Below are 134,438 nucleotides of genomic sequence, written 5' to 3'. Positions count from 1 at the left end.
TATACTATATATGGAGTGTTACCCAATGTATTTGGTATTGCTAATCTAAACTTGGTTGAATTGAGGGATGGAATCAAATTAATGATTCACATATGTCACATACCTGTAATCTTTATACAATTATGTTAAGAGTAATGTTCCAGCATCCAGAACTAGAATTGTGAATATGTATAGCGCGAGAAAATAATTATTTTATAATAAAATTTTTATGATTAATATATTCTTTTGAGAAAAGGTGACTCAGTATACTTGACTGACTCTGTATAGAGCATAACTTATACTCCCTTCGTCCCATTATATATGAAACATTTGTTTTTTCGTACGGAATGAAACATTTTTCATGTTGTGTTGTTTTATAAGTTAAGTGGAGAAAAAATAAAATAAAAATGAAAAAACAGAGATAATATTGTTTTATTTAGGAAAATTTGTCAATTTGATTGGAATAGATAAAAATTGAAAATATTTTATTTTTAATAAGATAAATGGAAGGATAGCAAATCAACACATTTAACTAACAAGGTGATTAATTGAATCCAAATTTGATTGATTTATACTAATGGTCTTGTTTTTGGGCCTGAAACCCAAACTAGTGGGTAATTTTATACCAGGCTTCAGTTCAACTTGGCTGGCTCGGTATGTTATCTTCTACTATTACACACTAAAGTCTACACAATTAGTGATTCAAAATCAACAATTTTCTTATTTTAACTCAACTCTATTTTTGGAAGATATAGCTTTGATTCGTCCCTCGATTCTTGTCCTTGATTCTGTGTTAATTGATTTTTTTCATTCCAACACAACTTAAATTAACCCAATTTACCAACGGGTTGTAGCACAGTCCGCTAGGATACATTCGGCCTTACCGGAAACTCAGTCGAACAGGATTAGTTAGATTCGTACCTGACATTCCGATTTCTGAATTGCAGTTCAGATATTTGGAAGAGGTGACTGTTGTTCATCATCATCATCATCATCATCATCATCATCATCATCATCATCATCATCATCATCATCATCATCATCATCATCATCATCATATAACCTTAATTACGAGTACTTGTCTGGATCATTAATTGATAGATGAATTAGAACAGACTTTCATACTAATTAATCTTGTAGTATGATAAAATAAATTCCAGGATCAAGTGCATGAGCCAAATGAGAGTGTATTAATTTAGTATGGAAGGTGACCTATATATACTTTATAACTTACAGAGTAGGCTAATGGGCTTAGTTTCAGTTGCTCTGTCAACATGGGTTTGCTCCGTTATTTTCTTTGAAATTAAACATTTTTGTGAGCCACATTTGTTTGCAACCCTTCTTACATGTCATGTTTATTCCATACTAAAGTGCATTTTAGATTTTAAAAAAAATATTCAAATGTTATAAACATAATTAGAATTGACGAGAAAATTGCAACAATCTTTATTCTAGATGAACTAAAAACATTTAACACCAAATGTTATTGGTTCATTTTAAGCCAAGATTATTGTGATTGCCTCGTTGATTTCTTCAAAAAGTTTGGAACCATGACCCAAACGTCACAAACATTATGTTTAGGACTTAAATTTTACAAAAAAGTCCTATGAAGATGACTTTTACACTTGTGAACATAACTTATGGAACATGGTAATTCTTCAAATTAACAACTCAAAATGGTAAGAAAATGACTAACTTTTGAAGCATCCTACCTATTGAAAACAACTTTTTAGCAACAAGGAATGAAGTTGGAATCCTGACTTTTTGATTAGTAGTATGAGTCAGCTATACATACACATGTGCATCTGGACTCATCTTCCCAGATGGAACAACTGCATCATTCAACACACGCACCAATTGATCACACGCTTGTCGCGACGTCGGCCTCTCCGAAGGCGCGGTTTTCGTGCATCGCATTGCTATCTCCAGCACTTGCAGCATGGCACTCAACTCATCCGGCAAGAGCGGTTTCATCCTCGGATCCACGAGCTCCTCGCCCCCGCCACTCTCCATCCCCGTCTCCACCCACTGCACCACGTCCATCTCCGCGCCAAACCTGTCGTCCGTCGGCATCCTCCCCGTCACGAGCTCCACGAGCACAATGCCCATGCTGTATACGTCGCTCTTTTCCGTCGCCTTCATCGAGTAAGCATACTCTACAACAACAACAACAATATTACTCTAAACAGTCATTCTCAAATATATCATGCTTGCCGGAGTACGTCAGTATTGACACCAATACTGACGTACTCTGCAACATAATATTACTCTAAATAGTCATTCTCAAATAGATCATGCTTGCCAGTATTGGCATAGTTCGCAGGTACCTGGGGCAATATAGCCGTAGGAACCCGCGAACATTGAGTTCGACTCTGTGTTCACCGAGTCTTGATTATCGGATATAGCCTTGGCTAGTCCGAAATCACCCAAATGAGCCTCCATGTCGGCATCAAGCAACACATTGCTCGACTTCACATCCCGGTGGAGGATCTTTGGCACGCAGTCGTGATGGAGATACTCCATCCCCTGCGCCAACCCCACCGCGATCCTCAGCCTCGCGTCCCAGTCAAGTATCCTCTTCTTCTTGTCATCTTTCTCTGCATCGTACAGCCAATCCCACAAGCTCCCGTTCTCCATGTACTCGTAGATAAGCAAGTTTGACCCGGCCCTCGGGTTGCTGCAGTGCCCCAACAGCCTCACCAGATGCCGGTGCCTTATCCTCCCTAGAGTCTTGATCTCCCTAGCAAAGCTTCTATCCAACATCAGATCATCCTTCCTCGCGATTCTCTTGATCGCAACCGTCTCTCCCGTGAACAGCTCGGCTCGGTAGATGGTTCCCGACCCCCCACACCCGATTACAAACTCATCGCTAAGATTGTTTGTAGCTTCCATGAGATCCATCCATCGGAAATCACACCTCCCGGCTCCATTATCGAACAGCGGCCGCCTCTGCTGCGATGAGCTAGACGAGTCGGCTTCACTAGCCAACGCATAAGCTTCTCTCCTACGCTTGAAAAACAGAGCAGCCCCCAAAAGCAACGAAATCACGGCCGCAGTGGCTGCCATTGCCGATATTATCACTACCGACGCTTTACTCAACCGGGACGAAGACAATGCCGTTGCATCACCACAGTTTCGAAGAGGGGCACCGCAGAGATTTAAGTTCCCAACGAAGGCAGAGGCCGGCCAGCGCGCGTAATGCTTGTCTAACGTCCCGTTAAGCCGGTTGAACGAGAGATCCAATCTCCCTAAACTGCTCATTGAGCCTACTTGGGGAGGGAGTTCTCCAGCTAGCGCGTTGTGAGACAGGTCGAGTGATTCAAGCTTATCGAGCGATCCAATCGACGATGGGATTGTGCCGGTGAGGTTGTTGTAGCTGATGTCGAGGCCACTCTGCAAGTTTTGTAACTGCCCAATTTCAACGGGGATCGATCCTGTGAAGGCGTTACGCGAGAGGTGGAGCTGGTATAGCTTGTCGAGCTGCCCGATGGCCGGAGGGATGGGGCCGGAGAGGCGATTGCTGTCGAGATCGAGCACGTTGAGGGACTTAAGCTGGTTGATTTCTGGAGGCAATGTACCATTGATGGAGTTGTTGCTGAGTGACAAAATTAGTAGATTGGAGCAGTTGAATAGGCCTCGGGGGAGGCTGCCGGAGAGCTCGTTGGCGCCGAGCTTCAGCTCGCCTAGCAGCGGAATCCGGCCGATCCAGAACGGAACTTCGCCGGATAAACGGTTATGATCGAGATCAAGATGAGTGAGGCTCTTGCATAGTGAAATCTGAAGTGGTATTTCCCCAATTAGCAGATTGCTTGAGAGATCTAACAGAGATAGGCTTTGTAACCGACCGATTGTTACTGGAATTTCTCCTGTGAATCGATTGCTGCCGAGCCTGAGCCTCTCGAGAGCTGGTGAATCCCCAATTTGGTGCGGAATTTCGTGATCGAAGGCGTTGCTGGTGAGATCGAAGGAGAGATAATGTGGCGAATTGCAGAGAGGAGCGATGCTGCCGGAGAGATTGTTGTGGGAGAGATTGATCCTTGTTAGGTTAGAAAGAGAGGCGAGATTTTCGGGTAGGGCTCCGTGGAGGGAATTGTTGTAGAGCATGAGCTGCTGCAGCGCGAGGAGGCGGCCGAATGTGGCGGGAATTGCGCCGGAGAGACGGTTGTCTGCTAAATCGAGGATCGTCAGCTCACGGCAGTTGCCCAACGCGGGGGGAATGTCGCCGGAGAGATCATTTTGACGGAGATGGAGGAAATTGAGAAGCTTCAGCCTTCCGATTGTGATCGGGATAGTGCCGGTGAATCTGTTCCCAAAGAAATCGAGCATTTGGAGGCTGGTGCAGTTTCCGATCTCCACCGGAATGTCGCCGGAGAACTGGTTATCGTAGAGATATAAAATCTCGAGGCGGCTGAGCATCCCGATTTCCCTAGGGAGATCACCGCGGAGATTGTTCTGGTAAAGCGCGAGCGTCTGCAGATTCGTGAGATTGCCGATGGATGGAGAAATTCCGCCGGAGAGAGTGTTGTTGTTGAGCATTACATCCGTGAGCTCCGTCATCTCGTATATCTCCGGTGGAATACCGCCGCTGAGTGTATTATTCGACAAATCAAGCTGCGTCAGCGATCCACACTCCTTCAATTCCGCCGGGATTCCGCCGCTGAGCTGATTCTGCGCCAGCATTAAATGCTGCAAACTGGTGGCGTTGGAGCATATCTCCGCCGGAATATTTCCAGTCAAATTGTTGCCGGAGAGAACCAGAGAAACAAGCTGAAACATGTTACCAATCTCCGCCGGAATTTCTCTGGTGAGCATGTTGCCGGATAAATCCAACGTCTTGAGATTCATCAGCTTCGCTAGGGTTTTAGGAATTTTTCCTTCAAGCCTATTCCCAAGCAGATTCAGGTACTCCAAATTGGGGATTTCTCCGATGGTCGCCGGAATTTCACCGGTCAGTGAATTATTACCTAAATTCAACAGCTGCAGATTCCGAAGACCGCCGATCTCCGCCGGAATCGTTCCGTTCAACCGATTCAGCGCCGCCGTTAAAATCATCAAACCAGAGCAATTTCCGACCTCCTTCGGTACACCTCCTTCCAGCTCATTCTCCTGCAAAACTAGGGTTTCCAAATTCGAAAGCCTCCCTAACTCCCGCGGAATTGGACCGGTGAGGCTGCACGAAGCCAATCCGAGCGAAACCAAACTCCGAAGCTCCCCGAGCTCCGGCGGAATTTCGCCGCTGAGCTCATTATCTCCGATTCTGAGGACACGGAGATTGGAAAGCAGGCCGAGCTGCGGCGGAATGAAGCCGGAGAGGCGGTTGGAGAAGAGGAGCAACGACTCCAAAGCAGATAAGTTAGAGAGAGCAGTTGGAATGGGGCCGGTGAAGCTGTTTGACGATAAATTAAGGTGGAGCAGGTTTCGCAAACCACCAAACGCCGCCGGAATTGAGCCTTCAAGAGAGCAATTCGCAAGATCAATCGCCACCACGCCGCCGCCGCCGCCGCCACAAGTAACGCCTCCCCATGCACAGAAATCCGGGTTGTGAATGGACCAATTTTGGAGGACATTGAAAGGGTCGTGTAGGATTGATTTCTTTGCTTCTAACAGAATATGGAAATCGTTTGTGCTTTGAGATGATCCGAGATTGAGATTCAGCACGACAAGAAGAAGAAGAAGAGGTATCATTTTAGTATGTTTAGCTGATCATGTCATGTGATGATGGTTTGAATGTTGGAATGGATTCGTGCGTATAAATGAAGGAGACATTAATGGCGCCGATGATGTCGACCAGTTAGAGGAGGAGAGATGGATATTGGGAAGAACAACAATAAGGGAGGGAAAACGCAGCGTATTAAATGGAATTGAATTGGGGATTATTAAGCTTGAGATGATGAGTGGTAATTAGTCAACTAATCAGTTTATTTGGTGGGCCACGGCGAGGAGAGAGAAGTGACTAAAGTCGCCGGGAATGGAAGGCGACTTAATCCAATTGTGAAAGCTGAGCGGTTGAGTTTCCATTCATACTTTTCAGAGGTAGTTAAATATACTTTCACAATATTCAACCATTCTTCACTACGCAAGTAAAAAACAGAAAAATAGAAAATAATGAGAAAGGTTATATAAATAAAATCGAGATTAATTTTGGTAGACGGACCAAAATGGAAAGATGCAACTATCTATCATGGTCGAATGAGATAGTATAAAAAGTTTCATTCGTATTTCGTTTTGATACACTCTTCATCTATGTTTAGACGATGTCGGCTCTCTAGCCTGTGTGGGATGCAAAATTTTCATCATTGTTTCATGGTGGAACAAAAAGTTCCACCATTGTTACATGTTGGTAAGAGAAGTTTGGTCGTTGTTTATATTGATACAAAAAATTTCATATAGCGGATGGGGTTGATGGTGTCTAAATATGGATGGCGTAATGTTATAAAATGGGGATAAATTGCCAAAAAAAATTCATATGGTCAAATATGATCAAATTTTAGTTTGTCCTGTAATTTTAAAAATCAAGTTTAAATTTGTTTCAAGTATAACCGTATTATTTTTTTTAGTAAAATTGTAATAGTATCATTTGGAAATGTAAACAATCTATTATATGTAGGCTACCTAAATTTTTCAGCATGAGATAATTGAGACTAAATCCAAATTTTATAGTTTTTCTGACTGATTTTCAAAATTGTAGGATTCACATGATTTTATCAAACTTTATGCAGTAATATTTTTGACAATATGCCATAAAATAAAATACAAATATATATTTTGTAGTATCATTTATGTTACCATCATATTGATATTTTTTATAAATATATATATTTTTGTAGTATCATTTATGTTACCATCATATTGAAATATTTTTTATGTACTGTATTATTATCACCTCTACTGTGGAATTAAACAGTTTTTGCTCTTGTAATGTTGATTCCTTTTGATTCTGTGAAGATACTACCAAACCAACTATTCCTCTTTAAGGTTATGAATAATAACAACTACCAAATCCTCTACCCATACCCTCTTATTTATCTAGCTTTCTTCATTGTTAATTAGTGTATTGTTATTTGATAAGAAGAGAAGTGGATGTGTAGTTTTGTTGGGATTCAATTCGCACAAGACTTTCACACACTCAGGTGAATCACACACACACTCACAGTTGTATGATAACTCACAATGCAGAAGAACACACACTCACACTTAGAGTATCGAAGATGGTAATCTTGGAGAGAAAACTTGAAAACTCTTTATTGATTTTCACTACTAACTACGTACATGGTTTTGAGCTATTTAAAGCTCTACAATCAAGTAGCAACTGCTACTAACTAACTACAAGAAGAATCAAGAAAGCAAGAAGAATAACTGCTACTTCTCGGCTAACTAACTGCTGCACCAACGGCTAGTTTCTCTAGGCCGAACTTCCTTCTCGGTTCAAGACCGAACTGTTGCTTCTTCTTTTCCCGGCTCAAGACGAACTCTATTCTTGACTCAAGACCGAACTTTCTTTTCGGCTCACAACCGAGCACTCTCTTCGGCTCACAACCGAGCTCCCTTCTCGGTTCACAAACCGAACTCCTTTCTCGGTACACAAACCGAACTCCTTTGCTTCTCGGCTCAAGACCAACTGTCTTCTCGGCCCAAAGCCGAACTCAAAGCCGAGCTCAAAGCCGAGCTTCCTTCTTCTTCTGCTAGTTCCAAGCTAGTTCCAGCTCGGTAAGCCGAGCTTACCGAACTCCTTTCTGGCCGAGCTTCTTCCAACTGAAATGAGCACTCCATTATTACAATTCTCCACCTGAGGGCTCATCTCAGTTCTTGCACAAACATTGATCAACTTCTTGCAATGATCAAACTTGTCTCTACTTAGAGATTTAGTTAGCATATCTGCCGGATTGTGCAAGGTGTTAATCTTAACCACCTTCACCCTTCCCCTTTCAATCTCATCTCTAATAAAGTGCAACTTTATGTCTATATGCTTGCTCCTTTCATGGAAACCCGGATGTTTGGCCAAGCATATAGCTGAGCTGCTGTCACAATGAATCACCATTGTTTCTTGGTCAAAACCAAAATCAGAAATTACTCCCTGGATCCAAAAGCTCTCCTGTACAGCTGCAGTGAGAGCTATATACTCTGATTCTGTAGTTGAGAGAGCAACTACACTCTGCAGACCTGATTTCCAACTGATCACAGTTCCAAACATGGTGAACAAATAACCTGTTTGAGACTTTCTGGTGTCCAGATTTGCAGCATAGTCTGCATCACAATACCCCTGCACAACCTCCTCAGATCCACCTTCCCAGCTATTGAACACAATCCCCCAGTCCTTAGTTGACTTCATGTACCTCAATATCCATTTAAGAGCATTCCAATGCTCCTTCCCCGGGTCTGCCATGTATCTGCTAGTCACTGAGATAGCATGAGCAAGATCTGGTCTTGTACAAATCATAGTGTACATGATACTCCCTACAACACTAGCATAAGGGATAGCCTCCATCTCATCAGCTTCTTGCTTAGTTTTAGGAGCTTGTTCCTTTGATAATCTGAAACTCTGGGACAAGGGTGTTGAGGCAGGTTTAGCATTCTCCATTCTGAATCTCTGCATAACTTTGTCAATATAATCAGTTTGCAGCATCCACAGCTTCTTGCAGCCTCTATCTCTCTGAATATGTATGCCTAGGATCTTCCTTGACTCTCCTAGATCCTTCATTTCAAAGCTCGACTTCAGATCTTGTTTAACTTTCTGAATTTCTGTCATAGAAGGGCCTGCAAGTAGCATATCATCCACATAGAGTAATAGGTAGGCAATGGGAGTCCTGCCTGCCTTCTTGATGTAAATACAATCATCATATTCTGACTTGGAGAAGCCAATCTTCTTCATCTGTGCATCAAACTTCTTATTCCACTGTCTAGGACTTTGCTTAAGTCCATAAAGACTTTTCTGTAGCAGGCACACCTTGCCTTCTTCTCCAGTCTTTACATAGCCCTCTGGCTGTTCCATAAAGATAGTCTCCTCTAGATCCCCATTGAGGAAGGCTGTCTTCACATCAAGCTGTTGTAGCTCCCAGTCTAGCTGGTTCACAACTGCCAACAAGATCCTAATCGAAGTGTGCTTAACAACTGGAGCAAATACTTCATTGAAATCAATTCCTTCTTGCTGTGTGAAGCCCCTAGCCACCAGCCTTGCCTTGAATCTGATTCTATCTTTATCAGTGGTCTCAATCTTTTTCTTAAACAACCACTTACAACTGATCAGCCTCCTTTCTTTTCCATCTGTAGTCAGTCTGGATTTATCCACCAAAATCCATGTTTTGTTCTTGAGTAAAGATTCCATTTCCTCATTCATGGCTTCAATCCACCTTTCTCTGTCTTTACTCTTCATGGCTTCTTTATATGTGAGAGGATCTGCAATATCAATGCCCTCAGCAGCACAAAGTGCATAGTAGACCACATCAGAAAACCTTTCAGGTGGTCTTGTATTTCTTCTGCCTCTATCTCTTGCTATCTGGTACTCTCTGGCAGAATCTGCTGTAGGCTCATCAATTTTTCTACCTCGAGCTAGAGCACCATCATCCTCTGGTTCAGACTCACTTTCTGAGTCAGAGGCTCCACCTGCTCCTTGGCAAAGTCCCACTGGCTCCACCTTGAGGAAATCACTCTCAACTTCATTGGAGTCCAGCTTCCTTTTTAAGTATGGCATCTGATCCTCCAAGAACACAACATCCCTACTCACCACCACCTTCTGCCTACCAGGCTCAATGCACCAGAGCCTATACCCCTTAACACCCCTCTGATACCCCAGCAATATGCATTTTAGAGCCCTAGCCTCAAGCTTACTTTGCCTAGCATGAGCATAGGCTGCACACCCAAACACCTTGTATTTTGAGTAGTCACTATGGGCTCCATACCACATGTAATCAGGAGTCTCAGACTTAAGGGCAGTAGATGGACACTTATTGATGAGATAGGCTGCTGTATTCACAGCCTCTCCCCAAAATCTGTTGCTCAGACCAGAACTGAGTAACAAGCACCTTACTCTCTCTAGGATAGTCCTATTCATCCTCTCCACAACACCATTTTGCTGGGGGTTACCAGGAACAGTGCGGTGCCTCTTCATACCCTTCTCTTTGCAAAACAGATCAAACTCAGTAGACAAGAATTCCAAGCCATTGTCAGTTCTTAGGCATTTAACACTCCTTCCCTTCTCTAGCTCCACCTCTTTACACCATATCTTGAATTTTGTGAATGTCTCTGATTTTTCTTTCAGTATATACACCCACAGTTTCCTAGTGTAGTCATCAATAATAGCAAGGTAGTATTTCCCACCACCAATTGAGCTTACAGGTGAAGGGCCCCAGAGATCACTATGTATGTAGTCTAATGGGGCTGTAGAAGAGTGAATACCTGTAGGATAGGGTGCCTTCTTTGCTTTTCCAAGTATACACTGCTCACAGGGGTCCATCTTGTTGAAATCTCCAGAGATCAGGCCCTTCTTGATGAGTTCTTTCAAGCTTCCTTCTGCTGGATGGCCCAATCTCTTGTGCCATAGCATTATGGAATCATTTGACACTGCATTGCTTTCTCCATCAACAGCCTTAGCCTTCAGATAATAGAGAGTGTGCTCTCTGTCAGCCTCCATCATCACTGCATTCCCAGATTTCACAAGCATCTTTCCCTGACTCATCAATATGGTGAACCCTTTCTCCTCCAGCATTCCCAATGAGATGAGATTTCTTTTCACTTCCGGAATATACCTCACCCCAGTTAGGATCTTTATAGAGCCATCTTGCAAACTTAGCTTCACTTTCCCTATCCCTTTGATCTGACACACATGGTTATTTCCAAGAACTACAGTCCCTGATGCTTCCTGAAGATCATGAAACCAAGATTTGTTGGGGCACATATGGAAGCTGCACCCTGAGTCCATTATCCACCTGTGACTGATCCCATTATCACTTACATTCATGAGTTGAGCAGGGGGATCAGTACTCTCTACACAATCAGAAGTGTTGTGGCCCTCAGAGGCTAGTTTTCTCTTCCAGGCATGGCAGTCCTTCTTCAAGTGCCCTGGTTTCTTGCACCAAAAACATGCTCTGGTTTCCTTCTGAGCATCAGAACTTGAGGGTTTAGAGCCCTCAAACTTTTTCTTGAAGTTCTGCTTTTTGAACTTCTTCACATTCAAGGCCTCTGCAGTTTGAACATTGGAGCTTGCAGAGCTTCTGCTGGTAGTCTTCTGGAGTTCCTTAGCCATCAAGGCCGAGTAGACTTCTGCATAGGTGATAGGCTTATCTCTGCCATAGATAATTGCATCACTCAACTGGTCATACGAGCTAGGCAGGGCATTCAATGTAAGAATGGCCTTGTCTTCATCTGAAATTTTAACATCCACAGAGCCCAGATCATCAATGATCTTATTGAACTCCTCCAACTGCTCTATGATAGATTTTTCACCAGAAAAACTATAGGCATAGAGCCTCTTCTTGAGATACAGCCGGTTAGCCAAAGATTTTGCCAGGTAAACTTCATCTAACCTGTTCAAGATCTCCACCGCAGTCTTGGCTTCTTGAACTTCCCTCAAGACCTTATCTCCAAGGCACAGAATCACTGCAGAATGTGCCTTGAGCTGCATCTCCTCCATCTTTGCCTGAGCTTTATCATCAAGCATTGGAGCCTTTCCTTTCTCTTCTGTATTTGCAAGAACTGCGGCCAAGCCTTGTTGAATCAAGACCGCCTTCATCTTCATCTTCCACAGGCTATAATCATTCTTGCCTGTGAACTTTTCTGCATCAAGCCTTGCTGCCATCTTCCCACAGACGGCGCCACTTGTTGGGATTCAATTCGCACAAGACTTTCACACACTCAGGTGAATCACACACACACTCACAGTTGTATGATAACTCACAATGCAGAAGAACACACACTCACACTTAGAGTATCGAAGATGGTAATCTTGGAGAGAAAACTTGAAAACTCTTTATTGATTTTCACTACTAACTACGTACATGGTTTTGAGCTATTTAAAGCTCTACAATCAAGTAGCAACTGCTACTAACTAACTACAAGAAGAATCAAGAAAGCAAGAAGAATAACTGCTACATCTCGGCTAACTAACTGCTGCACCAACGGCTAGTTTCTCTAGGCCGAACTTCCTTCTCGGTTCAAGACCGAACTGTTGCTTCTTCTTTTCCCGGCTCAAGACGAACTCTATTCTTGACTCAAGACCGAACTTTCTTTTCGGCTCACAACCGAGCACTCTCTTCGGCTCACAACCGAGCTCCCTTCTCGGTTCACAAACCGAACTCCTTTCTCGGTACACAAACCGAACTCCTTTGCTTCTCGGCTCAAGACCAACTGTCTTCTCGGCCCAAAGCCGAACTCAAAGCCGAGCTCAAAGCCGAGCTTCCTTCTTCTTCTGCTAGTTCCAAGCTAGTTCCAGCTCGGTAAGCCGAGCTTACCGAACTCCTTTCTGGCCGAGCTTCTTCCAACTGAAATGAGCACTCCATTATTACAAGTTTTGACTGTATAATGGATTGAGCTTACCAACTCTTCCTTTAGTTTTCTCGCTTTGATGAGTTGAAATATTGAACCAATCCCCTTTAGTCAATTTTCAGAATTCTTTTACACATATTCAATTAATAGCTGCCAAATGATTATTATTATATGAATCTCTATGCCAGATCACTCTAAATCCAAACTCACTCAACCCCAATAATTTACAAAATTAATTAACAATCCTTACTTTTGGCTGTACGTGTGTCTAATTTATTACTAAATATAATTATTGTGACAAGAATTTATGCTGCCGCTTTTGGATTTATTAGTTGAACAACTCTATCCTACAATAAATGCAGTGATAACTTGTAAAAATGTAATATTGGCTGCCCTTGTGATTAAACGTAAAGGTATAGCGTGAGGATTACAATTGAAAAATGATATTGCAGGAGGGTTAATTATTGTTGAATCAATATAACTTGCTTGAATCAATATTATACTCCTATATTTCTTTAGTTGTTATTTACAACCACAATTATTCTCAATCTCTCACCTATGAAGGACTCGAACTCTGAGATGAGACGACATTAAGTCATCATAATAAGGATGGGTTGCCCCCGAATTTGCAGCCTTACTGTAGTGCAAGATTTTTGGTTGCCGCCAAAACCACCCAAATGGTGGCGGAATGCCGGAAAAATCAGGGTGAAAGAAGAGTGCCCAAGTGGGCACTGTTGGGACGACATTGAGACAATGGTTCACAAGTGTTCTTTGACAAAGAACAAAAGAGTTCAAATACAAAAAAAATTTAATTGGGGTTTTATTATTGTTCAAATACTTAAATGAAAATATACTACTAGTATATATTTTTAAAATGATAGATCTGCGAAGTTGAACGAGGCATGTTGTATTGCAGGTGTCATGACGACTAATGCGACAGCTGAAAAATGAAGTTACGAGTGAAAAATCGGGAATTATTGTGCTCGCCCTTAGAGTAAATGTCTTAGCATGCCTCTATGATTCTATCCTTATCTGCTGATTTTGTCACGGGCTTCCTGTTTGTTGTCTCTTTCGAATCATAGCACATCTTATTCTTATGTTCCCACTTTCCACATCCCTCAAAATTGCTTTTAATGCACACAATTATGTCTTATTACGATATCACAGTTCTCTTTATTTTCAACCCTTTAGTAATTAATATATGTTGTCGATTCAACACTCCACACATCAAAATAGAAATCACAGTAGTGATCAAGAACACTCCTCTTAGTAAAACGAACACTTAATTTGATTAATAGAAGTACATAATTGGAGTTCACACTTCTGCAGAGATAATAATTGTTTAAATCACAAAATCTTCTGATTAGTCCCATACGATTTGAAAAAGAAATATCAATCACAAAATTTTAATTTTTTTATACTGCCCCATCCGTGTACAAAATGGCGTCTTTTTTGATACTACTCAACAAAGTTAACTCATTAAATTAAGAACAGAAAAAAAAAGAAAAGAATACTTATTTTAATTAAGACATTTCAGCATCACCCAAAAACATTGTTTTGTACACGGCCGAGGCAACTAAGAAATAATGATACTTGGTGAGTTATCAAAATTTGACCAAACTTCGTAACTTAAATGAGCTAGCATCCATATAATAATATGCAAAGAAATGACTGCTGGGTCCACTGATCAGGGATATAATTAGTCCTATTTCCTATAAATGCAATAATGCACGTAACCAAGTTTAAAATTATAGAATCAACAATAATGCGACAGTGTTCAATAAATGACAAATGCCAGTTCAAGATGACCATGAAAACTCCTTTTTATTTCAGCTGTACTAGCAATGAATTCATATTTATTACTCTGGTCTGAATCCAACCACAGGAATTAAATAGCAATATAAATCAAAAGTTGAATTTCACTAATATAGCATTTAAAAGCAGTCAAACCAGATAGCACAAGATAGGACAAGAATGATTTTCTAGGGTCAAAGCCAGAATAATAAATGAATGAATTGGAATTGAAATTGAAATTGAAATTTCATTCCAGAGTCAACTAATGTTTTTGTTTGTTTCACATCTCAAGGAGATTAGGGGTCAGCAGCTACAGACTCAACACCAAAATTAGTATCTCTAACTACATCTTTTCCTACTTCTAACTCTATAACGGTAGTCAAAGCCAGGCTTAAGGTCTTGTCTTAAGAAATGAGTTTTGTATGGTATAATCAGAGCCAGTCCATGTAATAAATTCCCTCATATGATCCAAGCCAAGCACCCAAACTATGATCTTGCCAGTAATTTCTGTGATCTTGCCAGGCCGCTGTTAATTACGCGACAGGATCATCAATTTCAATATGAATTCTAATCTCAAGCAATTAGAAAAGAAAAGAATCGTACCCGAAAAGGCGCCTCTTCTTGGCCAGCAGACTGCTGATGGAATCGAGTTCATAAATTTCGCTTCCAAGAGCATTTCACCAGTCTTGATATCCCAGAGACGGGTGTAGCAGTCCTCCCCACCTGATGATGATAAACTGGAGATAGTCAGAACCAGTTTCAATCAGCATCAAGAAAGTGGCGTTCATAGAAACCATTTTCACCTGACATTACGACTTTCTCTGATGGGTCAATTCCTAGTTTTATAGATGTATGAGTATTTACATTGCCTTCATAAGATTGGACCGGGCCTCTCTGCATCAGACGATGATCGTAGAGCTTGATCTGGCGAGGCAAGGTAGGGTAGGTTAGGACTTAGTTTCCAGTGACCAAGAACAAATTATACTGTTTGTATACCCCACCAAGGAAGGTGGATATGCAACGGTCATGTAATTAGATATCCCAATATTGCACAGAAGAAACTAACGTCATAAATGTAGCTAATCAAAAAATTGTTGGAGAACTAACCGAGCCATCCATGGAACTAGCCAAGAAGTATTGATCCCAGAGATCAAGTGATGACAAGCTACAATTCAAGGAAAAAGGTTCAATTTAGCATTCGTGAATCAAATAGAGATCCATTAACAGATAAATGGAGTAAAACTAGTAAGTAAATCCTACTAACCAACAAACAGATGATGACATTGATGTCGTCAAAGATTTGTCTATCCTCTTTTTAATCTGCGCATGTAGTTTTAGATGTTCACCAAGATGAATGAAGACACATAAAAACCTTGAAACAAGAGGTTTGCTAGCATGATTAAGCATACTCCTTGTAACCATTTAGTGAAAAGAAGTCATATCTTCATCGCATATATTATTTTCATAGTAATTGATAAAGGCAACAGTACTTAGAAAATTAACATAATATTGTGAACACTCTAATACGTATTTTGAGCATTTATAATTTAACAAGATCCAGTAAGTATAGTAGTCATTGTAGAGTTATGATCTGAAAGCAAGCAGTTCACACAAGGAGTTTCATGCTTAATTTTCACATCCATAAGCTCAGTTAAGGATTGAACTCTCACCTGTTTTTGGCGAGTGTCAACAGTTAAAATTGCTTTATTTCTCAATCCGCATATAATGACCCTCCCCTGAAGAAGAAATCATATTAATCAATAATTGAAGAGAAAACGGAACTAAGAAAGCCAAATTGATGCAGCAAGACCACAAACATCACAATGCATGGGAGGGAATTCGTAAGTACTATGCCTCACTAGTAAAGCAGCTTGATATGTGTGTGTGTAAAGAGAGAGAGAGAGAAAGGATATGGTACAGGCTGCTTAGGCATGCTAGAAGGTGAAGTCAGCAGAGAGCTTCAGATGTGATGTGAGAACTACTACATCAATAGCTACAAAAATACATCCACGCATTACTTTTTTAAATTCATCTTACTGATTGTACAAGCTGCACAGACAATACATCACTCTTACAATCAAACACCCGTGATGATCCTCCAGTTTCCATATTTAGCAACATAACTCCTCTGTTGGTTCCTACAAAAAGAAAACACTTGATGTTAACTATGAAGTGCACTACAGCACATTTTGTCACAAACTTGGAATGTTCTGTCTTTCATTAATTTCGAGAAAGAAAGAAACACGGCACAAATAAATAGGACAACTTTCCTCAGCAATTGCAGCAAGAAAAGTAAGAAAACAAAGAATGGTAGTAACCAAGGGATGACATTTTATCATGTAATAATTATAATATGAAGAACCATAAGAACAAAGGTGATTACCAATTGCAGCACGGCTTCCTTCAGGATCACAGTCAGCAGCCCAAATGGTCTGTTTAAATGAAGCAAGCTCATGAAATTCTTGTATTTGAACACTGGCGCCAAAATGTAGTGGCTTACTTAGGTCTAGTAGGTAGACGGATCCAGAAGCATTTTCCGACCCCAGTGTTGTGATGCTGTTCTATTGTTAAGTATACATTAATGAGTGAAATTACTGTGATCTAAGCATAATATCAGCATATTTAAACTAAATAAGAATCAAGACCACAACAATCTGATGGGCCAAAGTCTCAGTAATATTATCCATTCAACAATGACAAAGCATGATTTGATTCTGCACAGTTTATGCACCTTAAAACACATCAGTTAAAGCCCATTAAAAAAAATTAAATCACATTCCACTTAAATCATTTAAGTTAGAACAATATATTTAGGATAAAATATCATAACAACAAGTGTCACTGAAGGATACAGAAAGAATTTTGACATATTGTCAGCGGGCAGACAACTCTTTCTCAGCGACATAAGAGAAGAAATTTCAGATGCCAAACATGTAGTGGATCCATACGAGTTCCCCAATTCTTTGACTAGCTCTTTGTGCCTTGGTAGTGTATCTGAATTGAGAGGCCATACAAGATCAACCTTATGGTTTTCCATTGGATCTACTTCCTCTTCAGTCTTTCCAACTGGAAAAATGCTATGGAAATATATGACCATCAACAAAGATTAGCCAGAAAATATTGAATGTGGAGTAGATGAGCAAACACAGTATAAAGAAATGAAGACTACAGAAAAAGCTTCCAGCTTCTTTATGTACACTTATAAACATAAGAATTTGAGTTGGTCATGGTTTTACCAGATAATCTGGAACATATCTAATTAATAGTTATTGCAGCACAATCCTCGGCAAGTAAATTGGCATGTATAATAAACATATAAATATTCAAACATGTAAATTGAAATTTTTGTAATCACAATCTTGCTTCCCGAATCCCGACTAAATGAAGTCATTCACATACACAAGGAAGGACTACTTTACCTATCAAGAAAAAGAGGCTAATCACTGCATCATAAGTTGAAAGCATTGACAACTAATGGGAACAAAAACAAATCCCAATGATGAGAGTGATCTACTTGCCATTTTCAACTTGAAGCTAGGTATAGAAATAAAACTCACCACAGTAAGCCATTTGCGCCAACACTCACTAATATATCTCTCTCCGTGAGACCGTGTTGAGACGAAACATCAGCAACCACATGTCCCAATGCAACATTTGCAATCCTCTTAGTTCCTCTGTATTTCCATATCTGCAATTCTCATACAAGTGAGCACATAAAGGAGAAGCCTAAACAGGAAGTGTCTAAGTTCAACATTGGTTGAACATGCAGAGCACAAAAGTCTGTATGATTGATTGTGTAAAGTGCAAAAACATTAAAATAAGATACAAATTTCAAGATTCATATAACAATATGAGAAAGTAACTCTTACCATTGGTTGCGATGCATGGCATTTTTGATAGAAGGATTGGAAATTAAACTTCTCTTTGCGGGAAAAAATTACATTACCCCACAACTCCCTGGACTGAATCAGCTTTTGCCTCAATTTTAGGCTTTGGCATGAGCTGTCTGCCTGAAATTATAAAGACGGAAAGAATTATGTCTTAAGCAAGGTAGGCAGATAAAACCAGGAACTCCAGCAGCTGTATGGGCTAACTAAAACCCTTCCCCTAAAATATTCAAATCTGGAAGTTAATCGCATTATGTTTTATTTTCGTATGACTTATTTTTTGTTGGATGGAGGGGTTGGAGAAGCAAGGATCCTTTCATTTACTCACTATTATAGAAAGCATAGATGCAACCACTTCCGTTTCCCCACAGTAAACCAAAAATATCACGCAAATATTACCAATCCCCATATACAAGCCTTCATTAATCCAGATGAAATATAATCCAATCAATAGCTAATAACCTTTTTAAGCACAACATGTCAGCAAGTACTAAAATACTTATCTTAAATTGCATATTCAATCAGTTTTCTTGGAGGCTGGCTGATACACCAATAATCATAAAAAGCTTGAATACAGGGTTAAGTTAGTCCACATTATAATGTAAAGCCAAGAGACACGTATGCCGACAACACAGAACAATGAGGACTATGATAATTGATCAATAAAAGGGGGCCTGGAAAAGCAATGAATTAATAGCACAAACGAGCCGAGGAAATACATCAATTAAAAGTAACAGTGATCATAATAATATTCAAATAAAGAGGCGTATAGATATTTTTCCAAACGGTGTATCGTGGAAGCATCCTTGGTAGGGGCTTAAGCCCCTAACCCTACCTACATCTCTCCGCCGCTGCTCCCCAGATACACACCATTCAAATGTTCCCAATCCTAGATGTAAGAATTCATTAATCCAGATGATATATAATCCAATCAACAGCTAATTAATAACCTTTTTTAGCTCAACATGTCAGCTACTACTAAATTTCTTCTTCTTAAATCGCATATTCAATCGATTTCCACCAATGCTGACACACCAATAACCCTAAAAATTTGGGTTAAGTTAGTCCACATTATATCGCAAAATGCGAGAGACAGGTGTGGTGAAACATAAAAGGGGGCCTGGACAAGTAACGAATTGATAACACAAACGAGCCACAGCAATTGAAAACAACAATGATCGTAATATCGTTCAATAAAGAGGCATATATAGACAATTCGAAGGTGGACCGTGGAAGCAGCTCATAGAGCACTCATCACCAATAATCGCAGTATAGAAAAGTAGGTATATACCTTGGGTGGTGGGTTTGGAGGGGGAGGTTTTCTGGAAGAGCCAGGAATTGGGCCTTTGTGGGCAAAATAGCGTTTCTTCTCCTCGTCATAGTAAAATCCAGGAAGCTCTGCAACACGAAATCAAACGATTAAACGATTGAAGCGGTGAATTTGGAAGAGAGGGAGGGAGAGAGAACCTGTCGGCATAGCGATATGGAGAAGGAGAGCAAATCAGATTAGGGATAGCTGAGGAGCAAAGGGCAAGACTGCGGACACTGTCTTCACATTTGCTTCTTTGTCTTCGTCTTCGGCCCAGGCTTAGTGTCGAAATAATAATAATAATAATAATAATAATAATAATAATAATAATAATAATAATAATAATAATAATAATAATAATAATAATAATAATAATAATAATAATAATAATAATTCGTCTTTCTTTTTAATTAACTCTTTGTCAACAAAATTAGTAAGTATAGGAATTATAGGGTATTATGGAACTGAAATTTGACTATAATCCATTCTTTAATTTTTCCTTTTTTCTGCTATTTATCTAAAGAGGTGATCATTCAACCAGATTGGATTGTTATCGGGTTGATCTAATAATGACATAACTCGTTAAAGCTAAGACTTGTTAACTAAATCATCAATATGAACACGAACAGGGTCGACACATAATATGAATTCATTTGCGACACTATCATATTTGTATTGACGTTACACGAAACAACGCGAACTTAACAATACACGATAACAACACGAAATGATGCAGGCGTAGTAAATATGACCTAACAATGTGGTAGTGATGGTCATAGCAATGAAGCAAGGGATGGTGGAGTCAATGATTATTAATTTGTTTTAGCTCCAACAAAAATATGTCAATGATTATTAATTTGTTCGGCTCTTAGAGCACCCATAATGGGGCGCCCGATGGCACGCCTGATGGCTCCATTGTGGGTGCCCGCCCGATGGCACGCCCTACGCCCACGCCTTAAGCTTCGGGTGCGGAAGAAGCGCAGACGATGGCCTATCGTCCGCGCCATCGGGCACCATTGTGGGCTCCGCAAACGATGGCCGCGGACGATGACACACGTTTTTTATTTTTTTTTAAATGCTAAATTCGAAAATTTTGTATAAATACCTCCTACCCCGGCTTCATTTGTAACATTTCATTTCACGATTTCACTCTCGAAACTCACATTTTTATTACTACGAAATGGATTCAAGTCCCAATAGTCCGATGTTTAGTGGTGATGCGCGTTGGCAGGGTACAGAACCCGACGAATATCGGTCGTTCGACGCCAACACGCAGTACAGAACCCGATGTTTAGCTACTCGTTTTGTTTTTTAATTAGTTTGCATTATATATTCGAAAACATTTAAATTAATTAACTAAATAATAGTAAAAACATAAAGGGCGTCCCTTAGGGCGCCCCACTGCTGGTGGGATGGTAGGAGGATAAAAATGATGACGTGGCGGTGCATAGGGCGCACCTTAGGGCGCCCCATTGCTAATGCTCTTACATATTGACACGACTTGTTGGTGCCGCGCGAAATTATCTACTACATCCGTCTACGAAATAGTCTTAGTACTTTTCGATTTTGGGTCGTCTACCAAAATTAGTCTTTGTCTATTTATAGTAAGTTTATTATATACTAATAATGCGAGTCACATTTTCAACTAACATTACTTCAACCACTTTTTCTCACTATCTACCTCTTATTTTACTAATTTTGCATTAGCGCGTACGATACCGCGGACGATGTAACACGTTTTCCCTTTTTTTTTGAAATTTTTATCTATTTAAACCCCCATTTCTCTTCCATTTCCCACACCAATGAGGTTCTATCTAGACAGACCTTAATGCGCAACCAACAAGACCATGCTCAGCTCATGAACGACATGATTGAAGAATTTTGGGACCGTAACCGCCGTTGAGAATTTGTAGTTTTTTTTTATTTCGTAGTGTAATGTTTGAATTTTAATGAAATGAAGTTTTTTTTTCAAATTTTTGTAGTGTTTTAAATATTCAAATAAATAAAATGCTTATGGCGGACTATAGGGCGGCCTATAAGGCATCCCACTGCAGGTGGAAGGGTAGGAGGATGAAATGCTAATATGGCGGAGCATAGGGCGCCTTATAAAGCGGACACGCCCCATTGTGGAAGCGCCTTAATACTATGTTACTACAAAAACTTTTCTTATGGACGAAGATTGTATATAGAATTTTTTAGCATTAGGTTGAATAACAATAAATGTGATGAAGTAGACAATTGTAATTTGGTTCGTATATCAAATTAGTTTTTATTTATTTATGATAAATTTTGTGTGCGTCTCATTCTTTATTAATAGTATTATAATCTTTTTTTTTCTTTGCGTCGGAGATGATGGAGGATATTTTTTCATAATATAGATGAGGATAAGTGAGAATAATTCTTCCTCGTCCATTTGATAGTAAGTGAGCATGTTTAAACGTTGGCAATGAGCTAGGCGTGACATAATAATTTCAATAAATCAAGATATTTATAGAATTTAAAGTGGTAATCACCATTTAAAATAATTAACCGCAGGATATAATAGTCATTTTAACCTATCAAAATCCATAAGTAGAAAAGTTTCTTAGTCCCAAAATTTGGGTTTAAGACTTTTCTAAAAGAAAAGTTGAATGAATGAACCTTTTCCAACATTTCCACATTTCCTTGTCGTCCATGTCTAGACTGTGAGATGCCACGAGACAATTGCGAACACTGAAAAAATTATTTTTTATTCGTACAATATTTTTGAATAATTCGATATTTTGTAGTATGAATCATTGTAAAAAACTTATGTCATTGTAATGAATCTTTAAAAATTACTATTTCAAAATTCTAAAATAACTGAGTGGGGCATATAATTTTAGAATTTATAGCTCGTACAAAACGAATTGAATAGGCACTTTGTTCGAAAAAATACCAACTCTACTCTGTCGACTGTCGTCAAAGTAAAATCTCATATGAAGATGCGAGATACTTAAAATTCTTTTTTTATCGTGTAAAAGTCTTTGTCATCACAATAAATAGAAAATTTACTATTTCAAATATCCAAAATCAAATTTGATTATATATAGCCCCTACCATAATAAAATTTTGCGTGCGCTCCAGCGTAAGAAGTAAATCCTTAAATTTCCATAACAACAAATGGGAAACTTGAATGAATCAATTGACAATGTCCCAAGCAAGAGCATCATCCATAGGGTTAAAATTTTGTGGAGCTATAAATGCAGAATCCAGAAACGGAAAATCAAAGTGACACGTGGCGTCAAACAGCTCCTGATGCAGCTGCTCACCACCACTTGAGCTTAGTATAACCTCGTCCTCGTCATCATCCACCTTGTACTTGTACACACACGCGGCCGCCGCCTCATTTTGTCGTTGCTGCTGCTGCTGCTCGGATTCTTGTCCCAATGCTGCCAATTGCTGCGTCACCGCAGCCCAGTCAATGCAGCCGCTCTCGTTCAGAACGCTGAACTGGTCGTGTAACGACGACGTGGCATTGATGATGGGAGCCACGGCCGCGGCTGCAGCTGCAGATGCAGTCGCGGCCGTGGTGTCAACAGTGAAAGGCTGTTGATGGGATGCTGAGGTGGAATTGAGGCCTCTTTTATTATTAGTGGAGGTGGAGGAGAGAGAAAGTAGATTGTGTGTGTTTGGATCCAAACCCTGAGCTATCAGCTTTTTCTTGATGCACGAGTTCCAGAAGTTCTTCACCTCGTTGTCTGTCCTCCCAGGCAAGTGCTTCGCGATCTGCGCCCACCGGTTCCCCAGAATCCGGTGGACGTCGATGATCGTCCTCTCCTCCTGCTCGTTGAACGACCCCCTCTTCAAATCCGGCCTCAGATAGTTTATCCATCTCAATCTACAACTCTTCCCACACCTTTGCAACCCTAATTAGAAAAATGGGAAAATTAATTTTTTTTAATATATGCAGGGCAATTGGTCGCTAATATCACAAACATTTATTTAATTATTACCGGCGAGTTTAGGGACGGAACTCCAGCAGCCGTGGCCGTAGCTAGTGATGTGTCGGATGAGCTTTTCGTCTTCTTCGGGTGACCAAAGCCCTCTCTTCACTTTCTGTTTGCTGCAGCAATGGTGTCCCATCTCTCTCCTTTAATCACCTTGATTATTCACAACTGCACCATCTATTTATACTAATCAGCAATTAATTAATTTTCTTCACTAATTATCACATACTACTTTAAAAGAATTTGAAAGAAACCCTCTTTTTTTTTCTCAAATAAGGGTGTTTCCCCTAGTTTTGGCTATGCTATACATATTTGTTGTTGGTGAAGTGTACGAAATAGTATAAGTTAATATAATAAATATGCAAGCATGATTTATTATGTAAGACAATTGCAAGAGACAGCAAGGGAAATTAATTCTGTAGGATAGATAAATATTTCAAATTAATTAAACTTAAGCTTCACTCATTAATATTTACAAGTTTTCTTCTAAGCTTCACCACCACTCTTCCATGTTTAATCTTGTTATTAATTTTCACTCACACATATTACATACCTTTCAGTTTACAGTTTTCTTGTGATTAACTAATACTACTCCTATTATATTTAGATATATGTGAAGTGACAAGAAAACTTTTTGATTTTTCTTTTGCTCTATAATTACTTATTATTTGTGTTGACCACGTCGACGTTAAAGCATGGTGAGCCAACGACACGATTATTATAATTTGACTCTTTATAGTTACTAATATTTACGAATAAGCTCAAGTTCACTTCCTCATCTCCATTTGTTCACAATAATCCAACGATGAATTTTTTGATATTATTGTATTTTTAATATAAACGCCTAGAAATCATATATGGATATTATCGTCTATGGGCTAAACAATGTAGTTTATTCATATAGAATGAATCCAAACTTCACGTTTTTTCCAGCTGATTTTAAAAGCCACGGAACAAACTATAATTTGACCAAACTTTAGAATTTTTCAAGCAATTTCCTTTATATTTTACAAGTAAATTGCCAAAAAAACCATCAAGTTTGTTCAAATTCTAATTTGTCTAGTAACTTTAAACTTTAACTGGAAAAATCACGACGTTTGGATATTTGTTCGCAATCATCCAACTAAATAATTTGGTGATATGACAGCCGATAAATTAAAGGTGGACATCACCGCCAATAAGTTAAATTATGCCGTTTATTCATAAAGATAAAATGTATTGTTTGGTTAATAAACTTCAACAACGTATTATTCGCAAACAACCAGATTTTTGCGCCCTATGACACTCGCAAAAAAAATTCAAAATTCGTGAATTTCCGACTGATTTTTAAAATTGCGAGATTCATCAAATTTGTTCTAACTTCACGATTTTTCCGGCAGTTAGCCTACTATAAATAGAAGCATAGTTATTATTAATTAATATTAGTGCGCGCGCATGAAATTGGCAAGATTTGTTTATGTATTAGTATGAGGTTTGGTAATTGAGTTATAGTTTGAACACTAAGGAATGCAAAATGATTAGTACATAAATAATGAAAATATAATCTAAAGAGGAAATTAAGGGTATAGTATTAGAGGAGTGAATGATGAGATGTGCATTTAGGGGAAGACCAAATGATTTAGATGAACGATGCTTCATCATTTGCCTTGATACAAATTCAACAAATATAGGAATCTTCCCACAAAGTGAATTAGCCTCCTCAGCTTCTTTCTAGCTGCCTCCTCTCTAAGTCCCCACCACCTATGCATATATATCCCGACGGCAGAGAGAGAAAGATACAACAAAAAAACAAAAACATAAATTTGGGATGTAATTTATTGATAGTATAAAGTGGCAATGAGAAAGATAGTATAAAGTGGTAGTGATATATAAGTAGAGTAGGTAATGGGACTTATATGATAGTTTCAATTCTTTTTTTTTTGTATCGACATGAAATGTGTCTTGTTTCATTTGTCTCTTACCTTAAACTTATGGAGGCGCGTCTTTGAAGTCTTGAACCTTTTTATATCAGTTCTCCCCAGTTATATAGAGGTGGTGAGATATATATCTATTTTATTTGTCAACACTTGCATCTTACTTTAGACCATTCAAATGTGGGTTTTGAAGGACTTCGATTTTTTTGCACTATTTGGACTAGCCCTACATTAAACTAGACCATAATCTCCAAACCAAAGTTTAAGTCCTAATATACTATTGGGTCAGTATGTTTTCTGTTTCGAATTAGATATATTGCTGGGTCAGTCAGTTACAATTACCGAAATGCATATTTGTTTGTTTCATGCTAATATACTCTTCAATATGCATCTTAGAGGGGTTGGTTTTTTCTGATCGGTTTGGAGTAGCCATTCATTAAACTAGAACATATTTGAAGATGGGATATTTGTTATGTCAATCATTTTTCTGTTTCACCCCAAATATGTTCTTAGGCCTTCGATAACCCACTCTCCTACCATAATCGAAATGTATATGGTCCCATCTTAAAGCCAAATAGTGATAACTAATACGAAACTTGTATAATGGTTTCAATTTTTCTCACTGTCAATATACAATACTCCTATTTATTTGTTTTATTTGAATGTCAACCAAGGAAATATATAGCATGTGGAAATGAATCAAAATCGATAATGAGGTGCAGCCCCATCTAATGATTTTTAGTTGCCCTTTTATCTTTTTGCCTCCTTTGATTTAAAACATCTTTTCAATTCAGGAAATCAAGTGATAAAGTAAATTGCCTCTATAAATATTTTTATCACAAGTACCCCTATATTATATATGTTCACTTCCGCTGCTTTTCCCCAAAATTTATGTGACACACAATTGATTGATTGATTTTACTCCCTCCATCATTAATTACTTAACTCTATATCAATTATCAAGTGCTATCCACGATCTAATTTAAAATTATCCATTTATTATAATTAAGGGTGAATAGTCAACAGATTAAATCATTAATTATACGGCAATTCAAATCTATACTATATATACTTTGAATATTCTGAAAATAATAAATAAGTGTGGAACTACCAAATTATCACGTCAAAATGGTAGTATCATTTTGATTGATTAATTAGATGTAATTTTGATATGTGATTGAATTTTTCTATATATTTTTCAACAGAACGATTTCGTATTTTGGTCTAGTTAGACAAGTACTCCCTCCGTCCCGCACTATTCGCACTTATTTCCTTTTTGGGCGTCCCAAGTTACTTGCACTCTTTCCATTATTAGTAAAAATTTTCACATACAGCCGTCATTTTTGACTTTCCTATACACTCATTCCTTAATCTCCGTGCCGAAAAGGAAAGGAGCGAGTAGCCCGGGACGGAGGGAGTATTATGTATCACATCAAATTGGCCGATATGGTTTTAGACATTTCGGCATGTCATTTTGGATTTATTTGGGGGAAACTCACTTTGTAGAAATTTGTCCACACGTTAAAAGTTTATGTATTTTCATCACATTCAAAGTTAAAAAATAAAGACTAAAATTGATCTATTATTACTGTAACCTTCGCCTATCAACCCTTATTACAATTAAAACTTCAAGAAAACTCATCTTCAGTTAAGTCTTTATTATTCTTGACAAGTAAAATACATCCAGGTTGGCATTGTGTATGGAAATATTATAAAATTTGTTTTATTCAAAATAATCAAGAATGGACAATGAGAGTGAGTAATACTGATATGTATTCCATTTTTTGGATGTGTAGTCACATATCATTATTTTCTATATATTGTATTTCTTATTGAAGGAAAAGTTATAGGAGTATATGATAAAATTATGACGAAGGTAAAAATGGGATGGAGTACTTATGGGCCCTACTCTAAATTAATCTCCACTTAGATTAATTAAGATGATTAATTGATTAATAAAATTTTGCCGACAAGTTTGCAATCATCTCCCTCTACTTATTTCAATTATTTTTTCAGGGAGTTATAATATGCAATGCAATTCATTAATTTTTGAATAATTACTTGTCACATTTTAATGATGTGATCATAAGGTTTCCCCTTCTCTCTCAGGTTGTTAATTTGCCCTCTCATCATCACCAACTAAATATCTCCCACTCTCTCAAAATAAAAAGAAACAGTAATTTTTCCGTTAATAGTTATGGGTGTGATAGTAATGTAATACATATAATTAATTAGAATATTTTAGCAATAATATTATATACGTGGCCATATCCAATCAGATAACGACAATTAGTGAAATAAATAGTTAAATTGTGTGCTTTGATAATGATAGGGGCTAATGTTTCAGATTTTTAAACAAAGTATGTTTCTTGAGTGAATTGTACAAGTTGGAAAATGGGACATGAGGAAATTGGTGTTAATTTGGACAAGTAATTAATTAAAAACTTGTTGTTTAGTGATAACAACAACATTAATTATTGACGAGGTTATTGTGTGAGGCTGATAAAATAGTGTAACAGCTGGATTAAGAGTAGTCAATGAGAAAGGAAGGTGAAAGGGGTAAAGTGCTATGGAGAATATTCATGTCTGTACTTCAACCTCATGTATAATTATAAACAATCAAATTAAAATTAACAAACAATCACATAAGTAACTTTTAGCTACTTGGGATGGTAGATCACTAAAAATGAAGTTTACCGACCGAGATAATCTTCGACGAGGCTCTTAGATGGATCTCCGAAAGCAGGGCAGAGCCAGAAAATCATATTTGGAGGGACAAAAATACGTATTGGCAAATTTTAAGTATTCCAGAAGGAGGAATTAAGGAATAAACTGAAAAAAAAATTATTAATAGGTTTTATGTATATATGTGAGAAATTTGAGGGCTCGTGCCAATACACTAGATCCGCCCCTGTCCGAGTCGAGTAATAAATAAATTTTTCTAACAAAAATAAACGAATTTTGAGGGATTACTAACAAAAATAACAATTGAAAAAAGAAAAAAAATTATCGACATGCAACATCCGCCGGTAAAAGTGTTCAAGGAACGATAGTTTACCGACGAATTCTCGAGTTTGCATTTTATTTAGCCAAATCTCCCTCCTCTCGCAAACTCCACAAGATTGCATTTTACCACCTAAAATTATATTTTTAGCAAATTGCACCCATGGAATAGAGTATTATAAATTCTACTTTGCACCCTGCAAGTTTTGACAATTGAGTAAACTTTTCACTAAAATTTTATAATCGCTATTAATATTTAATATGGTGATCAATCTTGTATCAAATATATGCATGTATTTTAAAAAGTTCTTTTAATGTATTAATTTTATACTCCTTTATTTTACCTAATGACCGAATGATATAAAAATGTAATAAGTCCTTAAGATTATGAGAGATATAAAATATAAATTGTATGGTAACTAAATTGATAGTGTTGATTACAACTCTTTTAAGTTATTTAAGAAATGAAAAGTAGAATTATTGTAATTCACTAATTTTCAACACATTCCACGTGTAACGATGAAATTCATAAATACATATATAGCATAGCTGCATAGGCATATAGCACCTGAAATCATACAAAATCATTTGATAATAATACTATCATTAATTGATTTTACTACACCATTATTCCAAGATAGAGCAATGGCATTAGCAGGCCAGGCTAGCTTTCTTGATGGGCTTTTCTTAAACTTTTGAATTTCCAAGTCATAGGCCACTGTCTCTAGTCTCTATAGTCTTATACATATTCGAGAACTGTCGATTTCGGTTTTAAAAAATTGAAATCTTAACCGGTTCAATTTTGGTTTAACACCCTTGATTTTATCGAATTTTCATCATTTTTTTTCATTTTGAATCAAAATTGGTAACTAATGTGATTTCAAGAACTGAAACTGAACAGATATGCAGATTTTGGTTCAGCATGATATAAAAACCATAACCGATCCTTGAGAACCGCCGATTTCAGTTTAAAAAAATTGAAATATTAACCGGTTCCGTTCTGGTTTAACACCCTTGGTTTTGTCGTATTTTCAACTTTTTTTTTCCATTTTGAGTCTAAATCGTTAACTAAGCGATAATTACGATTTCAATAACCGAAACTAAACCGATTTTGGTTCAGTACGATATAAAAACCAGAACCGCGGACCGGTTCGAATTTTAACCGGCGGACTAATTTGAACAAGAGATCCCTTCCTTTCTAAATATGGTGAAGATGCGGCTGCTCTGCCGCGACCAGCGACGGCGACTATATTCGAGTTCCATAAACACGGCGGCGGAGTCTTGCTCGCCCCTTCAAGACTCCTTTTCCATCCTCTCCGCCCTCAAATCCTCCTCCAGCCTCCCCCACACCCGCCACCTCCACGCCCACCTCCTCAAACTCGGCTTCTCCGCCCACCTCCACGTCGCCACCTGCCTCCTCTCCCTCTACGCCCCCGCCCAATTCCCCGACGCCTGCCTCCTGTTCGACCTAATGCCCCACCGCAGCCCCGTCACTTGGAACATCATGATCACCGCTCACTCCCGCCGCGCCCAAATCAGAGCCGCCCGCCACATGTTCGACGAAATGCCCCACCGAAACCAATCCTCCTATTCCTCCATGATTGCCGCCTACATCCACAACTCCCTCCTCCGCGACGGCCTCTCCCTCTTCCGCATCATGACGACCACCGCCCTCGCCCCCGACGAGCTAACCCTCGGCCCAATCCTCTCCGCCTGCGGCCGCCTCGGCTCCGTCGGATTACCCTCAGGCAAATCCACCCACACATTCATTATAAAAAACAAATGGCACCTCAACGCCGAGCTCGGCGCCTTGTTGGTCGACATGTACGCGAAATGCGGCGCTCTAACGAGCGCCACATCCGTGTTCGCCGCGATGAGGGACGCCACACGCAACGTGGTCGCGTGGACGTCCCTCATCTGCGGCGCCGCGCAGCACGGGCGCTGCCAGGATGCCCTGGCCGTGTTCGAGCGGATGAGGGAGTCCGGGGTCGAGCCGAACGACGTGACGTTCACGGGCGTCCTGACGGCGTGCGTGCGGGCCGGGATGGTCGACGAGGGACGGAGATGCTTCGGGATGATCGGACGGCCGAAGATTCAGCACTACGGATGCATGGTGGATCTGTATGGGAAGAAGGGGCTTCTGAGGGAGGCGTGCGAGGTGATCGAAACGATGCCGTACGAGGCGAACGCGGCCGTTTGGGGCTCGTTTTTGTCGTCGTGTATGTTGCATAAGGAGACGGGAGTGGTTGATAGAGTGGTGGATAAGGTGATGAGTGTGATAAGGCCGGATAAGGATGGAGGGGTTTACTCTCTTTTATCTCAGTTGTATTTGTTAAGTGGGAGAGTGAGTGAAGCGGAAGGGATAAGGAGCTTGATGGTTGCACACAATGTGAGGAAGATTAGGGCTTCTAGCTTCATTAATTAAGCACTTTCTTTTTTACAAAATATTTGTCATTTACAATATCTTTATTTTTTATAAGAAAAGCGGGCAAACTCCAAAATAGCAAACTAATTTAAGAGTCAACTATTGAGACCAAGATTTTATTGATCACAACTGAGTCAAAAGATGAGAGTAATCCATGAATCCTTTGCATCATGAATTGAATAGATAGTACATCAAATTGGCCTACAATCATGGAAACCGCAACAAAATTATCATTCTCCACTTTCAAAAATGGAACATATTCCAATATTAGCAACAAAACTATGCTAAAGAATTGAGAGATATTGGGCTGGGCCATCTTGTAAATGTATTTTCAGCCCATATATATGGTCATAAATATTGAGCATTTTTTTAGTAAAAAGAGATCAGCTTAATGAAATCTCAAACCAAACTTGACGATGAAATAAAAACATCAATCAGGTTTCAGTTTGATAGTTTTCTCTAGTCGTTCGCTAATATTTATCACATTTGTTTGTACTATTTTTGATAATGTATCTCATAACTCATTTAACTCATATTTTATTATAAAACTAATATACTATACTATAAAATTAGATTTTACATTACACTAGCTTTTTTCAACCCACTATCCTCTATATTTCCGTAAAATGTGAGTTTGGGTCAAATAGTGACATTTAAAAGCCGATGAAGAAAGTAAATACTTTCTCCGTCCACCAATAATCGTCCCAGTTCGCCATTTTTGTCCGTCCACCAATAAATATTCTATTTACTTTTTTACTATTTTTGATAATGGACTCCACATTCGATTAATTTTATCACACATATATTTTATTATAAAACTAGTATATAAAAGTAGAACTCACATTCTACTATCTTTTTCTATTCTCTTTCTATTACAATTCTTAAAACCCGTGTAAAATCAAATCGAGCCTATTATCCTTAACTACCTTTATTTCAAATCCGAGGTGGGGATTCCTTCATAAAAGAAGATGATGACAGAACACAAACGTTTTTCATGTCCTGCAAAAAAGGAGGAGGAGCCTGTCAGTAGTTGGGTGAAGTTTTTTAATGTAAACTGATGTTATTTTATCTACAATTCACATCCACGAATGTTCATAATTGTGAGTTTACAATATTTTGTGAATCGAGTCATTGGACTTCTCAATGAAAGCACCAATTGTTACAGACTAAACATGAAATCATCCTAAAAGACTAGTCTAGGGGCAACATTAGAGTCCGTAACATACATGCCAATATTTAAAAAAAAACAAAAAAACCATACATGCCTATATTAAATGGTCACTATTAACTACATGTTGTGCAGTTATCTCAACTATGGGTTGATGGCTGCTCGTGCACAAAATCTGAATCTTTCCGGTGCTGGAAATCCATGCATCACTAATGGCTATCAAGGTGTGCAAATTAATTAATTCTTTAATATTGTAATTATATGATACTGATGTATAACTCAATTGAGCAGGGACATACTCCTACAGCGGGGTTGATTACAAAGCAACACCTCCTCGTTCGGGCACAAACTTGTCGGGTTGTTCATTTGATTTAATCTTCATACCTTAAAAATAATTATTGGCGTCATTTGTTTTACAAATAACATAAAATGAAAGCATGATTTGCCCATTTTCACTATAACTTCAAAAAATGAGCAAATCAAGCTTTGATTTATTATGTAGTTCGTAAAATTAATGACGTGAACAGTCATTTTAAGGTGTTAGAGCTAAAGGAAATGAATAAAACAAAAAAAAATTATATCAACGATCACTAAGCGAAAACGATGCTCACATAAGGCTATATGTAGGAAACATTTTTCTATATAGATATATAGGGTTGATCTATGCTAAACACAATTTTAATATAAGGCGCAGAACCAAACATACGGATGTCATTATTAGTTTAATTTTTGGTCATTTTTAGTAAGGATGACCTAAAATGATCTAAATATGACCTTAAACCTGAATTTTGTAAAATGACCTCAAACCTGGATAATAATGACCTTCAGCGTGTTTGGTTAATTATTGACCATCAGATTGACAAATCTCATGATCTGGATTTGACATGCGTTTTGTATTGAGATCAAGTGTTGATCACTTTCATAATATGCTCATCATAATTAGACCTGGATTAATATGAAGTTTAACACACATATGTATATATACATATGTGTGTGTATGTGTGTGTTGACTGCAGGCATCAAACCAACAAAGAAAATAACTCTTGTGAAGAATTTGGAGTACAAGGATTCGAGGATTGAAGCAGCATGGCCCCTTGGCTGCGCAGTTGAACTCCTTTCATGAACTTTTTTAATTATAATTTCAATAATGGGTTAGCCATCCAATCTTCCTCCTAGACTTTATTTTCACATTATCGATAACTCAGTTCTGTGTGAATTAGTTTTATATATTTGTGGTGGTTCATTAATAACCCAACTTATTTAATTATGTGGGCTGGGCCTTTGTTGTTAGACTAAGGCCCAGTCACTCAATACCAGCATACAGTTTGTAATTAATTGTAGCATTACTTTAACTTTGGCTTGAGTTTTAAAAATGTAAAGCAAAATAGCTGAAAAAAGTTATTGAAATGTAATTAAGATGGGATAGTGAAATACAAAATCTATTTTTTTAAAAAAAATCGGAAGCAATACCCGAAGACCCTAGATATCTTTATCTGATTGTATATATTCTTAATTTTTTGGAATGGAAATAAACGAAGTTGAAATAAAAAACAAACTAACGAAAATAACAAAACATATAATACATCATGCAAGAGCCAACTATTGGGATCCATTGGGGAACCTTGCCTATATGATAAATATAGACATAATGTGATAAGAAATCAACAAACAACCTTTATTCCTCGTGCACGTGATGAACCACAACTAAGTCAAAAAACTGAGAGTAATCCACAAACTATTTGCGTCCTGTTTATTGGGTACATTCTATTAAAATGTATTTTCGGCCCAATATTATCATAAACATAGTGCATTTTTTTATTAGTAAAATTAAAATAATTTTGAATTTGCGATGGTGTAAAATAACCTACGTGGCTACATCACACTCACGTTACATAAACAGTAGATCTATGATGCAGACAGGCACGTTCAGACAATGACTGATTTGGAGCCGAGCAATGGTTGGACAGCATGAAATATGTAAGAAATGAGTGATAATTAAATACAGAGCTAGAGATGAAAAGAAAATATCTCAATCCATATATAATACTATCTCTCCCATAAAATTAGACCACTCTTGTTAATACTCCAATCACTTTTTTTCTATCTTTCTCGTGCTAGACCAATTAATTAAGTATTAAAACTCGTATCATTCCAAGATGTGCTATTTATATATATAGGTGTTGAGATATTTACACGTGAGTTGTACTAAAATAAATATGTAAAATAGAAAAATATAAACTTAAATATTTAGTAACTCACTCCTTATGGATCGTGCTAGAATGATAACTAGATTAATCTGATAACTTTGATAACTAATCATCGCAGTATACAATAACAATAATACGTCAATATAAATTTAGATTAGTTATCACGTTAAGCTAGTTTATCATTTGATTACACCCCACACCTTATTATATCATCACTTAGTTCTAGGATGGAACCTCACAAGGGTATGAATAGTAAACATTTTATGTATCAAATACATTTCAATTAATTAGATCGTACGGAGACCATGTACAATGTAATATGACAATCGAAAATATAAGTAAATAAAGACCAGCTTAATAAAACCTGAAACCTAACTAATGCGACCATAGTAAAAACTAAAAAGTGACCAACTTAATACAACCTAATGCCAAACTAGTTGATCAAGTAAAAACATTGAAAATTGTCGAAAATGTAAAGTAAAAACAAATCAATTTCACGAAATCTCCTTAGTCCTTACCAACTTGTTTCGCCTCCAACATAAAACAGCGATAAAATGAAGTAAAAAGAGATCAGCCTCCGGCCAATAGATAGAGATGATCAAGTCACCATAGTCACTTTACCTCACTAGATTTATTAGGTTTAATCTACGCGCATCAATCAGGTAAGTTTCAATGCATGAAATGGTAATCTATCTATAGCAGTACAACATAATATTTCATTCGTCCCACAAGAATATGCACTTTTGGTAGGCACGGGCTTTAATGTACAATTAATAAAGTAGGACATATGTAGAAAGAAAGTAATTAAAATTTGTTAGCAGAGAAAGGGTCTCATCTCATTAGAAAGAAAAAAAGTTTTCAAAATCAGAAGTGCATATCCTTTTTGGACGAATGGAGCATAGAATTTGGCAATGGACCACGTTATCCTTACCGTGAATATGAAAGGCCAAGAGGATTTTAGTCCAAATCCGGGGTGGAAAAACCTTCATAAGGCCATCCACAATAGGAATAGCTCAGCAATAGCTCAGCCATAGCCTAGCCACTGCCACATCATCAGCACTAAAAATCCTCCTGCCACATCATAAATAGCCCAACCATAGCATAGCCACATCATAAATAGCCCAGCCACATCAATAGCCACATCACTAATAACAATTATATAAAATGAAATAATTAACAATCACACAATATACAGAATTTAATTTACGAGACATATACGGGAAACATTAATATACTATTAAAAATTTAAAAAGTACAATAATTTAAAAATATTACAATAAATAAAAAAAGTACAATAATTTTTTAAAAAGTACAACAATTCACTCCTCGTCGCCGTCGTCGTCTCCTCCGTCGCTGTCGCCACCATCGCCTCCGTCGCCGCCGCCTCTACTCCCGGCAGCTTCCCTCCGTGCCGCCTCCAAATCCTCCTGCATGCTCAGGAGCAATGTTTGAAGCAAACTCTTCTCCACGGGGTCCACCGCCGCCCGCCATTCGGCCATCGTCTTGACCATCTGAGATCCGCTGTGGATTGGCCAAGGGGGGATGCCGACTGGACCTCCTGTGAACCCCCGGCGACCCCCATCGCCTCCCGTTGAGCCCGCCTGTCCCCAACCGGGCGAGTACGACGAGCAAACGAACGAGGGGTCGGGACCTCCTGGGCCGTCTCAGGGAGGTCGTGGGAACCACCGCTACTGCCGCTGAAATCACCGGAATAGTTCAGCCGTTGCTTCTTCGGCCAGCTAGAGTCGACACCTACTCGGAACTTCTCGGAGTCGTTCAGCACAAGATAGCAGTTCCAGTAGGTGAAGTCCTTGTACACCCCCTTCAGGGGGAAGGCTTTCTCCGCTATCCTCCTACAGTCGTCCTCAGTTTGCCCACTGCTCATCATGCGGAGGGCGTTGGTGTACAAGCCCGAAAATCGGGAGACCGCAACCCTGATTCGGTCCCACGCCTTCCGGCAATCCTCCCCATTGCGTGGCCTCCCCTCCGGGCAAAACCTCTGGTAGGTTGCTGCTATCTTGCCCCACAAGTTGACGATCCTCTGGTTGTTCGAAACGAGAGGATCGTCGCAAACACTCACTCACGCCTTGGACAGCGCGACGTTCTCCGCGTCCGTCCACCTCCTCCGTACCGCGTTGTCGTCCTCACCCGGCTGCGAGGACTCGCCGACCCTTTTCCCCTTGCCTTTCTTCTTTGGGGCGCCCTGACCCCGTCCTGCGCCCCCCGTTTGAACGGGAGCATCCGGAATACCGGAAAGATCTATCCCCAAGTCATCGAAGGAGAAAGTGTCAAACTGGGCCGGAGGCGCAGCCTCCGTTGGCGTCGATGTGTGCGACGAACCAGTCGAAAAATCAACACTAGGGCGATAGACGTCCCTCGGCGTCCCCTGCATCGCCGGTACCCCCGGGCATCATCTGCATTCCGGGTGCCCACCCCGGCATCTGGACACTGGGTGCCCACCCCGACATCGCCGGAAACGCCCCCGGCGGACTCCCCCCGCTGGTATCTCAGGCATCATCTGCTGCCACGGGTTCATGTTGTAGTATGGGTGCATCTGACTCGGGTGCATCTTACTCCATCCACCTCCCACGGGGATTGGGGGAGTTTGAGATCCGCTACTCCCTGAAGTTGGCTCGTTGTTGAGATCCATTTACCGTTGTTGATCTTGTACAGAAATTTAGATAGAGAGAGTACTCGTTAATACAAGTGGTGCGAATGAAAATGACAGGCAACTCGCGTATATATAGTGTTTCGGAATAAAAAAAAATTAAAATTAAAATTCGCGCTAGGCGATCCGGACGCTGCAATAGCGCCTAGCGGATCGCCTAGCGCACCGCCTAGCGCCGCGGAACCGCCGAGCGCTAGGCGGTATTTTATCGCGAAATCCGCTAGGCGGTATTTTATCGCGAAATCCGCTAGGCGGTTGCAATAGATCGCCTAGCGCACCGCCTAGCGCCGACGCTCGGCTAGGCGGTACGCTAGGCGCTATTGTGGATGCTCTAAGAGATAGACAAAGACAAAAAGCAAACGTGTTTCATGTTCATGCAAAAATGTAAGTGGGTCCTGTCTGTGGTTGGCAGCATAAAATGCAGGAGAAGTGATGGGAAAACTTAGAGAGAGAGAGAGTGAGAAAAATGTGGATGACAAGTGTGTCAAAGCTGCTGCTGCTACTGATATCGCTCTTTCCTAAGGAGGGAGAGCAGCCGGAGAAATATGCGGTTGTTTTCGACGCCGGAAGCACCGGCTCCAGGGTCCACGTCTTCAAATTTGACCAAGACATGTCTCTCCTCCGAATTGGCCAAGACTACGAGCTTTACGTGGCTGTACGTTACTTCGTTCTTCCCTTTTCTTTTCTTGCTATAGAAATTTGGCAGAAAAAACATGAAATTTGATCAAATTATGTTATGTCCTGCAATTAAAAAAATCAATTCAAAAAAGGTGAAATTTCTATCTCCCACTATTCTATATTTGGAGATAACATAGTAATTGTAAAGTCTGAGACAACCAGAAAGCAAAAGTACTTGATCATAACCAACTTTGTAAGCCGACTTGGGTATTGAGTATTTATTTAGACTTAGAACCGAATTCTTTGCAATGGATGGTTCTAATTCCGGAAAAAGAGTCAAATTTTTCTTACATTGAATCATTCATAGATTTGTTCCTACGTGTAATATATTGATGATATTTTTCAATCAAACAACGTCATTTTGTTTATGAATAACCATCAACCATGTATGTGTGATTTCTTAGCTTCCATACATTATACAATTACTCCTAAATTTTTCAACAAATTTCATGGTTCATCCAAACTATGTTTAAAGTTGTGAAATTGACTAGAATTTGCCAAAATTTCACGATTTTCTAGAAATTTTCGGTACTTTTTAGGGGAGGGGAAATTGCACGAAAAACATCAAATTTGTCAATTTCTCATCAATCTTATAGCTTTAAAACATAGTCCATTATTTCATAACGTTGTCATTTTTCTCAATTACTCCATCATCTTAGATTTAGGTAAAATCAAGTCTTATGATCCAGACGAAAAATACACCTAGTCGAAGACACATCTTTTAAGTTTATGAATGAAAATGTGGTTTAACACACCTAGTTAGTTACGTCTTTAATTTATACACATACATGTACATGCCGCCATGTCAATAAATGAAGATGTGTAGGAATTTTTCTCCACGAGACAATTAAGAAAAATGACAAAGATATGACCAATGGTTTTTATTGCAATTTCCCTATCTTTCCTTACATTAATAAGATGGTTTGAGATTGAGATGGATGTGGTGGGCAGATTAAACCAGGTTTGAGTTCATATGAGAAAGAACCCAAGGCTGGTGCCGACTCATTGAGGCCCCTCTTAGAACAAGCAGAAGAAGTCATTCCCCAGCAACTGCGCGCTACAACACCTCTTCGACTTGGGGTATACCCAACCCATTTTTACACCAATTATTTATTCATTTATCTTTTACCTAATTATCACTCATATATTATGCAGGCAACTGCCGGTCTTCGCCTACTACCGGGAACTGCCGCTCAAGACATATTGGATGCGGTAAATTGTTATGCACTCAGTTGTGTAAGACAACTGATGTGGGGTTAATAGTCCCACGTTGGTTGATTGAGCATAAAAAAAAAAACAAAATCTTATTTTACTGAACCCTTACTTGAGCATTGCTGAAAGAAGTCGTTTTCTACACAAATGAGACAATTAGAAAAAAGTAAAATTTTGTGATTTAATATCCCATTTTTTACAAACCTTATGACCTGAATTGAGAATTACCAAAATTCATAAATTTAAATAGCTACATATATGTAACATATATACACTCATTTGATTATTTGACATTTTGTCTCAATTTATTTGGAACAAACTAAAGGTGAAAGAGCTTTTCGAAAGCGAATCGAGCCTCAACTACAAGCTAGAATGGGTGTCTGTTCTTGATGGAACAGATGAAGGAGCTTATATGTGGGTATGCATATTTACCTAATTATTAATTAATCATTCGATTTAGGGAAAATTATCAAAAAAAACATCTATGTGAAATTGCAGGTTGCAATAAACTATCTAGATGGTAAGTTGGGCAAAAAATACTCGAAAACGGTAGCAGTGGTTGACCTTGGAGGTGGCTCAGTTCAGATGGCTTATGCTCTCTCCGACAAAGCTGCTTCTAACGCCCCTGCAACAAATGATGTAGCCAATAGACTAGCTCTTGGAACTAATTACAACCTTTATTCTCACAGGTGTTATTTCATTTCTATATATTCCCAAAAAGACTAGCTTATTAAGAAATAGAGCTTATTTGGTTTATCGACCACTCACAACTTATGTGGGACAACACTAGTCCTTTAACAATTGACCCTTCTTAAGGGTTAATGTCCTCTCGTTGGTACGTAGAATAACACTAAAGTACTTAGTATTGACCCCTCTTAAGGGTCAACGCCCGTTTTGGTACGTGGGATAACATTAGAGTCTTTAGCCCTTAACGGAGTCCTTACAATCAACCCCTCTTAAGGGTCAACACTCATGTTGGTATGTGGGACAACACTAGAGTCCTTAATTATGTTGTTCATGACCGACTTCTTTTAGGGTTGGCTCCCAAACATCCTCATTGGCCACGACTGACTTCTGGTTCTGACCACCGTTCTGAATCGTTGAACCACTTAATGAAACCAAAGATACACACATGAACTCCTCCCATAAAACTAGTATGTCAAAAGAGAGAACTCATTTGATCTATAAACCACATCTATTACCTTACACAATTAATGTGGGACAACACCAAAGTTCGTAGCACATGCACATGTTAAAAGGTGACTATTAATTACTTGTTGTGCAGTTATCTCAACTATGGGATGTTGGCTGCTCGTGCTCAAAATTTGAATCTTTCCGGTGCTGGCAATCCATGCATCACTAATGGCTATCAAGGTGTAAATTATTCCATTCACTCATTCTTTAATCTTGTAAATATATGTTAATGATGGTGTAAATTAATCAAGCAGGGACATACTCCTACAATGGGGTTGATTACAAAGCATCGCCTCCTCGTTCCGGCACAAGCTTGTTGGGTTGTGTAGCGCAGGCACGAAAGTTGCTGAAGGTGGACACGCCCTGCGCCAACAAGCCTTGCACCTTTGACGGCGTTTGGAATGGCGGAGGTGGAGACGGCTCCGACAACTTGTACGCTGCATCATACTTTTACGACACAGCTATTGAGGTATATATCTATCTAAACCCTAAACCCGATCCATCGGCGATGGAGGGCTGGACCAACTCGATCATAAAAAGTCCAACTCCTCCAAGATTCGTCTTAAACAGTTCAAATGAATATAAAAGATTACAAATATCTCAATCGAGGTGAAGAGAGAACTGAAACAAGTATATGAGTTTATAAGTTGCTCCTTCTATCACTAACAAAAACAAGGATATATATTAATTTCAACTCCTCATGCATGTAGGCTGGAATTGTGGAACTAAATGCTAATATAACAGAAGTTCGTCCATATGTATATCTGAAAGCAGCAAAGAAAGCATGCAGTGCCAACGTGGACAATATCAAGACTATATTTCCCCAACTTGAAGATTATGATGTGCCGTATCTGTGCATGGATCTTGTATACGAGTATATTTTGCTCGTTGAAGGTTTTGGTGCGTATATCTATATGCCTCTCTTTATAGATACATATACACGTCAAATTTTTGAAAAAATAATTTATGTTTTCAAATTCTTGTATATCCCACAACTTTATGGTTTTTCCATCTGATTTTTAAAGTTGAAGGGCAAACACAATATGGCCAAACTTCATGGATTTGTCGACAATTTACCCATAGTCATCATAGTTATATTTTATTTTTGGATTAAATGAATACTAACATGTGTGTGTGTGTGTGTGAAATGCAGCCATCAAACCAACAAAGAAAATAACGGTTGTGAAGAATTTGGAGTATAAGGATTCGTGGATTGGAGCAGCCTGGCCACTTGGCTGCGCAGTTGAACTTCTTTCATGAGCTGTTTGGTTATAAGCTTTGCTATTCCTTTCAATAATGGATTAGAAATCCTATCTTCCTCGTAGACTATATTTTCACATTATCGATAATTCAGTACTACGTGTATTGTGGGTTGTATGTATATAATGTATGTCACATGTGCAATGTATGTTATCTTATCTTACAGATTTGTGGTTCTTCGTCTACTACCTAACTTACTTGAGTTGATACACTAGGGACCAATCACTTAATACAAGCATATACTTCCTTCGTCCATAATAAATTGTCTCCGACTCAGCTTGGATTTAAGAAAATGGAAAAGAAAGTGGATGGAAAAGTTAGTGAAGTTTAGTGTGTGTTTTATTTTCATATATTAGTCATATACCATAATAAAATGTGAATAATACGAGTTAATGGAACGTGAGGTCTATTTATCAAAAATAGTACTCTCTCTGTCTCATGTGTTGATGTGTTTCCTTTTGGCACGAAGATTAAAGAATAAATATTTATAGTTAAGTGAAGTGTGAATAAAATAGAAGAGGGAATAAAGTATGTAAGTATGTGTGATAATGAGAAAAAATAAAAATAATAGAATAAAGTCAGAGAGATTAAGTAAGTGTGTTTGATTTTGCAAAAAAAAATACTCAACTGTAATAGGAGGACATAAAAAGGATTAAGACTCAACACTAATGATATGGGTGGAGTAAAGGGTAAATGAGATAGTTATTTGCGAACGGACGTAAAAGAAAATATGAAATAATTATCGGATGGACCATTTTAATTTCCAATATGTGAAGTCCATATTGTTTCTCTTGTCTTCAATAATATATGTTTTATGGAGTACAAGTTTTAGTAAAATATTGAGACATAAATGCAACCTAAAGAGTATTTATATTGTCGTAATCATGGATTTAATCTCATAATGACGTTTAACCATTTAAAATTTTGATTCGTATCTCGAATGCTGCCGAAACAAAACAATAGGAATTTAAAGAAGAAAAAGGTTAGAGTTGAGTGGAGTAAGTAGGGAATATGCGTCAACTAAATGAGGAATATGCGTCGATTTAAAATGATTAATCAGTTTGAAGAGGAACAGAAAATAATTATACCACCGTCCCACGGATTAGTTATAGCATAAATTTTGATAAAATATGGATGAAATACATTGTGAATAAAAAAATGATCCCACTTTATTAGATAGAGTGGGAAGTAAAGCTAGCAATTTTTGACCCGACACGAATCCGCACGAAAATAATGGGTTTGGGTAAAGCCTTATTGGGTTCGTGTCCTTATTGGGTTGACCCGTTAAGAACCCGAAAAATTCGGGTTGGGTTCGGGTTGGATGCGAGTTGGATGCGGATAACCCATTAAGAAATATTATTATTATTTTTATTATTTATAAAAAAATAATTCTTTACAAATTTCTTTTCTTGTAAATCAAGATTAAATCGTGGAAAATGGCTTTTTATCATATAAATCAAGTTTAAAATTAGGTTTAATCATTTTAATCGTGTAATATCGTGTTCGGGTCGTTATCGTGTCGTGTCAACCCATATTATATTGTGTCGTTAACAGGTTCGTGTCGGGTTCGGATCATGTTCGGGTTTGAGGGTAGCAGGTCGGGTTCGTGTTCGGATTGACAGTTTCCTTAACGGGTCGGGGTCGGGTTAGGCCTTATTGGGTTGGGTCGTTATCAGGTTGACCCGATAACGACCCAATCAGCACGATTTGCCACCCCTAGTGGGATGAAAATGAAATAATGATGGATCATGTAGCTAAATTGTAAATAAATAAATAAATAAGTGTGGATAAAAGAAATTATGTCTAAAACTGACAAAAAGTGAATTACTTTATGGGTTTAATGAAGCAAATGAAATGATTGTATTCACGTTTTTCATGCTAGTATTGGCATTGGCCTATGGTGGTAAAGGTTAAATGAGTATTAGTATAATGACATGATGCTTAAGTATAGCACGTTATTCATGCTAATTTCGGCGTTGGCCACTGATGTTGAAGTTAAATTTAAATTAGTACTCCTATTACTCCATTAGATGAATAGTAATAATTACATTAGTACTCCTATTAGATGAATAGTAATGCATTTATAAATATATTCGTTTTGTACCACAATTCAACCAAACCAAAGTAAATTCACAAAAAAATGTGTATAGATCGTTTGCTAGTGGTGCTATCGTTGGTTGGCCTTGCCCCAAATGTAGAGCAGCAGAAATATGCAGTAGTTTTGGATGTGTTCAACTTCGACGGCGACATGGGTCTCCTCCCGATTGACCAAGAATTCGAGTTTTATCAAGCGGTATGTAATCAACATCTCTATGTATAACTACTCAAACATATTTCCAGTTCATAACTATATATGTATAACTTTTAATAATTGCAACTGCAAGTGTTTGTGAATGGGCATGCATGCAGATTACACCAGGTCTGAGTTCATACGCAGATGATGCAGCCGGCCGCTCTTAGACCAAGCCGAGCCAGTTGCTTAAACTCGGGGTCTCTCTCTCCTACTTAATTAACTCACTAGTTTCACAATTACTGTTACGAACTCTACTATCTAATCAAACCGATTCTTTCTGATAGGCTGGTTTTTTTGGATGAATTCTAATGTTTAGTAACTGGTGTAGCATTAGCAATTCCGTTGATAAGCCTAACAAGTAGGAGTGGTGGCCTAATTGTCTAAAGCAACTGGTGTGATTTATAGATTAAATGGACCCTCTTTGATAGAAGTTCTTTGTTTTATAGGCTTTATCATATTCAGTCGGACGAGTTTAAAAAAGACTTTCAAAATGACTCTCGATGGGATTATCCAGGCTATTCAGGAAGAATCGCAGCAAATGAGTTCTAATGTTTCATCGTAATATTGGTGCTAGCATTGATAGGCCTAACGACTCGGAATGGTGAGATGATTGTGTAAAGCAATCGGCGTGTGGTTTATAGATCAAATGGACTCTCTCCTTGCTAATATTTTGGAATGAGTTCTAATATTTCGTCTCTAACGATAGTGCTTTCATTGATAAAGTCATCAACAACGCTGTCTCTTATCCGTCTCATCTCTTCACTATTCATGGGTCCCGTTGTACTTTTCATCACACCTCTTAACTAAGAGACAACATCTGCAACCCTCCATCTCTTAACCGTCTCTTAACCATCTCATCCCTTAAACTATTCATTCAATTTCATTTTTTATTTTTTTTCCAACAAATTCAATTAATAAAAAACACACTTCATTAAATAAAATAAAATACAACTTAAAATTAATAAAAAAACATAATTAAAATCCTAAAAAATAAAAATTACATAATTTAAAATACAATTTTATAGAAATTAAAAAAACTACTCCGCCGGTGAATCATCCCCCGAAGGCGGTGGCGGTGCACTCAAGCTACCTGGAGGAGAAATACCAATTTGTCTTGCCATATACTCAATTCCGGCAAAAAATAGAATTTCAGAAATGGCATATAAACATTACCCTAGTTATTGATGGCTTTATAACAAGCATAATGGCTCTTGTTGATTCAGGAGCAGATCATAATATAATACGTGAAGGAATTGTTCTCACAAAATATTATGAAAAGACTAATGAAAAATTGTATGCCCCTAATAATAGTTTAATGAATATAATGTATAAACTTTCTAGAGCTCACATTTGTAATAATGGTTATTGCATCAAAAACGTGTTTACTTTGGTTAGAGATATAACCTAAAATATGATTTTAGGGACACCTGTTCTATCTCAAATTTAGTGTTGATGATATAGGAATAATTACAAAAATACAAGGTAGAGAAATAATATTTAAATTACTTTCCCCTGTTAAGAAACAAGAGATCCTTAATCTTCAAAACTCTTCTATATTTAAGCAAATAAATAATATAAATAAAATAATTTTTTGAATTTCTTGCTCAGAGATCTAGTTCTACCAAGACAAAATCAGAAGAGTCAGTTTCCTCTGATCCAATCGGAGGACAAGACCCATATGATTTCCAAGACTCATATAATTTTTAATTGCCGCCTTGAAGAAGGATGAGATTTGCTCGAATATTGAAAAACCGCAAAGAGCGGATTGATTACCAAAAGATGAGAATTGAGCAACTTTTAGGTTCAATCAAAATTGCCCTGCATAGTCCAGGAGGACTTGATCATTTGTTTTTTAATTTTGAGATTGAAGGAATTAAGAGAAGAATTGACGTTATTAAAGATTGTGAAGAAGAGATAAGAAGAATTAACATTTTTCTCGCGGCATAAGATGCCAAAAAGGAATGCCTTATTTAATAATGATTATGGTTTAGAGATAAGACTTGCATAAGAAATCAAAGAACAAGAAAGAAGAATCAAAATCTTCCATGAAGTCCGAAGGAGAAGAGATAGATTTTTTGGATTTATAAGATTTAATGAAGATCATGAGAAGAAAATAAGAGTTACAGAAGAAGCCATCCGAAGGAGAACAAAAGTCATTGATGAATGCAAAAGAAGAATTGATATTATTCAAATAATGCTTGTTGTTTAATCAAAAGTTGTCAGGATTGATACCGCAAAATTCAAAGGGTATGCCTCAAAATTCAAAAGGTATTGCCACAACACTAAACGACGCTAAGATGATTGAAGAAATTGGCCATCAAAGTCAAAAGTTGGCCACTAAATTCAAAAGTGGTTCCGGTGGAAGCCATGCTCAAAAGCCTCTAAAGGTGCCCACCACCATCATCAAAAATAGACAACAACTAGCTTGTATTATTGAAATAGCTTTAGCTTTTCATAATATGTAATAGTTAGTTCAGTAATGCTATAAATAGCATGTATTATCAAAGAGAGAGGCACCCCGATCTTGAGTTTTCAGATCATTGCTCTCTCCCTCCTTCCTCTGTAGTAAACCCATGTTTTCAGCCAAATAATCAAGTAAATCAAATTTAAACTTTCATACTATTGTTATTTCATTTATTGCTTTCTTTACTACTTTTTTACTCTCTTCATTCTAATTACACAATGTTTTCATCAAATATCTTTGAAGGTAATCTGTGCATCATCTCCATCTCAAATTTTATAATAATAATTAATTTAGTAGATCCGCTGCAGAATGGTATCAGAGCCATTCGAGAGGAAATAGTAGATATTGTAATAGGGAATAATCTAAGAGTTTTTATTTAAGTCTAAATTTTAATAAGTTATTTTTGGTTACGCAATCTTTTAAAGGTTGAAGAAATTGTTTAAATCTGTTCTTTAAGTTTATAAAGAGTTGGAATTCAGGTTTGGTAAGCTTGTAAGACGGTTGGTAAGCCTTGATTTGGTGTTCCACGCATTGTGTTCCCCTGCGACCAGCTTTATTCTTTAAAAGAACAATCCCTAAACAAACACTTTAATATTTATCTTGATATGGCAATCAGACTTCGAAACTTATTAAATTCTAGAACTGAAAGTAAAAATTCTCATAATAAAATTCAGAGTAGTGAACTTCATATGCCTATAGATTATTCTAACTGGACTATTCCTAGAGAACAAATAGAAAGAATTTACCGTATAGGACTCACAGATTTTAAAACTGTCTTTTCAATCAAAACTCATGAGGAAACTAAGCGTATTCAAAAAGAGTCTGAAAGTATCCCTCTTCTTAATAAAGAGACCATAAAAAAATATGTAGGAAAAGGATATAGGTATTTACATTTTGGGCGTATTCAAATTGCTGTCAAACCTTTAGTTAATGAAGGAGTTAATACTCCTATATATTTAGCTTTAAGAGACAAAAGACTTAAAAGATATCAAACCTCTCTGTTAGCCATGGTACAAACAAATATTTGTAATGGTCCAATTTATTTTAATTGCTCTCCAGATTATTCTGTTGACCTTACCGACCCCATGATTTTAGAATCCTTAATTTTAGATATTCATTTACAAGGAGATGAATTTCATTTTAGCTGCAAGAATTTTGGTGTTATGTATAGAGTTTATTTTAGACTCCTGACTTCCCAATTGAATCCTAAATATATTCAAAAGCATACCTTAAGAGATGAGACGGTTTTATTAGAGGTAAATGCGGATAATCCTACTATCTTTACCCCTAAAAGACTCAAATGGAATGAAATTACTATTCCTGATCAGTTTGTTATTGATATTCCTCAACCACCTAGGAATATAGAAAGAAGAGAACCTTCACAAATCATAGAAGAACCTGATGGAAAAATAACTATAAAATTTGGAAGATCTAATTCTTCAAATTCTTTTAAAGAAACAGGATCTCATGAACAAATTAAAAGTAGATCATCTTTTTCTGAAATACCCAGTTTTTCTGGAACAAAATGGACTTTCAGAACACCCATACCTCAACAAACCTCTGAAGTAGAAGAAAGTGAGGAAGACTCTTACTCGCCAACTAGAAGTAATATGATTAATGTAATAACTTCAGGAAAAGAATTCAGACATGGAATATTTAAATGAAGAGATGAGTTCAGATTATTACAAAGATAAGAGAAAATGGTATGAAAAATTAGATAGTAATATTAGGAAAAGAATTGAAGAAGAATGGATGAAAGAAATGAAAAGAATAAAATCAAATTTTCTGTTTTACGATTTTATTGCCATTTTCTTCTCGGGTGAGGGATGGTACGATTGTTTTAGAAAATCGACTGTAGAAGTAAACACTAGTCTAAATAAAAAATGGAATTTACATAATACTAGTACCATAGTAAAGTGGTCTTCCCAGATTTAAGAAAAACTTGTAAAATTTTATATCAAAGACTTAAGAAAAAACCCTACTAATTGGTCTGATGAACATACTAAAGTGGTTAGGACCATCAAACAACAAATAAAAACTCTTCCGTGTTTAGGAATCCCCAATCCTAAAGCTTTCATAATAGTTGAAACAGATGCCTCAAATATAGGATACGGAGGAATTCTAAAACAAAAGATTGACTCAAAAGAACAGTTAGTCAGATATCACTCAGGAGCATGAAATGATGCACAAATTAATTATTCTACAATTAAAAAGGAAATTCTATCAATAGTTTTGTGCATTTCAAAACTTCAGGATGATCTTTATAATAAGAAATTTTTACTCAGGATTGATTGCAAATCAGCAAAGGAAGTTCTTATTAAAGATGTTCAAAATATTGTTTCAAAACAAATTTTTGCAAGATGGCAAGCCATACTTTCTGTTTTTGATTTTGAAATAGAATATATCAAATGTGAAAATAATTTTCTACCAGATTTTCTAACAAGAGAATTTTTACAAGGAACCAGCAATGGATCTCGGAAAGAAAAAGACTCAAAGTGCAAAAGATTATGAAGTTCCCGATTCAAAAGCCACAGCCTTAACTCCTTTCCCAACTACATCTCAAAAGCAAATTGTCCCAAACAGATTTTCTCCTCTCCAAATTAGACCTGAAATTCCTTTCAAAAGCATGCTTGCTTCAAATTCACCAAAACCTACAAATATCCAAATTCCAAACTCTCCAGAACAATTTCAAAAATATTTTACAAAAGATTGGTTCGAGGATATCGGAATGACTCCTCATACCGAATATCCTACAGGCCTCATTCAAAAGGATTTTATCCGAGCTAGATTTCAAAACCCAACACAGCTTTGGGAATCAGATAACAGTTTGAAAGACCAAAGATATTATGAGTTAATTCTTGTTGATTCACATTCTGTAGAAATAACTCATAATCCTTCAATTTCAAATGAAATCAGTTTTTCGAAATGTGTTATCAAAAAAATTCATGCTATTACTACTTTTGGAGGATTCAAAGAATTCAAAGATTTTTCAGTTCGTCACCCAGCAAAAGGATTCAATTATATTGATTACAAAAATGCTTGGTTTCGGACCTTTTTTATGAGGCCCTTTAACCATTCATGGTTTTTTACCTTCCATTCAAACATTGACAAACATTTTCCGATGTGGTTCTTTGATTGGTGGAGAAAATTTGGATCTAATATCCAGATCACACCACCTTCTGTTCAAAAAGGATTTCAAGTCTTCTCAGAAAATTCAAATCATTCCTCGTATCAAAAGCCCTTGATGTTCCATGCAGAATTCAAAGTCCCTTGGATTTTTGCTTGGGATTTTCATTTTAGAAAAATTTATCCAGATCCAACACCCTTCTCCTTAATCAGAGTCTTCAAGATCAAATGGTGGAGTAAATTTCAAGAAAATACTTATTCTGAACATGCCGTTAGGCATTATTTGTCCACGGGACAAAAGGTTACTTGTCAAAAAGGAGATGTCAAGAAAGAAAAATCAAAAGCAAGTTCTAGTTCCAAAGTCTCTAAAGATTCAAAATTCATGAACATGCCAGAGGATATGAAAAAAGAATTTCTTGAATTTCTTGCTCAAAGATCTAGTTCTACCAAGACAAAATCAAAAGAGTCAGTTTCCTCTGATCCAATCGGAGGACAAGACCCATATGATTTCCAAGACCCATATAATTTTTAATTGCCGCCTTGAAGAAGGATGAGATTTGCTCGAATATTGAAAAACCGCAAAGAGCAGATTGATTACCAAAAGATGAGAATTGAGCAACTTTTAGGTTCAATCAAAATTGCCCTGCATAGTCCAGGAGGACTTGATCATTTGTTTTTAAATTTTGAGATTGAAGAAATTAAGAGAAGAATTGACGTTATTAAAGATTGTGAAGAAGAGATTGTGAAGAAGAGATGAGAAGAATTAACATTTTTCTCGCTGCATAAGATGCCAAAAAGGAATGCCTTATTTAATAATGATTATGGTTTAGAGATAAGAAGACTTGCAGAAGAAATCAAAGAATAAGAAAGAAGAATCAAAATCCTCCATGAAGTCCGAAGGAGAAGAGATAGATTTTTCGGATTTATAAGATTTAAAGAAGATCATGAGAAGAAAATAAGAGTTACAGAAGAATCCATCCGAAGGAGAACAAAAGTCATTGATGAATGCAAAAGAAGAATTGATATTATTCAAATAATGCTTGCTGTTTAATCAAAAGTTGTCAGGATTGATACCGCAAAATTCAAAAGGTATGCCTCAAAATTCAAAAGGTGTCTGCCACAACACTAAACGACACCAAGATGATTGAAGAAATTGGCCATCAAAGTCAAATGTTGGCCACTAAATTCAAAAGTGGTTCCGGTGGAAGCCATGCTCAAAAGCCTCTAAAGGTGCCCACCACCATCATCAAAAATAGACAACACGTAGCTTGTATTATTGTAATAGCTTTAGCTTTTCATAATATGTAATAGTTAGTTGTATTATTGTAATAGCTTTAGCTTTTCATAATATGTAATAGTTAGTTCAGTAATGCTATAAATAGCATGTAATATCAAAGAGAGAGGCACCCCGATCTTGAGTTTTCAGATCATTGCTCTCTCCCTCCTTCCTCTGTAGTAAACCCATGTTTTCAGCCAAATAATCAAGTAAATCAAATTTAAACTTTCATACTATTGTTATTTCATTTATTGCTTTCTTTACTACTTTTTTACTCTCTTCATTCTAATTACACAATGTTTTCATCAAATATCTTTGAAGGTAATCTGTGCATCATCTCCATCTCAAATTTTATAATAATTAATTTAGACATTCTGCAGCGGATCTACTAAAAGGCTTTCTATATTCTTATCATAATTTCTTTTCAGAAATTTCTTAGTCTTTTTTCTAAGTCTAGAAGAAGGGGCTTCTGTTCTTTCTAATCCAAACGTTTCACAAAAATACCCTAGTTCGTTTTAGTTTTATACTTATCAGACTTATATTTTTTCTGGAGTTTTAACTTAGAGCATAAGGCTAATCCTTCTTTTTTGATAAAAGCGAATAACTGTCCAAAAGTTATATCATTAAAGGGTATATTTTCTGATCCTATGTCATTTTTGAGTTTCTGTATTATTCTTTCTCCAAATAACTTAGGTAGACCTGATATAAATCTTTCTTTCCAAAAACCCTGATTACAATCTTCTATATGATTTGTAGAAAAAATATCATATAGAAGGATTTAGACCTAGATTTACACCCTAAGGATCATGCACTCCATTGGGACACCCATGGATGAAAGAAATTAAAAGAATAAAATCTAATTTTTTGTTTTATGATTTTATTGCCATTTTCTTCTCGGGTGAAGGATGGTACGATTGTTTTAGAAAATCGACTGTAGAAGTAAACACTAGTCTAAATAAAAAATGGAATTTACATAATACTAGTACCATAGTTACAGTTGTCCATCCACCTTTACAGGCCATAACTTTGCAGACTCATAAGAGAGAAATTATAGCTGACCATTTTAAGAAAAATAGGAATTCTAAAGATCCTATTGAAAATGAAGATATACAAAAGATCATACAGCAGAATAACTTTTCAAATCAAATTTTAGGCACTATAGCTAATCAGTTAGATGTTCTGACTAACAGCAAAAATAATGACCTTATTCCTACCAGGCAGAACCTTTTGAGTAATACTTCTAAACCCTTCTTTAAGAATAATGAAATTTTCAAAGAAAAAGGAAAAGAGATAAAATTCCATAATAATACCGAGAAAATATTATCAAAGATATCTAATGAACTATCAGAATTAAAAAATCCTCCCAAAATTAATGTTTTAAATAAAATTGAAGAGGATGATTCTGATTCTAGTCAATCTAATTATTATTCTTCTTCAGAAAATAATATTGAATTTGATAATTTAGAAAATACCTTTAGGGAAGAAGATGATCCAAATAAAATAAATAGGATTTTCAAAGGAAGAAAAAATTATAAAAATAATAATAATAAAATAACTATTATAGTAGACCTTCCCCTGTTGATTTGCAATATGAAGAAAGAGGTCAATTCCACAAATCTAGTTATGATGGAACCTCTCTAACAGAATGGAATATAGATGGAGAATCTATAAAAAAAAATACAGGGAAAAGGGTCATAGGTATGCTCATTTTGGTCTTGCCCAAATTGCTGTCAAACCATTAGCTCATATAGGAGTCGATACACCCATATACCTAGCATTAAGAGACAAAAGACTGAAGAAATATCAAACATCTCTCTTAGCTATGGTTCAAACTAATATTTATAATGGCCCAATATACTTCAATTGTTCCCCAAATTTTTCTGTTGATCTAACATACTCTATGATTTTAGAATCTCTAGTTCTTGATGTTCAGATACAGGGAGATAAATTTCATATTTGCAAAAATTTTGCTGTCATGTTTAGGGTCTACCTTAGACTTATGTCTTCAAACTTGAACCCTAAATTTAGTACGAATCATTTAGCGAAAGGAGAAACTATTCTCTTGCAAGTGGATGCTGAACAATCCACGACATATACCCCTAAACGTCTTAAATGGAATCAAATGACAATCCCAAGTCAATTTATCATAAAAGAACCTCAAATCCCCAGGGACATAGAAAGAAGAGAACCATCTCAAATAATAGAAGAGTCTGATGGTACTGTAACAGTTAAATTTGATAGGACAAATTCTTTTTCAAATTACAGAAATAATAGAAGTTTTAGATATGAGGATAGTAGAGCTTCCTGTTCGGATACCCCTAGTTCCTCAGAAAGGAACTGGACTTTCAAAACACCTATACCACAGCCAAACCTAAAATTTGAAGAAAATATAGGTGATCCTTACTCACCCACTAGGAGTACTATGGTCATAACTCTTAATGAAGAATTTAAACCAGATATGGATTATTTGAACAAAGAATTAAGTTCTCCTTATTACAAAAGGGTGTTCGAGCCCGAGCCGGAGCCCGCCTGGCTTGATTCGTCTTCGCCGCCTTGGTCCCTTGCGGCCGACGACGCCCACGGGAGGAGCCCCATGAATCGGTGGTCGTGCCCTAAACCTCTTGTGAGGCGCTGCCTGACCCGCCCTCACAAGACGAGTATTGGCCACCCGCCGTGTGCTTCGTGCACTTCGAGCTCGAGCCCTGGCTGGACTGGACACTACCGGCCCACCTTTTAACCTCTTTGACGGCCTCCCATACATCGACATGTTTGAATTCTTTGTTGTTGTCGTCAAAGAAGACTCGCAAAGCCGCTCTCATAATGTCGACTCCAGTGGCTCCGCTTTGGTAATGAGCCGCTTCATTCTTGTAGATGCCGCATAATTTTTAGACATCTCTGTCGACTCGGTCAAAGTGACTTCGGAGCATCTTCATGGTGCGGCGGCGGGACCCCTTTGGCTTGGTCTCGTTGTAGGCGTCAGTGACCTTTTCCTAAAAACACTTTCAGGTTTGTTGATTCCTGACGATGGGATCGAACGAGACGCTTACCCAAGCGTTGAACAGAGCCATCGTGTCCTTGCAGCTGTATAGATGACGACCTACATCCTCCTCCTCCTCGGCCGCCTCCTCCTCTTCCTCCAAGGGCGTCGAATGCGCGACCCCTGGAGCTTCCACCGCCCCGTCCTCCTTCCGGATTGGGTTCATCCGGGTAATCCTCCTTAATTTGGGATAATCCCTGCGAATACCTCGGGGTGGTTGGTACGGCGCCGGCGTCGACGAACCGGAACCGGAACCACTCAAGACATTGTACATGCCCCCCAGTCGCCAAACGCGTTTATGTCAAAGCCGCTGGAGCCGCCAGAGTTTCCGTCACCGGACATTTTGTGCTGAAAATTAGAGAGGTGAGATGAAAATTGGAGAGGAAATGGAGATGATTTGAGAAGAATAGATGTGTTTTTGTGTGTATAATGAGGATGAAAGATGAGTATTTATAGAGTAAAAAAAGAAAAAAATTAAAAAAATTACTGTTGAACGGTCATATGGCCGTTTTTAATTTTTTTTATTATTATTTTTTATTAAAATCGAATTTTAAAAAAAAATGATTTATTACGTCAGCGTGACGACGCCCACTCGCGGGCCGGCGAGTGGGCGTCACGCCTAGCGCCAGCGCGCGCCACGTGGCGCTGGCGCATGGCGAGGTGGCGCGCCAACCGTCTCGCTGGGACGAGACGCTCGCCGAGACCGGGACGAGACGCGGGGCTGCAAGGCCGTCTCGATGCCGTCTCGTCTTGCTAAGACGAGATAGAGATGGCAACGAGACGCGTTGCGGATGGCCTAAGCCTATCGACTCAACGTGGTGGCCTGATTGTACAAAGCAACTAATGTGCGGTTTATAAATCAAATGGATTTTCTACTCATAGGCTTGTTTTTTATGACGAGTTCTAATGTTTGTCTACAATGTTAGTGTTTTTATTAATAGACCTAACAACTCGGAATAGCGGGCTGGTAAAAGAGTCCATCGTAAAGTCTATTGGAAATTTGGAATGAACAACATTACTAACTGCTTCCCATGTCTGTGCAGGCAACCGCCGGCATTCGCCTCTTGCCCGGCAACGCTTCCGACGCCATATTGGAAGCAGTAAGCATTTAATTTATGGATAACTGCCTTAAAAGTCACTAACTTTGCCCAAATTCTGATTTTTCCCACGACCTATAAAATTGGCGTGTAAAGTCACCAACTTTGCATTTAATCAAGGCTGCTTTCCTGCTCAATATAGGAAAGCCGCCTTGATTACAGGCCAGAATGGATCACTGTTCTTCAAGGAACAGATGAAGGTGCTTGCATATGAGTAATGCCTCCTTCAATTATCCAATCATCATCTTCATCTCTTTTATTACATCAACAATAATGTAATTGCATATATTTCAGATCGCAATCAACTATTTGCTAGAGAGTTGAAGTGGAGGATTCTCACATACCGTAGGTGTGGTGGACCTCGGCGGAGGATCGGTGCAAATGGAGTATGCTACCTCTGATTCCACCGCTTCAACCGCCCCATCCTCATTGCCGCAAGGAGACGCCTACGTCTTCCCAAAACTGATTTTAGGAACTAATTATAACCTCTACACTCATAGGTATTGAAATCAGTGTCGATTTTGCTCAAATTCGAGATGAAATACTTACAGATCGAATCCGATTTCTGCAGCTACTTGAACTACGGCTTGAGAGCGGCACGAGCTCAGAGCCTCAACATAACCGGATCTCGCGGGGCTAAATTCTAAGAATGTACGTCCTGAGAGCTCTTATCCGCCATTTGTACCTGCAAAAAAAAATTTCCAATGAAGGGAAAGACGCGAGCGCGTCACGCGTGTTTATATGAAACACGCGTCTCCCTCTCGCGTGTATAAATGATACACGCGTTTCCCTCTCGCGTGTATAAATAAAATAAGTCTGTTGATTTGATTTGGTTTTGATTACTTAGGTCCACAAATGTGACATGCTCATTTTTGTATGCAAGATTTGCCGACAAGGATAAGACAGGGAAAGAGAAGGTAGATGGAAGATTTGTACTAATGAGATTAATATTTTCATTACATTCAAATTATTTCTAACAAGTGAAATTAATGTTTTCATTACACAACGAATTAAAAATATTAAAACTAACAAGCCATCTTAGCTCGGCCGGTAGAGTGTGTGGCTTTTAAGTTTTAACCATGTGGTTGTGGGTTTTATTCCCACAAACGGCGTTTCATTTACTCGTAATTTCAAAAAATAATTTTAACTAATTAAAAATTAATTTGTACTTATGATTTGAAGATTTTTGTTTAGTTCATCAACCTCGTTTATTTATGCTGATTGTCCGAATTTGAATCATATTTTCTCCCAATCATCAAATGCTCTTACAAAAATGGTCTCTAAAATCTCTTCTCTTGAGCTGCCGAAACAATGCATCCATCTCCAAACTCCACGCAATGCATCATCCATCAAGCACTCATTTCTTGTCCTTGTCGGCATAATCTTCCATCTACCTTCTCTTTCCCTGTCTTGTCTTTGTCGGTAAATCTGCATACAAAAATGAGCATGTCACATTTGTGGACGTAAGTAATCAAAACCAAATCAAATCAACAGACTTATTTCATTTATACACGCGAGAGGGAAACGCGTGTATCATTTATACACGCGAGAGGGAGACGCGTGTTTCATTTAAACACGCGTGAGGCGCTCGCGTCTTTCCCTTCATTGGAAATTTTTTTTTGCGGGTACAAATGGCGGATAAGAGCTCCCATGACGTACATTCGTGGAATTTAGCCGATCTCGCGGCAATCCATGCGTCACCAACGGTTACGAATCCACGCACGACTACAACGGCGAGGTCTACACCGCGAAGCCGCCGCGCTCCGGCGCGAATCTGAGGAGATGCAGAGCGCTATCGCGGAAGGTACTCAAAATCGACGCGCAGTGCCCCGAACAACTGCACCTTCGACGGCGTCAGGAGCGGCGGCGGCGGGGACGGACTCAGCAACCTCTACATCGCCTCGTACTTCTACGACACCGCCGCCTAGGCAGGTGTTCCAATTGTTAAAAAAAATCAATCAGTTTCGGAATTGAATCGGTAATAATCGTGATCGTACAGAGCGGGATCGTGGATGCGGCGGCGAATGCGGCGAGGATCCGGCCGATTTCGTACAGAGAGGCGGCGAAGCGCGCGTGCAGAGCGGATGTGGAGAGTATGAAGGCAATTTTTCCGGCGATTGAGGAGGGGGATTTGGGGTATCTGTGTATGGATCTGGTGTATGAGTATAGTTTGCTGGTGGATGGATTTGGATTGGATCCGTTTGAGGAGGTGACGGTGGTGAAGAATGTGGAAGGGCTCGTTGATTGGGGCAGCGTGGCCGCTGGGTTGCGCGGTTGAACTGCTTTCGTTGTGAAGAATGAATAATGTAGAATGTTTTGTACCGTTGCTTTCTGTTTAAATAATAGTCATGACTCATGGGATTAATGAACTCCACTATGGGCCCCTCGGCCCAATATTTGGCCCAAGTTATGAAATGTTAATAAGCCCGTTTTTGTTTCGGACCTTGTGGTGGGGTCGGAATAATATGATATGGGCTGTATTTTTTCTAAAATAGCCCCCATTGTCGTAATATTCGGTTGGTTTCCTCAATATTTTCGTACTACATACAATTAAAATCTTGCCAAATTTATACTCTCCCGTCGATCAATAAGACGATTATTAGTGAACGGAGGGAGTACATATTGCAATTTACAAACACAGCTCACTTAGTAAAAAATAGGTGGTTCGGACATATTGTCATGTAGTGTAACCAACTAATCACAATTGAAAAAAATTAATTGTAATAAAAAGGTGCTTTCTATAATTATGATTGATTGGATATATTAAGTGACAATACGTACCAAAAATATTTTATTCATGAATCTTACAATATATCTCTTTTAATTAAATCTTAATCTTGTTATGGGATTAGGAATAAAGAATCAAAATCGGATGAATGCCACTGTACATTCGAATGCACACAAACTTTTGTCTTTACAATAATCTCATCAATCCAATAAATATTGAATATACGGAAGTCAATTCCTTGGGGCCATCAAATCATCAAAATATAGACTATTCGACACCAAGATTAGAGCTTATGACATTAATGCATAAATATTGAATATAACAAAAAATTGTAAATATTTTGATATTTTCAATTTGTCCTCCTCGAATACCTATAAGATGATAAAATAAAATCATTATTCACCTAATTTAAGCTCGTCTACTCGACTTAATAATACAAGGTCAACCATGACCAAGTCCTCTCTCACTATTTTCCAAATTTTTAATTTGGATTATGCTGAGGAAGTGAAAATTTTGCAAGGTCACCAATATTAATATTTTAGCCACTCGCAACAACGATTTAATTCTTATGTAATTGCTGTACCAAATAAATAATTAAACATATTCCATCTAATATCCAACTAGTGCAGTAATTAGCATAATAATTTAGAAAATCCCTTCTAAAAATGATGGGACGCGAGAGCTTGAAGTTATAGGTGGGCTGAAATAAAGTGAATGATCAAAATATTGCACCAATCATACTTTAAAATGAAGATAAGTGATTAGCAAGCTAAGAAGTCAATTTTCTGGTAAACTCTAACATACTTTGTATTTCAGTACCAAAACATACAAATTATGAATATGGATTATTTTCATTTAAATCATAACTTTTCGTTCATTTCTGGTCAATCCCGTAATTTTTGAAATAAGAATATAAAATCACAAAATTTTCAACTTTTTGTAATTGGATGATGATCAAAATCAAAATTAATAAGGCAAAATCGAATCTGATGACTATGAAACAAAACCATGTCATTTTTCATATATTGACACATTTTAAAAAACACTAAAAATATAATAACATTGATTTGTTGTCATATCTTTTCTTATTTTGTAATATAAGCTACAATTTGAACCATTGTTTATATTTCAATTTAAGAAGTTATGATATTGATCTGAAATTAACAAAAAATTTCAATTTAAAATGACACTTGTCTCTTTTTAGCTATTAGTATTGTCAAGATTTTTACTATAGAAGAAAAGTAAAATGTGGAAAGTTAGCCATGGAAATGCTTTCTTTCAATATCCAAGGGCCAATTTGACTCATTCTTCACGTCGTTGGTTTGGCCCTTCGTTTACGCTCTGTGACTATGTAGTTAACTTCACGTCATGGCATGACCAACAGCAACATCTACTTGTAATAATATAATTAGTATTGAGATGTTTCAAACATTTTCTTGAAATACTATAAAACAAGAATAGTAGACCTCACGCCAAAGTCTTCCCCATCTCCCTCTCTTCCCCCTAAATTCTTTATTGTTAAACACCACATCTACACCGGTGTTAGCCACTTTCTTCTCCTCCGAGAGATATGGCTGCGGCGGTGGCGGTGGCGGCGACGACAACGGCGGCAGCCTCTTGTGTGTTAGCAGTAACACTAGTTTTACTACTGTCAACAGCAGTGGAATCAAGATTCGTGGTGGAGAAGAGCAGCATCAGCGTGGTGTCGCCTTTCGACAAGCGGTCAAAGCACGATGCTGCCATCGCGAACTTCGGCGTGCCCGACTACGGCGGCTCGTTGACCGGCACTCTGGTCTACCCCGACAAGGGCCAGGTCGGCTGCTCCGCCTTCGACGGAGATAGGCCATTCAAGCCGAAGTCGTCTCGCCCCACCATTCTCCTCCTCGACCGTGGAGGTTGTCGATTCGTTTTCTCTCATCATGCTTTGTTTTTTACTTGAACGTGAGACCTTTGACCTTAAGCACTCATGTTTAACTCTGTAAGTGCAGAGTGCTTCTTCGCGCTAAAGGTATGGAACGGGCAGCAGGCGGGGGCGTCGGCGGTTCTAGTAGCGGACATCATAGACGAACCTCTCATCACCATGGACTCGCCCCAAGACAGCAGCCCCGAAGCTGCCGGATACGTGGAGAAGATCGGCATCCCGTCGGCTCTCATCGGTCGTCCTTTGGGCGACACACTCAAGGAGGCCCTCAAGAAAGGCGAGGACGTCGTGGTCAAGATAGACTGGTCAGAGTCGATGCCTCACCCCGACGAGAGGGTGGAGTACGAGCTCTGGACCAACAGCAACGACGAGTGCGGCAGCCGCTGCGACGAGCAGATGAACTTCATCAAGAACTTCAAGGGCCACGCACAGATCCTCGAGAAAGGAGGGTACACGCAGTTCACGCCACACTACATCACGTGGTATTGCCCGCGGGACTTCGTGCAGACGGAGCAGTGCAAGTCGCAGTGCATCAACCGCGGCAGGTACTGCGCCCCCGACCCTGAACTGGACTTCAGCTCGGGGTATTCAGGGAAGGACGTCGTCTTGGAGAATTTGAGGCAGCTCTGTGTGCACAGAGTTGCTAACCAGACTAACCGGTCCTGGATTTGGTGGGATTATGTTTCTGATTTCCATATTAGGTGCTCCATGAAGCACAACAGGTACAGCAAAGAGTGTGCAGAGGAAGTCATGAAATCACTTGGTAAGTTCAGAAAATCCCTTTCCATTTATCTACCGATCATCATAATCCGACGACATCATTTTCCGGGATTGATCTGGGTGTAGGTATATCGGTTGAGAAGATAAATAAGTGCATGGGTGATCCAGAAGCCGATACTGAGAACGAAGTCCTGAAAATCGAGCAAGAACTTCAGGTCAAGAAAGTTCTTCGGTTTAATATAGTAGTAATAACTAAACTTTCAATTGGTGATTGTTGCTGAAATGCAATTATGTGTGAGTTTAGGTTGGTCATGGATCACGTGGCGATGTTACCATCTTACCAACTATGGTGATGAATAATGTTCAATACAGAGGTTAGTTGAAAATATAAAAATATACCTTATGTATGTGTGATTTGAGGTATGTTTTGTATTACTGAATGAGATTGTTTTGGTGGGTGAAGGGAAGTTGGAGAGGAACGCTGTGCTGAAAGCCGTATGTGCAGGGTTTAAGGAGACGACGGAGCCTCCTATTTGCCTGAGCGGAGGTTCTTACACAGACAATGACTTAAAGATGATGACTATTATTACTGCCTATGATTATATGGAAATTGATGGATTAAAATGTTGATCAACAGATGTAGAGACAAACCAGTGCCTTGAGAACAACGGAGGGTGTTGGCGCGACAATGAATCTAACGTAACAGCCTGCAAGGACACATTCAGGGGAAGAGTTTGCGAGTGCCCTTTAGTAAACGGCGTTCAGTTTCAAGGAGACGGATACGAATCATGTCACGGTAATTAATTCATTAAAACCTTCGGACTAGTTGAGGTCTGCGTGAATCTGAATCTTGATCCGTCTGCAGCTGTTGGGCCGGGGAGGTGCTCTGTCAACAATGGAGGCTGCTGGTCGGAACACAAGCATGGACTTAAGTTCTCCGCGTGCAAGGACAATGATCTGTCGGGCTGCCATTGTCCGGCTGGCTTCACCGGAGATGGTAAAACGTGTCAAGGTACTTCCCTCTTCGATACTTTTACCTGCTTCAACCTGTTGAAAAAACACTGTGAATCACAGTTGTTGTATATTTGTAGACATGGACGAGTGCAAATTAGGGACTGCCTGTCAGTGTGATGGATGTAGCTGTAAGAATACATGGGGTGGATTTGAGTGCAGTTGCAGAGGAGACCAAATCTACATAAACGAGCACGATACCTGCATTGGTACGGTGAACTCTTTCATTCGCACCTTGGGTGCCATCGTATGATCACATCAATCCTGTTTACTGATAATTAAATGTGTGCAGAAAGGAAAAGCTCCAAACTGAGTGGGATTCTTACCGTTGTGGTGCTTGCCGTAGTGATGAGTGTTGGACTAGCTGGTTACATATTCTACAAATACAGACTAAGGGTAAGCCACAAGCCACAAAAGACAACTTCTCTGTTCTTCATTTTGAATTGTTGTGAGCAGATAGTAACCTTGTTTTTGATGCAGTCTTACATGGACTCGGAGATAATGGCTATCATGTCACAATACATGCCTCTCGATAGCCAGCAGAATCAGCAGGTTGTCCATCACGACAATGAACCATTGGCGCATTCTTCCTCCGTTTAAGGTGATGAGTTGAGTTGCACGCCGCAGATCATGTCCTGTCCTGCCCCAGAGCCAGTGTTTTTCCTCACTATGCTGTTCTTAGTCATAAACATACAAAAGAGTATTGGTTCTGTACATAACGTTTTAGAGACGATGTATACCACACACACACAGCCTTCAAAAGTATACGAGTTGACATTCCGGCTACCTTGTGATGTATATTAAGGGAAGGGTTTTGGTTTCTGTATATCATAGATTATACGATGCAAACAATTTGCTACTCTTTACAAGAATTGGAATTAGCTCAAGCAGAAATATTAAACTTTCTTGAGAAATTCAAAAGTTAAACAGAGCGCTACCCAAGAATCTAAATGCGTCAAACAACAGGTCTCAGGCAACCCTGAGCAACAGAATCGACTGGTACATTAGTAAAGGAGAACTAAAACCGGAATAAACGCAGGTTAATAAGAACACACGGAGTGTCCAACCTCCATATTTCCTTCTCAATGTATAAGAGGAAAGATGTCAGACAACAGAAGCAGCAATATAGAACCACTTCAAAGAGTATGAATCGCCATCAACAACACCAGGAGTGCAACAAGATGGCTGAACACAAATAACAGCAACAGATCAGCCACATAAACAGTATTCAATAATACAACCTCAATGCAAACCAGCGAGCAGACAATATTTCTGTCAATCCAATTGTAGATACCATATCACTGGCTTAAAATTTCAAGATATAAGAAGTACAACTGTCAATATTCCTAGACATCAACAAAGGAAAAACAAAAATGTCTAACAACTTCATAACAAGACCAATATGCCCGAAGTTTCAACGTGAATCTCACAAGACCTATGGTGTGATGTAGCTCATCTCTTCCTACCACCACGCTCTCTAAGAGAAAGAGATAGTGCCTCTCCAGGTCCAACATTATAATAAGCAAGAGACAAATTGTCCTTGAGGAACCCTGCCTTCCCACTCAGCTTCTGCTTATTTGAAGGAAGCTGGATCTCCCCAGCAATTTTCTCTTTCAAACTTGCAACTGTTTCAGTCAAGGACTGCACAGCAATCTCCAACACTTGACCTTTCATGTTTCCTTCATCAGTGTTAGGCACTGATATACTAATACGAGCAGTACCCTGGAATTACATAAACATTAAAGAGAAAATTAGGAGCAACTCTAAAGGTATCAACACGATATCGAATTGAATATAAAGAGAGGGAAAAGGACTGGAAGAAGATATATACAGGATGTTTTGCGAGGAACTGTTCTTCCGGAATGAGCAAAGAGTCGTCAAGCCTTTGCCTCTTGGGCTCTGGTTCTTCAGGAAGGGGTGGAGGGGCCTCTTCAGGTGGTGGTGGTGGAGGCATGCCTAGGGGCATAGGAGGTGGAGGAACCATAGACATGCCTGGTTGGGGCATAGGCATGCCTGGCTGGAATCTGTGACCTCCCAAAGGTGTAAACTGCGATCCAGGTGGTGGTGGAACAGGAATATTAGAATTCAAGGGCATAGATGGTGGCATTGGAGGACGGTTTCCCATAAGATTTTGCCCGTGCATCATAGGCATTGAAGGAGGTGGAGGGTGAATAGAAGGAATTACATTGACAACAGGGGGCCCGGGTGGAGGTGGTGCAACACCACCAGTGCCGGTTGGGTTTGGATATTGAACCATTGTGGGGGGCCTGGGAATATTTAAAGCAAGACCAGGAGGTGGAGGTAGTGGCCTGATTGATGGCATACCAGGCCTAGGAGGAGGAGGTGCTGGACCCTGAAGGCTCCTGCCGTCATTGTTTAAACCATCACCCATGTCCTCCATACCAGTATTCTGAGTCAAGGCCAGGCTGGCTGTGCGGCCAATACTTCCAGTATGACCATCCCACATGACCTGTTTTGGTTGCTCATCTTTCTTCTTTTCAATTTCAGCCTTCACAGCATTAGAAACTTCTTCTGCTGTTGTACCAAAAATATCAGGACGTGTTCTTGCTAGTCCTACAATGTTCCTGGATATCTCATCGTCCGCAGCAAGGGTGGTCTCTCTTATCTTAGCAAACATCCTATCCTTCTGTTCCTTAAACTTGGGATCAATAAGAGAAATTCTCATGTGTTCGGACATCTCACTAATAGGAATAAGCTCACCAGTTATTGGAGAGACGACATATTTAGTAGGATCCCTTTCAGCTGGGATTCTGTCCTCGGGCCTCTTCCAATTTTTCACAATTCGCATGGGTGGTTCGTTCTCTTCTAGCAAAACCTTGACCTCACTCCTCTTCACATCGCCGTTCTCCTCCAGACTTGCTGCCCTCATGCCCTCCTCAACCAGTTGGACCTCTTCTTCATCCATTTCCATTTCTACCTCCTTGCCAGGCTCGACGAAATCTTCTTCCTCCATAGCTGACATCTTGCTTCTTCTTATCACTTCCTCAAGTGTCATTGGAGGAGGTAAGTCCTCATCCTCATCATCAGCAAAGTCTATTGACTCAACCACAACAAAGTCATGCCAGTCAATCATAGCCATCTGCAGTCGTTCCTGCTCTATCTCATCTTCAGCTTTTTGCCTAGCCTGCTCTTGCGACCGTTCCCATTCAAGGCGATTTAAGCAGCGTTCCAGGACAGTAGTCATATCAAGGACGCTATTTTTTAGCTTATCTGAGAGCCCTTTAGGAGGCATTAAGACTTTTGAATAAGCATCAGCAAGAGATGTAAAGAACATAAACATACTGTGTGTTGGCCTTAGAAAATGAAACTGAGGATTGGTGCTCTCTCTGCTAGTCAAACCAGTCAAAAAAGACTTCCCGTTTCTCGCCACAAACTGAGCAGTGAGCTTAATTATATCCAATTCCTCCCCTGTAATCCCTTCAGGTAGCCGAACAATATATTGCTCTGCCTCTGGTGGGTCAAGAACCTTACGTACAGTTCGGAATTGGGCAGAAGGGTCAGGCTTGGCTGAGGCATCATTCGCATCAGCAGCTGGAGTACTACTAACTGATTCAGGGGCAGCCTCCGGCTGAGGAGGCTGTGCAGCAGAATTCTGATTCTGTGATCGAGATTCAGCTAGACGATGCTGATAATAAGCATGGTAAGGATCAGAAGAGCGTAAAAAGTTGAATTTCGCATTCCCTTCATTGCTTACAATAATTCTTTTCTCAAACTCCGGTCCATTTTTTGCCACAAACTGAGCAGTTTTGTCTACAATAGTTCTAATGTCTATAGGCGGGTGAATAACTCCTATGGACCTAGTGTGTGTTGCTACTGATGGTGGAGCTGAGCTGGGCTTATCAATGGCCATCTTCTGGTTTTCATTCTCCAAATTTTTCTCATCATCAGATTCCTCAGTCACTTGAGAGGCGGGTAACGGGCCGAGATCGCCGTCTTCAGGTGGTGCCGGCAGGGGCAATATTGGCAATGAACCCAGCATTTTTTTTCCAATCTGCAAACATCAAACGAGAATCAATGTAAAACCCTAGGTCCATGCCAACATACTGAATCAGAAATTTAAATAAAACAAGTGACGCAATTATCGTATCGATGAACCCTAGGTTAGTTGCTCGGAAAACAGAAACTCAACAACGAATTAAAACAGTTCAGTCATTCATATAATCAAGATACAGAAATCTGGAGATATTAAATTTGATGGGAAAATAATCCACCTGGTGAAATCTCAGCAGGTCTCGCAAAGAGGGGCAGCTGAAACCACGGTGTTTACACTCTGCAACTCTATAAGGCCCCCGCAACGCGTTACGCGGGTGGCCTGTATCCCGTTACGCCGTGACAGAACCGGGGCGGGACGCGTTGCAGCGTCTCGTCCCGTCCCCAGCCCGCCGGATTGCCTGTCCCGCCGTGACCAATCGCGTGACGTCTCGCCACGCACTGAGGTGACGTGGCGAGCTCCCAAGCGATACGTGACGCCCACTCGCCGGGTCGCGAGTGAGATTCGTCACGCTGACGCAATAATTCATTTTTAAAAAAAAATTGAAATAAAAAAAAATAAAATTGTGAAAACGGTAATGTTACCGTTTTTTATAGCCGTTTCTATTTTTTTACTCTATAAATACTCCTAATTTATCGTCTTTCACACACAACTACACATCTATTCTCCCAAATCATCTTCATTTCCTCTCCAATTTTCATCTCAAATCATCTCTCTTTTATTCTTCCCCCAAATTTAATCGATCTCATGGATCCATATGAGCAAATGCGTCAAATAATGGAAGAATCACTTGAAGAAGATCGACGACGAGAAGCGGAGGAAGCCGCTCCGCCCCAAAGACGCTCCCGGGCTTACATCCATCGTAACCGGGAGGAAACCGCCGCAAGGTTAGTCCGCAACTACTTCTGTGATAATCCGGTGTGGGAAGATACCTACTTCCGTCGCCGTTTCCGCATGCGGCGACCGCTATTTCTCCTCATCGCAAATACATTGGCGGGCCGGGAAGAGTTCTTCCAAGAAAGGTTTGACGCCGTCGGTCGTCCCAGTCACACGACGCTGCAAAAATGTACTGCAGCAATCCGTCAGCTTGCGACTGGACAAACGGCGGATGTGTTCAACGAATACCTCCACATTGGAGACAGCACTTGGAGAATGTGCTTGCTCCAATTCTGCAACGGCGTCCGGGCAGCCTTTACCGACGAATTTCTCCGGAAGCCAAGCATGACAGATTGCCAGTTCCTGCTCCGCATTCACGGACAAGTGCATGGCTTCCCCAGGATGCTTGGCAGCGTTGACTGCATGCACTGGCAATGGAAGAATTGTCCGGTGGCGTGGAGGGGGTCGTACACGAGCGGCCACAAAGGTACCCACCCTACCGTTAAACTCGAGGCCGTCGCCGACTACCGGCTATGGATCTGGCATGCGTACTTCGGGGTCCCCGGCTCGAACAACGACATAAACATGCTCCAGCAATCCGACCTCTTCGCCGAAGTTTTGGATGGTAAAGCGTCGGCCATCAACTTCACCGCTAACAACCGGTGCTATAGAATGGGGTACTATCTTGCCGACGGCATCTACCCGAAGTGGTCAACCTTCGTGAAGACGTGCGCTAGGCCTGTGAACGCAAAGCAGGCGCTTTTCGCGCAGAAGCAGGAGACTGCTCGGAAGGATGTGGAGCGGGCGTTCGGGATTCTCCAAGCGCGCTTCAACATTATCAAAGCTCCGGCTCGTTCGTGGTTCATGGAGAACATGGTCGACATCATGTATACTTGCATAATCTTGCACAACATGATTGTCCAAGACGAAGGACCTGAGGCGGGAAATTGGTTAGACCCCGAAGCCCCCGGAAGCTCAACCGTCTGTAGTCCGCCTTGAAGTGGAGTGCATCCGTCTATACAAGAACGGTTGTCTATTCGGGCAAGGACACGTGACTCTTCCACCCACGCCCAACTCCAAGATGATCTCATGGAGCACATTTGGGCAAACTTTGGTGGAGGAAATTAAATTATGTATTTTTAATTTTTTTAGGATTTTTAATTATATTTTTTTTTATTTTCTACTAATTTTATATTGTAATGTTATTTTATTTTTAATGAAGTGTGTTTTTATTAATTGAATTTGGTGGAAAAAATTTTTAAAAAAAATGAAATTGAATGAATAGTAATTTAAGGGACGCTTAAGGGACGGAGGGTTGCAGGTTCTGTCCCTTAGTTAAGGGATGGAGTAAAAAGGTACAGTGGGGGCCCGCAAATAGTGTTTTAAGGGACGATTAACGGATGGTATAGTGACAGCGTTGTGGATGGCCTAAAAGAGGGGAAAATGAGATCTGCAGAGGGAGAAGTGTAGACAGTGGAGCGATTATGGAATTAGGTTTTGAGATAAGGAAGTAAAAGGGAATGGCGGAAGAAAATCAAAAACACCCAACTGCTCGGTGGGAAAAAAAAATTGGGGGCAAAATGCAAATATATACTATGGGTCCGTTCGGTACACGGAATTGGATTGAAAGGATTTTTTTTAAAAAATTAACTCCTATAAGATGGAGCAAATTACAACCGATTTGAAGATGGCTCGAACTCGCCACCTCATACAATAATGTCTAAGCTTCTTGCCGCTAGGACAAAGACAATTCAATTCCAAATCCTATATTTGGCAAAATAAAAAATTGACACGAAATTGAATTGACATGTTTGGTAAATATGCACACAGTGCACACGCTTCACACATTTCACACATATTTCACACGCTTCACACACTACACACACTACACACACTTCACACACTACACACACAAAATACATACATGCACACAAAATAAATACACTATACACATTGTACACACATTACACACACTTACAAATTTTATACGAAATACACACACACTTCACACAAACTAAAATTTCAAATTTAGTTCAGTTTTTCAGTTTGATTCAGTTTAAACTTTTAAAAAAATTTAGTTTTTCGATTCAATTCGGTTTGGATCGAAAAAAAATATCTAAAAGCTGGAAAAAAATCAAAAATAGGATGCTTGAAATGTGTGAAATGTGAGTAGTTTTTGTAGTGTGTGAAATGTATGTAATATGTGTAGTGTGTGAATTGTGTTTAGTGTGTGAAATGTGTGTAGTGAGTGTAGTGTGTGAAATGTGTGTAGTGAGTGTAGTGTGTGAAATGTGTGAAATGTGTGTAGTGTATGAAATGTGTGAAATGCGTGTAGTGTATGTGGTGTGTGTGTTGTGTGAATGTGTGTAGTGTATGTGTTGTGTGTAGTGCATGAAATGTGTGAAGTGTGTGTAGTGTGTGTAGTGCGTGAAATGTATGTAGTGTGTGTAGTGCGAGAAATGTGTGTAGTGTGTAGTGTGTGAAATGTGTGTAGTGTGTGTAGTGTGTGAAATGTGTGAAGTGTGTGTAGTGTGTGAAATGTATGTAGTGTGTGAAATGTGTTTTGTGGATATATAGTGAAATTTTATGACTATTTGAATTTTGGAATTACAATTTTCTACTTTAGATATGAAATTCAAATTGTAGAATTGGGAAATTTGGAATTGTAATTCAATTCCAAATCTAAATATTTTTGTGATACCGAACAATGGATTTGGAATTGGAGGCTCCAATTCCAATTCCAAACCCTCAATTCTATGGTACCGAACGCACCCTATATCTAATTCTGTCCATCTCTTGATTTATGGGTGTCAACCTTGGGCCATGCTAATCTTATTTGGATTGTTTCAATTTTATCTGTGTCCCCTAAAGGGACCATAATTACGTTTTAGCTCGGGTTTTAAGAAACGTGGATGAATTTGTATCGAGCTTTAAGAAATGTGAATAAATAAGATCAGAAAAAGTGAAATTTATATGTCTTGTGTATATTACATTTTTATAGAATTAAAACAATTAATGGAACGTAAGATGATTTATTTTTTCACACGAACTTTAAACTTGGCATATACTATCACGAACTTATATAGTTGTTGCATTTTTATCATCAGCGACAAAATCCGACTACATTAAAATTAGATAGATAATCATATATGCATTATAGGGACTTTGTAATCACATAACTATCATTTTTCAGTGACAACCATATCCGACATGTTGTGATGATATTTAGTTAGATTTTGTTGCCGATGATAAAATACAACATATAAGTTTGTGATATTATTTATGTACTACCAAATTTAAAGTTTATATGAAAAATAAACTTTTAGAAAGTTTCATGATATTAAGCGGCAATACCTCTATATCAAAATGTAAATGAGACATGTAAGGATAAATATTTTAAAATGAAAAAATGAGATATATAATGAAGAGGATATTACTGTGCTAACTATTAGGCTATCCTTACTTGACAGCGAAATCATCCAGACAGACTTTACCTCAATAAAACTCACTAATCTAATTTTGACCTAAAAGAAATTCAATATATGATGGAGATATCTGTAAAAAAAATCCCAAAATTGCCAGTTTTACATTAACTGATAGTATTACGTTACACCCTCAAAATTGTTGGTTTTTAAATATATCGAAGTTACACAACTCTGCATTCGAGTTAACTAAGTTAATGATAGAATACAAAAAACATACACTAAAAAAACTCTATTCTTCCATTCTTTGAAGCTTGACATTCCCTTCATCTAGTAGGGGGAGAGGAAGCTGCTTTCTTTTATTGTTTAACTTAGTAGAGCCTGCGAACTGCTCGGCTGTTCTTGCCCGCAATTCGTCTAAGCTCTCTCCTTCTTTTGCCCTCTCCAGTACCAAGTGACGACCGTAGAGATGGGTGTTTGAGAGAGCTTCAAGGGCATTCTGGGCTTCTTGTTTTGTGAGGAACTCTACGAAAGCAAAACCTCTATGGTTTCCGAACCTCATGGGCAACCTCAATCTCTTTATCTGCAGAGTACAGGAGATGTGTTTCCAGATTAGGAACCATGGAAGAACAAACATATCTGGTTACCCCCAAAACAAGGAAGAAATGTTTTCTGATGATGTACAGACAATGACGATTTTTGACAGCATCACATAGCTTCCGAGGTTGCAAGAAACTAAAGCAAAGATGTCGTAAAATTGATAAAATGCAAGTGCTTATACCTGACCAAAGGGACTAAATAACTGCTTGAGATCCTTTTCGGTTGCCTCAAAAGCTACATTCCTCACAATCAATTTTGTTGAGCTATCAGTATCAATTTTTTTAGGTATCGTTTCATCTTTCTTATGATGGCAAAGTTGCAAGATGAGGGCATGCCCATCCAGAACAGATCCCTGGAGAAAATATCGAAATGGTAAGAGTCTATAGATACAGTAGGCAACGGACAGTGTGTCATAATAGGCTGGCTTGAAAGAATACCTGTAGGTCCTTGCAAACCTTCAATGCTGTATCAACACTATCAAACTCTACGAAGCCAAATCCCATTGAAAGAGTCTTCCCATTCTTTACATGCTTCTTGATCTATTGAAGTATAAGAAATGAAAATGGATTAGGGAATGTAGCAAATTTGGTAGGCGTGGGAAGATGGGAATGAACATACCCTGACACTAATAATCTTTCCTCCCTTCATGTACTCTGCAAAATGCTTTTTCACACTTTCTTCAGATGTTTTGAAGTTCAGGTTCTTGACATATAATGAGCGTGACTGTAGAAAATAAGATATTAAAAAGTAAATTTTAGAACAACTAGCAGTAGTTAGAACACCTGAAATAAATCAGAGCTCAATAGCTCATGCAATAATCATTAGAACTTTAATGTACTAAACACTCCAAAGCACTATAATCGACTGAAGCATATATGTCAGAGTTAATACTGGTTATATTTTTAAAAAGGGTAAAGTTGAATCATAGAACTTATATCGATGAAAGTAAGGTTAAAATATGAAAAAATGTTTAGCTATCATGCATTTATATAATCCAACTGGTTGAAGTATAACCTCGATCCTATTAGGGTCGGCATCTTCTTCCGCAATATCTTCAATCTGATGCTTCAGCACAACTTTCGTTGCATCAAGTTCACCGACAGCTTTATCATCATCAACAGCCGAGGTTTGACTAAGAATATTACCAGGTGCCCATTCCAAGTACAGTGGGCCGTCCCTGTGAAACCAGAGATATTAACTTCACAAAACCAACACTGGATGGATAGAAAGTGCAGGTCTTTATTCCACAAGCAATATCAATCATTTAGTGGTGAAGGCCCTCAAATTATTTGGACACCGTGATCCTTCAAGCACAATATGTTGCTTAAAAAGTACAACCTTTAACCAAGCATTACATTACATCCTTGAATAAAGGACAATATATGTTTTGAAAATTAGATTAACTTACTTGTAACGCTTGTATGCTAAACCTTTGAAAGCTGCACGGGCTTCAGCAGGTTCCAGAAAGATAACCTAACCATAAATTGTAACAAAAGTGCTTGATTATTAAATAATATGCTAGAATTTGACACACTGAATGCTCCTGACCATTCAGGAGCATACACATTAAATTACAAAAAGGGATAGATATAGTATTAGATAATGAATCTACAAAGCACAACAAAATATTTAAAACACAGCAAAGTAAACTTACCAAAGCCATGGTTTTAGTAGGGGGGATAATTATTTTATCCAAGCTGCCAAACTTGCCGAACATACTTGATAATTCACTTTCTGATGAACCATATGGTAAATTCTTCACCAATATAACATGGTTGCTTCTCTTTACACCATCAGTTTTACCAGCGGCATACTCTTCCAATGAGGAAACATTAACCCCAGCACTTGATAGAGCTTTTTTAGTCTCAGCAATGACCTGAGTTTCCCCCAGTGCAATTCTCACAGCAAGGTCATCAGATTCTCTATCTAGAAGTTCACTCTTACTAACACCAAATTTGCGCGCAATGTTCTCAACCACCTTGAATATGAAAGATCAGAAGAAACTATCAGGTGATAGAACACTTTAATATGTCAAAGAGCACAGCCTAAGAAGGTTAATGCTCAATCAAACCGAACCAAGGAATTACACATATAACGAAGGTACTTAGAGAATGAGTATATATCTTGATTTACACTAAGGGATCTCCTAACAAAGTTATTTTGGGAACAATTGTTCAAGTGGGGAAGTAGATTGTGGCCTCTAACTTCTTTCCTACCTGTGTCGATGTTTCTAACACTTACAATTTCAGTGATAATTTCTTAAAATCTCAAAAGAAGGCAACTAATCGCAGATGACAAGCCTAATTTTCAACTTTACTTACCGTATCAGGACGCATAAATAAACTATTCCATGCTTTTGTGTTTCCAGAGGCTTCTGAGGCCTTCCTTTCATCAGTCCTTTTCTGCTTAAGTGTTTTCGAAGATGGTTTTTCATCATTTTTAATCCTGTAAAGTGAGAACCCTTGTAAGTTCATAAGCTTCATATGACAAGATAATGCCCGATATTAGCATATCCAGTGAAACTCGATAGTCTCGAATGCATACTCTTGCACATAAGAAGGCTTTTTTTGTTTAGCAAGCATGACATGCAACAGCCTCCCCTGAAAAATTGAGCTGTCCATCTCTTCCATAGCCCTGTAATGGTAAAACAAATAACTTTTGAATATTGGCATAGCACCAATTCTACATATATGTAAATACATTATACATCTAAATGTATGTAGCTAATCATGCAAACAAACCAAAAATAGTAATATAACCCATGTGAAAAGATGAAGACATGAAGTGGGGCACTCAAATGATAAGGAAATATGAAATATGCTAAAAGAAGTATTATGAAAATAAGGTTAATGTTCGAATATGAAACACTTTGATTTTGGTCAACTAAAACTCAACTACACCTACGGACTACTAAGAGATTGACTCCTAACACTACAGAGTAGAACATAGTTAGCTTTTCCAAGCCAATTGTGTTTGCAAAAAGTCAAGTTTTATAGCTCAGGATACATTACCTAGCAGCAGCTTCTGGGAGAGAAAAATGAACATAAGCAAATCCTTTGGAGCGTCTTGTTTCTTTGTCAATAACTATATGGACTTGAGATACAGCACCATATTTGCTGAAGTGACTTTCTAGTTCCTCCTCGCTGAGTAATCACAAAGTGTAAGCGTAAATGTACATGACAAAAGAAATAAAAATGGAATGTGTAGTAGATGACCAAATAGCACGGGACATACGTGGCAGTGTAGGGAAGATTGCGGATGAACAGACGGGTAGATTCTAGAACTTCAGCATTATCGTTTTTCGGACTGGATGATGGTTCATCTGAGCCATTTCCGCATTCTTTAGAGAAGCTTTTTTCAGCCTCCCCAGCAAAAACATCAGTTTCAATTCTATTCTCAACAGGATCACATTTACTCTTTTCGTTACATGCAGCACTTTCATCATTATCGCTATCACTGTTGTCAGTGCCATCAGTACTACCCTCAGTATCACTACTTTCTGAATCTGACCAATTCTTTTTAATTCTGCTCCTGAAATAATCCATGTCGGATACAGCTTCATCGTGAGCCAAAGTTTGAGGTTTGTCTATTTTTTTTGGAGCATCCATTTCTCCATCCGTTTCTTCAGAATCTCCATCAAATTCATTTTCCTCTCCTTTTTCTGTCTTGTAATTTTCATTTGGCACCAAACTACTTTGGTCACGAGAGACTGCAGCCACTGTATCGTTTGCCCACAATTTTGACTTGCTCCGATGCTGCATAACCTCAAGAAACTCTTGAAATTGGGGGTCATCAGTCCCATCATCCTTGACACTTTTCTTACTCTTCCCATCTTGTTCCATAGCTTTAGGAGGTTTGAAACCAGTTGCTTTTTTATCTTCTGCAAGCAAATTCTCCTTTTGCTTCAACGAGTGTCGGCTCCAAGGACGAGGCGCTTCAGGATCTCCAACCTTCCGAGCAATCTGGCAGTGAACATTAAAATGTTACTGCATGGTATTGTTTAAGAGGACAAAATCAAGTTTTTAGCCTACACATATAACTAACTGAAAGTAAATGCTTTTCAGCACTCTTTACTAATAAACTATCAATGGCAGGTGTCTGAATGATCTAATCATGCAGCCCACAACCCCAGTAGTCAGTTCATGTTACAAGCTATGGAACTTCTATCAACATTCTTTTACTTATTCTATCAAATTAAATGTGTGTCATTCACCCTAATTAACAATTTTGGCCAGTCATCATAATTCCCTCAATAATAGCACCATCCTAATATCATCATAAGGCTACTAACCTTAGAAGCTTCAAACCGGAAAAAATACATTAGGGAGAGTTAGCTTTAGAGGCTTAAAACCGGAAAGAAAGTACTTTAGAGTGAGTGAAGCAGCAGAATGAGACAGACCTCACAAGTAATTCTGGCAGTATGCATAAAAGATTTGTTGAAATACTTAATAGCTTCCTCAGCTTCACTCTCCGTTCTATATCCCACAAAGCCAAATTGCCGGCTCTTCCCATCCCTGAATCAATTTCCACCACGTCAGTTAAATAAACAACAAACAAATAAAATAGCAATCTCAATACTGAAAAAAAAAGGTAAAGAGAGGTGATCACTTGGTTCGCATAAGCTTTGCATCCGTCACCTCCCCTTTCTGAGAGAAGAATTCTCGAAGATGCTCCTCCGCTGCATACTTAGGCAAGTTTTTCACACAAATTCGCGACCTATGCCACCATATGCACTACCATTAGATACAATATAAATTTCAGAGAACGAAACCAGCTGGTGAATGAAAAAGAAGAAGCAAATACATGATTTGTGGATACTATTCGTATATAATATAGCGAGCTGCAACAATCTACGCCGCACGGCTAGCTGCGAGATAAATCGCTGCCGGAGACAGGAACACACTGACAGAGAGAGGCGGTGAAGAGAGAGAATTGGGCGGCAATGAGATTTTTGTGGGGGGGAAGCGGTTGGATTGGAATTAAAATGAGGTCGAGGGCTTTTGCAATAGGATCGCTACATTGCGTTTTTTTAGTTGGGCTTCACCCTAATTGGATATTATTTTCAAAATTAAACTTAATATTGTTTAGTTAAGAATAATCCAAACGAAGAACTTGAAAAGTTCCCCTTCATTTTTGAGCTTAAACATCAAATAAATATATAAATCTCAAATTCAAACAAGTAGATTTTTCTATGAATAATGAATTTACTACAAATTGAAACACATTAGATGTTCTAATGTAGGAGTAGTTTATAACATGGTCAAGTGATTGTCAAATTACAATTACCTTTAAATTAGTGCTAGATTTAAGTAAATGATTTTGCCAGTAATTATATTGCACTATTTATTATAGTTTAATAAATAAAATAAGAAAGCCCAATCTAATTTCCTTTGATTTTGCCATCGTTCTTCCTTTTAATAAACGTAACCTGATGAATTGCAAGAGAGTATGAAATCATGGAGGGCGCCAACCCAGCACAACACAAACACAGTCTCGATCTCTCAATAAATCCCACCGTCTTCTCCAAATTCCAATTTGTAAATAAATAAAACTGGCTGCTCGAATCGAGATTCCATTTGAAATTCATTGTCGGCGTTGAATTGCCGGAGTATGATTGTATACTCACTTGAATATAGCCGAATAGTGGAGTAATACAAGTTTCAAGGTTGGTTTGGATTGAAGAAATACGCGTGGTAGTAGAATTAGCTGCGTAATTGGTGGAGTGATATATAAAGGCGGCGAGCTTCAATTAGCTCGGGGAAAACGATTTATATCATGGCCGCCAATGCACAATCTCAGCATCGCTGCGTTTTCGGTTAGTTGTCTATTCTCATTTCTGTATTGTTCTATATCTATACACACCGTTCCAGTGGTTTGGTTGCGGCAAAGCCTCACTGATTTCGAAATTGATTTGGTTTATAGTGTAAATGTGGTTTATTGATTGGGGATTTTGTGCTTATAACTGCTCTCGTGTTAATTTTGATTTTGATAGTTAGGGATGGGAGTTAGACTCTTTGCTGATTGAATTATTGAATTGTGGTTGTGTATGTGTGTATGCAGTTGGGAACATACCATATGATGCTACCGAAGAGCAAATCACTCAAATTTGCGAGGAGGTTGGGCCAGTTGTTTCGTTCAGGTGAGTTCGATTCGAGTTTTGGTTAACTTGATTGACTGATTGTTTTCTGGTGTGATTGGCTGTACGTTTGTGTTAATGATTAGATCTTAATGTTACCTATAGTGATTATAGTTGGAACAAGGTCATGAATAGGTTTTATCTGCCACAGCTTTGCCAATTTCTTCAAATATGGATCTGTGAAAGTTTCTATACTTTTTTTTGCCATAACACTGAGTCATACTTTGCTGATCCTGTTATTTGCCATTTCAGATTAGTTACTGACAGAGAAACCGGAAAACCAAAGGGTTATGGATTCTGCGAGTACAAGGATGAAGAGACAGCTCTGAGTGCTCGTCGTAATCTTCAGGGTTATGATATAAATGGCCGTCAGCTAAGAGTTGACTTTGCTGAGAATGACAAGAATGCTGACAAGAACCGGGAACAGGTAAACAGTGTATGTGTTTATCTATGTGTTTATCTCTTCGTGTGAGTGCATAGACTTATCATATTGTTGAGATAGAAGATGTTGTTCCCTCTTAAACTACTTAACTGTTGCTTTTTTTTCTTGTAGGGATGTGGTGGTCCTGGTGTTGGCCCAAATGTTGGTAACTAGAATATTTCGTTTTTGTATAATTTCATTATTTTGGTATGCAAATGGAGAGCTAGGAATTCACTATTCTTTATACGTCTAAGATTGCATTTCACTTAGTTAGCATTAAGTGTATCCGCAAAATGCCTGCAATGCAGATGCTCCTAAACAAGTTGGGGGTCAAGCAGTCTTTGGACATCCTAGTGTTCATCTACCGGTAGGCGATTCAGTTGCTACAGCTGCTGCAAGTGTCATGGCAGGAGCTCTTGGATTGGCTCAGACTGCTAGCACACCAAATCAGATCGGAGTACGGACCCCGTCCTTGTTAGGAACTGATCCTTTGACTCAACAGTTGGCCAAAATGTCGAGGAGTCAGCTGATAGAGGTTTTTTCCGAATTTAAGGTAAGTAGATACCCAACATTTAACTGGAAAAACATTATAGCACATAAAGATATGTTTTTTACTTTTATTTTTTCCCAAAGAAGTCAAAGCAAAATGAACAGAAGTGATTCTGAGACTGAATATACTTCGTTCCATAAGATGCTAAGATGAAAAGGCTAATGTTCTAGAGAAATAATGGGAGTTTTTTTATAGAGTTCAGCGTACGGATTTATGATCTTATGCATTCATGTGGTGTTGACAGGCACTGGCTACACAAAATAAAGAACAAGCCCGGAAACTATTGCTCGCCATCCCCAACTTGTCCAAAGCTATTTTTCAGGTTCTTGATAGTTTTATTTATTGTTTGTGATCTTAAGTTTTGATACTAGTGTAGTAAACATACATCTAATGCAGGTTCTCGAATTCTCAATATCCGAGATTTACCTGAAAATTTAAGTTTTTCCAACTTCAGTTCATTTTTTATACAATTAGTTACAGTAATTAAATTTTCATTTGACTTCAATGCAGGTTGAGATTATTCTTGGGGTAGTCTCACCTCAAATGGTATGTTTTCTTACTCAGTTTGTCATCCATTGCTAGGGTTTTGCTACAAGCTAATGTTTAGTATATTCGATTTTTTTGACTATTCAGTTGCAGACGCCCAATATTCGGCAAGCTTCGAGCCGACCAGTACAGTCTCTGCTGCAAAATTCTCAAACTCTCTCTGGGCTACCCCCCCTTCCACAAAACAAAATTCAATTGGGTTTGATGCCTTCTGCACAAGATAGTCGAGTATCTGCTGGTGTTCCAAACCAATATAACACACTCCAAAAATTTATTACACATACTCAAATTCAACATCCACAATTAAACCAGAACCAAGCCTTGCAGCAAGCTCAACTGGTTGCTCAATTTGGAGTTTCCTCCCATCCCTCTACACATCCTCAGTCATTGATTGGTTTGTCAGCTGGACAACAAATTCCAGTACCGACTTCTTCTCTCAACCAGCAAATGCAACATCCTATTTCACAAAATATAGGCCCGGTTCCGTCCAGCAATCCAGAGTGCAATGCTGTGACAAGGTCTCAGACTGTTGCCACTCATGCTTCTGTGCTCGTAAATCCACAATTTTCAGCAACAGGGATTCAGGTGCGGAACTTCACCTGATATGATAGCAGAGGAATTGGAAATTTAACATATACCATGTGCTGTATTACTTTCTCAAAAAATTCATTCACTTTAATGTTGCTCATGATTGTTCAAAATGCTTTTCTCAAAGAATCTGTTTTTCGAGTCAAAGCAATATTATACGACATTAATGAAAGTAACTGAGTTAAGCCCTTGATGTTAATTACAAAAGATTCTAAACATAATTTAACATAAGCTATGCTTATTATTAGTGTTGTAAAAAATTGTGATAAATAGTTAATACTGGAATCTTACACATCTTGAAGGTGATTGCGAATTTCTTTTTTCCTGAAACAGCATAGCACCTCAACATCCTCTGTCATGCCGGAAGATATGGATATGAAAGGACATGCTCTAAATATCCCTAGTAAGACGAACCAGATCGATAGAGCACCAAAACTGGTGAAAGTGAATGGTGGAAGCACTACTCCTTCACAGGTTGTGAACGTAACTTCACCTATGTCCGCACCACTCCAGTTTTCGGGTGTTCCAGGAAGACGACCTCCAAAAAATGAAATTGCAGACACTGGGAAGCAAGCTACTCAGGTAATTAATTGCTGCATAACATATCTTTACCTACTTTGGTTTTGTTATTGTTTATTCTGATTGAAAGTCCATCTTCGTCGTATTTTTATTCAAAACTCATTTGAAGGTGTAGAAACTTCACGAGATCTTGATATAATAGATGAGAACTTCATACAGATTTTGCTCTCTGATGTACAGTTTGAATAGATACCCATCTGCTGAAATAAAGATTTTGCAGCATCTAGATGGATTAATTGGAATTCATCTGAAGATCTCGGGTTTTGAAATTTGCATTTATAATTTGTATTGATCTGATGTTGACTAAATTTTCACTGTTTACAGATGCAACTTCTCCCGGACTTAGATCCTTCAGTGCTTCAGCAACTGCTAAATCTGACGTCAGAGCAGCTAAGTCTGCTGCCACCAGATCAGCAGCAGCAAGTAATGCAACTTCAACGGATGCTCCGGCAGGCTACATAGCCCAACATTTTAGTCCCAAGAATAGCATAAGCTCTATGAATCTTTCTTCCAGTGAGTTTTAGAAGGGAATTGCAATTGTTTACTGTCAACTTTGCGATTAAAGCATTGTTAGGTGCACACTAAATGCACGAGAGCTGTATCATTCATGTAACGTTACGAGCTTGTTCTTGTATTCGGATGAACACACATCATTGATTTGAGAAGAGGTTTTGGCTTATGCTTCATATCCACTCTAATGTCATGCTTTTGTGTTTGGCCAGTGGTGGCACACATCTGTTGTATTTGTCTTATTCTAATTAGTACTACTACATATGGTTATTCTTATTCTAAGCAAAGATTAATCGAAATCTCAGTAGAATTCTAAAATCAGTTGTTGAAACTGAACTAGAAATAGAGAAGCTAGTGTAACAATATATTGGGGTCATAATAGTGAAAGGGTATCTTAGCACAAGTTAGTATAAAAGTTTCCACAATTGATGCCCTAGTGGTTGTCACATTAGCATATCCCTTCTTTCTGCAATGGTTTTGCCCTAGTGGGTGCCCCATCAATTAAACTAATTTGTTTTTTAATTTTTAATATTATTATTTTTTTATTTTTGTTGTTAATTAATAAAATACCAAGATATATTGTATTAACCATTACAAATTTGAAAAAACACCTACATTACTTAATTAAAAAAACTGCATCATATTTAGTAAAAAAAAACATTACTAAACTAAATTACTAAATTACTTTAAAAAAACTTTAAAAAACTTTTAAAAAAACTACATTGCTAAATTAATAAAATCCTAACTAGTCATATAAGTTCAACTTGTGGCTCAGGTTCTTGATCATCCTCTCAGTCCTCCGTCGGGCATATCGTCGTCGACACCATGGGGGTTTGGGAATTGACTCGGATCCATTCTTGAAAGTATGAAAATGAGAAAAGAGGAGAGAAAGTGAGAGGGGTAGAGGGTGTGAAGTGAAGAGAAAGTTGAGTATTTTTATAGTGGTTTAATTAGGGTTTAAAGAATTAAAAAAATATTAAAAAATGAAAAATTGCCTGATAGGGCTCGGGCGCTGGGCTGTAATGTAAGCCCGATCTCACGCCCAATGGATCGGGAGAGAGATCGGGCGCGACCGATCTTTCGGTCGCGCCCGAAGATGCCCGATGTCTGCAATGGATGCCCGACGACGCCCGAGCCCGAGCCCGATCTCGAGTGATCGGGCATCCATTGTGGATGCTCTAAACAATTACAACATTATATTTTAGATCTCCTTGTGAATTTAGCGTTATCACTATAACATCGCAACATTGCATTTAACGTAGTGTCTTAACTAAGTTGAATCGTATTCCTTTTTGATATATCACATCTAAGTGTCATTTTATTTTTGTCAATATTCCTTTTTGATATGTCACATCTAAGTGTCATTTTATTTTTTGACAAAAAATTCGTGAGGAAGTATGTAATAGACAACTTTGTTTCATACTCCTTACGTTACTTGCGTTCAAAAATCTCACCAAAATTCTGTTGTTGTTCTGATTTTTTAGACCAATTTTTTATTTTACATGAAAACCAAGGCATGGATAAAAACAAAGTACTAAATCTCAATAAAACAAATAGCAGTTTTACTCAACAAACAGTGTTCCAACACATCCTTGTAGGGGCAAATAACAATATAAGGTCGATTTAGCAACAAAACCAGAAACTTAAAAGGTAACAAAATCCAAACGCAACCTACATAAAAAATGAAGATGCAAAAAGAGTATTCGCCATTCGAATGAATGACCCCGGACAAATCAACGAAGCCTCCTAGCCTCTCTCTCAGACTCCAACAGGGTGAGGATGTCTCCCTCCCTAACCGGTCCCTTGACGTTTCTCATGATGAAACGGTTCTGGTCATCAATAAACTTCACCCTGACCTGAGTCACCTGTCCACGGGATCCAGTCCTGCCGATCACCTTGATCACCACAGCATGCTTGATTTGTGATTCCATTCTGCAATAACACAAATCCAGAGTTAGCCAATTCAATACTTTCCTTCAACAAAAAAGATATTAGCATTGCATCCATATCTGTTTCCCCTGATTTAGAGGGTATGAGTGGATGGACTTTTCTAAACTAGGTTAGCCAATAAACACCGAACACATATTAATCATAAAATTATAAACTAAAGCTATAGAATACAGATTAATCATAAAATTATAAACTAAAAGCTACTGAATACAGATTAATCATATAATTATAAACCAAAAGCTACAGAATACAGATTAATCATATAATTATAAACCAAAGAGCCCTACAAACATTCCTAAATCAATCTAGGCAATAATTCGGCCTTGTAAAACTACAATGGATGCAAACAAGCATAGAAGAACAACATATGCAAGCAAATTGAAACCAGCAGCTACGCAGGTTTACCGCAAAAGGCAAAAAATCATCACAAACACAAAAATAGAGAGCCTAAACGATCATAAAACGGTAGAATACAGGCGAATCGAACGAACCTTCGGAGCAGAGAAGAAAGCTGGGGAGCAACAGCTGCAGAAGAAATTCGTGAATGGGGCTGAAAAACCCTAGGTTAGAATTTATAGGTAATTTTGTTCGACACCATGACGAAATTGGGCTTTCTTGCTATATAGCTGGGCTTTTTGCCTTAATTCATGATCCAGTCATTAAATAATTGTGTGTCAACTGTTTTTTAATCCGATCGAAATTAAATATTGAAATTTTGTTGAATTTTCCAAATACGATTTAGATCAAATTAAATATGAACTAGCAAATTTCAATTTTTCGGATCAAGTGTATTGAAAATTGAAAGAATTCAAAATTCGTTTATTAATATTGCATTTGATTTTTTGAACAATTCATTTTGTTTTAAACTTATTTTCAAATCAAATATACTATAATTAAGCAAAATTCCAAATAAAAAATCTCTAATACTAGTATTTTCAATAAACGAATGGTATAATTTTAGATTTAAATCACCAATAAAAATTGAAAATACATAATATTATATATTTGGATACATTCATTGGGTCATATTAAAATGCATAAAGTATCCAATCCATAACTTAAACCAATTCTACATCATTAAATCTTAAAATGAGTAGATGAGAATAAAGCTCACGGATTTCAATAAATAGTAGATAAAATATCAACAAAATGGTAAAATAGTTTATTTGTTATAACATAATAATTTTACAATTTTTTTATATCAACGTAGTATATTAAAAATATCAACAAACATGAAAATCATGAAAATCTCAACACAAGTAAAAAAATATCAATACAGTTTTATTGATATTGTATATGCATTATATTGAGATTGTTTGATGCATTTGTTGATATAAAATCTGTTAATCAACACATACGAAAATTAAAATTAAAATTATAAAATTTCATGATTCGATCATCGTCGGAACATATGCAATTGAGACCTCATTAGAATCCTTATGAAATTACATTTAATTTGATATATTTTTTGCGGAAAAATAATTTAAATCGAGAGAGTTACGTAATTTAAAATTTTAAGATGATTTTGAGAAGAGAGAAAATAGTTAATTTTAACTATGAATTGACAATAATACCAATTAAATTTATTTAATACTGATTTTTTTATTTAAGATATAATCCTCGTTATTTCAATCAATAGATTTTATAATCTGATGCCTAGGATTTGGACTTACTTAATTGATTATCAATTGATTATTACTCCATAATTATTTATTCTTTTTTTTAATATAAAACCATTAAAATGAAAATTCATTTTTTTAATGAGCTTTTAAGCATAATAAAAAAATTATTTTATCTAAAAATAAAATAATTACAAAAAATTATAATTATAATTAAATATTCATTTCATAATATATAAAATTTGTGATTAAAGTATATTCAATTTAAAATACATAATTAAATATTCAATTTTAAAACATTATAAAATCAATGTTTCAAACAACTGCAAATAAAAAACATAAATTTAAAAATACAACCAACAAAAAAAAATCAAGAATCTCTTCACACACATCACACCCTCATCCGCTAATGTAATAAGCATGCACTGCTCCCTCCCAATTCCTTCCTCACCATCTCTCCCCAATTCAATCCAAACCCAAAATCCACCGCTCATCCCCACCGCACCACCCGACCTCACCCGCTCCAAACACTCATGGATCGAATCCCTCCGCTCCCACGCCCGCTCAAACTCCCCCAATCAAGCCCTCACCACTTTCATCCAAATGCAAGCCGCCGGAATTCCCCCCGACAATTACGCTTTCCCCGCCGCCTTAAAGGCCGCCACCGCCCTCCAAGACCTCCGCCTCGGCAAGCAGATTCACGCCTCCCTCGTCAAATTGGGCTACGATTCCCACGCCACTGTCTCCAACACTGTTCTGCACATGTACGCCAAATGCGGCAGTGAAGTCGAGCAAGTCTTCAAGGTGTTCGACAGAATTCCCCAAAGAGACCAGGTTTCTTGGAACTCGCTGATAAACGCCCTGTGTAAATATGAGGAGTGGGAGTTGGCTTTGGAGGCTTTCCGCTTGATGGGGCTGGAGAAAATCGAGCCTAGCTCGTTTACTTTAGTCAGTGTCGCTCTTGCTTGTAGCAATTTGAAAAGGGGCGATGGATTGAGGCTTGGGAAGCAGCTTCATGGGTATAGCTTGAGAGTCGATGAGAGAAAGACGTTTACGGATAATTCTTTGATGGCGATGTATGCGAAATTGGGGAGAGTGGATGATGCTAGGATCATATTTGAGTGTTTTGCTCATCGTGATATGGTGTCGTGGAACACGATCATCAGTGCGTTTTCGCAGAGTGATAGATTCTACGAGGGTTTGGAGTGTTTCCGTGGTATGAATGATGAAGGGTTTAAGCCGGATGGGGTTACCATTTCGAGCGTGCTCCCGGCTTGTTCCCATTTGGAGCTGTTGGATTTGGGGAAAGAGATTCATACTTTTGTAGTGAGGAATGATGGTTTCATGAGGAATTCCTTTGTGACAAGTGCTTTGGTGGATATGTATTGTAACTGTAAGCAAGTTGTGAGTGGGAGAAGAGTTTTCGAGAGTGCATTGGATCGGAAGCTTGGGACATGGAATGCTATGTTTGCTGGCTATGCGCAAAACGGGTTTTACTTGGAGGCGGTGAGGTTGTTCATGAAGTTGATGGTTATGTCCGGTTTATTCCCTAACCCGACCACAATGGCTAGTGTGTTGCCGGCTTGTGTGCACTGCGATGCTTTTGTTGATAAAGAGGTTATGCACGGATACGTCTTGAAGCTGGGGCTTGGGAGTGATAGATACGTTCAAAATGCTCTAATGGACTTGTATTCCAGGGTCGGGAAGGTGGATGTTTCGGAATATATATTTCACAGTATGGAAAGCAAAGATATCGTGTCTTACAACACAATGATAACTGGCTATGTGGTGTGTGGTTACCACGAAGATGCTCTTATCTTATTACACGAGATGCAAACAGCTGAAAAGAACGTTGAGGTCTCGTTTAGACCTAATTCTGTAACACTCATGACCATTCTCCCTGGCTGTGCTGCTCTGGCAGCTCTAGCGAAAGGAAAGGAGATTCATGCTTATGCGTTTAGAAATGGATTGGAATCGGATGTGGCTGTTGGAAGTGCGCTCGTTGATATGTATGCCAAGTGCGGTTGCTTGGTTATGGCTCGGAGAGTTTTTGAGAGCATGCCTAATAGGAATGTAATAACATGGAATGCTATGATCCTAGCTTGTGGGATGCACGGAGAGGGAGACAGGGCGTTGGCACTTTTTAGGAAAATGGCGGACGAAGTTGAGCCTAACGAGGTTACTTTTATTGCAGTATTTGCAGCTTGCAGTCATTCCGGGCTGGTTGATGAAGGCAAAAGATTGTTCCAGACGATGAAAGTAGAACATGGAGTCGAACCTATTGCTGATCACTATGCTTGTGTTGTTGACCTTCTTGGTCGAGCAGGGCGGCTTGATGAAGCGCATGACATCATCAACTCGATGCCTGTGGGGCTCGACAAGGTTGGGGTGTGGAGTAGTTTGCTTGGTGCTTGCAGGATCCATCAAAACGTAGAGCTCGGGGAGATCTCAGCATCCAATCTGTTTAAGCTAGAAGCGAACGTTGCGAGCCATTACGTCCTGCTGTCAAATATCTACTCTTCGGCCGGGCTCTGGGAGAAGGCTAATGAAGTTCGTAGGAATATGAAAAGCAGGCGGCTGAAGAAAGAACCCGGATGCAGCTGGATCGAGTACAGTGGCGAGGTGCACAAGTTTGTGGCTGGGGACACGAGGCACCCCCAGAGCGAGCAGCTGTACGCATATCTGAATGATCTGTTCGATAGGATGAAGAGGGACGGTTACGTGCCTGACACGTCGTGTGTTCTTCACAATGTTGACGAGGAGGAGAAGGAGAGCCTGCTGTGTGGGCACAGCGAGCGACTGGCGATTGCGTTCGGCCTCCTTAACACGCCTCGTGGCTCGACCATTCGAGTCTCGAAGAATCTGAGAGTCTGTAACGATTGCCACTCTGCGACAAAATTCATCTCCAAGATTGTTGATAGGGAGATTGTTGTGAGGGATGTTAGGCGGTTCCATCATTTCAAGGATGGTGCTTGCTCTTGTGGAGATTATTGGTGATTTTTGTAGACAGGCAGTGTTGATGTAATCAAAGAAATCAAGAAAATACAAATTGTAATGTAGAAAATTTTAGAAAAAAATATGAATCTGTAGCTACCTACCCTTATTTTCCAGCCATTTACTCTATAATCAATTTTCTTTGTTAAAACACATACACTCTTTCTTATGGATAAATTATAATGTTTGTCCCACGCAAAAATTTCAGGTATCTGCCCATCGATGAAGAAATTGCCTAAATAATGAGGGAGAAATTGCCTAAGTGAACCAAACTTCGTGATTTTCCGGCAATTTGCTCTAAAGAGAAGGCAGCACATTCGAGCTAGTCATGATGCTACGAGAAAATTATCTATATTTCCATTCAATTTACAGAACGATACAAAATTTCTAAGTAGTTTCGTTGCCTCTCTCAATCTTGCTGTATTTTGTACAGCTTGTTCGATCCTAGATTAAAATAATAACCTCTCTTGGTAAATATCCAGTGCCTGAATAACCTTCTCCATGAACAACTTCCGGTGCATCCTGTACCTGCGCAGAAAAACAGCGAGTAAGATGGACTGTGTTCCTCTAATGCATCCGAATTAACGACAGTTTTTCTGTGCACAATACATACTTTATCGCAGCTTCTTGCGTCCTCCTAGCTTCAGGGATCGACTCTACAGCAAGAAAACAAGAAAGTAAATACACACAAAATATCCAATTCAAAAATCTATTCACCAGTTTCTTGCTGTTCTATCTATCAAGGAGTCCATGACGGAATGTTAAGCATACCTAGAATTTCTTCATCTTGCTCTGCGGTTGTAGGAAACTCTGCAAGCATTTGATGGCATTCTTCTTGTAAGTCCTTCACAGCTTTTCTTTCTGCACTTGGAATGGGAGGGATGTCCCCGTCTGACCAAGTGGGTATTGTTCTAGCAGCAGCGATAATGGCCCCATCAACAAAGCTATCGTCATCATACGATAGCTTACCTGATACGTAACATCTCCTCAATTCACGAACCATAACAAAGCTCAAGCCATAGATGAAATACTTATGAGAAGGAAACAATATTACTGTTGTGGTAATATTCTTCGGGAAGACCAGATATATTGAAGACGGATAAGAAAGAATCCAAATGAATCCGTGCATTGCCAGAGAACTGGATAACATCCCAAGGATTCTGCAATTTTTGTTTCAAATAGATAAGTAAAAATAAACAATAACACCAGTAATGAAGGATACATCAAGTAACAAAAAAAAGAAGCATCTTCCATTTTAATAGTTGAACAGAAAATTACCACTGGAGATGAAAACCCATATCTTTCCATGAAGAAGTTATTCATCTGTCCATTCATGTAACTGACAGTCATCTGTGTAGAGATCAATAGAAGGCATACAATTATGCAAATGAAATGGAATGAATATATACCATCATGTCATCTTTTATCATTCCTCAACACACACACACACACTCTCTCTCTCTCTCAATTAGCACTTCAATCTACAATTCTTTCAGAAATATATACCAAGCCATCATCTGGCTCGTCATGTTTTCCCAAAATAAGATGCATATACTTGAAATGCGAAAAAAACTTCAGATACTATTAATGGTATCATCTTAGGTTAAATAGTACTAGCAAGCTTCAGTCAAATATAAAAACAGATGCCAATTGTCCTGAGATTTCTCTCTTTGGTTTAATGATGGCCAAAGTTCAAATACACACTTTTGATTTCAACATAAAGCCAGTGGTATTTTATACCTCATCGCCCTTTTTGACCCCTTGCCCAGCATTTATCATGACCTCAAGCATTCGATCCTTGAAACGCCAGTGGAAGAAACAATTCGGCTTGAAAGAATGATTTAACATATCTATGAACATGCAATCAAGCGCATATACTTAATGAGCTAATGTACAATATTGTTTCTGGTCAATCAGCTTGCAAGAAAAAGAAAAATTAACCAACAGTCAAATTGAGTTATTAAACACTAATTAAACTTGTGAAACAAGTGAGTTCTGAATTGGAATCAGCAGTAGATGTGAAATAAACATATATTGGCAAGTGTTTGATGATCATTAGGTGGCTACCACCATGCCATAAGGTTCTTAACTTGTTCTCATCATAAAAATGATAAAACTCTCAATAGTTGGGTTCCAAAAGAAATTGCGTTATCCAAATAAGCAATAACTCTACAATACACCGACTGCTTTAAACAGGTCAAAGTAAAATTTTCTTCTCCAATGGCATGGAAGGTTACATAAAGAGATGACCAAACCTCATTTGAGAGAGACTAACCGGCATAAGGAATGAGCATGTTAGTATCTTGAGTTAGGGCACCAATTCTGATTTGCTTGTTTATACAACGAGATTGTGCCATACTCATGGCCCACAAGAATCTTTCAGGCTCTTGAGCAAGGCGTTTTACTTTAAGGGGTACTGCAGAGTGCTGAAAGCCATACAGTTAAAACCAGTTAACTAATGCCATAACGACAGTCCTGATAGTATACATCATTATAAAAGACAGATCCATACCCAGTTTTTCTCCCAAAACTCCAAAGCTCGTTGTTGCTGTTGTCTTACTGTAGAAGCAAGTTCATTATCCTGCAACTCCAGAAGGTCCTCCTGCAATTGTCCCGAAGAGAGTAAAGCAACCATCTCACATGGTAACACAAGTTCATAACAAATACAGAGAACTTTCGGTGTTTGAATATAGCTTATATGACATTGATTTCACAGCATAAACCAAATTATGGTGAAGTAGGTACTCGAAGGCCACAAAGACACAACTTTTATATGACATAACGTATGAACTTTGTCCAGCGGTCATCAAACGACATTAAAACTAAGCCCCAGAAATAAGTATAAAGGAACACATATCCGACCTCTGTTGCAAGAAGTAAGCTGGTACACTCATCAGCAGCAGGTAAGAAGTCGCCATACAGCTGCCAAAAATTATCCTTGCAATCGAACGCGTATAGAATAAGACATGCCAACCTCAGGTCCCAATCTGTCTGACGTAAACCAAAGAGTATTATGCACATGAGGAACTGAAAACTAAGATCTCCAACTATCAGTTTAATCAAATATACAACTAACGTATTAACGAAGAAATTTTATTGCCACGCATTTACCTCGGGGTTGGTTGAGTTGATTATGTCGAAGATAGGATGACCAACCGGTATAATATCCGGGAAGAACATCCAAGGGAGTTTTTGACTTATAGTTAGCATCAATTCCAGTGGAATCTCCATAATCAACTGCATATCATAAGAAGATTGCATTCCAATCAATACATATCAAAGCAACATAGTATCAAAATCACACAATTATCTCATAAAAAGAAGAAGAATTACCCTGGAACGGCGAAGAGGCGCGATATCTTTGGACGCATACACTCCAAATCCATCGGGACCTTCTCTGAACTCGATTCCATAAGCTCGCATATTCCTAACATAGCCTATCTTATAGAAATCGGGATCCGCTGGCTCCAACTATCAACAAGTCGGTCAATTAATCAGAATATTAATCGAAATGACATCAATTATCCGTAAAAATAGTTCAATTGGCGAAAATGCGGTCACCTGAGAAGCAGGAGTAGGTTCGGCAGGGAGCGCGGTTTGGAAGAGAGGGAAATCGGACGCGGAAATTGCAGAAAATGTGTCTTCGTTAGTAATCAAAGCCGCACGTAACACCGGACCATTCCTCCGCCGATTCACCAGCTGGCGGCTGCGGCGGTGGTGATTGGTGAAGATGCAGTGCGGTGGTGGATGCAGGAGCGACGTAGCCATTGCTTACGCTGTTGCAGTGTAACCGTTTTGGGGGGGAAATTTCAGCAAACTGAAACGTTATCCATCTACAGCTGAAGCCGCTTCTTCCATTCTGCTAAACCTCAGTTGGGTCTATCTGTTTTAATCTCATGATTTTATGATATTTTTATACTGCTGGTAAAAGTGAATACTATTAACGCTTCGTTTGATACATTGGAATTGAATTAGAATTGAAATTTTATGGAATTTGAATTGGAAGAAATTGAATATTTCAAATCTTATGTTTGGTAAAGTGAAGTAATTAATATAAAATTGAATTTGAATAATTTGTGCACACATACATTGTACACATACTATACACAAAATACACATTTCACACACTATACACACATAATACACCCACTTCACACACACCGCACACATTTCACACACTTCACAAATTTTACACACTTCACACACTACACAAATTTCACACATTTCCCGCACCACACATATTTCACACACAACACACATTTCACACACTACACACCCTACACAAATTTCACACACTACACAAATTTCACACATTTGTCGCACTACACACACTACACAAATTTCACACACTACAAAAATTTCACATATTTCATGCACTACATACATTTCACACATTACACACACTACACAAATTTCACACACTTTCACACTTTATACATATTTTACACATTTCAAGCATCCAATTTTTGGAAAAAAAATCCCAGTTTTAGATTTTTTTCCGATTTGAATCAAAAAATTGACATTTTTCAAAAGTTTAAACTGAACCAAATTTGAAATTTTGGTTTGTGAATAATGTGTATATTTTGGGTATAGCGTGCGTAGTGTGTGTATTTTGTGTAAATTTTGCGTCGCGGGTGTATTTTGTGTATAATGTGTGTAGTATGTGTATTTTGTGTATACTGTATGTAGCGTGTGTATTTTGTGTAGTGTGTCTACAATGTGAAATGTGTGAAATTTGTGTAATGTGTGAAATGTGTGCAGTGTGTGAAATTTGTTTAGTGTGTGTAAGGTGTGTGAAATGTGTGTAGTGTGTGAAATGTGTGTAGTGTGTGTAAGTGTAATGTGGGAAATGTGTGAAACGTATGTAGTCTGTGAAATGTATGTAATGCGGGAAATGTGTGAAATTTGTGTAGTGTGTGAAATGTGTGTAGTATGTGAAATTTGTGAAGTGTGTGAAATTTGTGTAGTGCGTGAAGTGTGTGAAATTTGTGTAGTGCATGAAGTGTGTGAAATTTGTGTAGTGTGTGTAGTGTGTGAAATTTTTGTAGTGGGTGAATTGCATGTAGTGTGTGTATTTTGTGTATAGTGTATGTAGCGTGTGTATTTTGTGTAGTGTGTGTACAATGTGAAATGTGTGAAATTTGTGTAGTGTGTGAAATGTGTGCAGTGTGTGAAATTTGTTTAGTGTGTGTAAGGTGTGTGAAATGTGTGTAGTGTGTGAAATTTGTGTAGTGTGTGTAGTGTGTGAAATGTGTGTAGTGTGTGAAATGTGTGTAGTGTGTGTAAGTGTAATGTGGGAAATGTGTGAAACGTATGTAGTCTGTGAAATGTATGTAATGCGGGAAATGTGTGAAATTTGTGTAGTGTGTGAAATGTGTGTAGTATGTGAAATTTGTGAAGTGTGTGAAATTTGTGTAGTGCGTGAAGTGTGTGAAATTTATGTAGTGTGTGTAGTGTGTGAAATTTTTGTAGTGGGTGAATTGCATGTAGTGTGTGTAGCGTGTGCAATGATTGTTGTGGATCGTGAAGCTATCTAATTTTATGACTATTTGTAATTCCAATTTTCTACTTTTCTACTTTTTGATATGTAATTCAAATAATGGAATTGTAAAATTTGGAATTATAATTCAATTCTAATTCTAATTCTATACATTTTTGAGATACCAACTAATGGAATTGGAGTTCCATAGCTCCAATTCCATGTTCCCAACATTTCATAATCTTATCGTTCTCAATTAATTAGTAACTGTCAAAACATAATAAATTTAACAGGTAATTAGGCGGGAGAGGCAGTAAGCTTGAAGCGGTGCTGGGGAATTCATCGTTACCGATCATCATCTTCATAAGCCGATTGCAAATAATCATACGGATTGGGGATTCCATCGTCATCACAAGCAGCGCTGATTTCTGCTCAATCCGCCTCCATTTTTCGGTACAGTGTAACAATGCAACTGAGATGTTCGATGAAATGTCTGACTAAAAAGATAGATGTTCGATGAGTATTACCGATTTCGTTTTCCTTTTTACTAAATTTCATGAATTAATAACGACACGCAGTTGGAAATTCCTTTTGACTTCAAAAGTGCAAGGACGATTGACGAAGACTGTATTAATACGGTGATGAAGGCGAGCTACGAGCATACTTGTTGAGCTAGATTCTCTAAGTCAGTCATTTCTCTCCATAAGAAATCGTAGCCGATTCAGATAAAGTTGCTCAATTTTCCCTCGCTCTGAGCTTCGGGTAATGCTCTCTGGTTTCCCCCAATTTTCAGCGAAGTTTTCCGCTTGATGAAGTTTTTCTCTGTATTTTACATGTTTAGCGATTGATGTAGAAATTTGATGATGGCTACTCGATCTTAACTTTACCCAATTAGTGTGTTTTATCACTTGGTCAGTTTATAAATATGTGTGCCTTTCTTCGAAATGTTACATATGATTGGAGCAAAATTTGAAACCAAACTGGCAGATGTCAATCTTTAATTAGCCACATTGTGGCAATAATTGCATCTCATCAAATGATGAATCTCAAAAGTCATCAAGTTCGACCTTTTATTATCGTTGATCTCATCTTGGGGGATTTCATCTGAAATAGATACCACAAATACTAATCAATTATGTAGTTCGTGATGAGTTCATCTATGTTATTACATGCTCAAGATCTGCATTTGATTAGTTTTGGTTCAAGTTCACTTGTTTTATGGCTGTTGACGCTTTTGTTCTAAGACTCGTGTTCTTGATTATAAGCCGAACTATGTTTCTGCTCATTCCACCTTTATATCTGTACAGTCGTTAGCAACTGAGATGTTCAATAAAACGTCTGACAAAAAAGAGAGCTTTTTATTTGTTCAGGTCTTTAAAAGGTTCTAACCTTGTTGCATTTGTTGAATGTAGTCAATGGATGCTGAAAAGATACCTCAGCATGCGAGTTTTCTCGACACTCTGCCTCCTGTTGAGTTCGCCTGTATATATGGATCCTCTCTCCATCCAAACAATTCTGATAAGGTGCAATCATCTTCTCTTTTCTATTCATTTACTGGGGTCGATGATTTTCCCCAACTTATTTTTAAATTTAACACTAGCAAGAAAGCACTGTGACTGAAACATTATGCCATCAACTTCAGGGTCTTTGAAATTTTATAATTACGTGTAGCTTTATGAGTTTCTCTCTTGAATCCTTGTTTCAGACATCCATGATAGATTACATTCTTGGTGTGGAGAATCCCCAACAATGGCACACGGAGGTATATATATGATCGTAACATTTTAATAACTTTTTCCAAAGCTCCATTGTCTCTATGTTTCTGTGTTGATTAGTAACTGATGGAATATGCTTGTCTTTTGGGATCAAGAATCTGAAGTTAAATCGGGATCATTATGCGTCATGGATGGTCCACCTTGGGGGTGCGCGGATGGTGATACTTCGCATCTCTCTTCTCATTTTCTATGTTTTGCGTCTTGCAATATTGATATTGTTTTTTCTGTTCCTAGTAGATAACTGGGGTTGCAGATCATATTGGTGTCCGTATACATTTCAACCCCTTTGTTTCTCACAGACATCGGGTAATTATTTTTTATCATTACTCTTATTGTAATGTTTTGATGTGTGATTTATGGTTGTTATCTCTCTTTACATATTAGATATACTGAAATGAAATTTTCTGCAGATGTTCAAATACGGTGTTGTTCGTATGAATGATCTTGTTCGGGACATATCGGGTTGGGAGAGTTTCTATCTGAGTGGCCGTTTGCAGAAACCTGTATATTTTGCTTCAATTCTTGGATTACTACTAAATAATGCATATCATCTTTGATACTCTGTGCTACTTTCTGCTCATGCATCTGTGTATTGTAGGTTAACGTTGTAGTAGACAACTCGGAGATAGAAAAACTCAACTTTGTAAACGTGAAGGCTGCAACAGCTGCTGCCCTCCTGCTTTTGCCATCAAAAATCAGTGAGGTATATGGTCCTTTCTCAGTTTCATCGAAGTCGTGTAAAGGTAAAAAAAGGTCAGTAGTATAAGCTTGATAAGTTTGCAGGAAGAGTTGTACGCCAAAATATGTAGCCTCTCATACATGGGCGACTTACGAATGCTTTTCGCAGAGGATCGAAACAAGGTAATGATGATTGAAGGCTCGGGAACTTACTCCAAACTGTGTGTATGTTTACTTGAAATTTGAATTCCATACTTGAATCTATGTACACTTTCAGGTGAGAAAGATTGTACATGGACAATTTGAGTTATTCCAACAAATGTACAATCCATTTATAGAGGAATTTGCAGCTCAAGACTTGCTTAGAATGTCATCTTCTGGTGATAAAAAATTAAAGTTAATCCAGGTCAGTCCAAATTTCAAGGTCCATACAGAATTACAGATTGTGGTTGCACATATTGAGATTGTGACATATTTGGATTGTTGAATCAGGATTGTGGACAATCTACCACGTGCTCCCTCGTGTCTTCACTTCCTCTGCCTCTCAGGTGCCATACTGGGATGAAACTTGGAGAGAAGAAAACAATTGAAGAATCTGGTACGATAAATGATTGGGCGGGGTAAAATGTACTGCTTCATCGATATTTCATTAGCTACGTACATTGGTTATGGGTGCAGTAGCACAAGCTCCCTATTTTGCATTGTTATGTTTATACAGCAAAATTTATGGTGTTCCGTTGGGTTAATCGTATTTTAGGTAGAGCTGCACAGAAAATAGCAATTAAAAAGGAAGAGGCTGCGGATTGCATCCGGAAGACCCTGAGACGCAAAGTCATGGTTTCCAGTGCAAGACAGGCGGTTGCAGGTCTACTAACCGCTGGTGCAGTTCACGGAGTGAAGTATGTCGGAAGCAAAATGAAGAAAGCATGGAGATCATGGCGGTAATCTTATAAGTTCAAACATGAGTCACTGTTAAATTTTGTTTACTGACGCTGTGAAAGGTGATATGACAAAAGGATCCTGTTTTCTTGAATATATATACTGTACTTAGTTATTGCTGTCATTGTAGTAAGCGTAGTTTTTAACGTAGTTAGCATTGAAATCGACCCGGTATGTGTTAGGAGGTACATACGGGGAGTCGTCCGAAGCTGGTCCCTCGAACCCAGGCTCTTCATCATCGCAAACCATTACGTTCAGGGTCTTCGGGGGGCACCGATGCGTGGGGCTGAACTTTAGCCCACATTTGAAACAAGTACTGGCTGCGATGTGCTTCTTATATTCGTCGGAGGATATATTTCGGAAACGTGTGGATGCTTGGCGGGAGGATCCCGTGGCAGAAAACTGAGAGGGGGAATTCGAAAACCCCGAGCGTCACTGCTGCCCTGAGTAGGCGGCCGGTGCACTGTGGGATGGGGCAGATGCTGATCGCGGAGGATGCTGCGACGCCATCAGATCGATATCTAAGGCCAGTTCGATGGCGTCCTCGTAGGAAGTGATCTTGGCGGCCTTCATTTGAAGGCGGACCTCTGGGCGGAGGGCTGCCATAAAGAACCCCAGATATTGGTGACAAGCTATATCAGGTACTTGTGCGAGTCGCGCTTCGAAAGCAGCCACATAATCCGTGAGAGAACCTGTGCGCCGGACAGCCGCAAACGCCTCATATTCGTCCAAAGCTCCGTTTCCCCCGAAGCGCTTCATTAACTCCCTTGCGAACCGGGTCCAGGAGAGATCCGGAACCCGTTTCCACAGCAGCTGGTACCAAGGAAGGGCCGCGCCTGCCAAGGCTACCATGGCCACGCCCACCCGTTTTTTAGGCGCCGTTTCCGAGATAAAAAAATACTGCTCCGCCCTTGCTAGCCACGCGAGGGCGTCAGAGCCATCAAACGTCGGCATAGGTGAGGTTGAGTTGTTGCCGGTTGACACTGAGTTGGATTCGCGATTTTCAGAGGAGACGTCGTCCTCCGGTGGCTTCTTGGCCCCGTGATTGAGGGACGCGAAGCCTGCTCGCACTTCTCCGATCAGGGAGTCGAGTTTTGACTCCAACGCCGAGACCCTTTCGTCCGTCTGTTGGAACTGGGCGTTGAGTTCATCAGTAGTCTTGTCCAAACCGTCAAGGCGTGAATCGCCCCTAGAGCTAATCCACGTTCACCGCACCAATTGTTAGGAGGTAATACCGCCGATCGGATGCGAGCACGAGATATGCTCGACGAAATGACACTTGCAAACTCACACACCACTTGTTTGATAAAACGCCACAATGAGACTCAAAATTTGTGGGAATTGAACTCGGCTTTATTGAATCTGGAATGAAAGACAATAAGAAATGACAACTGGATTCCTGACGCAGGAGGCCTAACGATATAAATCGTCCTATGCTTGATCTCTCCATCTATGTATCTCACTATAAGATGATTCTATCATCTATGTATCTCACTATATGTAGACGATTGCTAACACTAAACTAGGAATTGAAATCACAATATAACAATAATTGCTGAAAGATAGGAATTGAATTAACAAACGCCGAGATTTGCTCTTCCCTGATTCTTCTACATCCGTTATGATTCTCGTCTGGCCAAACAAACGCCGAGATTTGCTCCTCCCTGATTCTTCTCCATCCGTTAGGATTCTATCTCCTCTACGTCTGGCCAAACAATTTCCCGCTCCCCGTGCTTGTAAATCTTCCACCCGCTATCCTAATCGTATGGGTCATTATCGTTGCATTGGTCCAGCCGACGACCACAACCACAGATTCCTTTGTTGCCATCTTGTCAATTGTCACATGGGGTGGGACAATCACATAAGAATAATTGGCTGGCTTCTTAAATTCCATGGCTCTTGCACGTCTACTTCTAGATTATGACCAATGAAGTCGACCATGCTTGACTATAGGTGTTTCACTGCTCATAGTCTTGGCTTGATTTGGAGTAGAAAAGTGTGGTCAAATAATGCAGGATGACTATAACAAGATACTTTGTCTACTTGTAATAAATGTCAAATGGCAGTTTTTATTTTGTATATATCCTGCCGTCACCATCTCCGTTGTCGTCCAATCACGGCCACGACTTGACAGTTGATTGACAGAGATGATGATTTCTCTTATGAACCCACAACATTGAAAGATATAAAGGTAATAGATTTCTCCTCATTCCCTCTCATATCATCCGTTTATTTGATCTGGTTTAGGAATAACAGCAAAGTGCAGAAATGGGAACTGAATCTGATATTGAGCAAAGAAGCTACTGGAGATTCAGCAAGCAAGACTTCTTCCCAGAGAAGTCTTTCGAGAATTTGAGCTCCTACGGCTCTGCCCTGTCCCAGATCTGGCTCCGATTGAAGGACCGCCTCCTCAGCCGCTCCGATGAAACGACAGAACTTGTTTATCTCCGCAGACAGAGCGAGCACAGCATGAAACGCCAGCTCAACTGGTGGGACCTCATCTGGTTCGGGTTTGGCTCTGTCATTGGCACCGGGATCTTCGTCCTCACGGGCCAAGAAGCTCACAACCACGCGGGTCCAGCCATAGTCTTGTCCTACGTGGCTTCCGGCATCTCAGCCATGCTCTCCGTCTTCTGCTACACTGAGTTCGCAGTCGAGATCCCTGTCGCCGGCGGGTCGTTCGCTTACCTCCGCGTCGAACTCGGCGATCTAGCAGCCTTCATAGCAGCGGGAAACATACTTCTCGAATCCATCATCGGAGGAGCAGCGGTCGCCAGAGGCTGGACGTCTTACTTCACCACTCTCCTCGACCGCCATCCCAACTCGTTGCGCATACACACCAACCTCGCCCACGGCTTCGACTTACTCGATCCGCTGGCTGCCGGAATTCTCCTCCTCGCAGCCACGATTGCGATCACGAGTGCCAAGAAAACCTCCTACCTCAACTGGATCGCGTCGGCCGTGAACACGGTGGTGATCATATTCGTGATAGTCGCAGGTTTCGCACACGCCGACACCTCCAACCTCCGGCCTTTCTTTCCTTACGAGGCCACAGGGGTCTTCCAAGCAGCCGCCATCGTCTACTTCGCCTACGGAGGATTCGACAACATCGCCACCATGGCCGAGGAAACCAAGAACCCCCGGAGAGACATACCTATCGGGCTTCTCGGATCGATGTCAATGATCACCGTAATCTACTGCTTGATGGCACTTTCATTAGTCATGATGCAGAATTACACAGAGTTAGACACCAATGCAGCTTACTCCATAGCTTTCCAGAGCGTGGGGATGAAATGGGCTAAATACCTTGTCGACCTCGGCGCCCTCAAGGGGATGACGACCGTCCTCCTCGTCGGGGCGCTCGGGCAGGCTCGCTACACCACCCACATCGCCCGGTCCCACATGATCCCACCCTTCTTCGCCCTTGTCCACCCCAAGACCGGTACTCCCATATACGCAACGCTCCTGGTCACCATCCCGAGCGCCGTGGTCGCCCTTTTCTCGAGCCTGGACGTCCTCGCCAGCCTCCTCTCAGTGAGCACTCTCTTCATATTCATGATGATGGCGGTGGCGCTGCTGGTCCGACGCTACTACGTGAGCGGGGTGACGCCCCGAGCGAATCTAACTAGATTGGCAGCCTTCGTGCTGCTGATCATAGCTTCCTCAATGGGAACCTCTGCTTACTGGGGTCTGAAACAGGGCGGGTGGGTCGGGTATACCGTCACGATCCCAGTCTGGTTCGCGGCCACGCTGGGGATCGCGGTGATGCTGCCGCAGGAGAGGACGCCGAAGGTGTGGGGAGTACCGCTGGTGCCGTGGCTGCCGTCGCTGTCGACAACGTGTTTCTGATGGGATCGTTGAGCTGTGCGACGTTTCTGAGGTTCGCCGTTTGCACGGCGATCATGCTCTTGTATTATGTCTTGTTTGGTGTTCATGCGACCTACGACATGGCGCAGCAAATCAAGGTGGAAACGACCAAGATTGAGGAAGACGGCGAGGAACTGAAACCTACCCCTTAAATTTGCCGACGAAACGTTTATCCTTCAACTAATAGGTCGAAAGTTTGAGTTATCACTAGAGGTGGGTAGGTACGGTATACCTTACTGAAACTACCATACCGTATACCTTAGCGTAAATTCGGTATGCGAAAAAATCATACATTTATCTTACCAAAATTTTCGGTATACCTTATTTTCAGTATGGAGAATTTGCATACCGATATCGTACCTCATTTTCGGTATGTCGTACCAAAGTTCGGTATACCATACTTTTGCGGTATACCTTACTTTCAATATCAATGAAAATTGAATATTTGAGTTTTTAGAATACTATTTATATTTTATAGTAATTTAAATAATATTCGGGGTATTAAATACTAGTATATTTTATTCAAATTATATTATATTTCATAATAAATTTTATAATTTTAAAATATATAAAATACTTTATATATTATTATATTAATATTTTACGGTATATACCTTAAATTACGGTATATATCGAATTTCGGTATGTCGCGGTATATAAAAATTTGTACATTTACCTTACCGAAATATTTCAGTAAGGTATCATACCATACTGAAAATTCGGTATTTTCGGTATTTTTTCGGTACGATAAGGCTGGTATTTCGGCATTTCGGTCTTTTTCTCCAGCCCTAGTTATCACGACCACCAAATATACAAGAAATCATTATTGCAGCCCTAGTTATCACGACCACCAAATATACAAGAAATCATTATTGTTGCTTTTATATATATAAAACTGCTCCTTAAATTTAATCGTGACGTCATGGTTTCTTACTTCTACAAAGTACATATATCTAAATTTGATATTTTTAGATACTTTTTTAGACTTAATATAGGTACGTTTTCATATTTATTGGCAATTTTATATATCTATTTTTATGATATTATGCCTAGATTAGGTATATAATTACTTCAGAAAAAAATTATGTCTTTCACAATAGAATTTGATTTTGTTAGATTTTCAGTATGTGTTTCCGTAATTAAAATATGATTGAAGAAATAATTCATCAAAATAATGAGTTGTCATCATTGATATCAACGCATCCAACATCGCTAGATGTTTGGGAATTCATTATGATTGCATGATGCATAATGAAATTCTGATTTTAACTTTTTCAACTTTATGTCAGAATACATGTGAATTTAAGTTTATAAATTTTTAAATTTGGGCCAAACAAAAATTCTTGCCCCTACAGGCTACAACTTTGGAGATGCACAAACCACTTATAAATTCTGAAAAAATTCTCATTGGGCCAAATTCAAAAACTAAACTAAAATCACATGATTTTTTCTTACCAAAAAGTGGACTGAGTTGTTTCACCTTTGAACATTGGGGAAAATTATTTTATTTGAATGTCAAGTACTATTAGTAAGTTTTTGATTGGAAGAGTGGGAATCATATTGACTGACTAATTTATTAGGCATAAGCCCAATGGAGACACCTTGAATAAGGAGATGCATTAAGTACCGACAAACTGAATAAAATATTCTTATAATATTATTAGCACTAAATCGTTTTTGCAAAAAACTTATCTTAATACCATGAATCATATAAAAAACTCTCTCGAAAATTCAAACATTCAAATTTAAAAATATTACACGCATATTGAATCCCCAAAAATTGCAATGATTTATCTCTATGATAATGAAATTTTAAAAATAATACCGGCTTGTTAGCTAATACTACGACTTAGTCACTAGAGCACACTTGCAACTCAAAATATTTAAGGACAATATAGACATGTTATTGCCTCAAACTTTTTTAGGCATCATTGGTGGCGGAGTGCTCCTTACGCACGTCCAACTGAGTGCATTCGGATGCCATCGCGCATGGGATAGAGTTGGTCTTGTCAAAAATAGTTTTTTGCTTTCATGTTTACTATTATTAGCATTAATATTCCTTTTGTCTTAACAAAAATGACGTATAATTAAAAATAAGCATTATTATCTAAATTTTTTATTCTATTTAACACGATGTAATTAAGTTTAATATTTTTGGGATGGAGTGGGTAATAAGATTCTGAATTTGCGAAAAAGTCCATGGTTTTCTAGTTTTCAACGCCTAAGTTCCCAAATTGATTGAATTCCTATTTGGTTTTCCCTTTTTCGAGTGTATTTTTTTCTATATTTCACAAAATTAATAACAGCTCGCAGTTTGAAAAGCTATGTGCATTCAAAAGTGGAAGACTGTATTAATGTGGTGATGAAGCCAAGCTACAACCATGATTATTGAGCTAGATTCTCTAACTTAATCAACTCTCTCCTTACGAAATCGAAGCAGATTCAAACTAAGTTGCTCAATTTTCCATTGCTCCGAGCTTCGGGTAATGCTCTCTAATTTTCCCCCATTTTCGGCTATGTTCTTCGCTTGATGAAGTGTTTCTCTGTGTTTTACATGCGTAAACATCGAGGTTGAGATTTGATGGCTAACCGATCTTAATTTTGCCTAATTAGTGTGATTTTGCCTAATTAGTGAGTTTAATCACTTGGTCAGTTTATAAATATGTGTTCCTTCTTCGAAATGTTGCATATGATTGGAGCAGAAATTTGACCTAACTGGACTCGATTTCAACCTGCTTGCAAAATGTGTGAATAATCTCTTTACTTAGCTCAATAATTGCATCTCATCCAGATGATGAATCTCAAGTTCGATTTTTTTATTCTTTGATTTCATGCTTATGTGGTTCATCATGTGCTGCATTTTGATTCTTGGTTTGAGTTATGGTGGTTGATGCTTTTGTTCCAAGACTTGTTCTTGTTTACAGATATTTTCATGGATGATTTCATTCTTCAATTTTTTTCATATGTGGACTCTTGTGATTCACTTCTGAGATACTGAATAGAAAGAGCATAATAATGTTTTGTATCTGTGGTTTATGAATGATAGATTTGAATCATATGATACAGTCAGTAAAGCTGTTTTATCTTCTAGTGTTTCCTAATTTTTTACTATATGAATGGTGTATTGGCTCCGGTGAGCATCATCGATCTATTTTTCGTGTGTAAGCGACATGGTAGTAGAAGCATTTCTAACCATTTTAACTGGTACTTGATGCAGGGTCTTCACCATTTCAACTGGTACTTGATTTCTTCGAAATGTCTATGCTATCAAAGTTGCGTTTAGTAACTGTTGATGTTACCGGCACACTAATTGCATACAAAGGGGAGCTTGGCGACTACTATTGCATGTCAGCAAAGTCACAGGACTCCCATGTCCGGACTATAAACGGGCACACGAGGGTTTTAAGCAAGCTTATACAGAGATGGCGACGAAGCATCCATGCTTTGGATTTGCAGAGAAGATTCCCAACATCGTTTGGTGGAAGACGTGTGCGGGATTCTTTTCTCAGGGTGAGGGAATCAATCGATAACAATGTTGATAAAGTCATAAGTTCGACTTTCAGTTTTTATATGGCTCGTTTATCTTATGTTGCTCATGCTACAGGCTGGATGTGATTATGGTGAAGAAACTTTTGAGAAGGTTTTCAGACTCGTCTACGCCACCTTTGGTTCGTCTGCACCATACACTATCTTCCCGGATTCTCAGCCATTCCTGAGATGGCTCGTGGGAAGGGCGTTATAGTAGGAATCGTGAGCAATGCCGAGTATAGGTATCAAGATGTAATCCTTCCAGCATTGGGTTTGCACAAGGTAAATCCAAAAGCATGATATAGAAGATTCATTGCATAAAACATAGATTCCGTGGCGTCTGATGCAAAATCTTGAAATTTTCCACGGATCGGAGTGGGACTTTGGTGTATTCTCTGGTCTCGAAGGTGTGGAGAAGCCCGACCCAAGACTGTACAAGATAGCCTTGGAGAGGGCAGGCAACATTGCACCGGAAGAGGCTCTTCATATCGAGGACAGCATGCGCAAGGACTATATCCCGGCAAAGAGTGTGGGTATGCACGGTCTACTGTTGGACCGGTTTCAAACCCCAGATGCTCGGAGTTGGAGGGAATCCGGTGCTATCGTGCTACCTGACTTGATTGCTGCTCACGAATGGCTATCTTCTGAGCGACAGAGCTAATTGTAACATGTTCGAATAAACTTAACCAAACACATTTTTCTCCTATTATTCTATATCCATGTTGTAGCAACAGGCCTTGAAATGAACATTGTGTTTGACAAATGAATTTATGACATTGTCTTCTCTTTATTCATTACACAGTTTGTATCTAAAGAAAAAGCCAGTGTGATTTAGTAATAATATATAGGGATAATGGTCCCAAAAATCACAAACTTGGACCGAAATTTGGTACTACGTTTTACGAACTTAAAACTTAGGTCACTCATCTCACAAATTATTAAATTTAGGCCTTGTATCGAACTAATTAATATGTTAAACAACATCGTTTTTAATGAGTGTAAACGCAGTTGTGTCATGCATTCATGAGTTTAAAATTGTCTCACAAATTTCACCGGAGTTCAAAATTGTGGGAAATTTGTTACAAGACCTAAGAGCATCTGTAACGCAAGGGGCCGGGCCGCATCTCGCGAGTCCCGGCCTGTCCCGAGGGTTGCACGGAGGAGAGTCACGGCCCAGGCCCGTCCCGTGGCCGCGTTCCCGGCCTGTCGCTCGTCCCGCGTCCCGGCCTGGGACGGCGTTGCACGGTGACGGGCCGCAACTGTAGAGTCCCGGCCCAGCGTTACACGCTCCTCGGGCCGGGCCGCAACCAATTTTTTTTTTTAATTCGAAAATTTTTTCTATAAATACTACTCCATTTTCATACACATTCAACTTCATATTCAACTTCAAATCTCTTCCTAGAATTCGAAAAAATGCCTCCACGTCAAAGAATATTCGAAGATCAAATGTCCCGGTCGTTAGCAGAGGCGCTACCGGCAATCCAAGAAGAAATCAACAACGAAGTTGAACGCTACCAAGCTGTTATTCAAGCTTGGAACGAACAACAAACCCGGGTACCACGTACCCGGATGTATATTCACCGAGACCGTGAACAAGCTGCCTTGCGGCTTTTCACGGATTATTTCTCTAGAGATCCGCGATGGAGTGATCAGATGTTCCGTCGCCGGTTCCGGATGCGGAGGCCGTTGTTCCTACGCATTGTCAACGCAGTTGTAGCTCGTGACCCGTATTTCTGCCAAACTACCGATGCTGTGGGCCGGGAAAGTATATCGACGTTGCAGAAATGCACGTCTGCCATTCGTCAACTCGCTTACGGAACTACATCAGATATGTTCGATGAGTATCTCCATGTAAGCGAGCCTACTGGCCGGGAGTCCCTCGCTAGATTTTGTCGGGCAGTCGTCGAAGCATTCAAGGATACGTACTTGCGAAAGCCAACGACCGACGACGTTAGGAAGTTGGTCGACATGCACGAGCGGGCCCACGGCTTCCCGGGGATGCTTGGAAGCATCGACTGTATGCACTGGCAGTGGAAGAATTGTACAACGGCTTGAAGAGGACAATACACTAGCGGGCACAAGGGCACACATCCCACGATTGTGTTGGAGGCCGTTGCCGATTGCAGATTGTGGATCTGGCATGCCTACTTTGGTGTCGCGGGGTCCAACAACGACCTCAATGTGTTGAACGAGTCTCCATTGTTCAACGACTTGTGTGCTGGGCGAGCACCGAACGTAGAGTTCACGGCCAACCACCGTCGGTATAGTATGGGGTACTATCTGGCAGACGGGATCTACCCTCGATGGCCCGTGTTCGTGAAGACTATCACAGCTCCGACAACCGATCAGAGGGCAATGTTTGCCCAAAGCCAAGAGGCGGCTCGGAAAGATGTCGAGCGTGCATTCGGAGTCCTCCAAGCGCGGTGGGCTATCGTGAAGGGAGCGGCCCGTGGTTGGCAGCGGTCAAACATCGCCGATACAATGTATGCATGTATCATAATGCATAACATGATCGTTGAGGACGAGCAAGATAACGTCACTTTGTGGAGCGACGATCCGCTCGCCAGCACCGGGAGCAACTACGTTGTCACCGAGCCGCCCGTGCAGGGCCTTCCTCACGACATCCGCAATGTCATGGCCCGTTCAGCTGCGATGCGCCAAGAGGAACAACACACTCGCTTCCAAGCCGATCTAATCGAAGAAATTTGGACTCGCACCAATGTTTTCCAGAATTGACGTTATGTTTTAATGTATTTTATTTTCAGTTTTAAAATTTCTATGTTGTAATTTTGCAGTATTCGATGAAATTAAATTTTCCGTGTTATAAATTTCCAGCGTTTTTTATTTTACGAGTTAAATAGGTTGGAGTTGTGAATAGTGTCATTTATTAGTTGCGGCCCGGGCCGCAACCTGCAGGGTTACAGCAGTTGGGGCCTGGGCCGCAACTGTAGAGGAATGATGACGTGGAGGGGACTTTGGGCCGGAAATGGGGACGGGGTTAATGATGCCCTAAGTTCATAGTATTCGCGACAGTTTTAAGATCAGCAAAAATACCAAATTTCATCGTGATTTTAAAGGCCAAGAACCCTAATGTATACTCGATGGTGCTCATGAAGCAAAGTTTCAAACAAAAGGCAAGTAACTAGAAAAAGAAGTTCAAATAAACTGCATCTTAAATAGAATTCAACATAGGACATTCATCAATGGCAGATTCTTAAACAAGCAGAAAAACAGGTTCAAATACTACAGTTCAAACAAAATACAAGCTTAAGAAGCCTCTGCAGCGGGTTGAGTAACTCCAGACTTGATCAACAGCTGATTTAGGGCCTCGGGCGAGCAAACCTTGTACTTGACGTTTCCACTAGAGAGGAAGACCTCGGCCAATTCAAGCTTCTCCGAAGTGAGACTTGTGCTGTCCATTGTCTTACTAAGCACCTTGATAGCAAGCTGAATCGCCTCCTCCCTCGTGATTTCATCCTTGTAGTCTTGCTTGAGCATCGACTGAGCAGCCTGGTTGTTTGCCCCGATAGCTGCAGCCTTCCATCCGCTGTAATTTCCACTCGGATCACTCATGTAGAGCTGGAAACCGTAGTTCTTGTCCCAGCCTGCGAAGAGGAAGGAAACACCAAACGGACGGAGCCCACCAAACTGAGTGTAGCCTTGCTTGGTGTCGCACAAGGACTGGACCAGCTGTTCGACTGGCATTGGCTCTTGGTAGGCGAAAGCGTATCGCTGAGCTTGGACTCTGGCTGTGTTGATGAGGATGTTAGCATCAGACATGATCCCAGCAACGGCACAAGCAACGTGGTCGTCAATCTTGTACATTTTCTCAGTGGATGCAGAGGTCTGTAGAAGCTTCGAAGTCACCTTCTTTTCACCAACCAATATAACCCCATCTTTAGACAGTATACCGATGGCGCTCCCTGCATTGCCAATCGCCTCCATTGCATACTCGACCTGGTAAAGACGGCCTTCTGGCGAGAAGATTGTTGTACGGCTGTCATACCTCCGAGACATGTTTCAATCTACACAAAGATGCTCTAACAGTTACAAATATGATCCAATTGATTTGACGATGACATACTAAATGAGCCGAACCACAATAACTTATAGCCAAACTGGAAGGGAATATATTGGAGATACAACAATATATCAAGACAGATTCAAAACCATAGACAAATGTGAGCTACAAACTTCTGGACTAAATGACTAATATAAACTACTATCATTTTAAGTAGGGCAAAATATATTATTGCAACTTCAGAAACACTTACAACGCAAACGAACATTTCATAGCTCAACAACTGACTATCGGCCATTAGCAAGTAAGGAATCATTGCACTGAACTCTGAAGCGATGTCTGATGTTTTTACTACTAATTTACAGCAAATCTAGCTACTTATTTCACAGCTTCTCTATGCACTATGAACCATTAATGGCTTTTTATTTCTTGTTTTACAGAAAATCCAGCTTCAAATTCGCATCTTCTCTAAATACTATATGAACAATTAATGGATTTAAACTTATCATACAGAAAATCCAGCTTCAATTTCACATCTTCTCTAAATTCTACATTTCTACTACTATGAAAAATTAATGGCTTGATACACTATTTGCAACAAAAATATCTAAAGGAACAATACGGCGGAACCACAGCCCAGCCTTCAAAATGTAAATTCATATCTCAACTTATGCATTTATATATGCATATATGGTTTATTTATCTACCCTAATTCCCAAAAAAAAAAAAAATTAACCAAGTAGAAACTCAAAAGCCAACAAAATCTGGATTATTGCGTCTCTTCTCGAACTCAAACGAAGAAATATAGCAGTAATACAGGATCAACAGTTAACTTCGAAGAATTCGACGAATTAGTATCAAAAAACCTAAAAACTAAGGCAAAATTGAATAATCAGAGAGAAAAAACAAGCGGAAGAACCTGATATAAAGATCTGGATCTGGCCGCGATAAAATGTTGATTATAATCGGAATCAGAGGCTTCACACAGACCAGCAGCAATATATATTTTGACGTGAGCTGCCTTTTTTATCAAGCTTTCAGTTCTTCAAAACAAATATTTTTCGTTATATCCAATTTGACCCCAAGCTTTCTATTAGTGCTTCAGAACACTACCCTCTTATTTCTCAATTTATTGTTTTGGTTCAATTATAAATTATTTACTTTGTCCCACAAAAATATACACTCTTTCATTTTTAATCTGTTCTACATAATTTAGAAACTATTTTCTTTTTATTAAAGTGAGACTCATTCTCCATTAATAATATTTTAATTAGTTTTTCTCACTACCTCTCTCTAACTTTACTAATTTTGCGTTAAAACTCGTGTCGAACTCAAAATGTATATTTTTTGGGGATGGAGAGAGTATTATTTATTAATAAAAAAATGGAGTATGAAATTTGTACGTACATAAATATAGTTGAAATTCTATAAAATCATAATGCAAATAAATTGCATTAGTGTTTTAAAAAAAATCAAAATCGCCTCATAACATTTTTTTACGGATGCAATCTTTTCAATATTATGTTTCTTAATCATGTTCATTGACAATAATCCCTTGTTAAGTTATACGTCACCTTTCGACACGATATTTAAGAAGGTGATGTTAAATTAATTAAGCAAAAAATAATTAAGTATGAGAAAGAATTAAGGGTTGAATTTCAAAAACAAATAGATGATTCACGTACTGTGGGACTGTGTGAAAGGAATATGATCACTTAATAAGGGACAAATAAAGTAATAATACAAATAATTAGTACTTAGTGTCATTTTACTTAATACTCTATCCGTTCCATAATTGATACACACTTTTCTTTTTATTTTATCACACCAAATATATCACATTTCATTTTCAAGAAAAAATTTAATTTCACATTGATATAAATATATTATTTTCCATTTCAATAAACACAAAATATCTTCTAAAATATTATTTAATCTATTAAACTAATGTTAATATATCAAAAACGACATGAATTATTTACCACATCAGAACCAATTCGGACAACTGAAAAAAAAAATGAAGTTTATGCTTTTATGTTTCAATTTCAAAAGTTACAAGTATAGTTGAAAATTAATGAAAAATAATAATTTAATTACAATAATACCTAGCACTAATAACAATTATTAGTAGTATTGTTTAAGTAACAAATAGAGCAATAAAAAATTCTTGTTGACGTACTCATATATTTCACAAATGAAAAAAAAAAGCAATCGCTAATTAAGCCTCTCACTTAAACCTAATCACAATTAAGCCAATAGATATAAGTCAACAACCATAGTTTAATATCTAGCTCCTTTAGTGACAAATTTCAATCTATATTTACTGAGTAATTACTAGCACTATCAAATCATAAAAATAAAAAAAGAGCTTAAACAATTGAAACCACCACGCATCAACATAACGCCTTTTGTAGCAAAGCACGATTAATTAATTAATTAATTAACAAACAACCACACCGCAAATAATTACTCCAACCCCTCTTCCTCACCGCCACGTGTCTCCGCCGTGTCATCATCCCCGTCGGCGGCGCCAAAGAAAGTGCGATACCACAAAACCTCCTCATCCACCGATTCCTCCTCCTCATGGTGGCTCCTTGATCCAGCTCTCAGCTTCTGCTCCGCCACCATATCCGCCGACAGCCCCCACGCCCTCAGCCTCTCCTCGTCGTGGTGCACGGCGAGGCTGTACTCGCCTCCCTCCCCGAGCTGCATCACCCTGAACTCGCAGTCCTTCGGGCTCTTCAGCCGCTCGAACTCCTCCACCGTCCACCGGAACCACCGCATCAGGAAGATCCGGATCGCCAGCCCGTGCGACACGATCATCAGATTCACCTCGTCCCCGCCGTCGTGTGGGAACCTCTGCATATCAATGTCCCTCCACATTGATTCTAAAAAACCTATAGGATCATCGACTGCATATTAATTTGATATTGTCCAAGTTTGAATGAGCAAGCCGACACGAATTTGTTTAAAAAATTAAAAATGATCCCCATTGATTCAGGATAGGATCACCTAATATATTTCCTAACCGAACCTACTTACTCGAGACGCGGTCGTAGACGTCGGCTCCGGACTCGCCCTCGGGGAAACGGAAGAAGAAGCGGCCGAATTTGTCGCGGACTTCCTTGAGCTGCCTCATCTTCTGAGGGTCCTGGAAGTTGCCGAAGTCCTGCTCCCGGACACGGCACTCCTCTCTCACGCCGATCAGCCTGCTGGCGGGGAAGGCGCGGCCCATCTCGCGCAGCGTTGATCGCGTGCACTCGAAGGGGGAGACGTAGACGTAGATCTTCCACGAGGGGCAGCTCTGGTCGAGGAGGTTTTTGATGAGGGTGCCGGCTTGCCTCGCCTGCTCCGCCCCGCGCCGGGTCAGCGGGGTGCTGTGGCTGGGAGAAATGCCGTCTCCGCTGCCGGAGTTATCGCTGCTCTCGCCGTGGCGGAGTAGGACTATGCGCTTGGGAAGCCACCTGTTCTTGGGGGTTTTGTCAGCCATGGTGATGGTGGTGGATTTTTTAAATCTAGAATGAAATAATGGGGATTTCCGATTTTGTCTATGTACTATATATAACAATCTTTGACAGTTTCTTTTGGACGTGTCCCACGTAATAAGAAAGATGGAGACGCATCAGAGGAATCAAAATCACTTGACTTTATGAAAAATTAGAAGGTAAAAGTAATGACTGATATATAGAGAGAGAGAAACAGAGATTGGACAGATAGAGACTTGAGAGAGATATCCACTCTTTCCCAATCAAAAGTAGGTCAAAATACAGCTGGAATGCAAAATATTAGATGCAGAAAGAGATGAGTTTTTCCTTCTTTTGGTGAAGTTTTAGGAAAAAGTACCCTAAATGGGAGTACCTTTTTTCTTCTTCCAATAACAGGAATCACGCTAAATGTAATGACGTGTCTACTAGGCCGAGAGATTTAGTGATGAACGTGTATTGCACTTGCTTGATCAAGTTGGGGAAAGGCTGAGCCGCCTTCAGATCCGTCGTCGTCACTTATTTCATCATTCCCCTAACAGTATTCCAATCCACGACCTGATCCGCGTGACTGAATTGGCCTTCCATCCGCACAATCTCGATCACCTTGTTGCTGTTGGCAAACATGTTGTCAAAGACGGTTACGCCGCTCATCTCGCCCTTGATCGACTTGAGGAGCATAAACGTGTCGCCGGGGGATAAGATGTTGGCGACCGTGAGCTGCAGCAGATGGTGAGAGACGATTCCAGAGTAATCCATGTACGAATCGATAATCTGCATGAGGCCGGGGAGCTGGAGGTAGATGATCCCAACGCCACTGAATCCGGTGACCTTGTTGTAGCAATGGGCGAGGTTTGTGTGTGTTTTACAAACCAATTTCATTTGGGGCCATTCTCATTTTCGGAAGCAAAGAAAGGTGGGAAACCTTTTTTCCTATACTCAGCCAAAAGAAGGAAAAAACCGAAAGAGTAGTAAGTAGTAACACATACCAGACTTCATTCTCCGTCTCAGACGAAAACGGGATAGCAATCTTGGAAGAAATCGAGGATGAGAGACAGTGGTGATATCAATCATATGAAGATGAGATGATCATACACAGCTCAGTATAAAGATTCCTTTTAGCAATAACCTGCATGATCACAAACTAAGAGAGTTGTTCCTGAGTATCAGTGTGATTTGCCTTAAAGAAAAGAAACAGCACACTTCTTTGCCTTGCCAATCACAAAAAGAGAGTAAATTACAGTAGCACAACATAGTGTAAACAAAATTAGGGGATGTGTTAAAAACGTACCAGATTTCTTACACTGACCAGAAGAGATGACCGTGAAATCCTCGCCCGGGACGAGAATCTGCTCACCAACACCTGTGACTGCACTACTTTTATTTTCAAAAAAATGTACGACTATGTAGCATCTTGTCAAAGCATATCACGGTGACTGTTCAAATAGATTTATTGACAGAGGCGGAAGAATCTCCAGAACTTGTCCTCAATTACACGTGCAACTATACATAAAGTTGTAAATAGAGCATTTACCAACAATGATGCTACTTCTCTGGAATAAAAACGGCTACCTATTAACAATTTGATATTTCGAGATATACAAGTTTTGGATAGGCCAACAGGATCAAGAGTTTGGAGTTGATGAGAAATAGTGAGCAATACTAGAACCCTTTTTCACAACGTTAGCCCGCTTCTGAGGCTGCATCCATGCACGCACTTCTGCTTGAACCTCGAGGTGATTCATTCAAGACAGAAGGATCAATCTCATCACTCTTGTAACTCCATTCATCAGTTCTGGAATTGCATATTCTTTGGTGTTTGCTGGATTTTCCCAAGCGGCTTACCTTAAAAAATTCACATAAAAATTGGTTACCGTTTTGAAAACATGACATGAGGATGTGTAATGTGAAGAACACAAGCTCATGCCCTCTAAGAAGGGGTTAGGAAATGGATGATTACCAGATGAAGATGTTCCACTCTCTTGAAAAGTCTTAAGATTCGCATGACAGTCTTGACTGCCGAAAAATCTTAAGATTGATGAAGTTCCCTACAACAATACCACAAACTTGAACTCAATAAAGAAAATTATCATTAAATAAGATGATCAACTTCCTCATAAGTGGGTGGAGCAAATGACACATCACAGAAATTTTTGGTTTTAGGATTTCTTAATTTAGATATTATATACAGATGAAAAAAATAATGAATAACTAACCTTCTCTATCTTTCTTTCTTTTTATCTGATTTTAAACGAGGTCTTAGGAGATCCATCTTTGACTGAGTGAGTTTTGATTCCAGACCACTTTCAACTGAAATCAGTTTTGACCCACCTAAGCAATAAGCATGATGTAGGAGTATCTTCTTGGAGCACCAGGCTCTGCTCCTCACCAGAGAAAGGTGGGTCTTTCTTATCTACATCTTCGTAAATATCATCCTACATTGGGAAAAAGTAAGAAAAGACCAAAGGTATTACTCACAAGCTAAGATGAGAAACACACACTAGCTACATTTTCAGGAAAAGCTTAGTTCTCCAATCTAAACTTCTTGCTTGTAGTATATTTTATTCCATTAATGCATGTTTGTGTGTATAATCAAGATGCTGAATAAATAGGGAAAGTCTGTTTTACATCAAGGATTATATTTTCCACACAAAACTGATAATATGAAACCAAAACTTGCCTTAGAAACTTCTATTTTAACAACATCTGGTCCTGAACATGGCATGCCATGACCAAGCATCGTGTCATCCTCACACACATCATTTTCTGGATAGTCAGCCATATTTAGTCCTATGGAGCTCGTAGTACCTAAATCAAGCAGAAAGTTATAATGAAGATAACAGAAATTTCACAACACAATCAAGCTATATTCATACTTTAAAAGCAGAATATAGAACCTGATGGTGACAAAGGTGCAGCATCATTTAACTAAGCACGAGTCTGATTTTGGTGATGGAAATACTTCATAATTGAGTTCGTCCCCTGCCAAAACATTCAGAAGAATGAGAGGATTTTACTGTAAATATGAAGTGAACCTGGTTATGATTCACAAAAAAAGTCCACCAGTAGTAACATTGAAAGAGTAAAATTACTAAGAATATGTAACTGCACACTTTCCCAATAAGCAATAAGTAACTGCATAGAAAAGTATTGCAAATCTTTCACAAAATGAACCAACTGTATAAAGATGCTCTAGAAATAGTATGCAAGCCAATTTTCCATCAGAAACTAGATTGGTACCACGGATGCACAAGAAGTCAAGAACCTTAAACATTGCAAGAAATGATGACATCACATTTGTGTGCTATAACCACATTTACTCATTTACATTAGTGGGAAACATGCAACATGAACACTTAAGAACAATATAAATGAGCTGCATGAGGGACAAAATGACTTCGACTCACAGTTGGAATATCAACTATTTTACTTGCTGAGACAGAGAGACCAGTTATTGCCCACTCCTGCTGCGTGGATTCTTTCAACTTCTCATGGTATACCCCAACATATTCACGCAGCCCGGCATGAAATAGATTGAGGGCATCTTCTTGGATCTTTGCAACCCCATACCTTAAGGAGCATGACTTTGAAGGGAACTTTTTGAGTGATTCCGAGTCATTCAACTGGGGGATAAAATTCACAAAAAATGAAGTGCAATAGTAAGTTGTTTGTAACATGTGAGGCTTTTAGTGCTATATGCAATAAAAAAATTTAGGCAGAGATAGACCTTATAAGCACTTGCATGCAGGGTAAGAGTACGAGCAATGCGTTTATTCTGTTCCATATCACGAAGAAGACGTTCACTCAATTCAGAACAAAGATCATTCAGCCACTTCTGGACCTGCAATAGTAGGCAGTGGAGGGAAATAAAGTTGCGATCATCGAACTACAATACTTTGTATCTCAAACAACTATCTGAAAAGGATAACAGATCTTACAAGAGAGGGAGAGAGACCGTACAGTAGAGAACTTTCTAAGAGCCTGACCTCCAGGAAATGTCTTCCCGGAACCATGACTTTTGGGAAGGAGGCGACCCTCTACCTGATCCCCACATATCCCATGTGCAATAGTCCATATCCATGTACTGTTATGGATGATAAACAAATCCAAAATTGAAGACAGTTAATTACAAAAATGTATAACTGTAGGAAAGGTAAGATTTCAAACTTCAGAAATGCTATTTTATGAAAGTGTGCAAGAAAGCATATTTTATAATGTTGAAGAAACTGTAGACAATGATGTTATCTTAGAGAAGAAAAGGGATGACTAGCACTAGAACCCGCAAAGTAAGAAAAACAGAAGGGGTGCCTCATACATATCCAAGAAATAAAATCCTAGAATCTTAGCAAGCGAAAGATGTAAAGCGGTCCATTGAATATGAGCAACTGTTATGCAAGATATCATCGGATTAACAGCTGAACAACTAATGTTATAAGGAGGTTTATGGAATTCCATCCCAGTAAATAAGCTACCAGTCAAAAACAATTTTGTCATAATATAATGTATTCCTATGTATTAAGAACGTACCAAAAATACACAAAGCAGAATACAAACCCAGTATTTATGCCACAGAGATCTTGCAGCTTCTCCTCTGAAAACTGCAATAGATCCCCAACAGTGTTCACAGCACACTTATCTTGCAAAGAGGTTCCCAGTTTTCCTCCAAGTTGTTTCCTGTAATAACTTATGCCTTTATGTCCAAACAAGAAGTTTAGCCATTTGCTATAGAATAATCATAAAAATATACTTCATTTTTTTAATAGGCAGAGATGCAAGCAGCTCCTCAACAGATGAGGAAGGCACAATAGTCTGTTGAGCAGGTTTGTGCATTCCACTAGTTAATTTAGCAAGCATCTGTTCACATCATATAAATGCCCAGTTAGAGTCCGGAGAGGAGCACATTTTTGTGCGCAAACTCTAAAATGAATATACATTGACAAGATTGAAGCACATGATTAAAAAAAAATGAAATGCTACCACTGGCCTTATTATGGGCTATGCCAGCTGAACACGTGAATTCAGTTTTCTTCAGAACTTCCATTCTAAGTTCTGCTACAATAAGGGCTCCACATGCCAATAATTTATCACGACGATCAGCATTGCTAAGAAACCATTCCATCACACGATCTCGATTGTCAGATCCATCCTTGTCCTGGGTTAGCAAGTACATGTAAAAGTAGATACTCCACAAATGGTATGCAAGAACTTCCCCCCCCCCCCCCCTTCCTATACAAATGAAAGGTTTAAATACATAAATAAAGAAACACTGAATGGCAGGGAAACTAATACGAGGCTGGAAACTTTGAATCATTATTTGTATTTTTTTGGCCAAAGAACTTTGATCCCTGTAACATATATATTATTCCATCTTGCAGCAAAATGGACGCACCAACCTAGGGGGGCAAAAAGAAGTACTAATAGAGTATGGAGAAACCAAAATAAAGTTGTATACCGAATGAAGCCCCAAAATGTGTGATTTAAGAGCTTCTTCACTAATTGCTTCCAAACTCTCAGGGGGATTTTCGGCCAACATTGTTTCTGCAGCTTCAGTAAGATCCAGGTAGACTTCATCAATAGAAGCACGCTCACATCGACCCTTGCTTGAAAGGATAGACACCACCTACAAGTATTTTGTTTTTGTTGAATAGATAGATCCAAAAGTTGGGAAATAATGTCTTACAAATATTCACTATGTAGACCTCTGAACTAGCATATCCCGGTACACAGTTAAATCTGCTTTACCATGACTCACTGGAACTGTTACAAGCTCAATTTCAGGACAGACCTTTTTGGCCTCATCACCACGCATTGACCTTAAAACCACATGAAAAGTAACATTCACAATCACGCATTTTTGTTGTTGAACACATTTAAATGGTTTTTCGTTTTTACCTTTTGACACCAAACGCGCGGGCTTCATATCCCACAGCAATAAGACCCCCTCCTTGCCACGCGCTGTACTGCACAACTGCAGTAGGCCGACCTCTTAACCTTGGCTGTTTCCGCTGCTCAACTGCAGAAATACTCATAGCATATTTAAAACATAAAAATTTCATCAAATAACTACTCTCCAAAAATACAAATTTGGTTAGTAGAATTACTAATCAGTTTTTTCTAAATGCGCTGATCAAAGACATATCTACAAAATTTTCATGGAAACTCATGAAATTTCATCAAAATAGCTAGAATATACTCAACTACAGAAATACTCATAACATACTTAAAATATTGATATTCGTCAAATAGCTAGAATATTCAGTAAATCGTGAAAAAAAATCATCAAATTCTACTCTAAATGGCTGTGTCAAACAAACTCGGTTCGCGTAATTACCAATCAGTTTTCTCCAAATGCAATGAACAAACAGATATCCATAAATTAATCAAATGAATACGGTTTGTGGAATTACTAATCAGTTTTCTCCAACTGCAATGAACAAACAGATATCTATAAATTATTCAAAAAGTTGAGCAGTTACTAGTAGGCGAGCCACGAGAGCATAGAGAGAGGGGGGGGGGGGGGGAAACCTTGACATAGAAGTAATCCATGTCAACGTGAGCAATAACTCTAGAACCGGACGATTCTGATCTCGCCACAGGCATCTTCAAATCCTCTCCCGCGCGTTTTCGAGCCTTGATTGGAACCCTGATGCTCCTTTCCCTCCACAAATTCTACTCCTCCGTTGCAAAATTCGCACCAATTCAATTTTGAACGCATTCATTTCCGCTCGCGCAAGCCCAAAAAGCAAAAAGCCCTTTAGCTCGTGGACTCATACTTCTTCAAAAATTCCTTCTATAATTGGGCCTCTTTCTGGATACCTTTATAAGCAAATTATAGTGTAATTTTAAAATTTAGATATTATTATTATTAATAATAATATATACAGTAATTTAGTTTTCATTATTAAATACGATTAATGATTCTAAACTCCAATTAGTGGTTCTAAGCTCACAGTTTATACACTCCTGCATGGAATTTTATGTGAATGATATACTCCCTGCAACCACGAAATACGTAACATTTTAAGGCGAGGCCAAGAATTTAACGTTGGGGGCACAAAATGACATAGACTTGATTCTACATTAACGAGCTAAAAAGTATTCAGAACTTAAATTATAAATACTCCTAACAAAAAATAAAATCAACTTAATGTGAATGTACATGAAAGATCTAGAAAAAAGAGTGAAATGATGAATAAAATTAAGGTGAAGGGTCGAACTCGACAACTAATGCTTTAAATGCGGCGAAACTGTCAATTGTGCCACAACTTTTAATTACATCATACATATATAGCATATACATAATCGTCAATTGGTCGACTTCGCCCCTGGTATATTTTATTAACACGTGTTTAAGAAAAATGTTCGTGGTTATAAAAAATTTATTTTTAAGCCGATATATTAAAATAGTGTGAGCACATATTCTAAAGTGGGAAGCCAAGAAGTAAAACATGATCAAATCTATGGTTATGGGTCCCACGGATTTATAACTCAAATCCCACATTCAGTTGGCAAGAAATAAGACAAGTTTCTACCTTTTGGAATTTATAAATTAATTAATTATTTTTTTGTCCTTTGTGGAAGGCCATCCACAACGCTGTTCCTATACCGTTCCTAAACCGTTCCTTAAACTACTATTTGCGGGCTCCACTGTACTTTTTTACTCCATTCCTTAACTAAGGAACGGAACCTGCAACCCTCCGTTCCTTAACCGTTCCTTAAATTACTATTCATTCAATTTCATTTTTATTTTTATTTCCAACTCAATTCAATTAAAACAAACACACTTTAATAAAAAAACAAACACACTTTATTAAAAAACACACAACATTAAAACAAAGTTACAACTTAAACTTAAAAAAATAAAAAGCACACAATTAAAATCCTAAAAAAATAAAAGTACACAATTTTAATAATTTCATCCGCCAAAGTTTGCCCAAATGTGCTCAATTAGATCCTATTGGAGTTGGGTGTGTGCGCTAGAGTCGCGTGTCCTTGCACGAATAGATAACCGTTCTTGTATAGACGGATGCGCTCCACTTCGAGGCGGACTACTTGTGGTTGAGCTTCCGGGGGATTCGGGGTCGAACCAATTTCCCGCCTCGGATCCTTCGTCTTGGACAATCATGTTGTGCAAGATTATGCACGTATACATGATGTCGACCATGTTCTCCATGAACCACGTACGAGCCGGGGCTTTGATGATGTTGAAGCGCGCTTGGAGAACCCCGAACGCCCTCTCCACATCCTTGCGAGCGGCCTCCTGCTCCTGCGCAAAAAGAGCCTGCTTTGGGTTCGCAGACCCACTGGACGTCTTCACGAAGGTAGGCCACTTCGGGTAGATGCCATCAGCGAGATAGTATCCCATTTTATAAAGCCGGTTGTTGGCGACGAAGTTGATGGTCGGCGCTTTACCATCCAAAACTTCGGTCAAGAGGTCGGACTGGTGGAGCACGTTTACGTCGTTGTTCGACCCGGGAACCCCGAAGTACGCTTGCCAGATCCAAAGGCGGTAGTCGGCAACGGCCTCGAGTATAACGGTTGGGTGGGTGCCTTTGTGGCCGCTCGTGTAGGACCCCTTTCACGCCACCGGGCAATTCTTCCATTGCTAGTGCATGCAATCGACGCTGCCGAGCATCCCGGGGAATCCGTGCACTGTTTCGTGAAGGTCGAGCAGGAACTGACAATCGGTCGTGCTTGGCCTCGGGAGAAATTCGTCGGTGAAGGCTGCCCGGACGCCTTTGCAGAATTTGAGCAAGCACATTCGCCCAGTGCTGTCTCCGATGTGGAGGTATTCGTCGAACATGTCGGCCGTTTGTCCAGTCGCAAGCTGGCGGATTGCTGCAGTACATTTCTGCAGCGTCGTGTGGCTGGGACGGCCGACCGCGTCGAACCCTTCCTGGAAGAACTCTTCCCGGGCTGCCAAAGATTTGGCGATGTAGAGAAATAACGGTTTCCCCATGCGAAAACGGCGACGGAAGTACGTATCTCCCCAAACCGGTTTATCGCAGAAGTAGTCGCGTACTAACCTTGCGGCGGCTTCCTCCCGGTTACGATGGATATACGTACGGGAGCGTCGTTGGGGCGGCGCGGCTTCTTCCGCCTCCCGTCGTCGATCTTCTTCAAGTGATTGTTCCAATATTTGACGCATTTGTTCAAAAGGATCCATTAGTTTGATTAAATTTGGGAGAAGAAAAACAGAGCTGATTTGAGATGAAAATTGGGGTGGAAATAGAGAGGATTTGAGAGGAATAGAGGTGTGTTTGTGAGTGAAATGAGTATGAAATAGGAGTATTTATAGAGTAAATAAATTAAAATAAATAAATAACGGCAAAAAAAACGGTAACAATACCGTTGCAAATTTTTTTTTATTAAATTCGAATTCTTTAAAAAAAAACGAATTATTGCGTCACCGTGACGACGCCCACTCGCGGGGCAGCGAGTGGGCGTCACGCGTCGAATGGGAGGCCGCCACGTCGCCTCGGCGCGTGGCGGAACGTGTCGTGCCGCGTCTCGCGGGAACGGCACCCGGCACGGCACCGGCACGGAATGGCGATGACACGGGCGGCTGCAACTCGTGCCGCCGCGGTTCCGTTCCTCCAGAACGAAATAAGGCACCGCAACGGCACGCGTTGCGGGTGCTCTAAAACGCCCTCGAAACAGTGTACTGCAAGTCTGCATTTTGGGTTGAATACAATGAGACAAAAAAGCTGTGAAAATTGGGGAAGATTGAGAATGAGAGGGGTAGAAGTGTAATCTTCCATTTATTTCTTGAAATGACTATTGAGACAGTTTTATAAAGAGCACCCGCAACGCATCTCGCGGGTAGGGATGTCAATCGGGCCGGCCCATCGGGTTTCGGGCCAACCCTACTCGGGTTGCGGGTCAATCGGGTGCGGGCTAATCGGGTTGAGATTTTTTCGGGTTATAAAAGTTCAACCCTAACCCTAAACGCTCGGGTTTCGGGCTTACCCAGCGGGTTAATCGGGTTGCTACCGATAAAATTAACATGCGATTAATCCAATAAATAATGACGAAAATTAGTTATATTTATAAAATATAATATTTAGTTATGATAAATTTGAGATTTATACTTAAACTCAAACACAAACATGATCAAATACTAATATTTGAGATTTGTGTAAAATAAAACATAAATTTAAATATTTTAAAGCATGTTTTAAAACATGTTTATAAATTTAAATATTTATTAATGAATTAGAAGTTTCTAATTTATTTATTTGTTATTATATTAATAAAAATTTAATATATAATTTATATGTTTAATATATAATTGAATGTTATTTTTTTAGTTATCTATATTATAAAAATAATCAATGAAATTGTCCAATTCGGAGTCAAACAAATAGAACAATAGAAATTTTATCGGGTTTTCGGGCCAGCCCATCGGGTTTTCGGGTCTGACCCTAACGGGTTGCGGGTTAATCGGGTGCGGGCTAATCGGGTTGTAATTTTATCGGGCTAGAAATTTTCAAACCTAACCCTATAAATTTGGCGGGTTATTCGGGTCAGCCCACGGGTTGCGGGCTGCATTGACATCCCTACTCGCGGGTGTCTCTTATCTCGTCCCTCCGAGATGAGACGGATGCGGGACGCATTGCAGCGTCCCGTCTCGTCACCATCCCGCCGAGACGGATGGCCAGACGTCTCGCCACGCGTGACGCCCACTCGCTGGCCCACGAGTGGGCTTCGTCACGCTGACGCAATAAATAATTTTTTAAAAAACATTCGAATTTAATAAAAAAAATCAAACGGTAATATTACCGTTTTTGACCTTTTTTTTACTCTATAAATACTCATATTTCATCATCATTACACACACAAACACACATCTATTCTTCCCAAATCATCTCCAATTTTCATCTAACCTCTCCAATTTTCATCACAAAATGTTTGGCGACGGAAACTCTGGCGGTGGCGGCTCCGGCGAGTTTGACATCAACGTGTTTGGCGACAGGGGGCATGTACAGTGTATTGGGTGGTTCGGGTTCCGGTTCGTCGACGCCGGCGGGGTACCAACCACCCCATTTCGATGTGGATGCATACGCTCGTCCCTCCGCCCCGAGGTATTCGCATGGATTATCCCAAATTAGGGAGGATTATCCGGATGAACCCACTTCGGAAGGAGGACGAGGTGGTGGAAGCTCCAGGGCATTCGACGCCGTGGAGGAAGAGGCGGAGGCAGCCGAGGAGGAGGAGGATGTAGGCCGGCATCCGTACAGCCGCAAGGACACGATGGTTGTGTACAATGCCTGGATCAGCGTCTCGTACGATCACATCGTCTGGAATCAACAAACCCGGAAGTGCTTATGGGAAAAGGTCACTGAGGCCTACAACAAGATTAAGTCGAAGGGGTCCCGCCGCCGCACATTGAAGATGCTCCGCGCTCACTTTGACCGAGTCGACAGAGAGGTCAAAAAATTATGCGACATCTGCAAGACTGAAGCGGCTCATTACCAAAGCGGAGCCACGGGAGCTGACATTCTGAGATCGGCTTTGCGAGTCTATTTCGACGACACCGACAAAGAATTCAAACATGTCGATGTTTGGGAGGTCGTCAAAGACGAGGCAAGGTGGGCCGTCGGTGTCCAGTCCAGCACGGGCTCGACCTCGAAGCGCACGAAGCACACAGCGGATGACTAATACTCGTCTAGTGGGGGCTGTTTAGGCAGAGCCGCACAAGAGGTTGCCTCGCAGGAGGTTGAGGGCACGACGGACGATGCAGGGGGTCCTCCCGTGGGCGTCGTCGGCCGCAAGGGACCAAGGCAGCGTAGGCGGCTAGAGGGAGGAGGGGCCGAGGCGAATCAAGCCAGACGGGCTCCCAAGGGCCGCCCTCCTCCTTAATGTCCATGTACTTCACCGCCACGATGACGGACACTTCCCGCATGACGTCTGCCCAATTTCAAGCCCATCATACCGGCATTGTGTATCTGCGGGACAACTTGGTATTCCGCCTCCACCGCCTCCGGGGGATGATTCGCCAGCGGAGTATTTTTTATAATTCTATAAAATTATATTTTAAATTATGTTTTTTTTATTTTGCCATGACTTTAATTATGTATTTTTTTTAGGATTTTAAGTTGTCATTTTTATTTTATTTAATGAAGGGCGTTTTTATTAATTTAATTTGTTGGAAATAAAAATAAAAAATGAAATTGAATGAATAGTTAAGAGATGAGATGGTTAAGAGACAGATAAGAGATGAATGGTTGCGGTTCTGTCTCTTAGTTAAGATTGGAGTGAAAAGTACAATGGAACCCATAAATAGTTAAGAGATGAGACGGTTAATAGACGAATAAGAGACAGTGTTGCGCATGGCCTAAACCACCTGTGTCGTAAGAATTCATTTCACTCCATCAGAGCACCCGCAACGCTGTGTCGTTGCGGTGCCTAGGCCGTTCCGGAGGAACGGTTCCGCGGCGGCACGCGTTGCAGCCGCCGTGTCGTCGCCAAACCGTGCCCATGCCGTGCCGGGTGTTGTTGCCGCGGCCCGCGGCACTACACGTTCCGCCACGCGCCGAGGCGACGTGGCGGCCTCCCATTCGACGCGTGACGCCCACTCGCTGCTCCGCGAGTGGGTTTCGTCACGTGACGCAATAATTCATTTATTTTAAAACAAATTCGAATTTAATTAAAAAAAAATTGCAACGGTATTGTTACCGTTTTTTAGCCGTTTTGTAATTTTTTTTATTTTTTTATAATTTATTTACTCTATAAATACTCCTATTTCATATTCATTTCACTCACAAACACACATCTATTTATCTCAAATCCTCTCTATTTCCACCCCAATTTTCATCTCAAATCAACTCTATTTTTCTTCTCCCAAATTTAATTAAATTAATGGATCATTTTGAACAAATGTGTTTGTTTTTTTTATTAAAGTGTGTTTTTTTAATTGAATTGAGTTGGAAATAAAAATAAAAAATAAAATTGAATGAATAGTAATATAAGGAACGGTTAAGGAACGGAGGGTTTCAGGTTCCGTTCCTTAGTTAAGGAATGGAGTAAAAAAGTACAGTGGGGCCCGCAAATAGTAGTCTAAGGAACGGTATAGGAACAATGTTGTGGATGGTCTCACAACACTTAATAGTGCGAGCCTCAATAATTTCTATGGCCGATTAAAATTAATTCTCTGACACAAACACCAATAAATGACAAAATTGGCCTCATATCCTATAAAGTAAACACTAAACACGCCCTAAAAATAAAAATGGTATATTTTGTATGAGCGTCAAATAAGATAATTGTGGTGCTAAAATAGCTAATTATTTTTTCATTATAATTGGGAAGGTTCGAATAACAAAATTATGGAGATAAATTAGTTCCAATTTTGACCAAATTAGCTTTGGGTATTCCTACTTGTCTAAGAAGAAATAATAAAAACATCCATATTTACTAGAAACTAACCACTTTAATTAACGAAAAAAACTAACCACTGGAATTATAAAATAAATAAATTAATAAAAAAGAAATAATGTGGCCGACATTCTCGTCTTCCCCAATCACTACTACTAAACCCTCGCAAAACCCTCACTCTCTCTGCAGCTTCGCAAATTTGTCCAAACCAATCGATCCTTCTCCCTCCCAGCTGCAGTTTATGCATACTTATATCTAGGGATGTCAATTAAGCCCGCAACCCGTGGGCTGACCCGAATAGCCCGCCAAATTTATAGGGTTAGGGCTGAAAATTTCTAGCCCGATAAAATTACAGCCCGATTAGCCCGCACCCGATTAACCCGCAACCCGTTAGGGCCAGACCCGAAAACCCGATGGGCTGGCCCGTAAACCCGATAAAATTTATATTGTTCTATTTGTTTGACTCTAATTCGACACTTCATTGATTATTTTATAATACAGATTACTGAAAAAATAACTTTCCATTTTATATATTAAATATATAAATTATATATTAAGTTTTTATTAATATAATAATAGATAAATGAATTAGAAACTTCAAATTCACTAAAAAATATATTTAAATTTCTAAACATGCTTTAAAATTTCTTGATATTTATGTTTTATGTTGCATAAATCTCAAATATTAGTATTTGATCATGTTAATATTTGAGTTTACGCATATATCTCAAATTTATCATAATTAAATATTTTACATTTTGTAAATATAACTAATTTTCACCATTATTTATTGGATTGATCGCATGTTAATTTTATCGGTAGCAACCCGATTAACCCGATGGGCTAGCCCGAAACCCGAGCTTTTAGGGTTAGGGCTGAACTTTTATAACCCGAAAAAATAACAACCCGATTAGCCCGCACCCGATTGACCCGCAACCCGAATAGGGTTGGCCCGAAACCCGGTGGGCTGGCCCGATTGACATCCCTACTTATATCCATCAATCGATGCAGATTCATGCATATGAATAAAGGCGGGGTTTGATCGCTATACACATTCGTCAAATCGCCAATAATCAGAGCTTGAAATGAAAGCAGTAAGGGCTCTGACACGATTCCGCCCAATCGCCGGAGATTCCGCCTTCTTCCGCCGCTTCTACTCCGCGCAGCCGCAGCACGACGACGTTTCGCCACCGAATCCCGACGAATTGTCCGCGCAGGATGCCGTCTTCGACAGCTCTCAATTCGACGATTTGAATCTCAATCCCAGCCCCGGCAGCAGTAATCAGGAGTCAGCGTGGGACGAGAAGTACAGGGATAGAGTGAAAAGCAAAGTATTTGGGGAAAATGTTTCGCATTTGAGGATATTGCAGAGGGAAGAAGAGAAGAAGAGGAAGGCTGGGAGGCTGGCGAATGAGCTTCTGGAGGCAGCGTTGGATGCAGGGGAGAGCGAAGATGATGAGGAGAGAGAGGTGACGGAGGAGGAGCAGAAATCGTTAGCTGTTGGCATCATTGGAGCTCCGAATGCTGGAAAGTCTGCTCTCACTAATTACATGGTTTGTGCCCTTTTTTTCACATTCGGGTCTTTTCACATTTGAAATAAGGTAATTGGATATTCTTTGATATTGCCATCAATTTGATTGTTTCTTCTCCCTTTTTTGGGTTTAGGTTGGAACTAAAGTTTCAGCAGTTTCGCGGAAGGTACATACCACCACTCACGAGGTTTTGGGAGTCATGATGAAAGGAGATACACAAATTGTAAGATTTCTGATTATTTGATGTTTCAATTTACTAGTAGTTTTTTGAAAATCAGTTTCTCAGGGATGTAAGTTAGCTTTGAGTTGAGCATTTCACCTAGAATGTGTAAAGCTTATCTCAGCATATGCTGCAAACTGTAGATGCTATCTTTTGCTTTGAATAGATTTAAAATTTAGATACATTGTTCTAGTAGTGTGAACATGACAGAAACTTGCCCTTCTTGAGAGTTTTGGGTTGTTCCATATCTCAAGTATAGATGCCCTGTCTGGGAGTATTGTTATTTCAGCCAATTACTTGTGCAGTCATAGTCACATGATGCAAGCTGCATTTTCTTTCTTCACTAGTTAGGAATGCATAGAGAAGCAAGTTTATAGCCAAGTCAGCGATAAAAGTGCAATGCCCTTGCCACTGGATTAGAGGCAGTGATGACATTAGTGTTCTTCCTTGGGAGCTTTCAGCTTTGTTACCCTGTCTCTTGTAGGGAGCGAGTTTTGTGGTTGCGTCAGGAACTGTTTTGTCCATGATGTCCAATGTCCTCTCCTCATATTTTCTTTTACTTTTTGTCTTTATTTTTAAATAAAATAATAGTCACAACACTGATGAATCATGCTCTTTTCATTTAATCAAAGATTTTTTTCTAATTCTGATGCCCACGCAGTGTTTCTTTGATACACCAGGACTTATGTTAAAGAAAAGCGGATTTCCTTACAATGATATCAAAGTCCGTAATGAAAGTGCCTGGGGTTCTGTTAGTTTATACAATGTGCTGATAGTTGTTTTTGATGTTCACAGACATATTACCAGGTCCGGTTTTCCTTTCCCTAGCTAACTTTTGCTCCTTCACTGTGTTTCATCGATAAATCAATTTTTAGATTCTTCTACAGTCTATGAATTAATTTGTAATCTAGAAGCTGGAGGTCAAATGCAATGCGTGTACATAATCCTTTCTGCATATATGGTGTTGTTGAGCTGCATTTTTCTTCCCAGTTTTGCAGTTGTATTCTTTTAGTAACATTACACATCTGGATAGAAGTTGCATTTTAGTGATTCTATCTGAACCTTTTGTTGGTCTAGACCTGATTCGCGAGTAGTGAGGTTGATTGAAAGAATGGGTTCTATTAGCATCCCAAATCAGAAGCGCATTTTATGTATGAACAAGGTTGACTTGGTTGAAAAGAAGAAAGACTTGCTCAAGGTTGTAGAGGAATTCAATGATCTATCGGGATACGAAAGGTGTGTTATACTTTTCCCCTATATCTCGACTATTCTGAAGTGATTCCTCATACAAGCTTTAACTATTCTATAGGCATTTCATGACATCGGGAGTCAAGGGTGCTGGGGTGAAAGATCTCACAAAGTACTTAATGGAGCAGGTGTGTTTTATTGCCACCCTCGTATTACTTCAGTAGGTCGTCTTTTGGGATTATATTTGGACATTTGTGCTATATATAGATACAAACAATATGCAGAGAATATTTTGTGACTCGATATTGTGGTCTTGTGCCTGTCTCGTACAGAGTTAATAGATCTGACTTTAGAGGTGTTGTTCTAAGATTTTTAACCTCAGGCAGTACAAAGACCATGGGATGAAGATCCATTTACCATGAATGAAGAATTAATGAAGAACATATCTCTGGAAATTGTGAGAGAGAAATTGTTAGATCATGTGCATCAGGTAAATCCACTCTATTATTTGTGAAGAATCAAGAAATGTGTTTAGCTGATTAGTCCTCTTTGTTATAGGAAGTCCCGTATGGCATTGAACATCGCTTGATGAGCTGGAAGGAGTTAAGAGATGGTTCTGTCCGAATTGAGCAACACTTCATCACTCCCAAGATCAGCCAACGCAAAATTTTAGTAGGGAAGAAGGGCTCCAAAATAGGGTCAGTATGCTGATGCATCTCACTCTATCCTATATCTAAAATGCTATCCATTCGCTGACTACTTTCCAATCTCTTCTATTCGAAAGCAAGCAAGTTTAGAGCGGTTTCATTTATGTTGTGCACCTTCTCATCCATTTGACTGATTGCTATCTATATCAAGCACTCTTTGTTAGTTTCACTTGGTGACAAGTACCAATCTTTGACGTGCAGGAGAATAGGAATGGAAGCGAACGAAGAGCTCCGAGCCATATTCAAGAGGAACGTCCATCTTATCCTCATGGTTAGAGTTAAATGACTTAGATGGGTGGATTTTTGCAATAACGTTCCCCCGACGCCGTGCACAGCGTGAAATTACGTTGTTACCCCTGTGAAAAACTCAGCTTCAGAAGAGGTAGATAGCTGGGAGATGCAGTTAAGGAAGGATGGTTTCTTATCTTCCGTATATGTCACTCCTTTTAAGCACTCAATCGCCACCTTAGCAGCATTCTATTTTTTTGCTAGATTTATTATTTTGTCTTCATTATCACCTTTGTTGTTTCCCCATATCACGATCAAGGATTTTGATGTACACGAGAGAAACATGTAAAGTTGGTTAATTTATTGTTGTCCAATTACCGTCAGAAACAGATTGTCAGTTGGTAATTTTATCGACTGATTATGGACAAAAAATCAGTTAGCAAAACTTTTTCATGTTGGCAAGTTATCTGACTCCAATATCCGTCGGTAAACTTGATAGTGAATTTGGCGCGAAGCATGTCTGCTGATATCCGTCACATATCCATCAGGAATTTTATCAACGGACAACATCGGAAATTCGTTGATAATTAAGGGGGTGTTCGGCTGGCAAGATTAAATCTCATGATTAAATATGTATCATGTTTGGTTCATAAGATTTAACCCTTTAACTTAATCCTAGATGGATAGTCTCATGATAATTAGTTATAGTCTCCCCCCTTCAACTAAAATAATCTCACAACTGAATCCTAGATGGATAGTCTCATGATATTAGTCATGTCAACCGAACGCCACTAAGTGTACATATCTTAACCTATTAACCAAACAATATTGCTTAGAAAACAAACAAACACATACAACAAGCAAAACCCTAATTAGCCACAACTAGGCAGCAAATGAGTTATACGGAAGCGTGAGCTGCTCGAGCAGCGCTGTGATCGGCACAGTCAGCCTTGGCTCGTACGCAAACCCACGCATCCCGTCCCCACCCCCCATTCGGACAAGGACAAACCGACGACCACCTCTTCCCGCCAAAATCAAACATCACTGCCCTCTCGACCCCTTGATCACCACCACCACGTAGTCTCCATGTGCCACCGCATCGAACCCCCAGCCCCACTCGGCCCCCGCAAACTCCCCATACAGCTGCTGCGGCCCCACTCGGATAAATATAATCACATATACTTGTTCTCTCCAATCATCAAATCTCTCGAATCATCCAATTAAAATTCAAAATGGAATTTTACTCATTGGTCTGCTACAGTGATTTTCACTTAAGAAAATAAAGTAAAATTACTCATTATAATCAAGAGAAAAAACTGGAATTTGAGCATAACTTTTTCACAGCTATGTATTACAATCGATAAAAGCAGGTACATTTATCTTATAAGTGACCAGCCAAAGGTAGATTTTGGCCTTTGTCATGAAACAAAAGAATAATTACTCAAACTGCATTAACCTCAGAAAGTCAAGGATTTGGGCTGTAATTTCTACAATCTAAAAACCAACCCAAATCACAAAAACTGAAAAAATGGTAATTTTCTGATAAATTATAGTAGAGGCTATCCTGACATCTATATCCAAAAAGATAGTTACAACATTTAAATAGAAAGAATTGCAACAAGCAGCACCAGTTAGAAGCTCAAAAATTGTGATCGATAGAGAATCGTTCCTCCTGATGTTGATCCCAGTTTAGAAGGAGGCACCATCAAATCTCTAAAATGCCATACGACCAGCAAGCCTGCTCTCAGATATCCTTCGGTCAATGGCAGCATCAATAGAACTCATCTGAAACAAACATCCGAATAACTCTGTATTAGGAAAGCCAAAAGGAGCCAATCTTATGATTATCAGTCAATATATTAGAACTTAGCATGTAGTCAATATATACAAACTTTGCAAAAGGAGCTGACCTGGCCCACTGAATTCACGTTCGATCTAAAATTATATTGTATGATATGTATGGGCAAAAATCTGTTGGGTAATGGTTGTTCACCCAAACCCAACACTTCTTATCAGGCAACCATAGGTAGAAGTCAAAAATTGAAATTAATTTCCAAACAGTAAATGCATACACTGTGCTCTTAACCTTGCAAGGAGCTAGTGGGAAGATCCTCGAAAGATCGCAGCATGCTAACAGAATTACTAATTATTAGCAAAGAAAATGGAAATACCTACTTGGCTTTGAACCTTCGCTGGCCACAAAATCGGCAGGATTGCTTGCCAAGCGGACAGTGGCCAAGAACAAAAAAACAGCCAATCATGTGAATGGGGTAGGAAAGTAGCAATATCCATAGCCATATTGTGAGGATTTTTTATGTGTATTTGGATATATAATTTAAGGCATAGAATATCTTAAATCTATGTAAACAAGAATAATACGTGCAATGGAAAACCACAAAAAGTCTAGCCACCGGGATATTTGAGTAACTAAATCATTTATCCGGTATGAAAGAAATTATTTTATAGGTTGTAATGACTTACCTGGTTATTCTCATCATGCACCTGATACTTCAATAAGGACAATCTTCTTTCCTCCTGAAAAATTGACAAGAAATGCAAAAGCTTCTCAATAAACAGGGGTAGTTACAACGTTTACAGAAATTTCACATTAGAGTTAAAATCCTACCATAGACATAGCTTCATCATCCCAAACTAAGTAGACCTCATTAGTTGCAGGTTGTGTAGATGGGGCTTTGTTTGCAATTAATGGAGGTGGTCCTATAGACGGGCCTTCAGTATTTGGACCAGATGCATAGGAATGTGAATTTGCAACAGGTATGGCTGTAGACAATGGGAAAAGCATGAGAAAGCAGATAAATAAGAAATGGATAAACATGAGAATGCGGATAGGCATGTGGAGCTGGTTTTGATCATGATAATGTGATGACAACTATTTTAACTACACAAAAATGGATAATAAAAAAGAAAGCTGAATAAACATTCTGCAAAGCAAAGAGGAGTTTTCATGACATTCCATAAAGGAATACGAGTATACGACTCAACTACCGTGGGACAGAGGGAGTGCAATTTACAACAAGAAACAGATTCTCCAATCTAGTACAATGTAGTTTCTCATATACAGTACACCAGCAAATCATTATCCAAATCAGAGAGAAACTAAGTTATCAAATTATTAAATGGTAAATAAACACTGGGAAAAAGTGAGTAGAACGAACCTGGGGTTCCTGATGTTTTGTAATTGTTGGCTGCCAAAGTGCCGCCGAAGAGAGGTTCTGCACTCTTTATTTCTGTAGAAGAGCTTAAAGGCAAGCTCATCGAAGGTATAGGAGCAGAAAATGGGGAGCTCTGAGGAGGAATATTACTGTTAGGAATGACAGGAAATAAAGGTTGAGAAACAGGAACAGGAGGTGTTGTTGCAGGCATCCCTGGAGGAGTGATTGGAAATGTTGGTTGAAGCCCAGGGGGTGCTGTGGATGGAACAGTAGACTGAATATTGTGCACAGGAAACAAAGGCTGTTGAGGCATTCCTGCTTGGCCAGGGAACGGAACTGAAACAGCTGGGTGCTGAGGATACCAAGGTTGTGGACGAGGTGGAATTTGCCAACCAACAGGTGGCCCAGGTATTCTGGGATTGTAACTGAATCAACAAAAGAAGTCAATCAGGCAAGATACATCTTGCTCCAATATGGAGTGGTAACATGAACTCTTGACTGCGTGTCCTCTTAAACTAGTTCTAGCAACTAGATTTGTGGCTTAAGTTACATAACAATATATGATTTGGAAAAAAGGAATTAAGAAAGAACCAGTCCTTTTTTACTGTCTGAGTAAATTATACAGTAAATTGCCAAAATATTAACCAGAAATAAAGAAGCAAGTAGCAGGGAACTTACTTCGGAGGTAATGGGCCGCGGGGAGGATATCCAACCCCCAGTGATCCCGGCATCACACCACCGGTTATCTGAGAGATTGGTAGATCAACTTTAGCTGCTTTTGAAGGGTTCTCTTCATCTGTTGAGCAAAAAACATATCAAAATGTTGGCATTCAATAGGACACAGCCACAGAGCATTCACAGCCATCATTCAAATGGCAGACAGGGTAAAGACAACAAACAGGGTATGGTACAAAAATACATATCACAGTCCAACTTCAAATCTTGAATCTTGATAGCATTAGAGTTTAGAGGTGCGCAATTTGGTTCAGGTTATTTTGTTCGGTTATTGGCTTTCCCAAATCGATATGCTTCTCTCTGATCAGAGTTTTGGGTTTTCCATACCCAAATTGAACAAAGCATACTATAGATTTTTGCTGATTTAGTTTACGTTGGTTCAAGTCTGACTCCATGCCACAGGTGAAGTCAACATTAAACAAATCTGGGAACTGACATGCAGACCGAAGACAAATTATCTTCAGCCCAAACGTGTCCGAACTATATGACAATTATTATTACAAACTGAACATATACTATCTCATTAAAACCTCAGGAAGCAGTAGGGCTGCAGTGCAAAGAAGACATTACAGGATCAAGCAAAATAGCTGACAATACCTTCCTCTCCATAATGTGAAGCCAGGGCATCAGCTGGAATTCCCTGCATCCCATAAATCTCAATCTCCGTTGTTTCTCTTCCAGGTTTTGCATTAGGGACTCTGGAAAAACAATGCCGCATTTTATCAGAAAAAAATTGAATTCAACCAGCAGCAGTTGTCAATCCCTAAAATACATAAAATTACACATACGAATCCCCAAATCCTATATAGCTCCACGATAATACTTTATAAAAAAATTCCAAATTTTCAATAACCAAAAAAGTTGAGATAATTAAGCATAAGCTGCAATACGAAACAATTAAACACAGATAAAGAGGCGATTCTTCGAGAAAGAGAAAGACGGACTTAGTGACTTGTTCCTTGTGAACCTGAAGCACGTGGATGGCCATGCCGCCGGCAGTGGAGAGTTTCTTGTGGCAAACATGGCACTTGAAGTGCTTGGCCTTCTGGTGCTGCACCAGTATCTTCTCGTCGTCAAACTCCCTGTCGCAGTAGTAGCACCACACCTTATCCACCGCTCCTCTCTTCTTCTTCTTCCCCATTAGATATCAATCCGTCAAATTAAGCAGCCGGAGAATATCAGATCAACAATTACCACACCAATTGAATATATTTCGCACTCAATCGATCGACCAATCAATCGATACTGAACTGGAAAGTAGGTTTGTTTTAGGGCAGCTCGACTCGTCTCTGCGCAGCAGCATACTTACTTCAAAACAAATTATTATTATTATTATTATTATTATTATTATTATTATTATTATTATTATTATTATTATTATTATTATTATTATTATTATTATAGTACTTTCCTTCACGGACTATATTCTTAATTTTTTTTTGGTATTTTTAGTAATATAATGATTATATATCCTCTCCTTTCCTTCTCACGGGAGGAAATTGTCATTCAAGTTTCTACATTGTTTTTCTTTTTTTTTTTTGTATTTTTATTCGGATGTTTACTAATAAATTAGGATAATTTGCTTGTAAATTTCTAAATTTTTTAATTAGATTATGATTTTGCATATTAACTTTAAAATATAAGGGGTAGTATATTATCAAACTATTGTATTTTGTTTTACATAACAATTGTTTTATATCTTTTTATTTAGATTCTACAAATAAACAAGGATATTTTGATTATAAATCCTACGTAATTTTTTGTCAAATTATGATGTGCATATTAACTCTATTTACTAGTACTAATTTATTCTGATCTAATAACTAATCTAACAAATCTAATTTAAATAATTTTATTTATTAAGTTAAAGTTCATAATAATGAAGATAAAATAAGGCGAAGAGAAGAAAATAAGGAGCAATAAATGTACACCAAATATTTTTTTATAAAATTAATAGTATAATATTAACATGATGTTATTTTTTTGACATCCGATAATATCACGCAAGCAAATTATCAAGGCGTGTCAGCATATGAATCGGTACGAAAATATTAAGGGAAAACTAAAATTCGACGAAAGTTTAAGAGAATATATATTAAAAAAACCCTCAAGAAACGATTTTTAAAATAAATCATTGGCCTAAACAAAATTTTGAATCAGTATGCAAAGACATATACCTCAACCATGTCAATTCCTATGAAATTTAACAAGTTGGTGAAGTTTACATAGAGCATGTTCCCAAATGAAAATCCTAACTACAAATTACACAACACAGCTTCCCCGATTTCACGACCCCCAACACGAACACGAACGAACGCAGCATGAGAGGACCAGAATGCTGGTGGTTTTCTACGGAAGAGACGAGAGGACACGAGCAATATTCGAGGATATCCTGTCATGTATAGGTTCCTGCACAGAAGAAGCAAAATATAGGCTTCACTACTTGTCTTTAGCAGTAGGAAGCTGATGTTAAATGGCCATTACGACCATTGGAGCATGCTAATGGAAAACCTTTTGAGATCTAAAGGTTACTGGAGTCAAGTTGAGACTGGTTATGAAGAACCAAGAGCAGGAGCATCATTGAGTGATGCTGATCGAAAGAAATTAGAGGAATTGAGGACTACAGACCTCAAATTAAAGAATTACATGTTCCAGACAATCGATAGGACAATTCTTGAGCAGATTCTGGAGAAAGGCACCTCGAAGCAGATATGGGATTCTATGAGAAAGAAATTCGAATGAAATGCTAGGGTGAAGCGTTTAGCCCTACAAGCACTGAGGAGAGACTTCGAGATTCTGGAGATGAAAGTAGGTGAAACCATCACCAACTATTTTGCACGGGGTATGACTATTGCTAACCAAATGAGTTATGGTGAGCAAATGACAGAAAGTACCATTGTTGAGAAGATTCTTAGGACTTTGACCGAGAAATTCAACTATATAGTTGTCTCGATCGAAGAATCTAAGGATATTGATTCACTCACAATTGATGAACTGCAAAGTTCACTGATTGTGCATGAACAAAAGTTTCACATGAGTCATGGAGAAGAGCAGGCACTCAAAGTAACGCATGAAGAAAGGAATGGTGGAAGAGGTCGTGGGACAGCTGTGTTCAGAGGAGGAAGGGGCAGAGGAAGAAATCCCCAATCCTACAGCAAAGCCATTATCGAGTGTTACAAATGCCATCAACTTGGACACTATCAATATGAGTGTCAAATGTGACAAAAGCAAGCCAATTATGCGGAGCTGAATGACACAGAAGAAATGCTTCTCATGGCTTATGTAGAGTTGCATGGAGCAAGTCGAAATGATGTATGGTTTCTTGACTCAGGTTGCAGCAATCATATGTGTGGAGACCGATCAATGTTTTATGAACTGGATGAAGGTTTCAAGCAGATATCTGGGAAATAATATGAAGATGAGTGTATCTGGAAATGGCTATGTGAAATTGTGTCTCAATGGGGCCACTCACATAATAAGTGGAGTGTTTTATGTGCAGGAGTTGAAGAATCATCTTTTAAGTGTTGGGCAGCTGCAGGAGAAAGGATTAGCCATTTTAATTCAGTCAAATGAATGCAAAATATATCATCCATCAAGAGGTTTGATCATTCAAACCAACATGACAGCAAATAGAATGTTCGTTTTTGTTGGTTTCTGGGATTACAAGATAACAAAACCGGGCGTAATACAACCCAAAAGAAGGAATACAAAAAAGAACTGAAGTTACAACGAAAATGAAACAACTAAACCAGTATGCTATGACAGCCGAGTCGAGGAGGCCTCTTCCCGCAAGACGAGATACGCCCCGGTAGTGCTCTCGGTTTGGCGTGTCGTCCCCAAAGGTAAAACGGCTACGTCTCTTCTGATGCAGCACCGCAATCAGCAGAGCTC

General features: G+C 39.2%; 17 protein-coding genes, 2 long non-coding RNA genes and 4 pseudogenes across 23 annotated transcripts; 11 read left to right on the top strand and 12 right to left on the bottom strand.

The window, feature by feature from the left end:
- Window positions 1-1,722: 1,722 nt before the first annotated feature.
- On the bottom strand, window positions 1,723-5,820 carry LOC121775749 (LRR receptor-like serine/threonine-protein kinase GSO1). The gene is made up of 2 exons (XM_042172785.1): window positions 2,307-5,820; window positions 1,723-2,135 (listed from the first exon to the last, which is right to left on the bottom strand). Exons 1-2 carry the CDS (start codon window positions 5,662-5,664, stop codon window positions 1,765-1,767), a joined length of 3,729 nt encoding a protein of 1,242 aa, XP_042028719.1. The 5' UTR covers window positions 5,665-5,820; the 3' UTR covers window positions 1,723-1,764.
- An 8,636-nt stretch (window positions 5,821-14,456) lies between these two features.
- Window positions 14,457-19,717, bottom strand: LOC121775850 (DDB1- and CUL4-associated factor 4-like). Its single transcript, XM_042172926.1, has 13 exons — window positions 19,605-19,717; window positions 19,429-19,535; window positions 18,120-18,260; window positions 17,808-17,938; window positions 17,103-17,327; window positions 16,634-16,806; window positions 16,288-16,388; window positions 15,921-15,986; window positions 15,515-15,570; window positions 15,358-15,415; window positions 15,054-15,174; window positions 14,854-14,973; window positions 14,457-14,776 (listed from the first exon to the last, which is right to left on the bottom strand). Exons 1-13 carry the CDS (start codon window positions 19,612-19,614, stop codon window positions 14,682-14,684), a joined length of 1,404 nt encoding a protein of 467 aa, XP_042028860.1. The 5' UTR covers window positions 19,615-19,717; the 3' UTR covers window positions 14,457-14,681.
- Window positions 19,718-22,457: 2,740 nt separating this feature from the next.
- On the bottom strand, window positions 22,458-24,117 carry LOC121776194 (transcription factor MYB61-like). The gene is made up of 2 exons (XM_042173348.1): window positions 23,421-24,117; window positions 22,458-23,333 (listed from the first exon to the last, which is right to left on the bottom strand). Exons 1-2 carry the CDS (start codon window positions 23,548-23,550, stop codon window positions 22,606-22,608), a joined length of 858 nt encoding a protein of 285 aa, XP_042029282.1. The 5' UTR covers window positions 23,551-24,117; the 3' UTR covers window positions 22,458-22,605.
- A 5,389-nt stretch (window positions 24,118-29,506) lies between these two features.
- LOC121776246 (pentatricopeptide repeat-containing protein At5g66520-like) lies at window positions 29,507-30,831 on the top strand. Its single transcript, XM_042173405.1, has one exon. The coding sequence runs from the start codon at window positions 29,535-29,537 to the stop codon at window positions 30,753-30,755; it is 1,221 nt and encodes a 406-aa protein (XP_042029339.1). The 5' UTR covers window positions 29,507-29,534; the 3' UTR covers window positions 30,756-30,831.
- A 6,404-nt stretch (window positions 30,832-37,235) lies between these two features.
- LOC121776092 (apyrase-like) lies at window positions 37,236-41,305 on the top strand. Its single transcript, XM_042173222.1, has 9 exons — window positions 37,236-37,453; window positions 38,428-38,556; window positions 38,632-38,688; window positions 39,014-39,106; window positions 39,187-39,377; window positions 39,974-40,062; window positions 40,137-40,351; window positions 40,593-40,782; window positions 41,036-41,305. The coding sequence occupies exons 1-9, from the start codon at window positions 37,265-37,267 to the stop codon at window positions 41,140-41,142; spliced, it is 1,260 nt and encodes a 419-aa protein (XP_042029156.1). The 5' UTR covers window positions 37,236-37,264; the 3' UTR covers window positions 41,143-41,305.
- Window positions 41,306-43,130: 1,825 nt separating this feature from the next.
- LOC121777395 lies at window positions 43,131-44,261 on the top strand. Its single transcript, XR_006045477.1, has 3 exons — window positions 43,131-43,435; window positions 43,552-43,632; window positions 43,882-44,261. It is a non-coding gene; the product is annotated as an uncharacterized LOC121777395 (long non-coding RNA).
- A 1,667-nt stretch (window positions 44,262-45,928) lies between these two features.
- On the top strand, window positions 45,929-50,537 carry LOC121777394. Its single transcript, XM_042174642.1, has 2 exons — window positions 45,929-46,030; window positions 48,358-50,537. Exons 1-2 carry the CDS (start codon window positions 45,929-45,931, stop codon window positions 49,555-49,557), a joined length of 1,302 nt encoding a protein of 433 aa, XP_042030576.1. The 3' UTR covers window positions 49,558-50,537.
- Window positions 50,538-55,624: 5,087 nt separating this feature from the next.
- On the bottom strand, window positions 55,625-58,277 carry LOC121777396. Its single transcript, XR_006045478.1, has 2 exons — window positions 55,932-58,277; window positions 55,625-55,863 (listed from the first exon to the last, which is right to left on the bottom strand). It is a non-coding gene; the product is annotated as an uncharacterized LOC121777396 (long non-coding RNA).
- A 317-nt stretch (window positions 58,278-58,594) lies between these two features.
- Window positions 58,595-61,641, top strand: LOC121777393 (vacuolar-sorting receptor 6-like). Its single transcript, XM_042174641.1, has 10 exons — window positions 58,595-59,058; window positions 59,152-59,847; window positions 59,931-60,019; window positions 60,109-60,178; window positions 60,268-60,351; window positions 60,442-60,600; window positions 60,670-60,816; window positions 60,896-61,024; window positions 61,108-61,211; window positions 61,296-61,641. Exons 1-10 carry the CDS (start codon window positions 58,734-58,736, stop codon window positions 61,413-61,415), a joined length of 1,923 nt encoding a protein of 640 aa, XP_042030575.1. The 5' UTR covers window positions 58,595-58,733; the 3' UTR covers window positions 61,416-61,641.
- Window positions 61,642-62,022: 381 nt separating this feature from the next.
- Window positions 62,023-65,165, bottom strand: LOC121777392 (probable splicing factor 3A subunit 1). Its single transcript, XM_042174640.1, has 3 exons — window positions 65,048-65,165; window positions 62,647-64,827; window positions 62,023-62,537 (listed from the first exon to the last, which is right to left on the bottom strand). The coding sequence occupies exons 2-3, from the start codon at window positions 64,813-64,815 to the stop codon at window positions 62,268-62,270; spliced, it is 2,439 nt and encodes an 812-aa protein (XP_042030574.1). The 5' UTR covers window positions 64,816-64,827; window positions 65,048-65,165; the 3' UTR covers window positions 62,023-62,267.
- Window positions 65,166-68,481: 3,316 nt separating this feature from the next.
- Window positions 68,482-68,578, bottom strand: LOC121778022 (annotated as a pseudogene).
- A 681-nt stretch (window positions 68,579-69,259) lies between these two features.
- On the bottom strand, window positions 69,260-74,752 carry LOC121777312 (multiple RNA-binding domain-containing protein 1-like). The gene is made up of 14 exons (XM_042174523.1): window positions 74,529-74,752; window positions 74,334-74,441; window positions 74,125-74,239; window positions 72,960-73,687; window positions 72,737-72,868; window positions 72,270-72,359; window positions 72,047-72,170; window positions 71,380-71,703; window positions 71,134-71,198; window positions 70,740-70,902; window positions 70,344-70,448; window positions 70,163-70,264; window positions 69,907-70,077; window positions 69,260-69,708 (listed from the first exon to the last, which is right to left on the bottom strand). Coding segments are annotated over exons 1-14 (2,520 nt in total). The 5' UTR covers window positions 74,531-74,752; the 3' UTR covers window positions 69,260-69,417.
- Window positions 74,753-75,118: 366 nt separating this feature from the next.
- Window positions 75,119-79,231, top strand: LOC121777648 (cleavage stimulating factor 64-like). 2 transcript variants are annotated; one of them, XM_042174965.1, is made up of 10 exons: window positions 75,119-75,540; window positions 75,786-75,864; window positions 76,114-76,288; window positions 76,415-76,448; window positions 76,591-76,835; window positions 77,077-77,154; window positions 77,343-77,378; window positions 77,466-77,963; window positions 78,300-78,548; window positions 78,870-79,231. In XM_042174965.1, exons 1-10 carry the CDS (start codon window positions 75,501-75,503, stop codon window positions 79,005-79,007), a joined length of 1,572 nt encoding a protein of 523 aa, XP_042030899.1. In that variant the 5' UTR covers window positions 75,119-75,500; the 3' UTR covers window positions 79,008-79,231. The 2 variants fall into 2 exon arrangements, with proteins under 2 accessions (XP_042030899.1, XP_042030900.1); XM_042174966.1 differs by lacking the exons at window positions 75,119-75,540; window positions 75,786-75,864 and having other exon boundaries at window positions 76,147-76,288; window positions 76,415-76,444.
- Window positions 79,232-83,010: 3,779 nt separating this feature from the next.
- On the top strand, window positions 83,011-85,769 carry LOC121777276 (pentatricopeptide repeat-containing protein At3g57430, chloroplastic-like). Its single transcript, XM_042174470.1, has one exon. It carries the CDS (start codon window positions 83,045-83,047, stop codon window positions 85,619-85,621), a length of 2,577 nt encoding a protein of 858 aa, XP_042030404.1. The 5' UTR covers window positions 83,011-83,044; the 3' UTR covers window positions 85,622-85,769.
- Window positions 85,770-85,947: 178 nt separating this feature from the next.
- LOC121777277 (protein PLASTID TRANSCRIPTIONALLY ACTIVE 14-like) lies at window positions 85,948-89,510 on the bottom strand. The gene is made up of 12 exons (XM_042174471.1): window positions 89,180-89,510; window positions 88,952-89,089; window positions 88,730-88,855; window positions 88,481-88,609; window positions 88,131-88,220; window positions 87,894-88,044; window positions 87,359-87,468; window positions 86,897-86,968; window positions 86,673-86,778; window positions 86,390-86,587; window positions 86,232-86,274; window positions 85,948-86,146 (listed from the first exon to the last, which is right to left on the bottom strand). The coding sequence occupies exons 1-12, from the start codon at window positions 89,384-89,386 to the stop codon at window positions 86,068-86,070; spliced, it is 1,449 nt and encodes a 482-aa protein (XP_042030405.1). The 5' UTR covers window positions 89,387-89,510; the 3' UTR covers window positions 85,948-86,067.
- A 1,767-nt stretch (window positions 89,511-91,277) lies between these two features.
- Window positions 91,278-94,613, top strand: LOC121775927 (phosphatidate cytidylyltransferase, mitochondrial-like). Its single transcript, XM_042173022.1, has 12 exons — window positions 91,278-91,550; window positions 91,676-91,859; window positions 92,510-92,620; window positions 92,803-92,859; window positions 92,968-93,030; window positions 93,110-93,178; window positions 93,283-93,375; window positions 93,471-93,575; window positions 93,656-93,733; window positions 93,828-93,956; window positions 94,043-94,148; window positions 94,308-94,613. Exons 3-12 carry the CDS (start codon window positions 92,513-92,515, stop codon window positions 94,493-94,495), a joined length of 996 nt encoding a protein of 331 aa, XP_042028956.1. The 5' UTR covers window positions 91,278-91,550; window positions 91,676-91,859; window positions 92,510-92,512; the 3' UTR covers window positions 94,496-94,613.
- Window positions 94,614-96,455: 1,842 nt separating this feature from the next.
- On the top strand, window positions 96,456-98,812 carry LOC121777634 (annotated as a pseudogene).
- Window positions 98,813-99,501: 689 nt separating this feature from the next.
- LOC121776062 lies at window positions 99,502-102,681 on the top strand (annotated as a pseudogene).
- Window positions 102,682-105,023: 2,342 nt separating this feature from the next.
- On the bottom strand, window positions 105,024-106,979 carry LOC121777606 (proteasome subunit alpha type-4). The gene is made up of 2 exons (XM_042174912.1): window positions 106,825-106,979; window positions 105,024-105,909 (listed from the first exon to the last, which is right to left on the bottom strand). The coding sequence occupies exon 2, from the start codon at window positions 105,899-105,901 to the stop codon at window positions 105,152-105,154; it is 750 nt and encodes a 249-aa protein (XP_042030846.1). The 5' UTR covers window positions 105,902-105,909; window positions 106,825-106,979; the 3' UTR covers window positions 105,024-105,151.
- A 1,188-nt stretch (window positions 106,980-108,167) lies between these two features.
- Window positions 108,168-111,436, bottom strand: LOC121777380 (phosphoglycerate mutase-like protein AT74H). 3 transcript variants are annotated; one of them, XM_042174621.1, is made up of 4 exons: window positions 111,348-111,436; window positions 110,679-111,227; window positions 108,948-110,531; window positions 108,168-108,802 (listed from the first exon to the last, which is right to left on the bottom strand). In XM_042174621.1, the coding sequence occupies exons 3-4, from the start codon at window positions 109,393-109,395 to the stop codon at window positions 108,372-108,374; spliced, it is 879 nt and encodes a 292-aa protein (XP_042030555.1). In that variant the 5' UTR covers window positions 109,396-110,531; window positions 110,679-111,227; window positions 111,348-111,436; the 3' UTR covers window positions 108,168-108,371. The 3 variants fall into 3 exon arrangements, with proteins under 3 accessions (XP_042030555.1, XP_042030554.1, XP_042030553.1); XM_042174620.1 differs by having other exon boundaries at window positions 108,948-110,516; XM_042174619.1 differs by having other exon boundaries at window positions 108,948-111,232; window positions 111,348-111,435.
- A 630-nt stretch (window positions 111,437-112,066) lies between these two features.
- On the bottom strand, window positions 112,067-115,885 carry LOC121777379 (annotated as a pseudogene).
- A 7,893-nt stretch (window positions 115,886-123,778) lies between these two features.
- LOC121775838 (GTP-binding protein ERG-like) lies at window positions 123,779-127,026 on the top strand. Its single transcript, XM_042172911.1, has 8 exons — window positions 123,779-124,317; window positions 124,430-124,519; window positions 125,178-125,323; window positions 125,594-125,752; window positions 125,826-125,892; window positions 126,087-126,194; window positions 126,263-126,402; window positions 126,613-127,026. Exons 1-8 carry the CDS (start codon window positions 123,850-123,852, stop codon window positions 126,695-126,697), a joined length of 1,263 nt encoding a protein of 420 aa, XP_042028845.1. The 5' UTR covers window positions 123,779-123,849; the 3' UTR covers window positions 126,698-127,026.
- A 1,034-nt stretch (window positions 127,027-128,060) lies between these two features.
- LOC121777745 (protein SUPPRESSOR OF FRI 4-like) lies at window positions 128,061-131,836 on the bottom strand. Of its 2 annotated transcripts, none has more exons than XM_042175094.1 (7): window positions 131,492-131,836; window positions 131,145-131,245; window positions 130,491-130,608; window positions 129,816-130,237; window positions 129,266-129,420; window positions 129,121-129,174; window positions 128,061-128,424 (listed from the first exon to the last, which is right to left on the bottom strand). In XM_042175094.1, exons 1-7 carry the CDS (start codon window positions 131,686-131,688, stop codon window positions 128,353-128,355), a joined length of 1,119 nt encoding a protein of 372 aa, XP_042031028.1. In that variant the 5' UTR covers window positions 131,689-131,836; the 3' UTR covers window positions 128,061-128,352. The 2 variants fall into 2 exon arrangements, with proteins under 2 accessions (XP_042031028.1, XP_042031029.1); XM_042175095.1 differs by having other exon boundaries at window positions 131,515-131,702.
- Between the last annotated feature and the right edge of the window lie 2,602 nt (window positions 131,837-134,438).

The sequence above is a fragment of the Salvia splendens genome, chromosome 18 (assembly GCF_004379255.2).
Source record: "Salvia splendens isolate huo1 chromosome 18, SspV2, whole genome shotgun sequence".
NCBI lineage: Eukaryota > Viridiplantae > Streptophyta > Magnoliopsida > Lamiales > Lamiaceae > Salvia > Salvia splendens.
The sequence above is the reverse complement of the archived record's forward strand: the minus strand, read 5'-3'. Positions and strand labels throughout refer to the sequence as shown.

What these genes read in the sequence shown, in the direction of transcription:
- LOC121775749 (XM_042172785.1), bottom strand. Translation starts at nt 5,664, where the DNA reads ATGATACCTCTTCTTCTTCTTCTTGTCGTGCTGAATCTCAATCTCGGA. An exon ending in CTACGGCTATATTGCCCCAG is followed by an intron (nt 2,136 to 2,306) that starts GTACCTGCGAAC and finishes TTGTTGTTGTAG; the next exon opens with AGTATGCTTACTCGATGAAG.
- LOC121775850 (XM_042172926.1), bottom strand. An exon ending in CTGTGCAGCTTGTACAATCA is followed by an intron (nt 15,987 to 16,287) that starts GTAAGATGAATT and finishes TTTCTTCTTCAG; the next exon opens with GGGAGGGTCATTATATGCGG. An exon ending in ATGTCATCATCTGTTTGTTG is followed by an intron (nt 15,416 to 15,514) that starts GTTAGTAGGATT and finishes CTTGAATTGTAG; the next exon opens with CTTGTCATCACTTGATCTCT.
- LOC121776194 (XM_042173348.1), bottom strand. Translation starts at nt 23,550, where the DNA reads ATGGGACACCATTGCTGCAGCAAACAGAAAGTGAAGAGAGGGCTTTGG. An exon ending in TTCCGTCCCTAAACTCGCCG is followed by an intron (nt 23,334 to 23,420) that starts GTAATAATTAAA and finishes TTTTCTAATTAG; the next exon opens with GGTTGCAAAGGTGTGGGAAG.
- LOC121776246 (XM_042173405.1), top strand. Translation starts at nt 29,535, where the DNA reads ATGGTGAAGATGCGGCTGCTCTGCCGCGACCAGCGACGGCGACTATAT.
- LOC121776092 (XM_042173222.1), top strand. Translation starts at nt 37,265, where the DNA reads ATGTGGATGACAAGTGTGTCAAAGCTGCTGCTGCTACTGATATCGCTC. An exon ending in ACTACGAGCTTTACGTGGCT is followed by an intron (nt 37,454 to 38,427) that starts GTACGTTACTTC and finishes TGTGGTGGGCAG; the next exon opens with ATTAAACCAGGTTTGAGTTC. An exon ending in TTTACGACACAGCTATTGAG is followed by an intron (nt 40,352 to 40,592) that starts GTATATATCTAT and finishes TCATGCATGTAG; the next exon opens with GCTGGAATTGTGGAACTAAA.
- LOC121777394 (XM_042174642.1), top strand. Translation starts at nt 45,929, where the DNA reads ATGTATTATCAAAGAGAGAGGCACCCCGATCTTGAGTTTTCAGATCAT. An exon ending in GTTTTCAGCCAAATAATCAA is followed by an intron (nt 46,031 to 48,357) that starts GTAAATCAAATT and finishes AATTTTTACAAG; the next exon opens with GAACCAGCAATGGATCTCGG.
- LOC121777393 (XM_042174641.1), top strand. Translation starts at nt 58,734, where the DNA reads ATGGCTGCGGCGGTGGCGGTGGCGGCGACGACAACGGCGGCAGCCTCT. An exon ending in TCCTATTTGCCTGAGCGGAG is followed by an intron (nt 60,352 to 60,441) that starts GTTCTTACACAG and finishes GTTGATCAACAG; the next exon opens with ATGTAGAGACAAACCAGTGC. An exon ending in TCTACAAATACAGACTAAGG is followed by an intron (nt 61,212 to 61,295) that starts GTAAGCCACAAG and finishes TTTTTGATGCAG; the next exon opens with TCTTACATGGACTCGGAGAT.
- LOC121777392 (XM_042174640.1), bottom strand. Translation starts at nt 64,815, where the DNA reads ATGCTGGGTTCATTGCCAATATTGCCCCTGCCGGCACCACCTGAAGAC. An exon ending in AGTTCCTCGCAAAACATCCT is followed by an intron (nt 62,538 to 62,646) that starts GTATATATCTTC and finishes ATGTAATTCCAG; the next exon opens with GGTACTGCTCGTATTAGTAT.
- LOC121777312 (XM_042174523.1), bottom strand. An exon ending in CTGCCAGAATTACTTGTGAG is followed by an intron (nt 73,688 to 74,124) that starts GTCTGTCTCATT and finishes GTTCACTGCCAG; the next exon opens with ATTGCTCGGAAGGTTGGAGA. An exon ending in CTCCCAGAAGCTGCTGCTAG is followed by an intron (nt 72,360 to 72,736) that starts GTAATGTATCCT and finishes TTACCATTACAG; the next exon opens with GGCTATGGAAGAGATGGACA.
- LOC121777648 (XM_042174965.1), top strand. Translation starts at nt 75,501, where the DNA reads ATGGCCGCCAATGCACAATCTCAGCATCGCTGCGTTTTCG. An exon ending in AGGTTTTTTCCGAATTTAAG is followed by an intron (nt 76,836 to 77,076) that starts GTAAGTAGATAC and finishes TGGTGTTGACAG; the next exon opens with GCACTGGCTACACAAAATAA. An exon ending in TGTCCAAAGCTATTTTTCAG is followed by an intron (nt 77,155 to 77,342) that starts GTTCTTGATAGT and finishes ACTTCAATGCAG; the next exon opens with GTTGAGATTATTCTTGGGGT.
- LOC121777276 (XM_042174470.1), top strand. Translation starts at nt 83,045, where the DNA reads ATGCACTGCTCCCTCCCAATTCCTTCCTCACCATCTCTCCCCAATTCA.
- LOC121777277 (XM_042174471.1), bottom strand. Translation starts at nt 89,386, where the DNA reads ATGGCTACGTCGCTCCTGCATCCACCACCGCACTGCATCTTCACCAAT. An exon ending in TCAACTCAACCAACCCCGAG is followed by an intron (nt 88,610 to 88,729) that starts GTAAATGCGTGG and finishes GGTTTACGTCAG; the next exon opens with ACAGATTGGGACCTGAGGTT. An exon ending in GCAAGATGAAGAAATTCTAG is followed by an intron (nt 86,275 to 86,389) that starts GTATGCTTAACA and finishes TTCTTGCTGTAG; the next exon opens with AGTCGATCCCTGAAGCTAGG.
- LOC121775927 (XM_042173022.1), top strand. Translation starts at nt 92,513, where the DNA reads ATGGATGCTGAAAAGATACCTCAGCATGCGAGTTTTCTCGACACTCTG. An exon ending in TTGTTTCTCACAGACATCGG is followed by an intron (nt 93,179 to 93,282) that starts GTAATTATTTTT and finishes AATTTTCTGCAG; the next exon opens with ATGTTCAAATACGGTGTTGT. An exon ending in AAAAATTAAAGTTAATCCAG is followed by an intron (nt 93,957 to 94,042) that starts GTCAGTCCAAAT and finishes TTGTTGAATCAG; the next exon opens with GATTGTGGACAATCTACCAC.
- LOC121777606 (XM_042174912.1), bottom strand. Translation starts at nt 105,901, where the DNA reads ATGTCTCGGAGGTATGACAGCCGTACAACAATCTTCTCGCCAGAAGGC.
- LOC121777380 (XM_042174621.1), bottom strand. Translation starts at nt 109,395, where the DNA reads ATGGCTGACAAAACCCCCAAGAACAGGTGGCTTCCCAAGCGCATAGTC. An exon ending in CGTCTACGACCGCGTCTCGA is followed by an intron (nt 108,803 to 108,947) that starts GTAAGTAGGTTC and finishes ATGATCCTATAG; the next exon opens with GTTTTTTAGAATCAATGTGG.
- LOC121775838 (XM_042172911.1), top strand. Translation starts at nt 123,850, where the DNA reads ATGAAAGCAGTAAGGGCTCTGACACGATTCCGCCCAATCGCCGGAGAT. An exon ending in GATCTATCGGGATACGAAAG is followed by an intron (nt 125,753 to 125,825) that starts GTGTGTTATACT and finishes ACTATTCTATAG; the next exon opens with GCATTTCATGACATCGGGAG. An exon ending in AAGAAGGGCTCCAAAATAGG is followed by an intron (nt 126,403 to 126,612) that starts GTCAGTATGCTG and finishes TTTGACGTGCAG; the next exon opens with GAGAATAGGAATGGAAGCGA.
- LOC121777745 (XM_042175094.1), bottom strand. Translation starts at nt 131,688, where the DNA reads ATGGGGAAGAAGAAGAAGAGAGGAGCGGTGGATAAGGTGTGGTGCTAC. An exon ending in CACAAGGAACAAGTCACTAA is followed by an intron (nt 131,246 to 131,491) that starts GTCCGTCTTTCT and finishes TTGTTTTTCCAG; the next exon opens with AGTCCCTAATGCAAAACCTG. An exon ending in TGCATGATGAGAATAACCAG is followed by an intron (nt 128,425 to 129,120) that starts GTAAGTCATTAC and finishes TGTTTGTTTCAG; the next exon opens with ATGAGTTCTATTGATGCTGC.